The following is a 120,602-nucleotide window of genomic DNA, read 5'->3' as shown; positions in this document are numbered from 1 at the left end:
GAGCTGCTTCAGCACTGCTTCAGAGAGCTGAAGGCTGAGCTTTTGGAACCGTTTAAGGCCTCGCTGGATAAGCTCATGGCGACTCAGACGGCTCAGGGTGCAGAGATCTGAGAGCTACGGCAAAAGGCCCCGGAGAGCGAGGACAAACTCCTAGGCCTGGCAGTGAAGGTGGAGTCGCACGAGGCGCTCCACAAGAAATGGCTAGCGAGGATGGAGGAGATGGAGAACTGCTCCCGCCGGAAGAACCTGGGCCTCCCGGAGGGGCTGGAAGGTTCGGACTTGGGGGCCTATGTGGCCGTGATGTTGAACTCATTAATGGGCGAGGGGCCGTTCCAGGGGCCCTTGGAGCTGGAGGGTGCGCATCGAGTGCTTTTGAGGAAGCCCAAGCCGAACGAGCCGCCTAGGGCGGTGCTGGTCCGTTTTCACCGCTTCGTTGACCGTGAGTGTGTGCTGAGATGGGCGAAGAAGGAGAGGAGCAGCAAGTGGGAGAATGCAGAGATCCGGATTTATCAGGATTGGAGCACGGAGGTGGCGAAGAGAAGGGCTGGTTTTAATCGGACGAAGGCAGTCCTTCACAAGAAGGGGGTGAAGTTTGGCCTGTTACAGCCGGCTCGCTTCTGGGTCACTTATAAAGATCGCCAGCTTTACTTCGACTCCCCGGAGGATGCCTGGGCCTTCGTCCAGGCAGAGAAGTTGGACTCGAACTGAGGACTGGGGGGCTGGGGACTGATGTACTTAGTCCGGAGGCCTTGTCCTCCTGGGTATCCTTTCGTTTTTCTGGTTGTGTTTGTTGATGCCTTTATGCTTTTTCGCTTTTTGCGGCTGTTATTTATTTATTCTGGTGCTTTCTTGTTTTTCACTGGTGGAGGGCTGGGGAGCTGTTGGCGGGCCCGCTGGGTCACGCGCCCTTCTTTTTCCCGCGTGTTGGGTCGGGGGGGCGGGGTTTGAGATGGAAGTGCGGGCTTTTTTCCCGCGCTGGAGGCACAGTGGGCGGGACCGGCACTGGGTGGGGGGAGTCGTGGTTGTGTTACACCAGAGGGGGTCATTGGGGGGGTGGGAGCAGCCGGGGTCAGCAGTAGTCGGCTGACTTACGGAAGTACGATGGAAGGGATTACGCAGCTAGCTTCGGGGGGGGGAGGCTTTAGGGGGGGAATGGGCGGGTACCGGGTTGCTGCTGGAGGGGCCGAAGGGGAACTGCTGGTGATGGGGAGGGTTGGGGAGGGTCTGCCACCGTGTGGAACGGGCCTGGGGGGTTCTGCGGGCACATGGTGAGCCGAGGGAGAGCTATGGCTGACCGGCGCAGAGAGAGGGGAAGACCCCCCAGATTCGGCTGGTCACATGGAACGTGAGGGGGCTGAATGGACCGGTGAAGCGGTCCTGGGTCTTGCCGCATTTGCAGGGGCTGGGAGCGGAAGTGGCTATGCTCCAGGAGATGCACCCTAAGGTGGCGGATCAGTAGAGGCTGAGAAGAGGCTGGGTTGGACAGGTGTTTCACTCGGGGCTAGATGTGAAGAATCGAGGGGTGGCGATTTTAGTTGGCAAGAGTGTGGTGGCGGATAGCTGTGGCAGATACATAATGGTGAGTGGTAGGCTTTAAGGAGAGCGGGTGGTTTTGGTTAATGTGTACGCCCCCAACTGGGACGTTGCAGGTTTCATGCAGCGAATGTTGAGCCGGATTCCGGACCTGGAGACAGGGGGCTTGATCTTGGGAGGGGATTTTAATACTGTGTTGGACCCAGCTCTGGATCGTTCGAGGTCCAAGACGGGCAAGAGGCCGGTGGCGGCCACAGTGCTGAGGGGGTTTATGGATCAGATGGGAGGGGTAGACCCTTGGAGGTTTTTGAGGCCGGGAGGTAGGGAGTTTTCCTTTTTTCCCATGTCCACAAGGCTTATTCCCGGATTGATTTTTTTGTCCTCAGCAGGGCGCTAATCCCGAGAGTGGTGGGGGCGGAGTATTCGGCGATAGTCATATCTGACCACGCTCCGCATTTGGTGGACCTGGAGCTGGGGGATGGGAAGGATCAGCGCCCGCTGTGGAGGTTAGAGGTGGGGCTGCTGGCAGAGGAAGAAGTATGTGGGCGGGTCCGTAGGGGTATAGAGGGATATTTGGAAGCTAATGACGATGGGGAGCTGCAAGTTGGGATGGTCTGGGAAGCGCTGAAGGTGGTGGTTAGATGGGAGCTGATATCTATTCATGCGCACAGAGAAAGGGGGGAGAGGGTTGAGAGGGAGAGGTTGGTGGAAGAAATGGTAAGGGTGGATAGGAGATATGCGGATGTCCCGGAAGAGGGGCTTTTGAGGAAGCGCCGCAGTCTCCAAGTGGAGTTCGATATACTGACCACCCGGAAGGCGGAGGCGCAGTGGAGGAGGGCTCAGGGGGCGGTATATGAGAACGGGGAGAAGGCAAGTCGGATGCTGGCCCACCAGCTCCGGAAGCGGGAGGCAGCGAGAGAGATGGGGGAGTCACAGATGCAGGAGGGAACCTGGTGCAGAGTGCTAGGGACATTCATGGGGTGTTCAGGTCCTTCTACGAGGAGTTGTACCGGTCGATGCCCCCTAGGGAGGTGGGCGGGATGCACCGCTTTCTGGATAAACTGGAGTTCCCAAGAGTGGAGGTGGAGCGGGTTGAGGGGCTGGGGGCCCCAATCGAGTTGGAGGAGCTGATGGAGGCGCTGGGGAGCATGCAGACAGGGAAAGCACCGGGACCTGACGGGTTTCCGGTGGAGTTTTATAAGAAGTTCTCAGACCTGCTGGGCCCGTTGTTAGTGAGGACCCTGAATGAGGTGAGGGGGTGGGGGGGGGGGGGGGGCTTTGCTCCCGACGATGTCTAGAGCAATAATTTCACTGATTCTGAAGCGGGATAAGGACCCCCTCCAGTGTGGGTCTTACAGGCCGATCTCGCTCCTCAACGTGGACGCAAAGTTGTTGGCTAAGATACTGTCCAGGAGGGTGGAAGATGTGGTCCCGCTGGTTATCCATGAGGACCAAACGGGGTTTGTGAAGGGGTGGCAGCTGAATGTTAATGTGTGGCGGCTTCTTAATGTTATGATGATGTCGTCGGCGGATGGGGAGGCGGAAATAGTAGCATCGATGGATGCGGAGAAAGCCTTTGATAGGGTGGAGTGGAGCTACCTATGGGAGGTCTTGAGGGGATTTGGGTTTTGTGAGGGATTCATTAGCTGGGTGAGGCTGCTGTATAGTGCCCCGGTAGCGAGCGTGGTGACGAATGGGAGGAGGTCGGAGGACTTTTGGCTGTCCCGGGGGACGAGGCAGGGGTGCCCCTTGTCACCCCTGCTCTTCGCGTTAGCGATTGAACCCCTGGCCATGGCGCTGAGGGATTCGAAGAACTGGACGGGGATTGTGCGGGGGGGGAGCACCGTTGTCGCAGTACGCGTATTATTTACTGCTGTACATCGCGGATCGGCGGGGGGGATGCCAGAGGTGTTGAGGATATTTGGTGAGTTTGGGGATTTTTCGGGCTATAAGCTCAACATGGGGAAGAGTGAGTTGTTTGTGCTGCACTTGGGGGACCAGGAGAGGGAGATAGGGGAGCTCCCGTCGAAGAGGGCGGAGAGGAGCTTTAGATATCTCGGCATCCAGATAGCTAGGAGCTGGGGGCCCTACATAGGCTAAACTTTTCGAGGCTGGTGGATCAGATGGAGAAGGAGTTCAAGGAGGTGGGATACGCTGCCACTCTCCTTGGCGGGCAGGGTCCAGTCTGTGAAGATGACGGTGCTCCCGAGGTTTTTGTTTCTCTTCCAGTGTCTCCCCATCTTGATTCTGAAGGCTTTCTTTAGGAGGGTTAATAAGAGTATTCTGGAGTTCGTGTGGGCGCGGAAGACCCCGAGAGTGAGGAGGGTATTCCTGGAGCGAGGCAGGGAGGTAGGTGGTTTGGCATTGCCCAACCTGTGTGGGTACTACTGGGCTGCGAATGTGGCAATGATTCGTAGGTGGGTGATGGAGGGGGAGGGTGCCACATGGAAGAGGTTGGAGGCAGCGTCCTGTGTGGGCACGAGTTTGGAGGCACTGGTGACGGCCCCGCTCCCACTCCCCCCGGCAAGGTACTCTACGAATTCAGTAGTGGTGGCTTCCCTCAAAATTTGGGGGCAGTGGAGGCGGCATAGGGGGGAAGTGAAGGCCTCAGTTTGGACCCCGATACGGGGCAACCACCGGTTTGCACCAGGGAGAATAGATGGTGGGTTTTTGAGTTGGCATAGGGCAAGCATCAGGCGGATGGGACCCCTTTTCCTCGAGGGGAAGTTTGCGACCTTCGAGGAGTTGGAGGGAAAGTGGGGTCTCCCCCCGGGAATACTTTCAGATACATGCAGATTAGGGCGTTTGTTAAGCGGCAGGTGGCAGAGTTTCCGCTATTGCAGCAAAGGGACGTGCAGGATAGGGTGCTCTCGGGGACGTGGGTCGGTGAGGGCAGGATCTCGGCAATTTATCAGGTGATGCAGGAGGGGAGGAGGCCTCGGTGGAGGAGCTGAAAGTGAAGTGGGAGGAGGAGGTAGGGGAGGCGATTGACGAGGGGACATGGGCGGACGCCCTGGGGAGGGTGAATGTGTCCTCTTCCTGCGCACGGCTCAGCTTGATTCAGCTGAAGGTGCTGCATAGGGCGCACATGACTGGGGCCAGGATGAGCCGGTTCTTTGGGGGAGGGGGCAGATGTGGGAGGTGTTATGGAGGCCCGGCGAATCACACCCACATATTCTGGGCGTGTCCGGCTTTGGAGGGCTTTTGGAAGGGGTTGGCGGGGACCTTGTCCAAGGTGGTCAGTTCCAGGGTGGAACCGGGCTGGGGGCTCGCTATCTTTGGGGTAGCATCGGAGCCGGGAGTGCAGGAGGCGAGAGAGGCTGGTATTCTGGCCTTTGCGTCTCTAGTAGCCCGGCGTAGGATTCTTTTACAGTGGAGGGACGCGAAGCCCCCGAGCCCGGAATCCTGGATTAACGACATGGCCAGGTTCATCAAACTGGAGAGGGTCAAGTTTGCCCTGAGGGGGTCGGTGCAAGGGTTCTTCCAGCGATGGCAGCCCTTTCTCGATTTCCTGGCGGAGTGTTAGCGGGTGGTCAATCTCAGCAGCAACCCGGGGGGGGGGGGGGGGGGGGGTGGATTATGGGTCTGTTAAGGGGGTTTGTTTTTGCAACTATATGTTTGTTACTTTCTTTTTTGATATTAATTTATTGCTTTGTATTGTGGGGAGGGGCTTTTCTTTCTGTTTTTTCTATGCCTTGTTTATTTTATCGTTGGGAGAAAATTTGTTGTTGAAAAATTTGAATAAAATTTTTTTTTTTTTAAATGAGGATATTAATAACCTTCTTGCCAAATGCGAACCTTGTCAGAAGAACCAGTCCTATCAGCAGAAGGAAACACTTACGATGCATGAAATAGTCTCAACTCCATGGTCAAAGGTCAGCATTGATCTGTTTTTCTTCTAGTTAAATGAAAGCAAATTACTGTGGATGCTGGAATCTGAAACAAAAGAGAAATTGCTGGAAAATCTCAGCAGGTCTGGCAGCATCTGTAGGGAGAGAAAAAACCAAACTTTCGAGTTCGATGTCTCTTTGTCAAAGCTAACAGGCAGAGAAAGTGGGAAATATTTATACTGTGGAGTGAGAATGAAAGATGAGTCATAGCCACAGAAACCCAGGGAAACCGGGTGCTAATAGCCACAGAAACCAAGGGAAAAGAGTGTTAATGGCAGTCCCCAGAGAGGACAAAAGATGTGAAAGGTCAAACAGCAGGGAAACTAACATCAGAGGATGAACTGTAGATGTGGGGGAAGAGAATGGGGTCGCAAAGAGGAGAAAGGTGAAGGAAAGGTGGATAAGATTGGGGGGTGGGGGGGGGGAAATTAAATATGTATTAAGAAAGAAAGAAATGGTAAAATACAGTTAAAATGAAATGGGATGAAAACAAATGGGTCGAGGTAGGGTAGAGCTGATCATCTGAAGTTGTTGAATTCGATGTTCAGCCCGGAAGGCTGTCGCGTGCCGAACCGGAAGATGAGATGCTGTTCCTCCAGTTTGCGTTGAGCTTCACTGGAACATTGCAGCAGGCCAAGGACAGACATGTGGGTTTGGCAGCAGGGTCTTGTGTAAAATGGCAAACAACAGGAAGGTCAGGGTCCTGAATGCGCACAGACTGAAGATGCTCAGCAAAGCGATCACCCAGTCTGCGTTTGGTCTCTCCGATATAGAGGAAATCACATTGGGAGCAGCGAATGCAGTAGACCAAATTGGAAGAGATGCAAGTGAAACGCTGCTTAACCTGGAATGAGTATTTTGGGCCTGGGATGTTAGCATGGTAGAGGTAAAGGGGCAGGTGTTACACCTTCTGCGATTGCATGGGAAGGTGCCATGGGTGATGGGAGAGGTAGTGGGTATGGGGAAGGAGTGGACTAGATTATCCTGAAGGGAACGGTCTCTGCAGAATGCTGACAGAGGGAGTGAAGGGAAGATGTGTTTGATGGTGGCATCACGCTGGAGTTGGCGAAAATGGCGGAGGATAATGCTTTGCATACGGAGGCTGCTGGGATGAAATGTGAGAACGAGGGGGACTCTATCCTTGTTCTGGGAGCAAGAGGAAGTGGCAAGGGTAATGGCACGGGAGATGGACCGCACACTGTTGAGGACCCTGTCCACAACTGTAGGTGGGAAATCACGGTTGAGGAAGAAGCCTCTGGGATTGTATTGCAGGGCACCACCAGAGCAGTCCAGGAATTGGAGCTGCATTTTCAACAGCCTGATGCACCTCTCAATGCCAGCATGGATGGCAACATGGGCTTCATTATTACAGATCTCCGCATTGATCTGAGGCCTCCACACTGCTGCCATCAGCCATGACCTCAGCACGTACCCCTTTTCCCCCATGATGTGACCATCAATTCACACGACACGTGGTTGGAAGTGAACAGTGGTTTTAATAGTCTTACAACAGAGCCTGCCTGCGACGAGATGAACTGGCAGGTAGGCTCACGACTGCCAAGCTTTATACTTCTGGTTAGTGGGAGGAGCCATGGGCGGAGCCAAGGGTGGAGCCCAGTACAAACTCCTCATCTCCCCCTATGGGCAGAGCCGTGCAACTGCTCGTATACCGAGCTTACATAGACACAGTACATCATATATAATAACAGTGTGAATTTCATGGACTGTGATTCACCACATTCACCCCCTGTAAAAAAATTGAGTCCAGCGGGGGTGATGTGTCTACAAAATCCAAATTACGAGTTACAAGTTACAATTTACAGGTTATAAATCACAAATTAAGTCGATCCAGCGGCCGAGTCGTCCTCTGGGATCGACGAAGCACCGGGGTTGCAGCCTCTTCTGGTGGCTGGGCGGTGGCGGTCGGCGAGGGAACCATGGCAGACTCCGGGGGTGATTCGGTCAGAGCTTCGTATCCGACTGGTTCGACTGGTGATGGGGAGCGCCGGAAACCCGGGGGCACGGAGCACGGGCAGCGAAACTGCAGGCGGTGCGCCGGGCGCGGGGGTTTGGGAGGGGCATAGTGCGAAGGGTATCTCAGCGGAGGTAGTGTCGGAGTTGGATCCTGCAGGCGCCAGGTCCCGGAGGGAAACAGTGTCCTGACGGCCGTACTCTATAAATGCGTAGTGTGGGTTCGAGTGGAGTAGGAGCACTCTACGAGTGGGTCAGTTTTGTGAGTCCAGACGTGCTTCCGGAGGAGAACCGGGCCCGGTGTCTTCAACCATGCTGGGAGCGAAACCCCCGTGGTAGTGCCCCTGGAAAAAACAAATAGCCGCTCGTGAGGGGTCTGGTTGGTGGCCGTACATAGGAGGGACCTAATAGCATGGAGCGCGTCGGGGAGGACTTCCTGCCAATGGGAGGTCGGGAGCTTCCTGGACCGGAGGGTCAGTAGGACGGTCTTCTAGACCGTCGTGTTCTCCCTCTCCACCTGCCCATTGCCCCTGGGGTTGTAACTGGTAGTCCTGCTCAAGGCAATGCCCTTTCCAAGCAGGTACTGACGCAGCTCGTCGCTCATAAAGGACGAACCCCTGTCGCTATGTACATAGCTGGAGAAACTAAACAGGGTGAAGATGCTATGCAGGGCCCTAATGACTGTGTGGGAGGTCATATCGGGGCACGGGATAGCAAAGGGAAAGCGAGATAACTCGTTGGTGACGTTCAGGAAGTACACATTCCTATTGGTCGAGGGAAGTGGCCCTTTGAAATCGATGCTCAGGCGTTCAAAGGGCCGGGAGGCCTTAACCAGGTGGGCCTTGTCTGGTCTATAGAAGTGTGGTTTGCACTCCGCACAGATCAGGCAGTCCCTGGTGATGATTTTTACCTCCTCGGTGGAGAAAGGCAGATTTCGGGCTTTGACGTAGTGGGCGAGCCGGTTGACCCCCGGGTGGCAGAGGCCATTGTGGATAGCTTTCAGGCGGTTGTCTTGCACGCTGGTGCACGTGCCGCAGGACAGGGCATCTGGGGGCTCGTTGAGCTTCCCCGGTCGGTACATAATGTTGTACTTGTAGGTGGAGAGTTCGATCCTCTACCGTAGGATCTTATCATTTTTGATTTTGCCCTTTTGAGAGTTGTCGATGAGGGTGAACCTCCTACCTGCGAGGTAGTGCCTCCAGTGACGTATAGCTTCCACGATGGCTTGTGCTTCCTTTTCGACCGAGGAGTGTCGAAGTTCCGAAGCAGAGAGGGTTCGGGAGAAGAGGGCGACTGGTCCCCCTGCCTGATTTAGTGTGGCTGCAAGAGCTACCTCTGAGGCATCACTCTCAACCTGAAAAGGGACGGATTCATCCACCGCCCACATCGCCGCTTTGGCGATGTCCTCCTTGATACGAGTGAAGGCCTGAAGAGCCTCATCCGATAGAGGGAAGAGTGTGGCCTTAAATAGTGGGCGGGCTTTGTCTGCATACTGAGGGACCCACTGGGCATAATAAGAGAAAAATCCCAGGCACCTTTTGAGGGCCCTGGGACAATGAGGGAGAGGGAGTTCTAACAGTCTGGGTCAGGGCCCAGGACTCCGTTCTCCACGACATAGCCGAGGATGGCTAGCCTGGTCGTGCGGAAAACGCATTTCTCCGTGTTATACGTGAGGTTGAGTTTCTGGGCCGTCTGGAGAAATCGATCGAGGTTAGCGTCGTGGTCCTGCTGGTCGTGGCCGCAGATGGTGACGTTATCCTGGTACGGAAACGTGGCCCGCAGCCCATACTGGTCCACCGTTCGGTTCATTGCTCGTTGGAACACCGAGACCCCATTAGTGACACCAAAGGGGACCCGGAGGAAATGGAAGAGGCGGCCATCTGCCTCGAACGCCGTGTAGTGGCGGTCCTCCGGGCGGATTGGGAGCTGGTGGTATGCAAGCTTCAGATCCACCGTGGAGAAGACTTTATAATGGGTGATCTTATTCACCATGTCTGCAATTCTTGGGAGGGGATACGCATCAAGGAGCGTGCACTGATTAATGGTTTGGCTATAGTCCACTACCATTCATAATTTTTCCCCGGTCTTGACGACCACCACCTGGGCTCTCCAGGGACTGTTACTGGCCTCTATGATCCCCTCACGTAGGAGCCTATGGACCTCAGTTCTGATAAACACCCTCTCCTGCAGGCTGTATCGCCTGCTGCGAGTGGCTACGGGTTTGCAGTCCGGTGTGAGATTGGCTAAGAGTGGAGTGGGGTCGATTTTTAGTGTGGTGAGGCTGCAAACAGTGAGTGGGGGCAAGGGCCCGCCGAAGCTGAGTGTGAGGCTTTTGAGGTTGCACTGGAAATCGAGTCCCAGTAGGAGTGGGGCGCAGAGTTCAGGGAGCACGTAAGCTGGAAGTTTGAGTAGCTGGTGCCCTGGATCGTTAGGGTCGCGACGGTGCGCCCTTGGAGGTGAACAGAGTGGGAGCCTGAAGCGAGGGAGATAGTTTGCCGTGCAGGGAAAATAGGGAGCGAACAGCGTCTTACCAGTTCTGGATGTACGAAGCTCTCAGTGCTCCCGGAGTCGAAGAGGCACAGTGTCCTGTATCCGTTGATTTGAACGGTCATCATTGAATTTCGGAGGTGTTTTGGACGCGATTGGTTGCGGGTTGTCGTCGGCTCGATCAGCTGTGCTGGAGTGGCCCCGTGATGACTGCCCTCGGAATTCATATTCTTCTAGACGAATTTCTGAGTTGGAAGAAGTTGGCCGCCCCCGTGGATCGCACGTGGCGGGCGGCGAGGAAGATGGCACCCAAGATGGCGGCCCCCATGAGTCGCACGTGGCCGGCCGCGTGGAGGGGGGTTGCCAAGATGACAGCCCCTATGAGTCGCACGTGTTGTTTGGGGGCGGAGTTGGAGTACAGGCCGCAGCATTTCGGGGCCTGCGGGCCTGTGGATTCTGGAAACGAGTGCTCAGGGCTGCGGGGGAGTTAAGAGAGGAGGCCTGCTTTGCCAGGCAGACCCAGGCATAGTGTCCTTTGCGACCGCAGCTGCTGCAGGTCGCGTTACGGGCCGGGCAGTGCTGCCGTGGGTGCTGGGTCTGTCCGCAAAAATGGCACACTGGGGCTGCGTGATGGCTGGGTGGCCGCGCGGCGCAGGCCTGGGGCAGTCGCTGGTCGGGGGCCCAGGATGGGTCGCTTGGTCCGCGGGGAACGAGGTGAGGCTGCGGAATGAGACCTCCATAGTGGTAGCTAGTTCAACTGTGTCCTCTAAGTTCTGGGCCACTTTTTCTAGCAACCGCTGGCGCACAAAATTCGATCTGAGGCCTGCCACGTACACATCTCTAACGGCAAGTTCCATGTGCTGTTCGGCTGATACAGCCTGGTAATTACAGTCCCGAGCTAAAATCTTTAACTCCCGCAGGAATTCTTCCAACGACTCCATGGGGCGCTGGCGGCGGGTCGTAAAAATATGGCGCGCGTAGACCTCGTTGATGGGCCTCGCGTACATTCGATTTAGCATGGCTAAGGCCCCCGTATACGAGTTGGTACTATTGAGTTGAGAAGATATACGGTAGCTCACCCTTGCGTGCAGTAGACTGAGTTTCTGCTCCTCTGTAGTTTCAGCAGTGCTTGATTCAGCCAGGTAGGCCTTGAAACATCTGAGCCAGTGCTGAAAGATTTCTCTTGCCTCTGCAGCCTGCGGGTCGAGTTCTAGTCGGTCAGGTTTGAGGGCTGATTCCATAGTTGTTTCTTCGATTTCTTCTTGTTTCCTAAGACTATTAAATTGATGTGACCATCAATTCACACGACACGTGGTTGGAAGTGAACAGTGGTTTTAATAGTCTTACAACAGAGCCTGCCTGCGACGAGATGAACTAGCAGGCAGGCTCACGACGGCCAAGCTTTATACTTCCGGTTAGTGGGAGGAGCCATGGGCGGAGACATGGGCGGAGCTAAGGGTGGAGCCCAGTACAAACTCCTCATCTCTCCATATGGGCAGAGCCGCGCAACTGCTCGTATACCGAGCTTACATAGACACAGTACATCATATATAATAACAGTGTGAATTACACGGACTGTGATTCACCACACCCCAAGAGTCAACCTGTCATCCTGGTGTGGTCCTCAAAGGGACCGGGGAACTCTGAACGCCCAGGATGTAGCTGTCATGCATGCTCCCTGGGTAGTGGGCACACACATGCATGATACGGAGGTGGTGGTCGCGTACGATCTGAATATTCAGGGAGTGCAACCCCTTCCTGTTAATAAAGGGCACTCCCTGATGCACAGGACGACATGCGTGCCATCGATTGTGCCCTGGACCTGGGGCATCCCTGCAATGGCAGAGAATCCTGCAACCCAGGCACCTTGGTGGGCCTGATCCAGGTTGAAGGTGATATAGTTGGATGCCTGGGCATACAGAGCCTCCACCACTTCCTGGATGCACCTGTGGGCTGTAGATTATGAAATACCGGACAGGTCCCCGCTCGTGTCCTGGAATAAACCGGTGGCATAAAAGTTGAGGTCTTCGATGACCTTCATGGCCACTGAGAGCAGGTATCCACCTCCTCCACGGGATGCCACATCCTCGAGGACCTGGCACAGCTGCCGCACTATCTTTCTGCTGAGGCCAAGCCCAACTCCCCTGAGGGGGCCGCTCCTCCAAGGTGCTGGGGCAGCAGCTGCATACCGGAAAATGGAAACAGCTACTCACCACCTCGCTTCCCTCAGAAGCCATTGCGCCAACTTAATGTTCATAAAAAGGAATGCTAAACAACACCCATATGATTTCTCGCTGGGGAGCCAGGTAATTCCCGGGAAGCCGCTGCATTCAAATTCAATCTTGTTAATGAAATTGTAAATTAATACAATGAGGGTTAATGATGTTCTCACCATCTTTGAGCGAGATCCGGAACTTGACTTTGGGAGAGGGCCGGGTGAATTGCAAGTGGTTCACGCCCAACACAAATCTCGATTTGGCCATTTCTGCTATTTATTACGGCGCGCCCAGATCCGTAACATGGTGGTTAAATCATGCCCATGGTCTGACCAGGACACTATACAATTTGATCGTGACTTCTTTTGACTTGTATTCTACTATTTGAGTAATATAGTTAACATTCTATTGGCTTTGTTGATAGCTGATGTGAACATATTGAACACTGAGTCTACTCAGCCTCTTTCAGATTCATCCTTAGCTATCTGACACCATTGTACAAGTACCACTGTGGTTTATATTGTTTCCCTATGTGCAATACTTTACAATTTCATCTGCAATTGCTTTCATATTTTATCCAACGCATTCTGCAATTTTGGAGCTATCGCCTTTGAATCTCATATTCTTGTCACCACTAAGACTGCCTATTTCCAACTCCGTCCAACTTTCCCCCTGTCTGAGTTCATCTGCTGCTCTTTCATGGCTTTGTTACCTCTAGACCTGAGTATTCCATTGCACCCTTACCTGTTCTCCCACATTCAACGCTGTTGAGGTCATCCCAAATCTGCTGCTCCTATCTTACCTCACAGTAAATTCCCATTTCCATATCACCCATATGCTCATTGACCTACATTGTCTCCTGGTCAAGCAGTGTCTTAAATTCAAAATTAGCAACTTTGCTTTCCAATCCTCCGTGGCCTCACACCTCCCTATCTTGTAATCTCCTCCAGCCACACAAATCTCGGAGATATCTGTGCTCATCTAATTCTGGTCTCTTGAATGTCCCCGGTTTTAGTTGCTCCACGTTGTCCTCAGTTGCTTTGGTCCCAACCTCTGGAATCACCTCCCTACACCACTAAGCCTCCCTATCTTGTTTTCATCCTTTAAGAATCTCTTTAAAATCTATGGGCACAATTCAGCGATCCCGTTGCAGAGCAGGGCGCAATGGATGAATCACACGAGAGCCCAAATCGGGCTCTGCACCAGGCCGAAATCAAACCACCCGACTCGATTCGCATGCGCGCTCTGGATCTTGCCCAGTAGAGCGGGATCCAGAACTACATATTTAGATAATCCTAATGATTCATTTGTATACCTAGGTGCTGTATTCACCCATCGCCCGGGACTCAATGGTCACGCCTGGGAGACCTCGCCCGGGAGCTGTTTAGTACTGGTCCACACAAATGTGAATCAGCCATAGCATTACCTGGGAGACCTCTGGCAGGCCATTGAGACCCCTGGGTGGTCAGGGACAAGGCACTCCCCCTGGTAACCTGGCACCTTGGCAATACCACCCTAGCACCTCGGCAGTGTCACACTAGCACTGCCAGGGTGACTGGGGTCCAGGTTGGCACTGCCAGTGGTCAGGCCCGGGAGGGGCCTTGCCAATTGGAGGGAGGGGTGAGGGAAGTTACCAAGGCCCCTGCCAAGGTTGTGAAGTGGGGGTCGCTTAACCAGAGGGTCCTGAAAGGGTGGGGGAGGGATGTAGATCGGTGCTGCTGATCAGAATGGCACCTGACCTGTGAACAGTCATTCCTGCTGGCGAGTGGAAATCACTCGAAGTGCGGCCTCAGCGGAGAGAAACTCCAAAGGCAAAAAAACAGCATAGTGCCATTGAACAACAAGGTGTTTATCAGCACTGCAGCCACTGAGAAACACCTCACTAAATGTGCCCAATAGTGGACTTAGTTTTAAGTGCACTAAATAGCGCCCTTCGTATTTCACCAAACCTTTGGCTATGGGCCTAATATCTCCCAACATGGCTCGGTGTCATCATTTTATTATATCTATTGTACTTCTGTGAAAAGCGTTAATTTATTTTGTTACATTAAAAGTGCTGTTTGAGTTGCTGATGGGTGGCACAGTGGCGCCGTGGTTAGCACTGCTGCCTCACGGTGCTGAGGTCCCAGGTTTGATCCCCGTTCCGGGTCACTGTCTGTGTGCAGTTTGCACATTCTCCCCATGTCTACGAGGGCCTCTCCCCCACAACCCAAAGATGTGCAGAGTAGGTGGACTGGCCACACTAAATTGCCCCATAATTGGAAAAAATATAATTGGGTACTTTACATTTTTTTTAAAGGTATAAGTTGCTGAATCCATTGCTTCTCCTCTTTTGGTATAATCTGCAAATTAGGTCTTTGAGTTTCTGGATTCAAATTATTTATGTGAACTGGAAGTGGTAGTGACCCCAACACTGAACCTTGGATACACCTGATCAATACCTTCCTCCAGTCCTGACATTACTTCTGTACTGCACACTTGATGTTCTCGACCATTCAGTTCCCTATCCCAGTCTCAGGGATTACCTGGAGTCCCTACAGTTTTGAGTCTAAATAATAGCCTTTTGTATGGTGCCTTTTATAAGATGATATATACCATGTCGTAGGGCTGACCACAATCTACTTGGATTGTCAGTTCCACAAAGAAGCCAAGGAGATTGATCAAGAAAAATCTTTGCCTCTGGATCGGCATTTTCTGCAGTTTACGTAGTTATTATTGTACAGGTAATCACATTTCGCCTGATAGATTCCACTATTTTACATGTATTGGAAATCAGATTAAAGAGTCTGTGCCCATTGGCATCATATTATCCTATTTACAGTCTAGGAATATCTCCATATGACTCCCTCATAATAGGAGTCAATATTGTAAGTTTTAAGTTCACAATACCGAACTAGCAACCCAGAGGCTATCACTGTTAGGTTACCTTACACATTGGCAGATATATTTGGACTAGAAAAATTACAAATTTTGTTTTCCTTATTCTCAGGGACGTTCATATCACTAACAAGTGACATACTTCAATAATTGCTTAAATCTGACCTGAATTCTGAAATTTCTTCACAATTCTCTATGCTTTTCTGAACTGGAACTTCTCTTTCCCTGAAACATTCTGTTTGTCTAAAAGTATCTGAACAAGTCTCTTTGACCTTCCTATTTGTTAGTGTGGTGAATCACAGTGGCGTAATTCACACTGTATTACACATGTTGTACTATGTCTCTGTAAGCTCGGCACACGAGCAGTTGCGCTGCTCTGCCACTAGGGGGAGATGCACTGGGAAAGTACGGGAGTTCGTACTGGGCTCCACCCTTGGCTCCACCCATGGCTCCTCCCCCTAACTGGAAGTATAAAGGTTGATGCTGAGAGCCTGCCTGCCAGTTCATCTGAAGTTCATCTTGTCACAGACAGGCTCTGTTGTAAGACGATTAAAACCACTGTTCACTTCTAACCATGTGTCGCGTGAACTGATGGTCTCATCAATTAGTTATTGCAAATACCCTGGGGTGAATTTTAATGTGCATGCTGTACCTGCTTGCTAGCTTTTTGTGCTCCTTGTGCAAGTATACCCCAGTCTCTTTGAACATCAATATTTTCAAGTTATGCATCTTTTAAAAATATTCTGTTTTTCTATTCTTATGAGCAATATGAATACACTTTTCCACAGTATACCCCATCTGCCACCATGTTATCCACTCATTGAATCTGTTCAACATCTCTTTGCAGCCTGTTTGTATTCTCCTCACAGCGAGCATTCCCATCTACCTTTGTATTGTCAGCAAACTCACATACACTATTGTCTGCCTCTTCATTGAAGGTCCCAGCACTGATCCCTGTGGTATAACTTGCCAACTTGAAAATGCCCTAATTATCCTTATCCATATAGGTTTCCGTCCACTAACTAATCCTCTAACAACACAATTATATCAACCATGCACCCTTATCTTGTGTACAGTATTAAGTTTTGTGTGGGACCTTATTGAGTGCCTTTTGGAAATCCAAGTATACTACCTCAACTGGTTCCCCTTTATCCAGCCTACTAGTTACATCCTCAAAAAACTCCAATAAATTTGTCAATTGGGATTTCCCTTTTGTAAGTACATGAGGATATTCTTTAGTTGAGGAAGGAATGCTAATCAGGAATCCCTTATTTTTTCAAGTAATGCTATTGGATCTTCAACATTTATATTTGATATATATAACTATATATATAACCATCTAAGGAACAACACCTCAGATGATCCCATACTCCATCAATACTACACTGGAATGACAGCCTAGATTCAAACTCTAGCGTGAGGCTTACCCCATAACGTATATCACACACAGCTGCAAATGTTTCACCTGAACCAAGCTGGCAATGTATGGCCAGGGTTGCTGTCACTGAGTTGTATAGATGGTGTGAGATGATCTGCAGCTGAGGTGAACAAGAACAGCACTGTTCTGAAATTCCATGCCAACACCATCTTCTGACATTCAGCCAAAAGTTTACTAGAACAATTTCCATGTAGTCAATAGCCTTGTTTTTATTTTTTAAAAACTTGCATTTCTATAACACCTTTCACACCTTCAGGGCATGCAAAAGTGCTTTGCAGCCAATGATGTACTTTTGAACTGTAGTCACTGAATTGCCCGAAATGTGACACGAGAGTAGGAATTTAATGGAAAACAAAACTGACTTATACAATTCAGCAAAGACCAACACCAGTAGCAGCAACTGCAGATTGGCCTTTCTCAAAGTGTAATGAATCATGAATGACATGTATAATACCATGCACCTACTTATAAATCAGGACCAAAAATGAACAGGAAGGTTGCCGCTCCTTCAAACAATAGCACCATGTGTGCTGGCAATAGGCCTTCTCTCCAGGTACTTTAAAATAGACTTCTTATCGAAGAAGGAAAGCATAGATTAGTACTTTCACTGCAAGGTTCTTCATCCCATGTATAGTGTGTATGTAACTTTTAAAAATGAAGAATATTTCCTCTGCATTATGGCAGATAACTTTAACCTCATAAGTTATTATTTTCCCTTTATGCAGCTCACCTTATTTCAGTCTCAATTCACATTGGAGGTTCTACGATGAATCATATAGCCCCTGTCCACTTGCTGTTTCAGAACATGGTGGAGCTTGTGTCGTGAGCTGGAGCAGCTGGACTCTGCTGAATACTCAGCCAGCACTAACATATCCTTACTTGATTAACTCTTGATTGACATCCACACTAGTCTCAAATGGCAACTTCTGCATAAGTGAGTTGAGCCAAGCTTAGATGCCATCAGAATAAGCATAGGTGCATTTGGAAATGCAATAAGGCTCTCTCCATGGGACGGGGAAATAACTCACTAAGTTCAAGTACGAGTTTACAGTTCTGCTGAAAAAATATATTAATAGATTGCCTCAGGACAAAGCAATAATGCAGAGGGGGCTCCTGCCAGGCATTATTGGGGCAGGGACAGACTTCAGGATTGTAACCACCCCATGTTTCCTGCCCAAAGTGAAGGCTTACACCCAAGAAGCTATCCATGGTGCCATCAAAGTTGTGTGGCAAATTCTCCATTCCTCCCATACACCATTCCAGCTAGACGAACCAAATGACCTGTGGAAAATACATAGTTATTTTCATTAAATGTTTCTTAAATATAATGATGCAGTTTGAATCAGGCATTTTGTCCATACACATGGACTAGCAGGATAGCAGGAGTATCTAGTTTTACCTTGATCTGTGCATGTGAGCCAAAAATAAGAGAGACTGAATGGTTACAGCCACTTAGTTACAGAGCACTTGATCAGAATACCAATAAGTCCACAGAGCACTGTTCATTTTTAAAGCACGGTGCACCATGAAAAAAAATTGTTAATAATTAACAGCCTATCTATTAAATTGCTTAAATCGAAGCAAATGTACAATAAAATGAAGCATCCAGCTGGCAACTGTTATGGGTCAGACGAGTCTTATGTACAGTAAATGGGTTTGTTTTGTAATAGTGCTTTTGTTCCCAAATGATAATTGAGTTATTATAGAATGAACAACTGAAACCAAACCACAGACGGTGTAAGGCCGACAGTTGCATTTTTTTTCCTGAACTTGCATTTATATTAGATTTTGATTGAAGCCTGTTTCATTGCACTACAAGGAGTCGCATCCAGAAAAGAATACATAATTCAATAGGAATTCAACAAAGAACACCCACAGCCATTATAACCAACATACTGACAAAACCAAATGTTAAGGGAACAATATGAAGTTCACTGATGACGTGCTGTGTTTCAACAAGAACTTATTTTTGCACCAGTTGAGAGGCTGATGATCTAAGTAGAATTCTCCGCTGCCGGGTGGTATGAACGCAATCAACAATCAGCAACAATCCTGCATTCTCTAAACAAGGCATGAAAAGCAATATCAAGGCTCTGAGACGCAAATAGCTAAAGAAAATAATGAAGATATGTCACTGCAATTACCGCAAGTTGAGTTTATTAGAGGTGGCCCAGTATATTAAGGTCTTTAAAGCGCTGCACAGTTACTGGTATTAGCATGTGGTATTGTGGTGCGATCTTGAGCAGAGACCACAAATTTCTCTTCACGAAGAGAAGGGAAAGTGAAATTGCCTGACCCACACCTTTACTGGGAATCAGATTCCACGAGATGCTCTTGAGGTTGCGACAGCAGTCTCCACTCTTTCCTTCTCAACAAGGCAATGGTATGTGGTTTAGGAAGGTTAAAGGGAGAAAGTAACTTCACACAGGCATGACTGCACCCTTGACAAAAACAAAAGTGAAGAGAGTTTTCACAAGTGGACGACAACACAGAGAAAGAGTAAAATGGAATATGGATGGCTCACCACCACCTTCCCAAGGGAAATTAGGGATTTAGCAGGGATACAATGGAATACTGGGCCCATAGAAAACACAGAAAGGACTTTTGTTGTGAGGCTTATTGCTTAACTAATAACATCATTATTTATGTTTGTGAAATAATAGTGGCACAAAAGTTTCCTATTTGAACCAACTTAGTTGTGCAAGAATTGTGATGCTGGAAACCCAGCCCAAGAATCATCAATTATGAAATATTTAGAGCTGTAATTTGATTGGTTAGGATCAAACTGCATTTTTTTCCACTGCAGCAATACAGCAGGATCTTGCGGAGGATCAGACGGGCTTTGTCAAGGGCAGGCAACTAACAGCAAACATCAGGTGCCTGCTGAAAGTGATCATGACCCACCTGGGGAGGAGACACCAGAAGTGACCATCTCTCTAGACACAGAGAAGGCCACTATTCAACCTGGCAATTGAGCCACTGGCTATCACTCTCAGATCAGTGAAGGGGTAGAGAGGCTTCCAGAGGGGAGGCGGATCTAAATAGCCCACGTATGGACAAGGACCACAAATGGAACCTATTGAGTCTGGTGGAGGAAATAAAGAGGGACCTGCGGAGGTGGGACTTGCTTCCACTCTCCCTGGTGGGGAGAGTGCAGGATCAAGATGAATGTGCTGCCCAGGCTCCTATTCCTGTACAGATTCCTCCCAATCCTCATCTCCTTCTTCACCAAAATAGACAAATTAATCATGCTGTTTGTGTGGAGCCCAAGGATCTGCAAAATCATACAACAGAGAAGGAGGAATATGGGGAGCCTGGCCTTTCCAAACCTCCTATTCTACCACTGGGTAGCTACCGCAGAAAGAGTACGGGGATGGATCACAGACGGGGGCGGAATGAGTAAGAGTGGAGGAGACCTCCTGTGCAGGGACATCCCTCTGAGTACTGGCCATGGCTCCACTCCCATATCCCCAGCTAAGTGCCCAAGAAGCTCAGTGGTAGTTGCCATGCTGAGGACATGGAATCAACTCAGGCACCACTTCAGTCTGGTTGCAATGTACACAATGGCCCTCTTCTGCTAAAACCATAAATTCACGGTAGGGGACCTATATGTGGACGGCAGAGTAGTGACCCTGGGGGAACTCACAGAAAAGTTCCATGTCCTGAAAGTGAATGAGCTCTGCTAAATGCAAATAAGGAATTTTCTCCACAAGGAGACAGCAATGTTTCGCCAGCTAGCAGGACACTCCCTACTTCTAACCTTGGGCAAACTAGGGGATGGGACCTGTGCTGACGTGTACAGACGACTACTAGAGGAGGGATGGTCACTACTGTACAAGATACAGGAGAAGTGGGAGGAAGAGCTAAATAGAGAGATAGGGGGAGGACTCTGCAACTACTGTACTCATATTCAGGATTGAGCCTAATACAGCTAAAGATGAAATGAAATGAAAATGAAATGAAATGAAAATCGCTTATTGTCACGAGTAGGCTTCAATGAAGTTACTGTGAAAAGCCCCTAGTCGCCACATTCCGGCGCCTGTCCGGAGGCTGTTACGGGAATCGAACCGTGCTGCTGGCCTGCTTGGTCTGCTTTAAAAGCCAGCGATTTGGCCTGGTGCGTACAAGGCGCACTTGACCAGAACACGCATGAGCGGGTTCTTTCTGGAGATGGAGGACAAATGTGAATGGTGCCACGGAGCTACACCCGCATGTTCTGGTCCTGTCCCAGACTTGTTGGGTACTGGACTGCCTTTTTCAAGGCCATTTCCAAGGTTGTGGGGGTGAGGGTGGAGCCATGCCAGCTAGTGGCGGTCTTCGGGGTATCAGAACAGCCAGAACTTTTGTTGGGGAGAGGGGCAGGTGCCCTAGCCTTTGTCTCCCTGTTTGCCGTCTCGGCTAGAAAACAGCAGTGCCACCCAAGGCCACAGACTGGCTGTCCAACCTGGCAGAATTCCTTAAATTAGGAAACAAAATACACCATTCAAGGATGGGGAAGGCTTACACTACACATGGAAGCTATTCACCAGCCTGTTCCAAGACTTGTTTGTGACCAGCAGTCAATAGGGGAAAACAAATTATGGAAGGAGAAAAGAAAGCGGGCGAGAAGGGGGGAGGATAGGGGGAAGATAGGAGGACACCAATCAGAACACAGGGTAAGCAGGGCAGAGGAGCCAAAGCGGACAGGGGGCAAGGAAATGCAGGGGTACAACTGCAATGACAAGGCATGCCCAGTTGGCACCACACGCACCCATGGTATGTTTTAATACCAGGAGGCAACATGTATATAATTAATAATTTGGTTGTGGCAACTGACCACCGGGAGGGCCAACATTAGGGGCCCCATATCCTTATATATGTTACAGTTCTATACATTCCTGTGTATTTTTTCTTTTATATACCCATTTTGTAGATTTCCCTCTGTTGTTGTGTGATATCCCTTGCAATGTTGATATAAATAAATTTGAAACCAATAAATATAGATTTTTTAAAAAATACAGCAGGACCTATTTCATGGCTTTAATTTATTTTGTGGCATAGTATTGGCTATTATTAGACTCAATTACAGGTGTAACAAAGGGTGGGATGGTGACGCAGTGGTTCACACTACTGCCTCATGGCGCGGAGGACTCAGGTTCGATCCCAGCCCCGAGTCACTGTCCGTGTGGAGTTTGCACATTCTCCCCGTGTCTGTGTGGGTCTCACCCCCACAACCCAAAAAGGTAGTTGCAGGGTAGATGGATTGGTCACTCTGAATTGCCCCTTAATTGGAAAATAAAAGAATTGGGCACTTTAAATTTTTTTAAATTATAGGTGTAACAGAAAGGCAGTATTTCATGCAGTAAAACAACTCCTCTCTGTGTAGAATGTGCGCCAAATGACTCTGAAAATAAGCACAAGGCCACTCCATACTTTGCCTGCAATTACTTGGGATAAACATAAGCAAACTGTTGGGTAGGGGGAAATCGGGCCTTTTCAGTCAGTGAAGTGAAAGAAGAGAGACTGAGACTGAGAGAAACACAAAGAAACAGCCAAAAATCCAAACTCCAAAGCTGAGAGAGAAAGACCCGTACAAGGTACAAGTGGGAATCATGGAATTCCTATCACGCAGAAAGAGGCCATTTGGTCCATCATGTCTGTACTGACCCTTCGAAAGACCACCCTACCTATGCCCTATCCTCTGTCCTGTAATCCCACCCTAAGGGGCAGTTTTAGCATAGCCAATCCACCTAACCTGCACATCTTTGGACTGTGGGAGGAAACCAGAGCACCCAGAGGAAACCCACACATACACGGGAAGAAAGTATAAACCCCACACAGACAGTCACCCAAGGCCGGAATTGAACCCGGAGCCCTGGTGCTGTGAGGCAGCAGTGATAACCATGTGCCACTGTGTCAAGAGACATACAGCCAAAAGAAAGAACATAAGAATTGGAACTGAGCGAAGGACTTCAATCAATCACATAAAACGTTCTTCCAAATCAAACTGACTGATTAATCACCTCCTGCTAATCTTACTTTGCTCCTTCGGAATCTAAAATTGCATCTGTTGAGATCAGTATTCACAGTGCAAGTTGGCAGTTTAGTGAAATTAGGGTGAAGTTATTTACCTAGGTATACTTGCTCTGAGTGACTCGCTGCCAAACATGCCAACTGATCTGCCAGGAGAGTGCGCCAGATAGCTGTTGAATCTTACAGCTGTGGGCACGTTCCATTTTGAAGGTGGAACCTAATTAGTTTTGCAGCTGCAGACAGAAAAGGAACTCCCGAGGACAGCCCACCAGCTCTGGGCCACCGTAATATCGGACAGTCCTATTGGCCTTGAGCAACAAGAAGATAATTCAATGTGTCGTTTTTACTCATTCATGGCATGTGGGATGTCACTGACTGGGCCAGCAGTTGTTGCCTATTCCTTGTTGCCCTTGAACTGAATGGTTTGCTTGGCCAAAGGGAATTTATGAATTAACCACACTGTTGTTGTCCTGGAGTCACATGTACCAGATAAGGACCAGATAAGGACAGCAGATTTCCTTAGTGAACCTGATGGATTTGCAACAACTGACAATGGACATCACGGAACATTTAATTCCAGATTTTTAAATGAATTCAAAGTTCACCATCTGCCATGGTGGAATTTGAAATAGGATCCCCAGAGAATTATCCTGAGTCTCCGGATTACTAGTCCAGCCTCCCAACTAGAAAGGAACTAGGTCTGATCTCTGGTTTGGGAGCTCGTTCTGTTGAGTACAGGGAAACCTCCCTGCTCCTCCTAACCCCAGAAGACTAAACTCAAGCTTCTCTTTCAACATTTCCTCAGCTGGACAATAGATGTTGGGTACAGCATTCGCAGAGCACAATCTGCCAAGCTTAGAAATAATGGGAACAAGATTAGGTCATCTAACCCCTCGAACATGTTTGACCATTCAATTAGATCATGGCTGATCTGTGCTTTAACTCCATCTACCTGACTTGGTTCTGTAATTCTTAATATCCTTGCCAGCAAAAGTCTCAGTTTCAAATGGAACAACAATTTATACTGCATGAGAAGAGCTCCAATGACTAGCAGATCATATCAAATAACTCAAGTCTTTGGCTGTTTCAACAGGCAAAGTACTGACTGTACTCAACCGGGCCATGCTTGCAAAACTCAAAACATAGTGTCCAACATTAGATGTGATTCCACGATTGGACTTGCTAAACAATCCTGATTGTGCTAAAAATTATACTGAAAACCAATTTAAGATTATCAGCTCGCAGTGTGACTGAATGACACATCCTAGAGGCTGCATATATTCACACATGGCCTTTCCTTTGCAGGTAGAAGGAACATGTCCACACATTGCTCCTTTTTCAACTAAACAAAGGCTTGGGGGCAGCCATTCACTGGTTCATTCCCCATAGCAATGCCTTGACCAATCAGAGTCAACCTGCTTGGTTAGAATTTAAACTGCACATGCAAAATTTGAATTTATTAGTTTGGATGTATCTTAGTGTGCCAATTAGGACCAGCAGCTGGGGTGCTGATACACACAGACTATCACAGCCTTACATGAGAGGAGTTGCAATTAAGAAATGGGAGACACACAAACAATGTACAGGATAACCTAATTAAGAAATGGGGAAGGCAGGGCAGCATGGTGGCACAGTGGTTAGCATTGCTGCCTAACGGCACCGAGGACCCAGGCTCGAATACGGCTCTAGGTCACTGCCCAAGTGGTGTTTGCACATTCTCCACGTGTTTGCGTGGGTTTCACTCCCACAACCAAAAAAATGTGCATGGTAGGTGAATTTGCCACACTAAATTGCCCCTTAATTGGAAAAACAAATTGAGTACTCTTAAAAAAAAAATGTTAATGGGGAAGGCCATTGTCACATTATCTGATGGTCCCAAAGCTCGTCAATTAACCCCCATAAACCTTTCATGCAGAATACGCACATTCTTTACTGTCTCCAGAAGGCCAATACCAAGTCGCTGCATTGCAACTTCTGTACAGGAACACAATTATCAACCCACCAGAGTCCATTGTGCAGTGGCCTTATTCTGCTTCATACCATTAAGCTATAACTGATAATGAAAACTTATATAAACTGTGCTCATTTGAACCTCAGTGGAGAAGTGCCTAAATGTCTAGCACTTGTTCACCGCATGCGTAATAAAACCACTTGAACATTGCATCTGGACTCCAAGTGTTAAAATCTTATGATTTCTCAGACTTTTCAACCTAAAGGCTTGCTCTGGTGCTTCCTCCGCAGTAATGCCTCTACCAATCAGAGTCCATTTGCCAACCAATCCGCACTCTCTTCTCATGCAGCATAAATTGTTGTTCCTTTTGAGATTTGGTATTCTGTTCTGATGAGTACAAAATGAAAAGCTTTGACAGCATGTCTCTTTTTCAGCAATACTCAAATTCTGTCAGTTTTGCAATTTTCAATTGGCTGAGTCAAAACAACTTCTCAGAGGAAAGAGTTCCAGATTTCCCCTATGTTTTCTTGGAGAAGTGCTTCCTGACATCAACATTGAACAGCCTGCTTCTGATTTTAAGGTAATGCCCCATGTTCTGAACACCCCACCAAAGAAAACTGCATTTCTCCTTTAATCATCTTAAACATTTTAATTATCCCTAAGCCTCTCTACTCAAGTGAACACAAACCTAATCTATGCAAACTGTCATCGGAATTTAACCCTTTTGGCCCTGGCATCATGCAACATTATCCTCAGATTGCAAATGGGGAGCTATGTGTGTCACGCAATCCCAATTTTCATGTTAAAAGGATCCATTGCCTGGTGCAGGGGCGGCTCGGGTTACCCAGTGATAGGACCCGGTGTCATTTGTAGCCGATACAGTGCCAACTGGAAAAGGGGCAGTAAAAGGGAGGCGGTGATGTGGTGGTAATGTAACGGGACTAATAATTCAGAGATCCAGGGTAATGCTCTGGGGTCCTAAGTTCAAATCCCACCACGGCAGATGATGAAATTTTCATTCAATAAAAATAATCTGGAATTAAAAGTCGAATGATGACCATGAAAACCATTGCCGATTGTCGCAGAAAAACCATCTTGTTCACTGATGTCCGTCAGGGAAGGAAATCGGCTGTCCTCACACGGTCTGGCCTACATGTGACTCTTAACAGCCTCCTCACTAACAATGGTCTAGTTCAAGGGCAATTAGGGATGAGCAACAAAGGTTGGCCAGTGATGCTTGCATCCGAGTAATTTAAAAAAATAAACAATTTCTCCGATTCAGCCAGCTGAGAAATCTCAGAATCTACCCCAAATTGGAAAAGAGTTATTCCTGAAGGCTTTTGTTCCCTTTTGATTTCCTTTGAGGATCAGCAAATTCTTTTTGTCACTAGATTGGCAGAGAATACTCTTTTGATCACCAGTTATTTTGCCCCTCCAAGAACAATACATGACTGCTGGTGGAGAGGGAACACTTAAGGTCATGTGCTTATCCACAGAATAGCTAAATGGAACAGCTGAGATTTCTTTGTCCCTTTTTAATGTTCATTTATCAATTTTAATGAGAGGTGCGATGTGATACATTTTGAGAGGAACAACAAGGATTGGAGTACAAACTCGGGAATGATGGTGAAACTGAATAAAGGAGAAACAGGACCTACATTTGTGGAAAGTGTGAAGTGAAGGTAGATAAAGACAATGTGGCAAAAGGTGCATAGGGGACAAGAAAGAAGAAATAATGATACATTTGTATGATCCAATGAATATTCCATAGACAATAGACCACAATTTGCATTTATATTGCAGCTTCTACTTAATAAAGTGCTTCACAGAAACCTGATTTTAAAAATTAATATATACCTAGGTACCGAGACAGCTGACCAAACAATTGGTCAATGAGGTTGATTTGAAAGAATGCACCGAAGAGTTGGAATTACAGGTGCGGAGAGATTTTAGTGGATTGTGGGGCTGGAGAAGGTTACAGAGAAAGGAAGATGCAAGGTGATGAGGGGGCTTAAAAACAAGGATGCAAATTTTAAAATCAAGGCGTTGAAAGACTAGGAGACACTGGAGGTAAGAAGCAGAGGGAGGGATGGACGGAACTTGGTGTGAGGTAGGATAACAACAGCAGATTTTTGGCTGAGTTCACGTTCATGGGGAATACAAACTGAGAAGCCAGCCAGGAGAACATCGGCATTGCCAAGTCTAGAGATAACATAGGCATGGATGAGAGCTTCAACAGCAGGTCAAATGAGGCAGGGGCAGAGTTGAGCAAAGTTACGGAAGTGAAAGTGGTGGTCTCAGTGATCAAGAGAATGTGGGGTGTAATGGAGATGGCTGGAACCTCAACTACTAAATTAATATGCAACCTCCTTTATTAACTCATAGTTAGTGAGGAAGAATGAAATAATCAATTTGTGAAATGTAAAGTTCGCTTTATTCTTGACATTTCAACTGACCTGCTCGACTCTTATGACATGGAGATAAATTACTAAAAAGATAAAAGCCTTTTACAACAAAGGGGATAATATTTTCTCAGGTTTTATTTATAATATATGTATCATATGTAAAAATTCAGATATTTAAAATTAATAGTAAATGAAATTGTGATCAGGAATTACTATTTCAGAGGCATGAGCATAGAGATGTACAATCCCTAACATAGAACATAGAACAGTACAGCACAGAACAGGCCCTTCGGCCCTCGTTGTTGTGCCAAGCAATGATCACCCTACTCAAACCCACGTATCCACCCTATACCCGTAACCCAACAACCCCCCCCCCCAACCTTACTTTTAGGACACTACGGGCAATTTAGCATGGCCAATCCACCTAACCCGCACATCTTTGGACTGTGGGAGGAAACCGGAGCACCCGGAGGAAACCCACGCACACACGGGGAGGACGTGCAGACTCTGCACAGACAGTGACCCAACCGGGAACTGAACCTGGGACCCTGGAGCTGTGAAGCATTTATGCTAACCACCATGCTACCGTGCGGCCCCACTTTCATTTTCCAATTTTTCTGAATCTTTCCCCTCTGCGCAATTAAATACTGTGTTCCACATTATTTTATTTTGGAAAGATAGTGTCTTTTTAAAAGTATTATATCATAGCAAAACATTTGTAGAGTAACTAAAACAATCAACTGTTATTCTATTTCAAACTTTGCTAAATCTACAGATGCCAGAACAATATGTGCAGAGTTTCTTATTCTTGGGCAGTCCCTCAGGGTCGAGGTGGACCGCTTCCACTCTGGGGAGGTGGGTGCTGCGGTGGCAGGAGTGCTTGATAAGGTGGGTGGGGCGATCTGGAATCTGCACTCTCCTTCCTCTGTTTACACTGTGCCTCCATGTGCTCCACCCTACGACACTTGAGGTGATTGGAGCCTTTGCGAATGCCTTTTCTCCAGTTGGCTTTCTACGGCAATCATTTCCATGTGTTGGTGAGGATGTTGTATTTATTTAGGGAGACTTTATCGCTTCCTCTGCCTTCCTAGTGATTGCTTGCCATTGTGGAGCTCGGAAAAAAGCACTTGCTTTGGGAGTCTTGTGTCGAGCATGCGAGCAATGTGGGTCGCCCACTGCAGCGTTGAGCGTGACCAGTGCCTCGATACTGAGGATATTGGCATGGGAGAAGATGCCCACATTGGTACGCCTATCCTGCCAGTGGATTTGTAGTACATTATCCATGGGCAGAATTCTCCGATCCCCCCCCCCCCCCCGGGCTGGGAATCGCGCCACGCCCCCCCGACGCCGGGACGCAATTCTCAATAGTCACCATCGGCACCGGCGTGGTCGGCGCGGTGCCGGTCGGGATATGCACCAACTCTCCGGCCGGGGCTGGATAGGCCGACCAACGGCGCCATTCCAACATCCTCTGAGCCAACGGGACCTCGGTGTTGAAGGGTCCGGCTGCGGCCTGTGGGGAGGGAGGCGAGGTCCGACCCTGGGGGGGGGCTCTGTAGTGTCCTGGCCTGCGATCGGGGCCCACTGATCGGCGGGCCAGCCTCTCTGCCCCCCGGCCTCCTTTCCTCCGCGCTGGCTCCCGTAGCCCTGCGCCATTTGGCGTCATGGCCGCTGCGGGGAAGATGGTCACTGCGCATGGCTATTTGGCGCCGGCTCAACTGTGCATGCGCGGACCCCACGGCGCCGGGTTCAGGCCGGGATCGGCAGCTGGGGCAGCGGAGGCCACTCCAGTGCCGTGCTACCCCACTGTGGGCTACAGAATGGGGTCTGGAATGAGAGCCAACGCCGGAGTAAAACACTCCCGTTTTTACTCCGGCGTCGGCAGTTAGCCACCTGTTGGGAGAATCCCACCCCATGTTTCTGATGCATACAGGAAGGTGGGGACCAAAGCTGCTCTGTAGACCATGTGTTTGGTGCTGGGTTTGACGTCTCAGTCTTCGAATACTCTGCGCCTCAGGCATCCGAAGAACTGCACTGGCGCATTGGAGTTGATGTTGGATTTTGTCATCAATGTCCGCTCGCGCCGAGAAGAGGCTCCCGCGGTGTGGGAAATGATCCACATTGTCCAAGGGGTTACCGTGGATCTTGATGGCTGGGAGGCAGTTGCGTGTGGCAGGAGCGGGCTGGTAGAGGACCTTTGTTTTCTGGATGTTTAGTCTGAGGCCCAGCCTCTCGTATACCTCGGTGAATGGGTCAGTGATGGTTTGTAGCTCTGCCTCTGAATGTGCGCACACACAGGCGCAGTCAGCGTACTGCAGCTCAATGACAGAGGTGGTCTTGGTCTGGCCTGGAGGCGTTGGAGTTTGGATAGTTTCCTGCTTGTAGGTTAATTCCACTCCAGCAGGGAGCTTCAGGGTGATGGGTTGGAGTGTTGCTGCTGAACTGTAACTTCAGGGTCAACTAATTTTCACTGATTTTTACAATGTGGAGATTCACTGATCATTACTAATAGTACCAAAGTTAAAGGAACGCATTATTACAGCACCCCTTAAAGGGCTGATTTGTCGGCCCTCCTCTCATTCACATACTAAATCATACCTGCACAGATACACCTGCACAAATATATAGTTTAGCAGAATATTTACAAATTGAACTGCTTCCCTTAAATTTAACATCGCGAGCAAAAGAATGAAAAGAGAAAAATTTCCGAAAGTTTTCAGTGAATTGTAGAGCATGAAACAATAAGCTTACAATATGTTTCATACTCTATGGGTATATGGTACAGTAGTTAGCGCTGCTACCTCACAGCGCCAGGGACCTGGGTTCAATTCTGGCCTTGGGTCACTGTCTGTGTGGAGTTTGTACGTACTCCCCATGTCTGCGTGGGTTTCCTCCCACAATCCAAAGATGTGTCGGTTAGGTGGATTGGCCACGCTAAATTGCTCCTTAGTGTTTTAAAATAAATTTAGAATACCCAATTGTTTTTTTTCCAATTAAGGGGCAATTTCAGGTTGGGTTATGGGGATAGAGGGGGGCGGACATGGGTAGTGTACTCATTTGAAGGGTCGGTGCAGACTCGATGGGCCGAATGGCAACCTTCTGCACATCTTTTTGGGTGTGGGGGGTGAGACCCACGCAGACACAGGGAAAATGTGCAAACTCGACACGGATAGTGACCTGGGGCCAGGATCGATCCTGGGACCTTGGCGCCGTGAGGCAGCAGTGCTAACCACTGCACCACCATGCCACCCTTGCCCCTTAGTGTTATGTACATGTTGGGTTATGGAGATAGAGGGGGGGGACATGGGTAGAGTACTCATTTGAAGGGTCGGTGCAGACTCGATGGGCCGAATGGCCACCTTCTGCACTGTAGGAATTCTACGAAATTAGAAGCATTGGTGAAAGAAGCAACCATTATAACTTTTTAAAAAGAAAATGGATAACTATTTTATAAAGAAAGAGTTAAATGGTTTTGGGGAAGGAGCACTACATTGGAACTGAGGGGGTAACTGTTTCAGAGAGCCGACAAAGGTGCAGTGGACCAAATAATTTCCCTCTGTGCTATAACATTGCACAAGCTGAATTTTCAGGGCACTGTGGAAATGGATTGACAATGCCATGAAAACCCTGAGGAAAGACTCTATGCGTTTTCCCACTGTGGGTATAGAAATCGTCCCCCTGACCTACCACTGTATGATGTACGCAACTGCTATTTTAGAAGAGTAGTGGGTGGAGCACTTCTGGTACCTTGTCCAGTATTAGCGGAGGGTTCCAAATGTAAGACTGTGTCTATTTCTGTGGGGTCAAATGGAGCAGGGCTGTTTCACTGATGGTCTGCCTTGGCTTCATCCCACTCCTTCGCCCTTGATGCACTCAAAACTAATAATAGATAAAGTGCCACTAAATGGCAATTCAATTTTGGCAGAAGCTTTTGTTACACAAACTCACATTACAACATTTTGATCAGTTTTACTCTCTCTTGCTGTAATTAAAAACTGATTTGGAGACCGCACAATTTGGGAATAGCAGTGTTTGATGATGGATATTGATACCTCGCGATCTTGACACACAGTGACATCTATTTCAGATTTGAATATTATAATTGACCCAGTGTAAAATATTCCAGCACAACCAAGTATTACTTATTTAAGTGCCACCATCATCCTTCGCATTCAAAGTGCTTGAAACAGTTACACATCACAAGAAACTTTGGTCATACTCAAAAGGACAACTTGATCCAAGCTCCGAGCTCCTTTACTCCTAACTGCTTTACTCCGAGCTCCACAATGGCAAGCACTCACTAGGAAGGCAGAGGAAGCTTTATAGTCTCCCTAAATAAATACAACATCCTCACCAACACATGGAAACGATTGCCTTAGAAAGCCAACTGGAGAACAGGCATCCGCAAAGGCTCCAATCACCTCAAGTGTCGTAGGGTGGAGCACATGGAGGCACAGTGTAAACAGAGGAAGGAGAGTGCAGATTCCAGATCGCCCCACCCACCTTATCAAGCACCCCTGCCAAACCTGTGGAAGAATCTGCGGATCCAGGATCGGACTATTCAGCCACCGCAGCACCCACCTCCCCAGAGTGGAAGCGGTCCACCTCGACCCTGAGAACCTGCCCAAGAATAAGAAAGTCTGCACATATTGTTCTGGCATCTGTAGATTTAGTAAAGTTTGAAAAAGAAGAACAGTTGATTGTTTTATTTACTCTACAAATCTTTTGCTATGATATAATACTTTTAAAAATACACCGGGAAAAATCGGGAGGGCCGTCGTGAACTCGGCTGAGTTTCACGACGGCCTCGGATGCCGCTCCTCGCCCCCTATTCTCCCCTCCCGGCAGGGCTAGGAGCGGCGCTCCTTAACTCTCGGCTGCGGGGGCGTCCCGCCAAGAATAACGCGGCCGGCGTGCCTAATGACGTCAGCCGCACATGCGCAGGTTGGCCGGCTCCAACCCGCACATGCGCGGCTGACGTCATGACGCTGATGGCACGAACCCGCGCATGCGCGGTGGCCATCTTTCCCCTCAGCCGCCACGCAAGACGTAGCGGCTTGATCTTGCAGGGTCGATTGGACACCGGCCCGACGATCGGTGGGCACCGATCGCGGGCCTGTCCCCTCCCGAGCACAGTCGTGGTGCTCTTGCCCCAAATGGCCCCCTAGAAGCCCCAAACGGATCTGGCGCCCATTTCACGACGGCAGCGACCAGGTGTGTTTGCCGCCGTCGTGAAACGATTGTGACGGCCGGCCACTCGGCCCATCGGGGTCGGAGAATCACCGTTCGCCATGAAAAACGGCGAGCGCCGATTCTTCCGGGGGGGGGGGGAGAATCGCGGGGGGCGCCAGGGGGGGCATGAAAAATGTCGGGGGGCCCTCCTGCGATTCTCCCACGCCGCATGGGGAGCGGAGAATTCCACCCATCTTTCACCTGAGGAAGGAGCAGTGCTCCGAAAGCTAGTGTTTGAAACAAACATGTTGGACTTTAACCTGGTGTTGTAAGACTTCTTACTGATCCAAGTAAGATGAGGAACTGCCGAAACCAAGAGGAAGTATTAGCTTTCTGTGACCAGCAGGAGTCGCCTTTGTTTTATACTTAAGGATGGGGACATGCCCAATGAGACATAGATGGTTGCATATATACTGGTACACATATATAAGGCTCATAACAGCAACACACAAGTTTTATTTATAAATGTTTTTATTGGGTTTTTGAACAAAGTATATTTACTGTTATGTACACCGATTAAGAAATATATATATATATATATACATATATAGAAGAGAAGGGCACACACAAACATACCAAAAAGATGTAATAATAAGAAAGAAAATAAAAAATAAAATAGAATACTGGTAGGGTATTGTGCACCAGCTAACAGCAGCAACTCTGTACAACTGGCAAAATTATTTACAACACATAAGTAGGCGACTGTTTGTGGGAGGGGGAGGGAGGGGGGAGTGAAGGCTGTGGAGGTAAATATACTTTTGGGAGCCGGAGAAACAATTACAGTGGGCAATACTCGAATGGGTTTGGTGTTGGTGTTGTCGCTTGCTTCTCCCGGACGGATCTCGCTGCCATTGTCGTCTCACGTTCACCTCCGCTGCAGCCATTCCTCCCGTCTTTCGCCTGTATTCTCCTTGTTCGCTGTTCCTGGAGATGCCAAGTCTGTTATCGTATCCCGTGCCCTCCTTCCGGTTGTCATTTCCCTGCCTTCACCCCACCTCCCTGGTTCTCCTTGCTTGTTCCCTGTCCCTTCCCTCTCCCCCTCACTCAACCCCCCCTCCTGTGGTTCACCTTTCTTTCCTCTTAGGTTTAACTGTTCCCGTTCCCCCCCCCCCCCCCCCCCCACCCCCTTCCCGGTCTATCGCTCCCTCTCATGCTTTGGCTACTTTCCCCTGGTTCTTGGCTACCTGGCTGTTCTTCTGCTTGTTCGTTGGCCACAAACAGGTCCCGGAACAATCGGGTGAATGGCTCCCACGTTCTGTGGAAGCCGTCGTCTGACCCTCAGATGGCGATTTTGATTTTCTCCATTTGGAGAGATTCCGAGAGGTCGGACAGCCAGTCTGCGGCTTTGGGTGGTGCTGCTGACCGCCAGCCGAACAGGAATCTACGGCGGACGATCAGGGAGACAAAGGCAAGGGTGTCCGCCCTCCTCCCCAGGAATAGATCTGGCTGGTCTGAAACCCCAAAGACCGCCACTTTCGGGCATGGCTCCACCTTCATTCCCACCACTTTGGACATAGCCTCGAAGAAGGCTGTCCAGTACTCCACAAGCCTGGGGCAAGACCAGAACATGTGGGCGTGGTTGACCGGGCCTCCTTGGCACCGTTCACATCTATCCTCCACCTCCGGGAAGAACCTACTCATATGGATCCTTGTTAAGTGGCCTCTATGTACCACTTTTAGCTGCATCAGGTGGAGCATTGCGCACGTGGAGGTGGTGTTGACCCTGTGCAGTGCTTCGCTCCAGAGTCCCCATCCTATTTCAATCCCCAGATCCTCCTCCAATGTCGTTCTTGTTGCGTCCAGTACGGTGTCAGCCCTCTCTACCAATCGGTCATACATGTCGCTACAGTTTCCTTTATCTAGTATGCTTGCATCCAGTAACTCTTCCAGTAATGTCTGTCGTGGCGGTTGTGGGTACGTCCTTGCCTCCTTTCGTAGAAATTTTTTGAGTTGTAGATAACTTAGCTCGTTCCCCCTGGCGAGCTGGAATTTCTCTGTCAGTTCGTCCAGTGTTGCGATCCTGCTGTCCGTGTGTAGGTCCCTGACTGTCAGTGTCCCTCCATCCTGCTCCCACCTTTTGAAGGTAGCGCCAGTCAGTGCTGGTGTGAACCTATGGTTGTTGCAGATGGGAGCTTTGTCTGACATTTTGGTCAGGCCAAATTGCTGCCGTAGTTGGTTCCAGGGTTGGAGGGTGGCTATCACCACCGGGTTGCTGGAGTGTTTTTTGGGTGAGGATGGGAGTGCTGCCGTAGCAACACACAAGTTTACATGCGCATATACATATGCAATGTACATACATAAGACAGAGTAGCGCATAATACTGACATATGCATAATATAGACAATGTTGACACACACAAACAACCGTACACACTGCGGTTCAAGTAGGCAGCTGACCACCATCTTCTCTTTTTAATTTCTTTCCAATTAAGGGGCGATTTAGCGTGGCCAATCCATCAACCCTGCACACCTGTGGGTTGTGGGGTGAGACCCATACAGACAATGTGTAAACTCCACATGGACAGTGGCCCGGGGCCGGGATTGAACCCGGGTCCTCGGTGCCATGAGGCAGCAGTGCTAACCACTATGTCCTCTACAGCCATCTTCTGAAGGGCAACTAGGGATGGGCAATGAAAACCAGAGACGCACACACCCTTAAATGAATTTTTAAAAAACATTTAAGACACATATAAAAACGCACAGAGACAATTAACTTAAGTTGATCATATTGATAGAGAACAGTTTTGCGAAGTTGGAATAATATTGTATCAATCATCCATATCCAAAAGCACAGATCAGGAAAAAAAGGAGGGCATAGGTGAAAGGATAAACAATTACAGAGGAAATAAGTGACTGCTTCTTAAATCAACATGTAAGCAAAGTGTCGGGATGGATGCTACAGATTTATTATTGAGCAATCTATCAGAATCAATCAGCAATCTGGAGCAAATGTAATAATTTCATTTTATAATTAAAGTTACAATTTATGTGAAAGAATGTAGAAGAGAATACTTTGGAGTTTTGGGAAGAGGTTAAATCTCTCATTAAGAGCATTAAGTGGAATAGATCATAGATCATAGAATTTACAGTGCAGAAGGAGGCCATTCGGCCCATCGATGCTGCACCGGCTCCTGGAAAGAGCACCCTACCCAAGGTTAACACCTCCACCCTATCCCCATAACCCAGTAACCCCACCCAACACTAAGGGACACTAAGGGTAATTTATCGTGGCCAATCCACCTAACCTGCACATCTTTGGACTGTGGGAGGAAACTGGAGCACCCGGAGGAAACCCACGCACACACGGGGAGGATGTGCAGACTCCGCACAGACAGTGACCCAAGCCGGAATCGAACCTGGGACCCTGGAGCTGTGAAGCGATTGTGCTATCCACAATGCTACCGTGCTGCCCTAATGTTACTTTAGAGAAAATAGCACAGCCAGTTCAAGGAACATAGAAAGTAATGTGTATCAAAGAAAGACAGGTAAGCAACAATTATATTACCAGGGAAATTAAAACAAAGTGCCATATGTTGGTCATAGAACACACTAAAGAATTTATATTTTAAACCATCCAGATAAGATGTGGCACCAAGCAAGTCTAATCCCTCTCGGATGCATTCAAATTTCAATCCTTAAAGAGGTGACAACACTAAATGGAAATTGAGTCATTCAAATTGGACCGTTAAACAAAATTAATAGGGACAAAACTAAATCAATTCATTCAAATCAAGGCTGGTCTTGGCGGGGGGGGGGGGGGGGGGGGGGGGGGGGGGGGGGGGGTCAAAAAATCCATGAAGTGCCTACTTGTTCTGAGAAAACGATCACTTGGTCTTAATTTGTGCTAGGTCTCTTTAAACACTAGACCAGGCGAGCCTGGCTCCACAGGGACAAAACTAACTGTTTGCCCATGAAGGACATGCACCACTAAAGTTTTGAGGGCCGCCTAAACTGATTTTTGAAGCCAAGCGAACTGAAATAACAAAATGAATCACCGTATTAGGTCTGACAAATCTTCACTGTGCCTGGTGAATAGTGAATCGGATCAATGGCTTCCATCATGAAGTAGGCAGTGGGAACTGTGGGATCAGGGCACTGTGCAAAGCTATGGGAATCCATCTAACGTCTTACCTTAAGGGAGAAACACTTCTGGAATTTCAGGGAATGTTGAGTCACCCTCACTTATTTTGAACAGATCAAGCCAAACAAGCAAACACATTTAAAACAATTACATTAAATGATAATGGCATAATCAGGGAATAAACATAAAGGTACCAAACAATGCCCACTGATCACAGAAGTGATATATGGGTGTCCATTAGAACTGATGGAAAATTGGTGCAGTGGTTAGCACTGCTGCCTCACAGCACTGAGGTCCCAGGTTCGATTCCGGCCTGGGTCATGTTCATGTGGAGTTTGCAAATTCTTCCCGGGTCTGCATCGATTTCACCCCCACAACCCAAAGATGTAGGTCGATTGGCCACGCTAAATTTCCTCTTAATTGGAAAAAATAATTGGGCACTCTAATCTTACTTAAAAATAAAGAACTAATGGAAAGGTAAATGGTTGTTCACTGCAAGGGTTCAATTTGAGCCAGTATTAATGAATCTAATCACACACTAGGTTGCATGTCAAAGAGATTTGACACTGTCAAAATGAATTATACTAACCTTGTGTAATTATTGGTGAGGTCACATGGAATAATGTACACACTTTCTGGTACCTGATTTTCAAAAGTGACACTTATATTGGGGAGGAATCAGAAAGGGCAAAAATGGGAATCTAGACTTTATTCCTAGGTTAGGAGAGAAGAGAAGTTTGAGAAGGAAGATCGCTCAAGTTTCCAAGTACTTAAAAAAGGGGAAAGGAAAGAGTTGCATTTGGCACTTTCCACATCATAGCACATCTCAAGTGCTGTACAGCCAATGCAGTACATTTGGCAGTGCAGTCACTGTTGTAATGTAGGAAACACCACAGCCAATATGCACACAGCAAACTCTCACAAACAACAATGTGATAATGACCAGATAATCTACTTTGAAAGGAATGGATTGTATGGATGCAAATTTAGCTTGGACTATTGGACTATGAACACAGGACAAATGAGCATGAATAGCAAATTAACAAACCTCAAGCAAGAGTTAAGTTTAGATTATTTTTGACCACAGTGGGTGTGTTGAATTAACTCTGAATAAAGATGATGAGTGTTAAAAAGATTATTATTTTCAAAGTATGATTCTAAATGCCGATAAAGATAACAGTGATAGAGTTCTTTGTGAAATACAAATAAAGAAAAGACCTTGCATTTATTATGGCACCTTTCACGGTCCCAAGACGTCCCAAATGCTTCGCAACCAATGATGTGCTTTTGAACTGAAATCACAATCAATGTAGAGGCTGGTTTAGCTCACAAGGCTAAATCGCTGGCTTTTAAAGCAGACCAAGCAGCACGGTTTGATTCCCGTACCAGCCTCCCCGGACAGGTGCCGGAATGTGGCGACTAGGGGCTTTTCACAGTAACTTCATTGAAGCCTACTCGTGACAATAAGCGATTTTCATTTCATGTAGGAAAAGCAGCAATCAGTTTTTGCACAGCGAAATTCCATAAAGACAAATGGGAGAATTGCCATTTTTAAAAAAGTTTTCAATTGAAGGATAAATATTGATCAGGGTATCGGATAGAATTCTTCTGCTCCTTATCACGGCAGCACAGTGGTTAGCGCAGTTGCTTCACAGCACCAGGGTCCCAGATTCAATTCCCGACTTGGGTCACTGCGGAGTCTCCACGTTTTCCCCGTGTCTGCGTGGGTTTCCTCCGAGTGTTCCGGTTTCCTCCCACAAGTCCTGAAACGCGTACTTGTTAGGTGAATTGGACATTCTGAATTCTGCCTCAGTGTACCCGAACAGGCACCGGAATGTGGCGACTGGGGGATTTTCACAGTAACTTCATTGAAGTGTTAATGTAAGTCGACGTGACAATAATAAAGAGTATTATTATCAAAATAGTGTGGGATATTTGACATTCACCCAAGCGGGTAGACAGCACCTCAGTATAACAGCCTGTTCAAAAATCAGCATTTCCAGTAGTGCAACACTGGAGTGTGAGCCTAGATTTTGACCTCTACATTGGGTTCGCATCTACAACCTTCTGACTCATGGACCTACTACTGAGTCAAGGTCCTGTCCTGCAATGTTATGCTAAGGAAAATAGCCAGTGTATGCAAGATGTAAGATTAAACAGACCATCTGCTATGTTTTAATTTACACATGAACCCAATTATGAAAGGAAATGCTTTGGATATATTTGCACAGGGGTTTGGGACAAGAATGAATTTATAGATAGTGATAGTAACATTTTATTGATAACATTGCCTAATTTTGACTTAATAGAGAGCAAACAACAAACTTAATAAGCACCCAGATCAGGTAAGAGGCATTAAACAAAAAAAAATAGTGGACGAACAAGAGATGCTTGTGTGCCTTTATTTTGCTATTGTTGGTAACATGTCTTGAAAACATTTGATGGAACAAGAGGGCCAGGCGCTGGAACAAAACAAAACTGCAATCTCATTATCAGTTCAGGCGGTATTCTCAGTCCTACTTCAATCTGTCAATAACGCAGGGTTGTGAAAACGACTTGAATCTTACATCCACGCACTGTTAACATGTTGTGCATCCAGTTACTTAGATTAACTTTTAGGGCGGCTTTTTTCGGGGTCAAAGCAACAGCTCTGCGTGCCACGGGGCAGCATCATTGCTGATTACTTTTGAAAGAAACTACAGACGAAATGCAAAGTTAAAAAGAAAAAAAAGCAGGAGTTCCGGAAATCTGAAACGAAGTAATGCAAGTATCAGTAACACAGCATTTGAGACCAGCCAATATTCTCGAGTTTCCGGCTTGGGGTCATCCCGAGGTCGTGCAGGCTGCGATAGAAATGCAAGTTCTTACGTTTTGTTTTCTTGCTTCCCGTTCCCTTTTCACCTTGGGGGTGGGGAATGCAGTGGATACGTCTCGTTGGGAGATTAAATGTTTTTTTTAAATGTTCTGACGAAGTGGCCCATTCCCATATATTAGTGATGTGCTAAGTCTTACTGACGTTTTAATCGTGGCTGTAGGAGATGGGTGTCCATTCCCTACCTGGCTTAAAACCTGAACTCTGTTTCTCTCTCCACAGATGCTGTCTGACCTACTGAGTCCTCGCCCTCCCACCCAGCATTTTCTGTTTAGACTTCGGATTTGCAGCATCGGAAGCACTTTGGCCGTTGTATCAGAATGTAATTCGCTGTCATTTCTTTTTTCAGGAATGCCCACCTTGAAGAAATGCTGGTTTTCCCTTCGGCAGCATCTCCATCCGCCTCTCCTTTACATTGTTATATCCGCCACATTTTCCGATTCTGGTGAAAGGTTCATTCTGCCAGACCTGTTCAATGCTTCCATCAATGTCTGACTCCACATACATGGCCTGCAGACGGAATAGCACTCGCCAAGTTAATGTTACTAGGTGAGCTGAGCCCTGTCTTTCTTAGTTAATCAGTTAAAGTCGGTGTACTCTCCCGCCGCACTGAACCCAATTACTGAAGCCCTTTCAACCTCCAGCGACCTGATTGCATTTCCAGAGATAAAGATAAAAGAACCTTAAAATGATTTTTAAAAAACGTTATTTTAAAAACTTGATTTACTAAACACTATGTTATCCTCGAAGCAAAGATAGACTATTTACACAGACAACCCGCAATCCAATTGACACAAATTGAACTCCAAAGACAAGAAGACTTGGATCCTCCCCTATTAATCCGTTATTAGTTAACGCGCGATTTAATACGTTAAATTACAAGAGGACTGATACACCATGATCTGTCTGCAGTGATTCAACATATTCCCAACAAACATGAGAGTGATCTAACTTCAAGCAACTTATTTTATTCTTTCTAAATGACTAATTTCTCTTCTCGAAAGATACAGTGCTGGGGTGAGGGTGGGGGCAACTGTCTCAAGGCATACTTAAAATTTAGACGATTGGGTGTCTCCGTGAGATCATCCCCCTCAATCTCCCACCGCAGATAGCTACATATGGCTTCACTGGGCGACCACAGAGTGTTCACGAATGGACACTGCACACACGGGCAGCACCTGAGGAGAGATGAAGTTTAAGGCAACACACACCTCTTTCGAGCGCACTACCAGATTGAAAACCTCGGCTTTCTTGCAATTCAACCACACAAATGAAAGCATGTCTTTATAATCGTTCGTACATTAATAATATAATAGGATCCTGCTCCAACAGAGGAATGGCCAGTAAAGTGCCAACCCAGCTTAAACGTCCCTTTTATTCTGTCTGTAATGTAACAAGCTCCAGTTGTACATTTGCCACACCCGCCGGCACACACACAAAAAAGATGCTGCCTATTCGGTTACTCTTGACTTTGGAGGACAGAACCCTTACTCTACTTGAGATTTCCTGTTTTGCTTCGTGTGTGATGGCAGCACCGAGAGAAGGGATCATCTGATGCCAGTCAGGGGGAATAGTTCCCGCCGCCAAGGACATATGCAATTTCTTCAAATTAAAAAACAAAATCAGAGTGCGATATTGATTTTTAAAAAGGCATTTGAATTTCTAGGGTTTAAAAAAAACTTCTGTGAAGGTTCAGCGACAGTCGGAAGATGGAATAAAGGGTTCTGTCTATGATCTTTCTGAACGCCAATATCAATTTTTTTGTGTATTGATTAAAGTAATCAGGACATCTTTTTGTAATAAAAAAGGGGAAACGGAGATAACAGGATTTCAGCATATCATTAAGTATAACATGCAGTTAATTTTGCATGAATGTAATCGTGCCTGCAATGAAGTGTTAATTTGCATGAGATACCGGGCCCAGTATAAGAGGACAAAAATCACTAATTAGGATTGCAGAGTGTCTTGTAAGCTTCAAGCACTGTTTCAAGTGCTTGGGTGATGCAGAAACGCTTTTATGCAAATCTGTGGCAGGACATTACAATTTGAAGTTTTATAAAATAAAGGATTAATATATATATATATTATATAGAAAGATGATCATTCAGGCGTTTAATTAAAATAGGGAAGCATACCAAATTCAAATCGATCTCTCGTTTAAATTCAAACGTTGACAAGAGAAATATAAGACTGAAGAGCGTTTGGGATGAAAGGGTCTTTCAATGATAAGGCTAAATACTCTGCTAAAATCGCTCTCTTCTATTAAGATGAGCCCCGTTCTGGAGGTGCGTATTAGCGTATAATGCGATACAGAGTCCAAATGGGCTTTAGTTACTTATGTGCACTTGAACATGCCCTTGTAAAGCGAAGCCCGCCAAAAGACACCGGTTATGTGTAAAATATAGATGAATGTATTGTAAAAATGGAGGTGAGGGGTTACAAAAGAAACTTGCTGATAGTTGCGAGATTTTAACCAACAGTCTTGAATATTTTAGACGTGGATAAAACCCACTCGCCTATCCCAAATGCTGCTGTGCCCAATGAATGTTCACATCTGTTGTGACCACCGCAGTAGGCGGTTAGCTGGCCGTGCCGGGGCAAGGGAGAGATTATTCCAGATACCATTCCTGTAGACACAAAATGGGGTTCAAAAATCACCAATCAATGTGAGGACCCGGGTTTTCTTTTTTAAAGCAGACAATTCTATAACTGTAGTTATTCAGTGTGTGCGCCAGCGAGCTGGGTAGAGTTTGGAATTGCTGGCTGAATGATAGGGTAAAAGGCTGTGTGACTATTTATAATCCTCCAGATTTAGCTCTCTATTATGTACAAAGGCTCGGTATCCCATGTTAATATAACATAAAAAAAACACTCTATATGTCAGGGGGGGGGGGGGGGGGGGGGCTTGTGCCAAATGTGAGATCTTTCGGCTAAAATATTACTCTATACGTCGTGTGAGTCTCCCAACCCACCAACGACCTCATATTCTTCTCTAGGTGTCTGACTCGAATGACAAAATAGCTTATTTTTCACGACATAGCTGGGAAATGTAGTGGCTGATAATAGAGATTTCTCTTTCATTTTTTACGCTTGACTTAGTTATTGTTGCTTTTCTTTTCCCGTGATTCCTTCAGAGGATTAGCCCTGACTTCACCATCATTCGCGGTCAAAGTGCCCCAACTCTATATGACAATTGACGTGGATCAAGGGATTGCTAAGAACTGATTTGTGCCAGCCAACTCATCAAGTAGACTGTTCGAGGCGCATAATAAAGGCGGGTTTTTTTTTCTCTCTCTCGCTGAAACGTATTCAGTGGGAAAAAAAAAAGGAATCCGCGCAAATTGCCTTTAACGTTTTAAAAAGTTTTATCAATGGCTTTTTTTTTGTGACGGATTACAATTGCTGGGAGTTGGGAACGGGACCAAAAGTAGCAGTGTTTTCAGTACACAAGAGACGACAGTCATATGTTTAATCTGCTTAGAATTCAGATAGATCATTGATAGGTGAAATATGATATTTAGCGATGGAAACTGACACAGATATTGCTAAACAAAGTGAAAGTAGGTAATGGGGTATAACGGAAATCGACAATGGTGCGGTGACTTTCACAGTTTGAAGAGTGTTAATTGTGCTAAATACGCCGAGAGCGCCTTTTACAAAGAACCTCCCACAAACAAAAATAAAAGAATCCCCAATCAATTTTATTGCCCAAGTTATTTGTGGACACACCGTAAGGGGCCTCGAGGGAAAGGTTGTTGAGGGATGAAAGTTTTTTTTTATTACCTAATCTAAGTTAATCTTCCCTAAGTGCGTGCTGTCTGCCGGCTCAGTAAACTGGGTGGTTCTTTGGGGGTTCAGACAGGGCGATAATTAACCAACACGCAGCCCGGAGGAGCGCACAAAGGCCGCTTTGACTTCGTCGCTGCTGGTCGCCTGAAAGATGGGAGCACATCTCCAGCTCGCTGAGCTTTGTGTGGGTCCACCACCACCCACCCCTACCAGCCCCCCCCCCCCCCCTCCCCCTCAACAAAAAGGAGGCGGTGGGAGACGTCTTGTTTCGAAACAAGACACCACCAAGCTAACTTATTTCAACTCTGCTAGACTTAAGAATCATGCTAAACTTTTGCTGAGAAACTCCTGCTAGTCGGTGGCGTGAGGAGGTGGGGGTGGGGGGGGGGGGGGGGGGGACCTTTGGAAAAGTGTAGCACGCCACACTCTGGCCCAAAGCAACACAGGCTTTCTAGCAGCTTGCGGATCAAACTAATCGAAGTTGTCAGCACAGCGCTGAACGTTATTACTGCAGTCCAACCCCCACTCTCTAACCACCCCTTACACACACACACACATAGACAAGTCATTGGCGGCTAGTCTGCAGACTCCTGGAGGTAGCCCTTGCCAATTTTAAGTACTCGCCCAAGCAGCCAGCCCCGGCTTGCGAGAGAGCACCTCCGAGGTGGCGGTGCGGTTTTGCACTTTCGAGAAATTGCTCTTTAAATAACTGTTTACCTCCTTGTCCGTAGCCAAGTCTCAACCTTTGAAGAACAACGGGCTGGCATTTTTTTTTCTGCGTCAGGGCTCATTCACCCGGGTTCTTTGGTGGGACTTTCTTCTTTTCAATTCTCAGTGTGTTACACCAATTAAAGGACGACGTGCTGGAAATGTAATGGGCTGAGGGGTGATTGTTTTTGACAAGCAACAAAACACATAGATCCACCCATCAGATTAGGCGATTCAAGGGAGGTTCATGCTGGTCAATTGCTTGAATGGTTCATGAACTGTAATTCTGGGACTCGTGTGAAAAGGTCTCTTTGAAAAGGGAACGCGCAGCATCTGCGGGGAATGAGTCTAGCAATGGTCCTGGCCTGTCAGCAGGAAAATAGATACCATCCACCTCATTTCATGATACTAAAACACACAACTGCTAGAGATGGCTATCTGCAGAATATAAAATGTACCTGGGGTTTAGTCTCTGCATAGCCATTGTTGATGTTTCACCTTCCGATAATAATCGTGGAGTCAGCTATCAACAGTTTTCTCAAAAGACTGCAAAAATGTCTTTTAAATGTCTTAAAGTTGCAATGATCTGACTTTTCCCTGAAAGACCACGGCCGAGATTTGGGTCCTTCAACAAAAGACCGGGATTTAATATCTGTTCATTCCTTCCCCTATCTTTCCAATTGTTTCAAATCATTCTTATTTGTGTTTAGGTTTGTGTCTCGGGCTGGGGTGGACGATATGGCGACTAGACGTTTGGGACGGCCCGTGTATGGCGTTGGCACCCGAGTGTAAGATGCCCGAGAGAGAGAGGAGCTGACTGACGTTTCAAAGTGGGTCCAATGCCCTCATGCCCCCCTTACCCTTCATCACATTACAGCATATTGGAATTTGCTAAATAATGTCACAATGGGCGAGGCCAAAACATACCTGAGTCACATTAGAACCAAAATCACGATAATCCTATCCCTTTGCTTTAGTGTAACTATTCCAGGGGGTCAGAAACAGAGTCAAACATGAGAAAACATTAACGCTCTAAAACAGGTCGCTAAGCCAGCCAATCATGTAGGCAGTCAGTCATTTGTCTACAACTGGGATCTAATTTTAATCTGAGTGTGATCATACTTGTAATAGGGTCCATATCTGTTTTCCATATCTTTTAAAAGCAAATGTTCACCATGATTTAGAAATTGAAAGCTGAATTCACTCAGTATTTGCTTCCATGTGCTTCCGTTGGTGGATGTCTAAGGCGCACGTAGGAGTAACATGTGTCTTTCGTTTTAAATGTAATTTATACCAATGAAGTTGATCTCGTTTGATACCTGGTGTTGGAATTCTTGTCTGTAAACTTCGTATTCTGTCAGCAGGCTATTCCTTTAGGAATATAGGAAATAGGAGTAGGCCAGGAATTGTCTGCACCATTTGTGACTCCTCAGATACTGAAATAGTTATTGTCCAAATGCAGCAAGGCTTGGACAATATTGAGGCTTTGGCTGATAAGTGGCGAGTAACATTTGCACCATATAAGTGCCAGGCAATGACCTCCCACAAGAGAGAATCTAACCATCGCCCCTTGACATTCATTACCATTGCTGAATCCCCAACAATCAACATCCTGGGGGTTACCATTGACTAGAAACTGAACTGAGCAGCCATATAAATACTGTGGCTACAAGAGCAGGTCAGAGGCTTTGCATCCTGCAGTGAGTAACTCACCTCCTGACTCCCCAAAGCCTGCCCACCATCTACAAGTCACAAGTTTACACATTCTCCCCGTGTCTGTGTGGGTTTCCTCCGGGTGCTCCAGTTTCCTTACACAGTCCAAAGATGTGCAGTTTAGGTGGATTGGCCATGGTAAATTGCCCTTAGTGTCCAAAGGTTGGGTTATGGGATGATAGGGATAGGGCAGTGGAGTGGGCCTGGGTAGTGTGCCCTTTCAGAGGGTTAGTGTAGACTTGATGAGTCGCATGGTCTCCTTCTGCACTATAGGGATTCTATGAAGTCAGGAGTGTGATGGAATACTCCCCACTTACCTTGTTGAGTGCAGAACCATCAACTAAAGACGTTGGGTACCTTCCAGGCCAAAACAGCCCATCCAATTGGGCACCCCATCTATCGACCTGCATAATTCACTTCCTCCACCACTAGTATAAAGTGGCAGCAGTGTGCACCGTGTACACGCTGTACTGCAGGAACTTACCAATACTTCTTTGACAACACCTTCCAATCTCGCAACCTTGCCCAGCTCAAAGAACAATGCAGCAGATGCATGGGAACAAGTTCCCTTCCAAATCACACAGCATCCTTATTTGGAAGTACATTGCTGTCCCTTCCTCACAGCACTGGTGGGGGTAGCTGCACCTCAAGGACTGTAATTGTTTAGGAAGGCAGCTCATCACCACATTTCTCAAGGACAATTGGGATTGGGCAATAAATTCTTGTCTCGCAAGCGAAACCCACATCCTGTGAAAGAATAAATATATATATTTTAATCAACACCTCCAATCTGTCCCGCCGTTCAACGAGATCATGGCGGACCTTCTAACTCATTTCCTGAAATATCCCCAAGTGAAAAATGAAATGAAAATCGCTTTATTGTCACGAGTAGGCTTCAATGAAGTTACTGTGAAAAGCCCCTAGTCACCACATTCCGGCGCCTGTCCGGGGAGGCTGGTACGGGAATCGAACCGTGCTGCTGGCCTGCTTGGTCTGCTTTAAAAGCCAGTGGTTTAGCTCACTGAGCTAAATCAGCCCCTGGTGTATCCCTTGATAGCTTTAATAACTCGAAACCTATTCATCTCTGTCTTGAATATACTCAATTACTGAGCCTCTGGGATAGAGAATTCCAAAGACTACCCTTTTTGTGAAGGTATGTCTTTCTGTGCAACCTGAATACTTCCCCCCCCCCCTAAAACAGACAGCACACACCCCTCCCCAGCACCTCCAAATCGCCCGTCGCCTCCAATCTTCCCCTTCTGACATGTAGCCTGTACTCGGTGTTGCTTTCCCTCACCTTGTCACCATAGGTAGCCCCGTGAACCAATCTGTTTCAACTCTGCTTCGCAACGTAAACACATGACTATGGATTGATCTAAAGTGAGGTGAACTAAATCTTGTGTGACAGAAATGCCCTCCTGATTGCATTTCACTTGTTTAAGATGCAGAATATTTATTCAGGAAGGCTATAAATGAAGGATTCTGATGTTTTATACGCGAGGCACACAGCTAACACTGGTGCACAAAGCCGAGTGTTTACTAATCCATGTCCATTGTTGCATTTGGAGGTAGTTTCGATGCAATAATAACACTTTCCAATGTTTTTAATTGAGTGTAGGCAGAGACTAATGAGAATTCAACAGACGCAGCATAGGTTTGGGGTGATTGCTGAATGCGTCCTATCAAGGGAAGAGGAGGGGAAGTGGACAGAAGACAGTTCACAATGTGCAGAGCATTGGCTCAAAATAAATAAATAGCTAGGAGAGTATGCGCGTGTCAACAATGCGCCGAGGGAGGCAACCCTCCGCTTGGAGCAATTAAAAATCAGTCCTTGCAACTTCCAACCTGAAGCAAGCCTCTGAGAAATGATTCATGCTTTTCGTTCCTATGATTCAATAGTTGTTGCCAGTATACAAGCGGAAACCGCAGGTGTGGGGGCGCGGGACATCAAAACGGTGTGGAACCCAGACGCTGCCTTACTGATCAATACTTCATGTTATCAAGTTAATATGTGGAGTGTATGGAATGTATATGTATCAGATGACTATGCATATATAGTACATATACATATAAAATCTGTATTACAGCAATCTATGGGGCTGTTGTCTCTGAATGTTTCTCCTGTCACAATACCAGATGCAATGGCCATAACATAAATGTTGGTATTTGTCATTCTGCCATGGGGGTTCTTTTACAAATTGACAGAGTGACACAAAACGACGAATTGATTTAATTATAAAATGTAGCACCGCCGTTAGTGGATTACACTGCAGCAGAAAATAATCGGCGAGTTAATTAAACGCAAGCAATTAAACTATATCTAGTCTCTTCGGTTTTAAGCACTGGAAGAATGTTTTGGTGTTGTGTCCACTCCCCCCCCCCCCCCCCCCCCCCCTCTTACATTTGATAAACAGCCCGAGCTCTGGTGAGAAGGAAAGAGTCAAAAGCAGGAGCTGTGTCTGAGAACCGAAATGTGAACTTTCAATGAATGGTCTGCCAGTTTACCGGCTTGCCTCTGTCCCCACAGGTTCAGCCCATTACATCATGGTCAAAGTATGTTTAGATGCCCTGAGAGTCAAAGCAGTGACAATTGTCAGCTATTTAATTTCTTATTCCTTATTATTCCTTCAAACCCATACTGGCCGATTTGGAACGGGGGTTAAGGGTGTGTGTGTGTGGGGGGGGGGGGGGTGTTGGGGTGTGTGTGTGGGGGGGAGGTGGTGTTGGGGTGTTGGGGTGTGGGGGGGGGGGGGGGCTCCCGGCCCTCACTTTCACTGAACCACATTGTTATTGAGGCGGCCTGATCAAACCGCTGACCGCCAGCCGCAGGTTTTATACCCTACAATAAAGCCACCTTAACGATTTTCCTAATTAATAGATAACATCTCCCCACTAGATGAGAGCTGATGTATTCGGCTTCAGCTTATTCTTTGTTAACCTCCTAATTAACTTTCGCAGGTCACTCGGGTCTCCCCCAACCTAAAAGTGAAGAGAGGCTTTGTGCTGCCAGTTGTAAACTTACTTTTTTGGCCCGAACGAGAGATTAGGCACAGAAAAAAAAAGGAGAGAGACTCAATTTAGGGCCGATTGTGGCTGAGCACAGCATATACATTTCTGGCAGAATGAGAAACCCGGTTTTGTCTTCACTCTTTTCCGTGGGTAATTGCGGTTTTCGAGGGGGGGGGGGGGGGGGGGGGACTGCTTCGCTGCTCTGAATTCTGAAGGAGCCACAAACCCATGTCTCATTTTAAATGTGAACGGTTAATTGACAGTGATGAAGTAGGCGAGCAATGTTACAAATCGTCGTATTTATTTAACGAAGATTCCTGACATTGTTCTGCGGGTAACCCTAACATTAAGCTAAGATTAACATTAAAGTAACCTAGCATAAGTAACCGCCTGGTTTGAGGTTTGTATCTAAATAGAAAGGTATCAGATCCAGGTTTAAACTGGGATACAGTCAGTGGAATACACACTGCTGCTTAGGAATGTTCCCCCCCCCCCCCCCTCCAGTGATGAATGGAATCTAGTATTTGGCTGTACAGTACGCGGCTTTTCCATGTAATTCTCTGCATTGAGGCAAATCAGCATTTGCAGCAAATCCTTTGCACTTTTCGTGTGCCAGGACATTCCTGCACTTGCGTCTGTAAGAAAATGCGATTTTCTCACACTCATTAGAGACGTACCTAGACGCAAGGGAGAGTCAAGCCCCTGGCCTGTCCGCCACTCCGGCAAGTCACCCTCACAGAGCAAAAACACGGGGATGATTTTGAAAAGAAATTGACTTTTGTTTCGAGTTTGTGAAAACTCGGAATCAGGCCGGGGACAATGGGACTCCCCGCCGGGCTGAATGACTGGAGCCATCTCGAATCAGTCAGCCAAGGCACCAATTAATCCGCTCTTTGTGAGCTCCTAGCCAGATCGGCCACAGCCACCACACTGCATTGGGCCATTGTTCAGACCTTCATGTGGCGGGATTTATCCATTTCAACAGGAAAGTTTTGTCTAAAATAGTTCGAGCGGAAGTTTCTCACTGACAATTTGCCCCAAATAGATAGATTTGCCGCGGCCCGACCTGCAAAGCAGGTTCGGCAGCACTGCCTGTGCGACCTGCCAGCAATAACCCTGAGTTTTCGTTTTTAGTCTTGAATGTACTCCGCCGGGTGGGTACCTTTAAGGTGCCAGGGGTGGGTGAAATGTGTTATTAATGGGGAGTGGCCCTTGTGACTGATTTAGCAATCTGACCCCCCCACACACACACACATACACACACCCGGACTGTCACCTGTAACCCTTTGTGCAATCTCGCATTTACTTGTTAAACACTAAAAGGTTTCCGAAAACCAGTCCAGGCTCCAGACTTTTCATATCAATGCGATCGTATTTTGTAGCATTTATATTCTTAGCGCAAAACACAAGTTAGGAAAACTCCTAAAGATAGACTGGGATGTTTTCCCGGGAGTCTGGCTGGTACCAGTGGGAGAATTTCACCTGGCAGGGATTTGAGGAGTCCAGCCCACTCCGGGAGTCTCTCCCTCGATTATCGATCAGCCCGGGGCCATGCTATGGAGTGGACCTGCCCCTCGTGGCTGCGATTATTCGCTCTTCGTTCCTGCCTTAACCCTCAGATCAATGCTCTAACGCGTCCGGTGATCCAGGCGCGAAACATGTGTGTCCCTAAACTGCATGCCGGCAGCTTGTTAAACTCCAGCGATGTCATGCTGCTGCTGCTGTAGTCCCGAAGGCTTCCATTTGTTCATACATTCAATTTGTTCATACATTCTTCAGCCTTAATACCGCAGGGAGAAAAAGTCCATTTTATACTGAGTGAACAGGGAATCCTCCAGTAGTTTCGTTTGGATACTTTTAGGCATCCACATTGATGTTTCACAAGCTTAAATCTAGACTTTGTTTTCTGTACCGTAATAAGACCTGCTTTCCTCACTCTACCACGTGCACCATAGTTGAGATGTCTATCTGCCCAAAACGTCTCTTTGGTAAGTTAGACGTCTCCCTTCACTCTGCAATTAGATTTGTGCCACTGAACTGTGCCCCTGGATTAACTGGCCCTCATTGTCCACAAAGTCCCAATTCCACTCCACGAGCGCCTGTTAATTTATCGGACCTTTCTCGGGAAAACACCTGTCCACCTCAAAGGTTTGTGATATTTTGCTGTCTCTTCTTATAATCTGAGGTCATGTGACTTGATCAGATTGGTCATTCCAGGAGTGAACACAATCTTTGGTAATAATTCACTTCGGGATGCAGATGCCAATGACTGGAATGAGGTACAAGCAAAGGTGAAGCTAATTCGTTTCATTACCATGGGTGCCTTTCACCAAAGGGCTAAGGCTCTGTTGACTGACACTTGTACTTGCTAGACTGTCAATTCTCTTTCACAGCTAATTTGTATTTTATTGGGTCATGGGACGTGGCTGGCTGGGCCAACATTTACTGCCCATCCCGAATTGCCCTTGAAGGGGGGGGGGGGGGGGGCAGTTCAAAGTCAACCCCATTGCTGTGGGTCTGGAATCACAAGTGGGATTTCAGGTAGGTCCTTACCAGACCTGGTAAGGACGGCAGATTTCCTTCTCTAAAGGATATTAGTGAACCAGATGGGTGTCTACAACAATAGACAATGGTTTCATGGTCATCATTTTCTTGAATTCAAATTTTACCATCTGCCATGTTGGAACCCATTTGAACCCATGAACAGCATTAATCTGGGTCTCTGGATTGCTAGTCCAGTGCCGATACCACTACACCACTGCCCCCAATGTACTGTGAAATGTCTGTTGTGGTGCCTCTTGGCCGGGTAGCTATTGTATATGTCGATTGGTTGTCAACTGACTCTGCTGGCTAAACGAAGGTTAAATTAAATGTTAATAAAGAATCATAGTTACAGCGCCATTCAGCCCGTCCTGTCCGTGCTAGCTCGCTGCAAGAACACCTCACCTTGCCCCACGCCCCCTTCCCTTTCCCCTGCATCCATTTTAAATCTTCCGAGAATGATTCAATTCCCTTTAGAGAGCCGCCGGTGAAGTTGCCTCGGCTACAGCCTCCCTCTGGGCAGGAGCCGCCCAGCAGCTGCACAAGAACACTTCCCCTCCTGCCCTTGTTGCATCTTTTGCCAAATCACCTTCAACCCTCCGGTTGTGTGGTTTCGGACATTTCGCCTGTGGGAGCAGTTTCTATCTAATGACTTTGCCCAGACACTCCATGCTTTTGAAGAACTCCATCGACTATCCTTCCCACCTTGCCTTCTTCAAGGGGAACACCCTCCAACGTGCCCAATCTATCCACGTACTTGAAATTCCTCATTCTTGGAACCATTCCCATCAATCTTTATCGCGCCCTGTCTATTCCCTTCACATCCTTCCTAAAATGTGGTGCCCACAGGTGGGCACGGTGCACCGCTTGAGGCGGAGGTTGTGTCCTCTAGAGTTTTAGCGTGACCTCCATCTCTGTGTCTGCACCCTGTGGCCTGCTTTATAAAGGCGTGGATCCTGTATGTTTGATCAGTCATGCTCTCAAACTGCCCTGCTAGCTTCAATGATCTGCATGAAGACATCCCTCTGCCCCCTCGCCCTCCCCCCCCCCCCCCCCCAACTTGCTCTTGCACCCCATTTAGAATTGTTCTCTTTAAGTTAGATTTTCTCGCATCGGTTTGTCTTACCATGTTATTTTCTGTGGTTATCACATTCCTTGTATCCGACACAGGGCAAGAGCAGAAAGATGCCGGCTGACCAGCCGGTGTAGTACTGAAGGAGTGCTGCCCTGTTGGCGGTCCTGTCCATTGTGGTGCCAACCTAGTTCCATCTGCCCGCTCGGGCGTGTTGTAAAAGATCCCATGGCTCTGTTTCTAAGAAAAACTGAGTTATTGTTTGGCAGTATCAATGATGGTGGTGTTGAGGTAATACTACTGGGCTGGTACCCCAGAGGCCCAGGCTAATGCTCTGTGGACACGGGTTCTAATTCATGGGATTTAAATACAATGAACAAATCTGGAATTGAAAGGTGGCGCTAACGACGAGCAGGGAGCTATCAATTGTCGTAAATCAGGGGATCAGGGGTTATGGGGAGAAGGCAGGAGAATGGGGATGAGAAAATATCAGCCACGATTGAATGGCGGAGCAGACTCCATGGGCCAAGTGGCCTAATTCGGCTCCTATGTCTTATGGTAAAGGCCCAGCGAATGTCATTGAGGGAAGGAAATCTGCTACCTGGTCTGGCCTACATGTAACTCCCGACCAATGTGGGTGACCCTTCACTGCCCTCCGCACTGGGCAATAAATGCTGGATTTCCAGCCTTGCCCACAGGTCATAAAATATATTTTTTTACTTCTCACATTGCTGTGTGCCAATTGGCTGCTGTCTTTACAGCATTACAACAGTGGGCACGATCCGAAAATACTCCATCGGTGCTTTGAGACAGGAGCTGTGAAATAAAAGCCATATAAATGCACGTCTTTCTTTTCGTCTGCTTTACACACATGGTGTAAATGGCCCAGGTTAAGTCACGTGATATACATTGAAGGTAAATAAATGTTGGTATTCATTAAGTGTAAACATTAAATGCCACTGTCATTTAAAAAAAAACATCGTGTTTGTATCCATGGACAAGAGTTTAATTTGTTATTTATGGTCAAATCAATCAATCACTTAATACAACCCGGAGCAAAAGACCCGAGTTGACTGTCACTGAACGATATTACAACAAGAGAAGGATCTATTAGAATTGATATAGCTCAGTGTATTTCAGAACTTCCCAAAGCCATTTACACTTTTCAAGCGCATGTACTATTGCAATGTGAGAAAGGCAGCGGAGGTCCCACCACAGAGTAATGTGGTCATGGTCAGTTAGCCTGTCTGTGCTGTTAGTTGAGCGACAGATATTGCCCAGGGCACTGGGAAGAATTCCTATACTCTTCTTCCAAATGGTATTGTGGGATCTTTGACATGTACCTGTTGAGGGTAGGTGGGTTCCCGGTTCAAGGGGTCTCGATAGCACCTCAGGCAGTGTAGCTCTCTCAATATTGCGCTGCAGCCTGGAGTTTGTGTCGGGAAGATGCTGGCACAGTGATGAGTGGGAAGGTGCTTGTGGGTGCATGTTGCAACAATCCACAGTATGTAAAGCGGTTACAACGTAAAAATGCACTTTTCTTCCAGACAGGCGAAGTTTAAAAAAACTATTTGTAAATTAGACTGAAATCCCAGTTCAAGCGTGCGAGATTGGGTTTGGAGTAAGATAAAGGTTTGTCACCAGCACCGTACATTGCAAACATGTGGTCTTTTTAAGGTACCATATATTCTCATTTACAGTCATTCTCCAAGACAAGTCTTGCATTCGGCTATTTTCCCGATGTAGATTATATTGTGCCTTCGACGGGTTTTTATTTACCTGGAAGGGGAGAAGGCATATTGCGGTATCTTGGTGCCCAGGTCAAGGGGCTAAGGGTATAGCTGGAAATGCAATAGCTGGAAATGAATACACATGTGTAGAGCACACTTTACACCAAATTCTTATAATTAGCTTACAGGTAGACCTGTTCTTTTTTTGTATCAATGAGAGACGATCAACTCTGTTAGATTTGGTCAATATGGGCAGTCGCCCAGTTAAGCACATACAGATGCTCTGCAATAGGGTATAAAGTAGGTTATAGTGTAACATTCCAGCTCTTTCTGAAGTTCTGATTTGACATTCTGCTTTAGCAATGAAATCAACCAAGAGAGTTGCATTGATTACTTTCTGAAGTGTTTGATTTGCATTTATTGATTTTCAGTGGGTTCTCTAGGAGGTCTTATGCTTAACCCGAGATTAAATAACGTATGGTGCTGGAAGACTTTCAGTCACTGTCACGGATTGGTTCCAAGAATTTCCAAATATTTGATAGATGTCGCCCCTTAAATAAGCTTTTATTTTGTTTACCAAGGGATTGAAGCCACCGTTTCAACATTTGTATATATCTATATATACATACAAAGTGCGCCCACTTTAAATGCCTTATCGTTCAATAAAACAAGACTTTCTGATTGCTTCAGTCAATCAGGTCAATAGTTTAAGGAAGTTGGAAAGTTTTGAAGTCCTCCCCAATTGCCAAAGTTTGAGAAGTTAGCCCGGTGAAGACTCTTATTCCCCTTGTGGGCACCAAGTGTCCTTACTAAGTGAGCATACAACGTTGTATATTCTGAACACCAAGGGGACATTGAAAGTCCCGAATAAATGATGTAGTGATAATGAAAAATCCCCAGAATTATTTCAGGAGCCCCGCTTTAAGAAGGTTTCAGATGTTGCCAAAATTAAACACACTGCACTTGTCACATTTTATATATACATACAGTTTCGTGTGTGTCCTGTTTAATCCAGTCCAATTTGTTGCTACTTTCAAGCGCAATGAACAATTGGATTGATAGCATCATTTGATGCCCTGGATTACAGATGAATGTAATGATACCTTAACTTCACTGATCTACTCAAGTTTCCAAAATGGCATTAAACTATCTTTATAATGTGAGTTTTCACAGGTCATGTGACCGGTGATGGTCGCTGGGGGCGGATGGGTGGAACTGGCTCCATAACTCGGAGGAGATTTCTGCTCGACACAGAACATGCTAGGTATCCGAGATGACCTAGAGTGAATCACAGTCAAACCCCACCATAGATATGGACAAGAGGATTTGCAGCAAAGTCAAACCCCATCAGTCCACCGTGACCGGTAGTCCCAGCTCCAGCCACTTCGCCAGAACCGCGGCTCGTTATGTCCTTAGTAACGAGGCAGATTAGAAGCGCTGAAACTTTAGGAAGATTTGCTGCGCCCTAGGCCAAAGCATTCCCGAGAGCGAACAACAACAATACGCCGAGCATTTAATCACAGGCAGCAGGTCGAGTGATAGCTCAGAGAGTGAGAGAAAGTATCGAACCTCACAACCCTATCACAGGGATTAGTCACCTCTTGCTTCGCGGGTTACTACCGCTCAGAGGCTTGCCGAGCTCAATAAACTCTAGCTGGGGGGGTGGTCTTACCTCGACACAGATCCTGAAGTCGGCGGTAGATAAGTTAGAGAGGGATTGACGACCTTTTCAGGTTGCATTGAATCAATGAACAGTTTCTAATAACCATACATTGTTGTCACACTGCATAAAGGAGGACTGTTTTCGATATTAGTAGCGCGTCAACATCGTCATTGCACTTGGCTGCGGCCATCCAAGGTTTGACTTGCTGCATTTAAACAGCGCCGGGCAAAACATTCAGAAGTTTATGCATCTATTTCCTTAATGTAGGCGATATCAGCCCCTGGCAGGCGGAACCTCTACAATCAACCGGAATACTTTGTACCCAGGTTACCCAGAGCTAGCAGGCATATAAACCAGTTTACACGTGAATATCCATTTCTACTCACCGGGTGGTGTGCTCTATAGCCAAGAGCTGTAGCTTTAAACTACACTTTATTGAAACGGAATAACTGCCAGGTTTATTGCTGGAGAGCCGTGTGGGAAGCAGTTTACATGAAATCTGCTCCTGTCCAAGCTCCAGTTTGAGAACATGATTTAAAGTAAAACATTTTACTGCGGAGATTTTCTCTCTCTCTTTCTCTCTCTCTATTTGGATCAAATGACAAAGTAACCAGCTCCCTCCTCCCACTCCATTCCCCCACCCCCTCCACCTCTCCGTGGAGAAAAAAAAATCTCATTGTAACTTTAAAAGCTGGATGGAGCGCGCTCAGAAATGCAATTGGCATCTTAAAAAGCTGAAGGGGACTGACGTAATAGTCCAATGGGGGTGATAGGAGAGGCAGTGAGATGCACCCTAGAGACTGGGCAAGGAAGTTTTACCCGGGCTCTGGGGGAAAGGATTGCTTTCCTCAGCCAGCTCCAGGAAGACACAGCCTTCACCCGAATGCTTAGAAGCAAAACGCATTAATTTGGTTCACGTTTACCGGAAGCTGCTGTTTGCAACTTCTTCTACTCTGTCCGGTCAAATTGAAAGTCAGGACTCTTGTTTCTCTCTCGCTCTGAAACCGCTGACAGCTCCTATCGGGACTCCCAGAGGCTCGATGCATGACGGATGGACTGGGTGAATTCACCCACCAAACAAACCCTACCCCCGCCTCACAGGGCAGAGACAGCGAGAGCTGCCCAAACTCATGGACGCCGCCAGCTTGAAGACTGAGTGGCGGGAGGATCGGCTGATTTCCTGAGAAGTGACCCTTCGGCTTGCGGTGGAGGAGCAGAGAGCCGCGGAGGAGGAGGAGGAAGAGTGGGGTGGGGGGAGGCAGGTCAGCGCAGAAGGACAGTTACCGGATTCACTGTGTGTTGGGCCGCCCTATGCTCCAGGATAAACCGCAAGAATGAGCAAGGCCGCCGGATCAACAAGTGGGTGATGTGTCTTAGAAATATCAATTTGTTTTGGTGATTTCAACCTCGAGCGGGAGAAGCATCTCAACTCTGTATGTTAAAATTGCTGGCACTGGGATAGGTGTGTGTTTGTGTTAGATTTACTGATACTTTCAGCTCAGTCTGTCCTCCAGTTAAGAAGCGAACCTTGCCATGTTGGTCATTGTTGGATTTTGCCATCAAAGTTCAGATGTTGAGTCCTGCTGGGCCTGCAAACTAAAATCATTGACATCTCCGCACTTCCACACAATTGCGACCGACAGGGCAGAGTTTTAGTGAGTTAAAAAGCGATGGGGGTGGGGGAGAGAGGTCTTTTCCAAGTTCGCCGGTCCCAGTTTTTGATGGCAAACATTTTTTTTTTAATTTGCAGCTAGCTCCTGGCCACACGCCGATCTGATCTGTACACGAGCTCCAGGACCAGGAGATAAAAGTTAGCGAGGCCCAAGATCCGGGGAGTGTCCAGAAGAGTTTGTCTCCCTCTAAACTCTCAGTGCACTTTTTTCTTTAAAGAGCGTGGATGTGTCCAAGGCCTGATGGATACCTTCAAAAGCAACAAAATTCATGCTTAAACCCCTGATCTGAAGCTTTGCCCAGCAATGGGTTTATTGTCTCCTGTTACATGTCAAACACATGGGATCGATGTTTACCTTTCGAGTCCTACCTAGTGTGTTTTCACCATTTCAAATAAATCAGCAGTCTCACATCTTGATGGCCATCTATAATTCCAGAGTTCCCATATATTGTATCCAGAATTACCAATACGCGGACTCCATGACTTAACTTTAAAGATACAGATTATATGGAGGATTATTATTGAAACCACCCATATTGTAATTCGGATAATCCATATGCGCTACTACAAACCGCTTCCCGTGGCAATGAAGCATTATTTAGTGGTAACTAATTTCTTAAACTAGAATGCAGTAACTTGATTAGGAGATTCTACATTGTACAATACTGACTCCCTTTAACGCGTTCTCTGCCCCCCCCCCCCCCCCCCCCCAACCCCCCTCCTCAAACCCAGGCTTTTCAGGCCATAGCTGCTTGTTGAAGGGGGTGAAAAACAATTTCATATTTTCCTTTATCCCAAATAGGCTGTTAATGCCTATTTGAAGTGGGGGTAATATACAGTCCACAAATCTTCGGCCCCAAACAAATCGCAGGCAAATGGCCCATGTAAGCAAATCGTCAGAAAGCTTAGCCCCATTTGGATGAGATCGATCAAAATGCAACATAAACTCACTCGAGGCGTTGCTGAGGAGTTTGTAATGAAGCCCCATCGAGTATCCTATCGAATAAAGTATTTCGTCCTCTGCAAAGGCTCCACCACACAAGCTCAAAAAATAGGCAAAGCACCAGAGAGCTGAGCGGTTACTGATAGTGGAAAATGCACTATTGCCACCCAGATTATAGAAGGCACATTCATAAATCAACAACCGAGGGGAGGCTCAGGTGGAAGCGAGCGCTTTGGCAAAAGTCAACGGTGAATTAAAAAATGCTTCTCCTCGGACCTCGGCATAGCTAGGTTCAATGGCTTTGAAAACCGAGTTAGAGTTCAGTTCTGCGCCAGAAATAATGGAGATTAAATACCCCCCGTGTGGAAATAAAGAACAAAATATGGATATTCCTGATTAGAAGAGGGACAGGTTTCGATTAATAAATCCTCCACTAGAAGCTAATAGAAAATTATCAGCTAATGAAACTACATTGTGGTCTCTAATTCCCCAAGTTGTGTGTAAAATGCCACTATTGGGGCTATATGATCCTTCAGACACAGCGACCGATGTTCAGCATCATAAACGTCCGGAAAAAAGGCGAAGCCGTATTGATTTTAGTTCAGCAAACGTGAGTTCGCCTTAAGAAATGACTCCTTTGAGATGTTAACTTTAGAACTTTATCTGTCCCTTGCCAGACTGGGAAAAGTCACTGCTCCAGTTCAATCCAGACTTCTCTTGTGTAATTTGTGACTTGTTTAGGCGCAGGGCTTTTCACTTGCAACTTTTTGCCAATGAAAATAATTATTTCCAGTGGGTATTTTTTTGTTAAATTCCTGAGCTATGGTTTGCTAAGTGCTCTGATGCAGAATAGCCGAGTTGGCTTTGTTTTTATTGATGGGCTGTGGAGAGACGGCGAGTTTATTTTGTTATTAACTCTGCCTGCTAGTTTATGTGGAGCACAACAACAAGGGCGCTGTATGGGTGGCAATATAAACCGGCTCGTCCCCCCAACAATCACTTTGCTCAAATCAAAGATAACTTCTTTCAGCGGCTTTCCCGTTGAGGGTAATTACAGTAATAGAATATGCCATATACTTTTAAGTAATAATTACGCACAATAAGTGTCAAATGACCCCCTACTGACAGAAGTTAAAGGCATGTTTCCTAGTGAATAAAACCGCGTTTCTTTTTTACATTTTACACATGTCAAGACTAAAGCAGTCGATCGCCCGATTAGACACTTTGCTGCTGTGTTGATAAATGGATACTGGGTGAAAATTCCTCTTCACTTTCAAACTCGCTCTATTTGGCCCCAGTTGGTTCAGGCTGTATCACTAACGCGTGTGCATGTGATATTATAACGGAGGAGTCTAGAAACAAAAAAGGTTGTTCTGCAGGGAATCGTGTGTTTTGGTTTGGAATGAAACTGAAAAGCGCCTGACGCGGTTGTATTAAACAGCATTGGAAAGAAGGATATTCAGTTGTAAATCATCAAGCGAGCTTTGCTGGAATGAGAACCCTTAAGACGACTTAATAGTTCAGTTTATAGATAGACGGTTTCTTAAACGTGTCTTCCTGTACAAAAGAGAGGTGAAGCGTTGAGGAATCACTTAAAATACTTGGATTTGTTGATTTTTCCAACACTATAATCAATTTCTAACTGATCTTCATAGCATTAATGTTCGCAAGGAACCGCGGGGTTCCAGAGAGTTTTCATCATTAGAACACCCGAGATCTTTTTTATTCCCCCCCTCCCAGAATCTATTTGCACCTCACCAAACGTGAGCTGATATGTTTAACTTGGCGAAGTTACCAACAACACCCACAAAGAGATCCATCTGGTGTCAGTGTGTTTGATTTTTCCAACGTTGGAAAGTTAACTTGTGGGCAGGACCCTTCCAAGGCCAGCTGAAATTGACGCCAAGACGATTGGACCTGCTCCCTATTATATCGATTGATTTTCCCTGGATGCATTCTGGCGTTTCCGAATTCCCATGCTACTGTTTTTGACGGGTCACTGGTAAATCAATGGGCAGGTGGGAACATGTTCACATAATTACACATCGACCAAATTATTTCACTTCCACTAGACGCTGACGTTTATCCAGATATCCGACAGAATAACTGTTTAAGTCAGATTTGACGCTCTATACTTTTCCTGTCCTGGGTCATTGTGCTACTTTTGAATTCCCATCTTTGGAGAAGGTTTTAATCCCCCCCCTCCCCCCTCCCTCCCTCTCTCTCCCTCACTATAGTCCCTTTTTTCCCCTCTTCTTCATCTCTTGTTTAGCAGCTGTCGGGGCTCATTTAAAAAAAGTCATGACAGCTTGTCTTCATTGGGAGCAGTCAGGGAGTTCAATGGGAAATCATTAACTCAACACGTTCTCCCCAATGTCTCCGTCTCGCAGTTTGGCCATCCCAGACATTGTTGTAGCTCCCGCTGTCTGTGCAAATCCAAGTTCCCAAGGTCCCCGCCTTTTTTACATTCCCATGGTCCTGCCAACGCAACCTTGCGCCAGAAAGATTCACACAGACGCATCGTGCTGAGCAACCGCCCCTCAAGGTGCGGCAAGAGCCCCGGGACAATGCTGCGCATTGCAGTGCTGTGGACATCTCGACTAATGAGGCCTTGCCGGCATCACAGAGGATGGACCTAATCGTTTTAAAGATGAACTGGCTAATCAGATAAAGGACCAAGTTATTGCAAACTATGAGTGCAAACTTAAACTTGCAATTTGCCAGCCCCAAGAATTAAAAATTGCCCCCGTGGTTTTTCTCTCGTCTTTTATGCCATTTATTTTCCGGACAGTCAACATTTGTTCTGTGGAGTTTGAGATGTGGAGTAGGATTTATGGCCCGTCCCTATTTTTCCTGAGCAGTTGTTGGCACGTCTTCTCCCTGAGGTTCATGGTGCCAATGAGGCACCCGGCCATGTCAGACCCTTCACCCGCAACCTCACCTTTACTTTCTCTACATTTCCCAATCAATGAAGGATTGCCCCGAAGGGACAGGTTGACACATTGAAGGGACATGGCTGGCGAATTATGTTCAGCGGGTCCAATGAAAACACGCGCGAATGTGTTAAACAAAACCTTCTAAAATAAGCCAACGCTCCCTATACTTTCCCCAAGCCACCGGCCATTCAAAACGTGTTTTATATATTTTTTTGAAATATTTCCATCCTCCCCCCCCCCCCCCCCCAACCTAAGAAACTAAAAAAGAGAGTCGTTTCTGGCCGTTTAAATGTGACATAAGATCACAATGTTAAGGGGCAATCTTGTTCTTTAACATCACAAGCTGATTGAACGAACACAAGGAACTGCTGTCCAACTCAATAGGGGCACGCAGCCACAGAATGGCTGTTGTTTTTTGGTGAGAAAGTAGGTCGATTCCTTAAAACCCATTTCATTTTTCCAAAAGATCTCGGTCTTCCTCAGATGTATACATCTACACTGTTCGCTGCAAATTGCGTTCAGTTAATGCTGCTTTAAGCCTCTTGTTTATACAATCACTTTCTAGTACAATGAAGGAATCTCATTGCTGCAAATCTCCCGGTTTGATACTAATTAATCCTGATTGATTACTAATGTTACATGCAATGTGGCTGAAAGTACCTCTTTGTTGTTAGGAGTTCGAACCTGTCGCATATAAAATGATTTCGTTAGAATCAAAATGATAGGATGTCAGAAATCAGTGTTTTAGCCTCTGGTGTAATTTATTTCGTCTCAGTCTGGGACACTTGAATTAAACTTGAAAGGACAAACCTGTGGCTAAATGAATTCGAATATTATACCTCTGTTTTATTACCAAGGCATCAGGGAAGGCCCCAATACTTCATCGAGAGGGCAATCGCCTCATGATTTGTTTAAGACGAAAAAACTTTATTTCAAGATTGTTGCTAGTGCTTTCTCCCAGGGACCCAGCACCACTTTAGATTGTGATTCTGCTTTGAGATGACCTGTGAGCCTGGTCGACGGGAGCTTTATGTTCAAACTTAAACAGACCAATTTGGCTTTTTTTAAAGGTCGAATTTTGGACATTCCGTGCAAGGTGTGCGGGGACCGCAGTTCGGGTAAACATTATGGAGTTTATGCTTGTGACGGATGCTCGGGGTTTTTCAAGCGCAGTATTCGCCGGAACAGAACTTACGTCTGCAAATCAGGCAACCAGGTACAGACCAACACTGAGAGCCACAGCTTTGCTTTGCACACCGTGTGCTTGGGGTGGAGTAAAATAACCAGGCGCCCCTTTTTTTAAAAAATGCAACTAAAGTACTTTATTTTTTTTCAAAACACACGCGATGCCCCAGAGAGTGGCTTTCCAAATGTCACTTCAAAATACAAAAGGGGCACAGTAGTTAGATTTTCTATATTTTCATATCGCACCCTTTAGATAATGTTCTGTGCCCAAGATACACCTCGTTCGGGTATTATTGGGTATCCATAAAGTCGGATTTGGAGTGATAGCGGCTCTGGGTTCTGGCATTGAACAATGCACCAGATTATTTCCATTCCTTAAAACAAATGAGTTCATCTTCTTGTTCAAAGAAGACAGGACTGACCCCCCCCCCCCCTCCTTTATTGGTTACAAATTGGGGTGGTGGCCGCAAAATATTTCTTGGCCTCTTGCCTGCCCTTTCTGTAAGTTTGATCGAGTTTGTTGGGGCTCCTTTGACTAGTGTAGCTCCTAACTCTGGTCAGTCCACAGGGTTCATAGTGTGCACCTACATTTAACATAAGTCTCTGACATATGTAACTTAACGTTTCAAGGGAGTTTGCTACTGAATCGCCCGCCTATCCTAATAATAATAATAATCGTTATTAGCGTCACAAGTAGGCTTACATTAACACTGCAATGAAGTTACTGTGAAAAAATCCCCTAGTTGCCACATTCCGACACCTGTTCAGGTACACAGAGGGAGAATTCCGAATGTCCAGTTCACCTAGCAGCACATATTTCGGGACTTGTGGGAGGAAACCGAGCCCCCGGAGGAAACCCACACAGACACGGGGAGAAAGTGCAGACTAACGATCACATTTACACGTTCACCTGCCTTCGAGCATTTGAAGTTGCAAAGCAAGTTTGCAACTCGCCCAAACCTCGCGTCTAAATGACGAGTGCGATTTAAAATGAAATATGTTTGACCCCGGTGAGGTATTTCGTGGTTCTTTATTTTGTTGTTGTTATTATCTTTTGAAGGGGGGTTGTCCTGTAGACAAGACTCACAGGAACCAGTGCAGAGCCTGCCGGCTCAAAAAGTGTCTTGAAGTGAACATGAACAAGGACGGTAAGACTTTGGATGTCAGATTCCAGGGCCCGCACCTGCCTGACTGTTTGGTGTTTTTTTCTGTGCAAAGTGAAACAGGGATTAACAGTGTTCCTTTTTAATGCTGTACACCTCGCCCACATATCTCACTCTAAAAAGTGCATTGTATTTTTTAAAAATCTTGTCCTAGATCGAAATGACACCCATTGGAATCTTATTAAGAACAACACCAAAAAAAAGGAATTCCCGAGAGCATCATGTGGATGTCATAAAACCCGCCAGGGCATCGAATTTACTTGATCCCCTTACTAAACCTGCGATCGTTAACTTATTCCTGCTTCGTTTTCTTCCTTCCTTATCGCTGTTCAATCTCTTTTCCTTAATAACTGAAATGTCCAACTTTCAGCTGACAACTATCACTTCATAAAAGCTGGGGGCAAAATCCTGGAACTCCTTCCCTAACAGCACAGTGGGTGTACCTACACCGCAAGGACTGCAGCGGTGCAAGAAGGCAACTCACCACCACCTTCTGAAGGGCAATTAGGGATGGGCAATAAATGCTGGCCTAACCAGCGACACCTAAATGAATTTTTAAAAAATAAAATTCCTCACAAGTCGCCCCAATTGTTGGGGGGGGGGGCTTTTGTTCCAATGCTATTGGTGGACTTGGCTCTGTGAAAATTCGCTTCCCGAAGTTACAATAACGATTACACCTGATAGGCATTGCACTGCTTGTGCTTTGGAACGATGGGAATGCATGCCATTTGGTCCATACAGGCACGAGCAACGCAATCTCTGCTTTCCGTTCCCAGCCCCACACCATCCAGTTCTTGTCACATTACGACACGTGACACAACAAACTATCAAACCGAATGTACTTGCGGTGAATTGCGTGTTGATTTCAATGGATTTCCTTCACCGGGAGTTAATGTCGCTGCTCTTCAGGTTGAAATGTCTTTTTTGTGAGCTTCAATCCGTCCCTTCAGTTGGACAAGGCAATGGATACATTTCTGTGCACATGTCTTTTAGAGTGGGTAATAATGAAAGCATTATTTCTGCTGAAGCTGGTTTTGAGCAGAAAACGGGGCATGCTGTTATACTATATATATTACATATATATATATAGTTTTGGACTAGATAGCAAATATATAAGAATCTGTAACATTTCTGTCCTCACCACCCTCCCGAACATTTTAAATTAGGCAGGGAAAGATTCATCAACACAATGGAAAGTAAGCGGCCACATTTCGCTTGGGATCAGCCCGGAGTTATATTACTTTCCTTGTCAAGCCCTGGCATTTTCTGCTATCTTATATATGTCTACTATCTTTATGGCTCAGTGTGTGTGTATCTCCCCCTCCCCCCCCCCCCCCCCAAAGTCCCTCCCTCTCAGTGCCCTCTGTCACACCCTGGTCCCCTAATGCTCCAGTTCTCTGGTTGCTGTTCTTCTGAAACTGGACATCAAGTGTGCCCGGGCAAGTGTATGACACATGAACATGAACATGTTTAAATCGCATTTCCATCCACCACTCATTCCTTTGGCCGAAGGTCGGCCTCATCCCGACTCCTGCTGATTGCTTGGAGATTTCCCGCCCAGCTGACAAGTCCACGATTCCACCTCCCCACAACGTGGATTGAAATTGACAAATTGTTTCTATTCCATTAATCGGCATCATTAAAGCAGCTCGACAAGGTGTGATTGGGAAAGTACATCCCAGGTTAAATTACTCATGGGTGTCTTTCAATTGGTCTGTTATGTTTTATGGTGAAGATATTTGGGTCTGACGTTTGTTATCCGCAGCGGTCGAGTTGTTAACATTTACTGCACAGCAGTGTGGGACATGCGGCGATTTCCGCATTGCAGATGTTTAGAAATGTTTCACCTGCTCCTTGTATCCACGGAGTGTCCATTCAGTTAGATATTGGAAATGATCTGAGCTTTCATGATACTTGGTTTAACTTAAATCTGACTGTCATCACACCAGGAAGTCCTGGAATGGTTTATTAGACAGTTATTTTCAGAGTTTGTAATTATAGTTTGCTTTCTCAATATATTCTACACGGCAGAGGGAAACTCAGGTGCTGAGATAATTCTTGGGCCTAAATCTAAACTGACGGAACTGTGCAATGGGCAGCTGAATGTTTAAACAGAGGCCAGGCCGTCCCTTTAACCACAAATCGCTCAAAAATGATTGGACGCCACATCTCATTCTCAACGTGTCTGGCTTTAATGTTGCGAAACTTATATTTCTGATTGTAGCACAGTTTATTTTTGTTACTCGGTTCTGTTTGCTCACGGCGGCGGCGTGATCCCTCAGATAGTCACATAGAATTAGGAAGTCAGCAGAAAGCACACCGCCCGAACGGTCTCCTCGGTGCTGCCAAATATACGGTTTTATGGTGAATTGCCATTTTGTAATATCAGCCAATTGTAATACCGGTAACCTTCAAGACGGAAAATCACCTCCCAACTATATTCACCTTTTTTTAAAAAAAAAAAGCACATCAGAGTCGATTATTTTGTGTATCATAGAATTTACAGCGCAGAAGGAGGCCATTCAGCCCATCGAATATGCACCGACCCTCTGAAGGAGCACCCCACCCAATTGCCCTATTCCCGCAAGCCCACTTAACCTTTTTTTGCGGGGTACTAAGGGGCAATTTAGCATGGCCAATTCACCTAACCTGCACATCTTTGGACTGTGGGAGGAAACCGGAGCACCCGGAGGAACCCCGCGCAGACACAGGGAGAACGTGCAGACTCCGCACAGACAGTGACCCAGCGGGGAATCGAACCTGGGACCCTGGAGCTGTGAGGGCACAGTGTGTTAGAAGCTATGGGCCCGGCTTACACTCATTAACCAGGAATACGTCCTTGTCAGCTGAGTGATTTGCCCTGATGATAATGGTGTATAAACACTCAACCATGTTCAAATTTGGAATAGAGGGGCTGGTTTAGCTCACTGAGCTAAATTGCTGGCTTTTAAAGCAGACCAGCAGCACGGTTCGATTCCTGTACCAGCCTCCCCAGACAGGCGCCGGAATGTGGCGACTAGGGGCTTTCACAGTAACTTCGTTGAAGCCTACTCGTGACAATAAGCAATTTTCATTTCATTTCAATTTTGGTTTGCTCCCATTTAGTTGTGCTGAGATCCACCAGAATTAGAGTCAGACTAAAGATTGTAAGCTCCAGTCAGCTTTCCCCATAACTCATTTCCTTTACAGTTGGGATCAATCTTTGTATCCTTGCAGAGCCTGTATCCTTTCCAAAGCATGTATGTCCATTTTGAAGTGTGTTGGAGAAAACAGTGCACAGAATTCCAATAGTACTCCGGGTGCATTATAACCTTCTATCCAATTAGTTCTACTCTTCAGACCCTGGATGCTAACGTTCTACATGCTTAATGACATTGGCTCAAGGTTGAAAGTGGCCACTTTATTGTTACTCCCAGGTTCATTTAAGGTATTGCTGTAATAATTCTACGTTCATATGTACTTATATTCCCCATGTTTCATCCAATAAGCATATTTTAAACCATTCTCCATTTTGCTTCTCATAAGCAACTGATTTAAGTATTCTTTTCTGTAAATCACCAGCTGGATACTATATTTTTACAGCTTTCACTACTTTATTGTAACTTTCCAATTTAACAAATTCACAATTCTCTTCTACATCTAGAATATTTATGCAGATAAGAAGCATCAAGGGCCAAAGAACTGACCCAATTGACATTCCAACCCATCACCTCTGCCCCACCTGAGACAACAATCACACGGGGTCCCTACTTATGATCCAATAATTAATCAAATCAGTTTCTCTTCCTTAGAATTCTTCTTTTTGGTTTTAATATAAGTTTTTCAGGTGAAACCTTGTTGAAGGCCTTCTGGAAATCCAGGTGAACATAAGAATGCAAACAGGAGCAGTAGAAGGCACTAGGATCCCCTGCTCTACATTCAATAAGATCTTGACTGTCTCACTAGATCAACTGCACAATCCCTCCTCACTCCCACATCCCTTGATTCCCTTAGTGCCATCTCTATCTTAAATAAATGATCGACTAAGCAGCAACAGCTATCTGGAGAAGGGAATTATAGAGATTTAGAACTGAGTGAAGAATTCCTCATCTCAGTCCTAAACTCGTTACCAAGCGTGACTCTTTACCCACGGGAAGCAGGAAGCATCCTCTCAGCATTACCTTCTCAAGAATTTTATGTTTAGATCACCTCTTATGCTTCTAGGCTCTGGAGTCCAGAGAATAATAGGTCAACCCAGTCAATCTCTTTGTCCCTTCGTAGTACCAGAACTTGAATATTGCAGAGAAACAGACATGCTGTCGAAGTTTTACGTCTTGCACTCCTCTGGACAGATGCAGGAATGCCAAATTTCAGAGCAAACAACAATTTGTTCTGTATGAGTAAAATGACGCGGATTGGTTGGCAGGTTAGCTCTGATTGGTTAAGACATTGTCATGGAGACTGCACCAGGGAGCTATTGTCAGACATGCTAAGAATTACACTGCAATCAATTGGAGATTATCAGTCAAGCTCGCACTTACCTTGCTTGAGCTTCACATATTCATCTACAGTGGCCTGTTCTTTGTAGGCAAAATTAATAAATCCAGGCAGCGTATCTTTTTGAAAAAAAAAGCATGGGGGAAGTAATCCACTGGTGCATTTGCGATGGCAATGTCTCAAGCCATCGGTGGCGACTTGCCAACCAATCAGCATCTACTTTCTCATAAATTGTTGATCCCTTTGAAATTTGGCATTCTTGCCTCTGTCATGCTGAGTATAAGACCAACAACGTTTGACAGCATGTCTTTTTTCAGCAATGCTCAATCTCTATAGCTTCTATAGCTCTTGGGGCTAAAGGGATCAAGGGTTATATGGCGGGGGAGATGGAATCAGGGTATTGAACCTGATGATCAGCCAGGATCATAATGAATGGCAGAGCAGGCTTGAAGGGTCGAATGGTCTCCTCCTGCTTCTATTTTCTATGTATGTTTCTCTGCAGAGGAAGGTAAACGGCATTTTAAACCTTATTGCAAGGAGAAGTTGCAATTTAATTTATAGAAATAGGTTTCATTTATTTGGCACCTTTCAGATCTTCAGTCACCCTTTTAAAAAAGAAAGCCAATTAAGTACTTTAGCAAAGGAAAAACAGCAGCACATATGTGCACAACAAGCTTCTGAAAGCAGCAATGTGGTTTCAGAAACCTGTTCTAGGTTTTGGTGATAGAATGGGATGTATTGGCCAGAACACAGAGGAACCCCTGTTACATTCACGCCACACAAGTGCCAGGCAATGACCATCTCCTACAAGAGAGAATCTGACCATCGCCCCTTGACATTCAATGGCATTACCATCACTGAATCCCCCATAATCAACATCCTGGGGGTTACCATTGATCAGAAACTGAACGGGACTAGCCACATTATTAGTGTGGCTACCAGGGCAGTTCAAAGCTAGGAATCATACAGCAAGTAACTCACCTCCTGACTCCCCAAAGCCTGTCCACCATCTACAAGGCACAAATCAGGAGTGTAATGGAATACTCTCCACTTGCCTGGATGTGTGCAGTTCCAACAACACTCAAGGAGCTCCACACCATCCAGGACAAAGCATCACACTTGATTGCTCCCCCTCCCACAAACATTCAAACCCTCCACCACCGACAAAGAGTGGCAGCCCTGTGTACCATCTACAAGATGCACTGCTGTAACTCACCAAGGTTCCTTAGACAGCACCTTCCAATCCCGCCATCACTACCAGAAGGACAAGAGCAGTGGATACCTGGGAATCCCACCACCTGGAGGTTCCCCTCCAAGTCACTCACCCCCCTGACTTGGAAATATATCTCCGTTCCTTCACTGTGTCTGGATAAAATCTTCGAAATCTCACTTCAAGGACTGCAATAGTTGCTAGTAGGCAGCTCACCACTACCTTCTGAAGGGCAGCGAGGGTTGGGCAATAAATGCTGGCCTAACCAGCGACGCCCAAATCCCGTAAACGAATAAAAGAAAAACTTGCTGAGTGTGGAAGTTCACTGTGGGCAAATTGACTGGCTGGTTTCCTGCATTACAGCAGGGACCAATCTTCAAAAAAAGCACTTCATTGGCTGGGAAGCATTTTCAGATGGTCTGAAAGTTACGAGCCGCACTATAAAAATGCAAGTGATTTCCCGGATTCAATACCCTTTTCAATGGCGCCAAGAGTTATTTTGTTTCTAGTGGACGGGGGGGACGGGGGACGGGGGACGGGGGGGGGGGGGACTGGAGGCCGGGCTTCTGTTTAATATTTCATTCAAAAAGCAGTTCCTTGGATTGTCCACTAGTCCCTCAGTACTGCATCATCCATAGGATTAAATTAAATTGTTCTAATTTAGAGGTAAGAATGGTACCTTTGAATCAAAGGCTAACAGCTATTTGTAATACCCTCGAAGCAATGGGGGAAATTGACTTGTAGCTTGTAAAACACTTAGAGAGAGGAAAAAGTCACCATCTGTTTATGTTTTGCTATTCTGGCACAGGTAAAATGTGCTTCTCAATCTATAATTACATACCCTTCTGGACTAATCCTTTGTAGAATTGTTATTATTCCACCCGTTGCCGATGTTAGGCTAACAGAACTGTAATTGCCAGCATGATACATGTCCCTATTGTATTGCACAATTTTCCCCAGCCCTGTATAAATTCTTCTGCCCCCAATGATCCATTCATGAAGATAGCGAGTGCCCTCTAGATTTCGGCCCTATTTTCGAACTACGCTAAACTCTCCGGCCAAAGGGATTTATTAGTCCGACATTCCCTTCATCTTTAAATTATAAGAATTTCGAAAAGGAATGAACGGGTTGAAGTACACCTGATTCACGTCGCTCTGCCTCCTCCAATGATCTGTTCTTGTGTTTTCCATTATAGCTGTGCAACACGAAAGAGGACCGAGGACATCGACCATAAGGAAGCAGGTAGCCCTGTATTTCCGGGGGCACAAGGAGGTCAATGGAGGAGTCACCCCATATCCAGCCACCGCTTTACCCGGGCCAGCTTTCTTCACCGCCGTCACCCAGTTAGAAACCCACAACATCGATCTCACTACCGGGTCTGATCGCCAGGCGCTGGTGGGTTTACCACAGCCAACTCCCAAGGTAATTGACCTTCAAACACCAGCTGCTTTTACATAGCAACAGAGTCAATGAAGCAGCCAGGAAATTGATGCAAGTTCAGTCATTGCTACAACCGTAACTCAGTGTGGCCAGGTTGTGTAGGGGGAAGTGTTGGTATTCAGCCAAATATTGGACCAATCAGACAGGGAAGCCAATTGTACCTTAAACATCAATGGTTGCAGAAACTAATTAGTCATTCTACCTCCTCATAACTAAAACCTGTGGCTTGCTCCGATTTTCTTTGTGGTGAGCAGTGACACTACTGCACAGACGTGCAGGTTAGGTGGATTGGCCGTGCTAAATTGTCCCTTCCGCCCATATTGCCCTTTACCGTCCAAAAAGGTAAGGTAGGGTGATGGGGATAGGGCGTTGGTCGGGTGCTCTTTCAGAGGGCTGGTGCAGACACGATGGGCCAAGTGGCCTCCGTCTGCACTGTAGGGATTCGATGACATCCGGATGTAATTAGCAAATACCCCCTAGAGCACCCTACCTAAACCCACTCTCCCGCCGCAACCCCGCAATGATCATGGCCAATCCACCTAACCTGCACATCTTTGGACTGTGGGAGGAAACTGGAGCACCCGGAGGAAACCCACACCCACACGGGGAGAACGTGCAGACCCCGCACAGATATATGCACATTGACACACAACTCTCTCTCTCTCACACAATCCCCACACCCATGTCAACATGTCTCCCGAATTAAAAGTCCCACTCCAGACGACTTCACCTCCAGTGCGGCATTGAGCGAATGCTGCACTGTTGGAGGAGCTGTTGTTCCCATGCGCCGTCAAACGGAGGCTCGATTTGCCCTTCCGGGTGGATGTGAGAGGTCCCAAGGTACTATAGTGAGAGTATGGGAGTCAATGCCACTCTCCTGGCCAAGACCAGCCCCTCCTTCATGATCACCTTGCTGTGCACACACTGGCTACCGCGTTTCGCACAGGACCAGGGTGACCACACTTTAAAAAAAACACACCACTGACTGTAAAGGGGTTTATGAGGTGCCGAGGTCAGGAAAGGTCCGGTATAAATGCAAGCCTTTTCTTTTTCCACATACATACGCGGAGAGGCTATTTGACAGAATGATATTTGTTTGTAGACATTTGGTGTAATATAAGGACGATGGCAATAGTTTATAGCAGCAAATGTCTATTGTTGTTTGCTATAGCTGAAGGCTGAACCCACGCTAACCCCATGTGAAAAGATTATCAGTTGACTAATCCGTCATCGGAATATGGAAGCGCGGCAGTTCACTTTTCCCTTTGTGGTGCTGTGCTGCAAACCAGCTCCCATTGATTGCAGCACAATATATCTGACTACAGTAAAATGCTGATTGACTCCAGTGCAAGACGATCCCAGAACTGAAAACGATCCCAGTTAGCGGGGCCAGGAACTATCCGGCAGCCTGAGCTCCAACATATCCCGGTGGCCAAATGAGATCAGAACTCGGTTCTCAGGCTCAAGCCTCGTTAGGACAGTTTTTTTTGGCAAAGAAGACTTTTGTGCAAATACATAACTGTTATTGTTTAATATCAGCTCGGGTTTTACAATCGCAGAGCATATTGTTTGCTTTGCAAAGTGTATCAATTTACTCCAAGTAGTCGGTGCAGACGTTGTATTCCGGTAAACTCCAATTTCTGTCGTTGGTTGTTGTCAATGTGGTGGTGCGGGGGGGGGGGGGGGGGGAAGCACATTGCTCTGGAGCTCTGTGAGGGGTTGATGCTGTTTCAGTTCGGACTTTACAGCCCCCACCTCAGCACACTATCACCAACTCCACATACTCCAGGACACTGCTGTCGCTGCTCCCAGGGTCCTGCACCCACAGGTGGGTGGCTCACTGCAGTTTCAGGAAAGCGGACCCATTGCCAAGTAAATCCAGCAGGGTTCATTTCGAATTTGAATATAGATGGGTTTGCACAGTGTGCTGCAGACCGGCGGGGTTTGGACAGGGCTGGATGAATGCTATGTTTCACATTATTATTTGCTTCAAGCATTTAAGATATTGATGTGAACCTGTGGTGTCTGGCGGTACCGGCCCTGAGTTCCTTTTGATTGAAGTTGGTGGGCTGCCCACTTCTAGCCTCCTGTTTCACCCTCCACATTGGTATCAAGTTGCCCTCTTGGCAATCCACGCTACAACTACCTGCATTTGAGGCTTACGCCAAATGCATGGCTCATAATACAGCAAAGAACAAAACTGAACACAGGACCAACACAGGAAATCTAAAAAGGACAATAAGAGTGACAAAGTGTGAGAGTAGCAGCTAACGTAAAAGAGAACTCGAGAGTTTGTTTTTTAAATCATACAAGTAATACAATAGCCCAAAATATGTGCAGGTTAGGTGGATTGGCCGTGCTAAATTGCCACTTCGTGGCCAAAGATGTGTAGGTTAAGTTAAGGGGTTATTGGGGCAGGGCGGCGGTGTGGGCTTGGGTGAAGTGCTCTTTCAGAGGGTCGGTGCAGGCTCGATGGGCCGAGTGGACTACTTCTGCACTATAGGAATTCTATGATTCTATAAATAGTCGTCAGAGAAAGGGCGAAATCAAACAGGAAACAAGCATGAGATTTTCTTGTAGAGGCAGAGGGAATGGCTGAGGTACCGGAGAACCATAGAATTTACAATGCAGAAGGAGGCCATTTGGCTCATCGAGTCTGCACCAGCCCTTGGAAAGAGCACCCTACCCAAGCCCACGCCTGCATCCAATCCCCATAACCCAGTAACCCGATCTAACTTTTGGACACTAATAGCCAATCCACCTAATGTGTACATCTTTGGACTCTGTACCAGATAAGTAAATAGCATCTTTGTGCCACAGAATGATATAGTTCTGAAAAAGGTGATTCATCCATCATGATTGTCCCAGCTTTTTGGGAGAGTTATTGGGTTAGCTACACTCCCCTATGGTTTGCCATCGCCCTGTAAAGCCATATATTGTTCAGAAGTTATCCAATTCCCTTCTGAAAGTTACTTCTCAATCTACAACCACCTGTCAAGCAGTGCTGTCCACATCACAACTCACCCTATAAACATGGTTCCCTTCATGTTGCCTCTGCCTCTTCCCTCCCCTCCAATGCTGTACATCTGTGACTGGACATCACCACTTCAGCTATTAAAAACAGATTAGCAAGGAAAAGCTATCAATATTCGTCATGATATTGAGTACCACATTAAACCTCCACTTCACCTTCTCTGTCCTCAGGAGGACACACTCAGCTTCTCCAGTGTCTCAACTTAAATGAAACCCTTATCCTCCAGTTCTTTGGTGAATTGGAAGATTGTGACTAGAGCTTTTTCAATTTCTACCTTTACTTCCCACAGTAAGATCGGATGCAACCCCTTTGGAATATGTAATGTTTCAACTTTGAGGACTGCCATTTTTTAAAGCTTCTCCTCTGGTCAAAATCCCTGTAAAGACCAATAACCTTTGAAAAGAGATGTATTACCCAAACAATCAACAGAAATGTCATGTTTTTAAGATTTTTACTGTAACAAACAAACTTAAACCAATCCATATCAAACATTATTTAACAGGCTACAAATATATCGAACTAAAGGAAATACTTTGGCATTGATTAATTAATGCCGTTGAGATATGTCTTACAATTCATTTTGCTGTGCACCACACTTCTAGCAGATATCTAGAATTACAAGATCAAGCCTCAAGTTACCAAGTGATCCACCATGGTGACACAGTACTGCTGCCTCACAGAGCCAGGCACCTGGGTTTGATTCTGGCCTTGGGTGACTGTCCATGTGGAGTTTGCACGTTCTCCCTGTATCTGCACGGGTTGCCTCTGGATGCTCCAGTTTCCTCCCACAGTCCAAATATGTGCAGGTTAGCTGGATTGGCCATACTATATTACCCCTTAGTGTCCAAAAGATGTGCAGGTTAGGTGGGATTACGGGGTTGCAGCGGAGTGGGTCTGGGTGGGGTGCTCTTTCGAAGGTTCATGCAGACTCGATGAGCCCAGTAGCCTCCTTCTTCATTGCATGGATTCTGTGAGAAGTATTTAAATAGAGCGTGTCACACCAGGTCAAATCTTCCAAATTACTTTGAAAATGGTCCAATTCAGTCTGAGTATTCCAGAAGCAACTTCCACCAGCAAGGCCCCTCTTAGTGACTTCTTGTTCCTTAAATCTGCAGACATTCCATCTACTCTGTTTTCTTTTAGTCAGAGAATCAGCTCTCACCAGCATCCTGCTTGGTTGCTAACACAAAGGCTGTATTTTCCTGTTCTTCACAACAGTAGCTGTATTATTTTTCCCTCTTTATGTCTGTCTCCAAAAAACAGCTGTCCATTTTCTGTGCCAGGTGGAAAAACTGCCACTTTTGAGACAGTTGATGGAAGGCGGAGACTTTTTAAACATAGCCACTTTCCATTCGTAACCATTTATTTTTTTATCCTATCTAATATTGCTACCACCTCCCTGTTTTTACTGTGAATTTACCCCCTCCTTTCATCAAGATCTTGATCAGTGCATTTCCAGATGAACAAGGCAGGAAGCAGGGCTGAGTCTAGTTTGGGGAATGAAGTAGGACATGTAGGAGTAGCTTTCAGTAGGAGTGCATTCTGAGATCAGTCATCACAATTTCATCAGACTTAGAATAGATATGGAAAGGGACAAAGTATAATAAGCTTTAAAAATAGTTAAATGGAGGGGGGGAGGGGCTTCAAAGTCAGTAAATTGAAATGCGATCAGGCCCAGGTGGCTGGAAATAAACACTTAGGAGCCTAATCAGCAACTAAACATAATCTTCAAAGAAAGAATATTTTGTGTACAGAACTGACATATTCCCATGAGGGGTCAGGAAAAGGCACTCAAAGCTAAACTTCCCACTTTGTTTAAAGATACAGAGATTAAAATGAGATAGAATTCCTACCGTACAGAATGAGGCCATTCAGCCCACTGAGTTTTCTCTGACCCGATGAAAGGGCACTCCACCCAAGCTCCACTTCCCCACCCTATTCGTATAGCCCCTTAACCTAATTGACAGCCCTGGACACAAAGGGGCAAATTTAGCATGGCCAATCCACCTAACCTGCACATCTTTGGTCTGTGGGAGGAAACTGGAGCTCCCAGAGGAAACCCACGCTGACACGGGGAGAATGTGCAAATTCCACACAAGCAGTCACCCGAGGCTGGAATTGAACCCCGGTCCCTGGCGTTGTGAGTAAACAATGCTAGCCACTGTGCCATCATTCCACCCCAGTTGCAAGGACAATTATATTTAAAATATAATAAAGAAGCAAGATGAACATAAAAGTATGGAGGAGAGTTAAAAGAGGGCAAAGACAAAAGCAAGGGAATAGATTAGCTGCTAATAAAAGCAGGAGGCCAAAATTCCTTTGTAAATACATGAATATTAACGGATAGGGAAAATTTGACTCTAATTAGGGACTAAAATGGAAATAGCCATTCTAAACGCATGGCTGAGATACTCAGAGCGTACTTTGCATCCAGCTTCACTAAAGAAGGCAATGCTGCCAAAGTAATAGTAAATGAAGAGGCAGCAGCGATATTCGAAATAACAAAGAGAATGCACAAACAAGTTAGGAATGCTCCCTAGATCACTGAGGGAAGCAACAGTGGAAATTGTGCAGTCTCTAGCCACAATCTTCCAATCCTCCTGAAATATGGATATTAGGTGGTGTCTGAAGACTGAGGATGGCATCGTAAAGGATAATGAGAATAATAGGAACGTAGGAACGTAGGCCATTCATCCCCTCGAGCCTGCCCCATCATTGAATGAGAGCATGGCTGATACATGACCTAGATCCATATACCCATCTTTGGCCCATCTCCCTTAATATCTTTGTTTAACAAAAATCTATCCAGCTCAGATTTAAAAGTAACAACTGATTTAGTTTCAACTGCAGTTTGTGTGAGAGGGTTCCAAATTTCTGTACCATTTCAGTGAATAGGTGCTTCCTAACGTCTCTCCTGAATGATCGAGCCCTCATTTTTAGAATGTGGTTGATATTGTGTATTTGGACATGAAAATCGCTTTATTATTATTATTGTCGCAAGTAGGCTTCAAATGAAGTTACTGTGAAAAGCCCCTAGTTGCCACATTCCGGCGCCTGTTCGGGGAGGCTGGTACGGAAATTGAACTCGCGCTGCTGGCCTGCTTTAAAAGCCAGCTATTTAACCCTGTACTAAACCAACCCATCATGGAAAAGGCATTTGATAAAATAGCATATAATAGACTTACTAGCAAAATTAAAGATCCTGAGGTTAAATGCATTGTGCAATATGAGTGCATGGGTAATACTAAAGGATCGAAAGCAAGCAGTATTAGGGTGCACTGGGTAGCGTCCCTGACTCTGAACCGGAAACTCCTGGTTCACACCTCAATCCAGGGCTTTATGGCCAAGTAAGGTGCATTATAACGTGGACAAACCAGTTAAGTGTCGTCATGCAAATCCCTCCAACGTATGCCAATAGCAGCTGGTAAGAGCAGGAAAGATTCCTAGTCAACCGTGTGATGGGTAATAAGTTGGCGTCTCTACCGTCATTATTCATAGCCCAGGATGGAAAAGTTGCCACAGCAACTCGGATTCCTTGGGGGGCCTGTTGGCTGGACAGCTGATGTGAACTGCATAGGGTTTGATCCAGCTGGGAAGAATGTGGGACCTTCCTCCTTGCTCTACCTGTGATAGAGGTTTCAGTGCTGAGGGTAGGATCTGCCTTCGGACAGAGGGTGGTACGATAGCACGGTGGTTAGCACTGTTGCTTCAAAGCACCACGGTCGCAGGTTCGATTCTGGCTTGGGTCACTGTCTGTGCGGAGTCTGCATGTTCTCCCCGTGTCTGCGTGGGTTTCCTCCACGTGCTCCAGTTTTCTCCCTCAAGTTCCTCCCCCATCTGAAAGACGTCCTGTTATATGAATTGGACATTCTGAATTCTCCCTCAGTATACCCAAACAGGCGCCGGAATGTGGCAACTAGGGGCTTTTTACAGTAACTTCATTGCAGCATTAATGTAAGCCTACTTATGAAAATAATAAAGATTATTATTATAAGAAGTTAGAAAGCAGCAAAAAGTGGCGAACTTGTTGCTTTTCAGACTGGGTAGTAACACCCTATGGTGTTACGAAGGGTTGGTATTATGGCCATTTCTCTTTTTAATATTTATTAATGAACTGAAATTGACTATACAGGGTATATTTCAAAATTTGCAGGTCATATGAAATTGAGAAATATAGTAAACAGTAAGACCAAGGGCAATAGAACATAGATTGGTAAAATGGGCAGACGCATGGTGGATGGCATTTATGCAGGGACGAGTGAAGTGATGCATTTTAGTATCACTTAGTATCACTAAGAAGAGAGGCAATATGAATTAAATGGTACAATTTTACAAAGGATATAAGAACCGATAGGCCTGGCATGTAAGCATGCAAACCTTTGAAAGTGGTAAGGCAAGTTGAGAAGGCTCTTAAAAAGGGATATTGGATCTTTGGCTACATCAATAGAGACGTATCCATTGGAAAGCTACCAGACACCAGAGATGATGGACATGGTCATCTTCACCTCGAAAGACCAAAAAGCAGAATAAAGATATACAGTACAAACGAAGGAGCTTTCATGCTGAACTTTTCTAAAGCACTGATTGGCCTCAGCTCATGTATTGTGTTCGATTACAGACTCCATGCTTTAGGTTCGCCTTGGAAATGGCGCTTGAGATATTTATTAGAATTGTACCAGGGAGAAGTGTGGAGAGAATGGAGAAACTGGGGTTCTTCTCTCAAGGGCAGAAAAGAGGAGATATGGTAGAAGCATTTAAAATTAGGAATGGTTACGATTGAGTATTGAAGGAGAAAGTTACAAGTGGTAGAAGAGTCAGTAAACAGAGGGCACAGATTTAAGATAATTAATAGAAGAGCCAGAGGTGGCGCAAGAGAACCTTTTCCACAGTGAGTTCTTGCGAACTGGAGTGTCACAGAAACATAGAAAATAGGAACCGGAGTAGGTCATTCAGCCCTTCGAACCTGCTCCGCCATTCATGGCTGATCATCCAACTCAGTTACCTGTTCCCACCTTCCCCCCATATCCTTTGATCCCCTTCATCCCAAGTGCTACATCTAATTGTTTCTTGAAAACACACAATGGTTTGGCCTAACAAATTCTCTGGGTGAAAAGATATCTCCTAACCTCTCACCTACCCAGTATCCTCAGACTGTGACCACTGATTCTGGACACACCCACCATCGGCAACATCCTTCCTGCACCTATCCTGTCCAGTCCTGTTAGAATTTTATAGGTTTCTATGAGATCCCCCCCTCAGTCTTCTGAACTCCAGCAAATACAATACTAACTGACTCAATATCTCCTCGTACGTCAATCCTGCCAGCCCAGTAAGCAGTCTGGTAAACCTGCCATGTGTGAGAGGGCGATGAAAGCAAATAGTAACACTTAAAAATAAATGGTTAAAGAATTGAAGGAGAGACATTCCCAGGGTTGTGGAGAAGAAGCCGGAGAATTGAACTAATGGATTTCTCAACCAAAAACCTGGCACAGACAAAATGGACCAAATAGCCTTCTTCAGTGATGTTAGGATTTAGAGGGAAATGTCCTCAGAAATCACCACTGAGGTAAAGTGGAAGACATTATCACAGTGACCAAAGGATTGGACAGAGGGAAAGAGAGAGGTGGAATGTCTTAGGGAAAGTATTCCAGTGTTTGGGACTGAGGCATCTTTAGCGGCCAATGATGGGCTGAAGTCGGTGGGAACAGAGAGCCTAGAATCTAGAGGAGGAGCCTAGAGGAGAAACAAAGAGGGTTGTTGGTTGGAGAGGGTAAAAATCTGAAAACTCGAAGTGCTCCAAACAAGGGCCCCACGTAGACGGTCGAGCATGGAGATGATGGGTGAACAAAACTCCTACTCTGAGTTGGAATACTGGCAGCTTTAGTATAAAATTAAATAATAAATAGAAAAACGAACTTCAGTCAGCAAATGGACAACAAAGACACATCAACTCATATTGGTGCAATCCTTTCAATGAGTGCCTTGCATGACAAATATGCTGCACCGCTCTCCCATCTGAACATGACACTGTGATCTTTTTCCGTAGTACCCCCACGAGGTCAATGGGGCACCTATGTACCTGTACGAAGTGGCGACTGAGTCAGTATGTGAATCTGCCGCGAGACTGCTCTTCATGAGTATCAAATGGGCCAAGAGTGTGCCCGCGTTTTCCACACTTCCGTTCCAGGATCAGGTCAGTGGAGTCAATTATAACCATCGTCTCCCCCTCCCCCCTCCACACACACACACACTAACTTGCTCTCCCGCACACCGACTCCAGCTTTCAAAGGTCATGAGCGATTCAAACGTTAACTACCCCAGGTGAGGATAGAAACATGGAGGTCTGGCAATGAAAAGTGGAGGGAGGCTGAGCAAGTTAACATTCAAGTCGGGGCAGCAGGGTAGCGCAGTAGGTTAGCACTGCTGCCTCGTGGCGCAGAGGTCCCAGGTTCAATCCCGGCTCTGGGTCACTGTCCGTGTGGAGTTTGCACATTCTCCCCATGTTTGTGTGGGTTTCGCCCCCACAACCTAAAGATGTGCAGGGTAGGTGGATTGGCCCTTAATTGGAAAAATTGAATTGGATACTCTAAATTTATTTTTAAAAAACATTCAAGTCAAGATATCTGACTGAAGATGTTTTTGTGAGATCATTAAATGTGTTACTTTTACGGGGCAGGTCATCTGTGTCGTCTAGTCAGTAAATATACAGCTGAGAGGAAGCAGTTTAGGAGCCAGAGTACAGGGCAATAATGAGAAGGAATCATAACGTTTGGTGCTAGAAGCTCAATGAACCATTCCATGGAGTTAAGAGAATGGCAAAAATGATTAGTTCAAAGAAAAGGATTAATATTTTAATTTGAAAATGAAAATGAAAATCACTTATTGTCACGAGTAGGCTTCAATGAAGCTACTGTGAAAAGCCCCTAGTCGCCACATTCCGGCGCCTGTCCAGGGAGGCTGGTACGGAAATCAAACCGTGCTGCTGGCCTGCCTTGGTCTGCTTTAAAAGCCAGCGATTTAGCTCAGTGAGTTAAACCAGCATTTTCCACATTTTTGCTGGGATAGTATATTCCCAAGTGGGGGGAATTCTCTCCGAAATTGCCGCAGGATTGTATATCAGTTGTGTCTGAGACCTGTGGATTTTATTTTGTGATGAAGAGCACAACTGCCTCCGATTTTACCTACACTGCCTCCCGAAGCATCCAGTGCTCCCTCAATAGCAGAGTGGTTGGAGTCGCTGAACATCACTGCTCAGTCGTCATATACTGGCGCTTCGATACTTCGCCACACTCACTGTGAAATACCCATGAGGAAATAGAAAGAGCGGGAATTGGGGAAGGTAAGCAGAGGAGACAGTGGGGGACACGATTGAGATGTATAAAATTATGAGGGGTTATGATAGAGTAGACAGGAAGAAACGTTTCTCCTTGGTGGAGGAATCAATGACCAGGGGGAATAGATTTAAGGCAAGGGGCAGGACGTTTAGAGAGGGTGTGAGGAAAATCCTTTTCATCCAGAGAGTGGTGGGAGTCTGGAGCTCACCACCTGAAAGCGTGGCGGAAGTAGAGATCCTCATAACATTGTTTTTTATAATTTAGAGTACCCAATTTTTTTTTTCCAATTAAAGCGCAATTTAGCATGGCCAATCTACCTATCCTGCACATCTTTTTTTTTGTGTTGTGGGAGTGAGACCTACACAGACATGGGGAGAATGTGCAAACTCTACACGCACAGTGACCCAGGGCTAGGATTGAACACGGATCTTCAGTGCCGTGAGGCAGCAGTGCTAACCGCGTGCCACCATGCCACCCTGATCCTTATAACATTTAAGAAGCATTTAGAACTAAAGAGAAAATGCTGGAAAATCTCAGCAGGTCTGGCAGCACCTGTAGGGAGAAAAAAGAGCTAATATTTTGGGTCCAGATGACCCTTTGTCAAAGCTGGACATCGGGGCAAAGCTTTGACAAAGGGTCATCTGGACTCGAAACGCTCGCTCTTTTCTCTCCCTACAGATGCTGCCAGACCTGCTGAGATTTTCCAGCATTTTCTCTTTGGTTTGAGATTCCAGCATCCGCAGTAATTTGCTTTTATTAAGAAGTATTTAGATATGCACTTGCGATGGCAAGGCATACAAGCCTATGGGCAAATGCTGGAATATAGGATTAGATTAGTTAGGTGCTTGTTTTCCAAGTCTTCCAACAACCTTTCTGCAATGAATTCCAACACCCTAACTTCCACCTAACCTGATTCTAGGCGAGTGGATTTTAAGATATTCATGATTTGCCACCAGATTGTTCTACTTCTGTATTTAGGATCAAGGTTGTATGTACCATGGTTAGCACTCTTGCTTCACAGTGCCAGGGTCCCAGGTTCAATTCCCGGCTTGGGCCATTGTCTGTGCAGAGTTCTCCCCGTGTCTGCTTGGGTTTTCTCCTGGTGCTCCGGTTTCCTCCACAAGCCCTGAAAGACGTGCTTGTTAGGCGAATTGGACATCCTGAATTCTCCCTCTGTGTACCCAAACAGGAGCCGGAATGTGACGACTGGGGGATTTTCACAGTAACTTCATTGCAGTGTTAATGTGAGCCTACTTGTGACAATAAAGATTATTATTATTATAAATGATTTAGTCATATCAAAAAGAGATTAGGGGAAAGTTCCAATTCACGGGTTGGGAGTTGAGCACTAGTGGTGAATTGGCCAAGTTTAGCAAAGAGGTCAGAGCGGATCGGATTTGTACCCAGTAAGAGTATGTGCAAAGATGGGAAATTAGGGAAAGACAGAAAAATCACCAAATCTGAGGAGACCAAACAACTGGGATATTCCAATGGACAATTAGAAGAAAAAGGTTCACCAAACAAGGACACAAGAGATTTGGGTGGGGGTGGGGGGGAGTGGGGATAATAATTTATATAAACATAGGGCTGACTTTCGCGAAAATTGTTTAAAATCACATTCGAATTTTCTCGTGTAAAAAAAAACACTATTCTAACAAGCAACAAAATGAAATGTGGAATTACGGGAAATAATCCAGATGTTTCTGATGTTCCTGTCTCACTCTAGCTAATTCTTTTGGAAGATGCCTGGAGGGAACTTTTTGTTTTGGGTATAGCCCAATGGGCCATTCCAATCGATTCTAGTACTCTACTGGCTGTATCTGGTGAGTTGCAACATTTTTATAAAAGCAAATGTTAAGATTAAAATCTGGAACTCCTGTCGTTCTGTTAAATGGCACTTAAATTGCTGAAATTGTCCATTGTGCCAATACATTAGTTTCAAACTTATTTAAAATTCTACAAGTTAAAAGGAGAGATGGGGCATATGGAAGGAATGTTCCATTACATGTTAGACATTCCGTGTTAGTTTCTGTAGACATTGCAGGAAAAGGGACATTTCTTGCCTGCGCATTAATCCTAGTTTTAAAACTGGTAGATTTAAATCACTCTTCATTCCAGCATTAGAAACACATCATTGCTCACGTATATTGGCAGCTGTTATAGAAACATAGAAAATAGGAGCAGGAGGAGGCCATTTATTATGATCACAGCTGTTCATCCAACTCAATAGCCTGTTTCCGCCTTCCACCCATAGCCTTCACGTCTAGTGCTATATCTAACTGCTTCTTGAAAACATATGGGGTGCAATTTAATGGATGTGGTGTGGATCCGTGAGAGCCGGTTAGATTGCAGGAGATGCCGAAATCGGGATCCGTGCCAGGCGATGATCAGTTTCCAATCTAACCGGCCCGCTCCCTTGGCAGAATCTGGATCCTGCCTAGATGAGTCGCAAAGCTAATTGTGGTCAATTAGGAGCAATCTCTATCTTATTAGCGAGATGGAAACCCGATCTAACTGTGTCCTGTGATTGAACTGCTCCCCAGTGAGAGGTCATGCAGGCAGTGATTAGCACTGGTCCACACAATAACACAAATGTGTGGCGCCTGGGTGGTGGGGGGTCCCAGGCCATTAGAGAACCTTGTTGAGTGGTCAGGGTGACACCTTGGCAACCTGCAACTGCCAAGGTGCCAGGGTGGCATTGCCAGGCTGGCGATGGGCACTGCAAGGTTTCCAGAGTGACAGTGCCATGGTGACCAGGTGGCATTGCCAAGGGCCAGAGGGGGGCCATGCTCATAAAAGGAGGGATGAGGTGGGTATGATGAGTGGGGGGGGGGGGGGGTGAAGGGTGGGTATAAAGGGGCCTCTGGAAGGTTGGGGTGTGAAGGGTGGGGGTCCTGAATGGGGCACCCAAAAGTGGGCACAGGAAGGCCTAAAAAGGGGGCCCCTCAGCGACCCCTTGGTGGGATGTCCTCATGTGGGGGATGTGGGGTAATGCCCAAGTTTATAGGGGGTGACATTGTCCATGGGTGCGGGATGTGGGAGACCGTCAAGCTCAGGATTTCAAAATGGTGGCCCGATCTCTGAGGAGCCGGCCTGACCAGCGGGTTAAGCTTTCCAGTGATGAAAATCATTCTAAGTGTGGGTTAGCCAGAGAGAAACTCCCCAGGGCCCACAAAATTGGCTCAGTGTGATTAGATAGCGGTGGGGAACCTGTCAACAGCCGGGGAGAGACTCATGGCAAAACCCGTCTGAAATGAAACTTCAAAATGTTTCCATTAGATCGCACCTGTCTTGGTCTCAACTGCTTTGTGTGGCAGTGAATTCCACAGGCTCACCACTCTGGGTGAAGAAATTTCTCCCAATCTATGTCCTAAATTGTCTACCTCACACTCTTGGGGGCTGATTTAGCTCATTTGGCTAGTCAGCTGGTTTGTGATGCACAGCAAGCCCAGCAGCGCAGATTCAAGTCCTGCACTGGCCGAGGTTATTCATTAGGCCCCTCACCTGAGGTGTGGTGATCCTCAGGTTAAATCACCACCAGTCAGGGCAGCACGATGGTTAGCACAGCTGCCGCATGGTGCCGATGACCCGGGTTCGATCCTGGTCCTGGGTCACTGTCCGTGTGGAGTTTGCAAAATCTCCCCGTGTTTGTGAGTCTCACCCCCACAACCCAAAGATGTGCAGGTTAGGTGGATTGCGCATGTTAAGTTGCCCCTTAATTGGAAAAAAGAATTGGGCACTTTATTTGTTTTTTAAATCACCACCAGTCAGCTCTCCCTCTCAAAGGGGTAAGCAGCCTATGGTCATCTGGGACTATCTTCAGACTGTGACCCCCTGGTTCTGGACACCCCCACCATCGGGAACATTCTTCTTGCATTTATCCTGCCTAGTCCTGCTAGAATTTTATAGATTTCTATGAGATTCCCCTTCTGGTCTCTGCCCCTTTTGGTTCAAAATGGTGTGAAGATACACCTGCCTGATTCCTGGCTAACCCTGTTTCATCCAGTTAATTCCACTTGTAGAAACGTCAGAGTTGTACAGAGTGCTGAGTGAATGGCTGCTTTGATACCTTACCACAGTTACCATGGGAACACCAGGAGCCACTCGGCCAGTGTCAGCTTTCTGTTAACCCATGTGAGATTATCCTGATCTCAGTCAGCCAGCGAGGGCGATCCCCGGCTGCAAACACGGCCAAAGTTCTTCTCCAGAGGAAATCTCCATTTCCAACGCCCACTCAACACAAACACACCCGTGACAGTCAGTGCTCCACAGGCACTAAGTTCACTGAAGAAGAGTCATTCTCGACTTGCTGCTCAAAATGCAAGGTATTGACAAGCTGGGATGATGCAGATGGATGAAGTAGTTTTGGAGGTGTTTTGATTTGCTAACACCGCCCTGCGGTTTGTGTTCATTCTGGGGGAACCTGTGCAGAGGAACCAGCTGCTGAGCTGCTTTCATTGGGACTAGTAAATATTTAGATTGAGTGACTCGCTGTGTCTCTCCCTCCCTCTCTCTCTCTCTCCCCAGGGATGAACAGTGACAACACAGACTCCCAGAAGCTGAACAAGATAATTGCGGAAATCCATGCCCTGCAGGAGGTGGTCGCGCGATTCCGGCAGCTCCGTGTGGACGCCACTGAATTCGCCTGTTTGAAATGCATCGTGACTTTTAAAGCCGGTCAGTCTGTCATCCTGTGTAACCTCCCAGACAGACATTGCCGCTCATATGTTAACCTTGATGGTGAATTGTCATTTAAAAAATATATATAAATTTTAGAGTACCCAATTATTTTTGTCCCCCGGATTAAGGGGCAATTTAGCATGGTCAATCCACCCACCCTGCAAATATTTGGGTTGTGGGGGTGAGACCCACGCAGACACGGGGAGAATGTGCAAACTCCACATGGACAGTGACCCGGGGCCGGGATTGAACCTGGGACCTCAGCGCCATAGGCAGCAATACCAGGGCCGGCCCAAGGTACCGGCAACTCGGGCAGTCGCCCGGGGCGCCATGTGTTAGGGGGCGCCAGAGACTCGTCCCGCGCATGCGCAGTTGGGCCGGTGCCAACCAGCGCATGCGCGGTGGCCGCCCTCCCCAGGGCGGCCCCCCTCCGCCCCCCCTCCTCCGTCTGCCCCCTCCTCCGGCTCCGGCCCCCCCCCTCCGGTCCGCCCCTCTGTCCACCCCCCGCCTCGGCCCCGCCCCGCACCCCCGCCCCGGCCCCGCCCCCCCACCTCGGCCTCGCCTCCCCGCCCCGGCCCCTCCGCCCCCCCCTCCGTCCCCCCCCTCCGTCCGCCCCCCCCCTCCAGCTCCACCCCCCTCCCCCCCTCCCCCCCTCCGGCTCCGGCCCCCCCCTCCGGCCGCCCCCCCCGCCCCGGCCCCGCCCCACCCCCCCCCCGCATCCCCGCTGCCCTGGCCCCTGCCCCCCGTCTCAGCCCCGCCTCCCCGCCCCGGCCCCCTCTGCCTCGGCCCCGCCCTGGCCCCCCCGCCTCAGCCCCACCCCCCCCCCGCCTCGCCCCCGCCTCGCCCCCGCCGCCTCGGCCCCGTCCCCCCACCTCGGCCCCACCCCCTGCCCGCCTCGGCCCCGCCCCCCCCTGCCTCGGCCCCGCCCCCCCGCCTCGGCCCCGGCCCCCGAAGGACGCTGAAGTTCAGCTTGCCCGGGGCGCCAGCAACCCTAGGGCCGGCGCTGAGCAATACTAACCCCTGTGCCACCGTGCTGCCCTGTGAATTGTCATTTTTAACACCACGGACAACATTTATAGGAATGCTCCAAGTGTGTGGGATCCTTGAGCCAGGAACAGTAATTTTGGGATGTTTTAGAATGGGAGGAAATCCATGACACTGGGACTGGCTTTGGGAGTTGAGGTTGTAATATGATTAACTTGTGGCCAGTAAGGGAGCCGATGGACATGTTTTGGGGTCTTTGACTCGGGGACTGGTTTGGAGATTGGGGCACCTGTGGTTTTATTTCAGAAGGGGATTGGAATCTTTTGAGTTTTGAGGTTGGAATCTCGGACACAGGAATGGCTGTGGAATATGGAGATAATTTTTTTAAAAGACACTCCCCTGATCGTCCCATCAGTGAAAGTGTGGCTGCTCATACTGATCCCAGAATGCTTGAAGTCAAGCCACAGTTCTCAGGAAATGCTGCTGGACCCCAGTACTTCGGTTATGGACCGCAAATGGGTTATGGGGGCTGTTAGCTTCACTTTGCAAAAATAAACCTTCTTTTCTTCCAGAACAAAACACACTCCAACTGAAAAAAAAACAGATCAGAAAAAGGGTCCAAAGATGTGCAGGTTCATAGAATCCCTACAGTGCAGAAGGAGGCCATTCGGCCCATTGAGTCTGCACCAACCCTCTGAAAGAGCACCTCACCTAGGCCCACTCCCCTGCCCCCGATCCATATAATCCCTTAAAGTAACCTACACATCTTTGGACACGAAAGCTAATTTAGCATGGCCAATCCACCTAATCTGTACATCTTTGGAGTCTGAGAGGAATCCGGAGCATCCAGAGGAAACCCATGGGGAGAATGTGCAAACTCCACACAGTCACTCGAAGCTGGAATCGAACCCGGGTCCCTGATGCTGTGAGGCAGCAGTGCTAACCACTGTGCTGACATATTGGCCATTCTAAATACCCCCTAGTGTCCAAAGATGTGTAGGTTAGGTGCGGTTATCAGGATAGGGCAGGGGAGTTTTTCCAGGTAGGGTATACATTCAGAGGGCTGATGCAAATGTGACGGGCCGAATGGTCTCCTTCTGCACTGTAGGAACTCTATGGATTCTCTGGGCGAGATGCACATATTTGAACTTTGGCACATAAAGTCTTGGCGCACATTGAACACATTGAAAACACAATGACCTGTATCTTCCAATAGTAACAAGTTTGCGGTCTCCATTTCGATTGGTGCAGGTAAACGGCACCTCTGACTTAGGTGAAGTCAGTTTTTGGAAGCCACTGATGCAGAACAAAGAACAAAGAAAAGTACAGCACAGAAACAGGCCCTTCGGCCCTCCAAGCCTGTGCCGACCATGCTGCCCGTCTAAACTAAAATCTTCTACACTTCCTGGGTCCGTATCACTCTATTCCCATCCTATTCATGTATTTGTCAAGATGCCCCTTAAATGTCACTATCGTCCCTGCTTCCACCACCTCCTCCAGCAGTGAGTTCCAGGCACCCACTACCCTCTGTGTAAAAAACTTGCCTCATACATCTCCTCTAAACCTTGCCCCTCGCACCTTAAACCTATGCCCCCTAGTAACTGACCCCTCTACCCTGGGTAAAAGCCTCTGACTATCCACTCTGTCTATGCCCCTCATAATTTTGTAGACCTCTATCAGGTCACCCCTCAACCTACGTTGTTCCAGTGAGAACAAACCGAGTTTATTCAACCGCTCCTCATAGCTAATGTCCTCCATACCAGGCAACATCCTGGTAAATCTCTTCTGAAGAGCCTCTCTAAACCCTCCACATCCTTCTGGTAGTGTGGCGACCAGAATTGAACACTACACTCCAAGTGTGGCCTAACTAAGGTTCTAAACAGCTGCAATATGACTTGCTAATTCTTACACTCAATGCCCCAGCCAATGAAGGCAAGCATGCCGTATGCCTTCTTGACTACCTTCTCCAGTGATCTGTGGACCTGCACACCTAGATCTCTCTGACTTTCAATACTCTTGAAGGTTCTACCATTCACTGTATATTCCCTACCTGCATTAGACCTTCCAAAATGCATTCCCTCACATTTGTCCGGATTAAACTCCATCTGCCAACTCTCCACCCAAGTCTTCAAACGATCTAAATCCTGCTGTATCCTCTGACAGTCCTCATCGCTATCCGCAATTCCACCAACCTTTGTGTCGTCTGCAAAACTTTCTAATCAGACCAGTTACATTTTCCTCCAAATCATTTATATATACTACGAACAGCAAAGGTCCCAGCACTGATCGCTGCAGAAAATCACTAGTCACAGCCCTTCAATTAGAAAAGCACCCTTCCATTGCTGCTCACTGCCTTCTATGACCTAGCCAGTTCTGCATCCATCTTGCCAGCTCACCTCTGATCCCGTGTGACTTCGCCTTCTGTACCAGTCTGCCGTAAGGGACCTCGTCAAAGGCCTGACTGAAGTCCATATAGACAACATCCACTGCCCTACCTGCATCAATCATCTTTGTGACCGCTTCGATAAACTCAATCAAGTTAGTGAGATACGACCGCCCCTTCACAAAAGCATGCTGCCTCCCGCTAATAACGTCCATTTGCTTCCAAATGAGGGTAGATCCTGTCTCAAAGAATTCTCTCCAGTAATTTCCCTACCACTGACGTAAGGCTCACCGGCCTGTAGTTCCCTGGATTATCCTTGCTATCCTTCTCAAACAAAGGAACAACAATGGCTATTCTCCAGTCCTCCGGGGCATCACCTGAAGACAGCCAGGATCCAAAGATTTCTGTCAAGGCCTCAGCAATTTCCTCTCTAGCCTCCTTCAGTATTCTGGAGTAGATGCCATCAGGCCCTGGGGACTTATATATCTTAATATTTTTCAAGACGTCCAACACCTCGTCTTTTTGGATCTCAATGTGACCCAGGCTATCTACACACCCTTCTCCAGACTCAACATCCACCAATTCCTTCTCTTTGGTGAATACTGATGCAAAGTATTCATTTAGTACCTCGCCCATTTCCTCTGGCTCCACACACAGATTCCCTTGCCTATCCTTCAGTGGGCCAACCCTTTCCCTGGCTACCCTCTTGCTTTTTTTTTGTATAAATTTAGAGTACCCAATTCATTTTCCAATTAAGGGGCAATTTAGCTTGGCCAATCCACCTAACCTGCACATCTTTTGGGTTGTGGGGGCGAAACCCATGCAGACACGGGGAGAATGTGCAAACTCCACACGGACAGTGACCCAGAGATGGGATCGAACCTGGGCGCCGTGAAGCAGCAGGGCTAACCCACTGCGCCACTGTGCTTCCCCCCTCTTGCTTTTTATGTACGTGTAGAAAGCCTTGGGATTTTCCTTAACCCTATTTGCCAATGACTTTTCGTGACCTCTTCTAGCCCTCCTGACTCCTTGCTTAAGTTCCTTCCTACTTTCCTTGTATTCCATACAGGCTTCATCTGTTCCCAGCTTTCTAGCCCTGACAATTGCCTCCTTTTTCTTTTTGATGAAGTCTACAATATCTCTCGTTATCCAAGGTTCCTGAAATTTGCCGTATTTATCCTTCCGCACAGGAACATGCCAGTCCTGAATTCCTTTCAACTGACATTTGAAAGCCTCCCACATGTCAGATGTTGATTTACCTTCAAACATCCACCCCCAATCTAGGTTCTTCAGTTCCTGCCTAATATTGTTATAATTAGCCTTCCCCCAATTTAGCACATTCATAGAACATAGAACATAGAACAGTACAGCACAGAACAGGCCCTTCGGCCCTCAATGTTGTGCCGAGCCATGACCACCCTACTCAAACCCACGTATCCAACCTTTACCCGTAACCCAACACCCCTCCTTAACCTTACTTTTGTTTAGGACACTACGGGCAATTTAGCATGGCCAATCCACCTAACCCGCACATCTTTGGACTGTGGGAGGAAACCGGAGCACCCGGAGGAAACCCACGCACACACGGGGAGGACGTGCAGACTCCGCACAGACAGTGACCCAGCCGGGAATCGAACCTGGGACCCTGGAGCTGTGAAGCATTTATGCTAACCACCATGCTACCGTGCTACGGTAGCATGGTGGTTAGCATAAATTCACCCTAGGACCACTCTTATCCTTGTCTAGCAGCGCTTTAAAACTGACTGATTTATGGTCACTGCTCCCGAAATGCTCCCCTCCTGAAACTTCTACCACCTGGCCGGATTCATTCCCCAATACCAGGTCCAGTCCAGCCCCATCCCTAGTTGGACTATCTACATATTGTTTTAAGAAGTCCTCCTGGATGCTCCTTACAAACTCTGCCCCGTCTAAGCCCCTAGCACTAAGTGAGTCCCAGTCAATATTGGGGAAATTGAAGTCTCCCATCACAACAATCGAGTTGTTTTTACTTGTTTCCAAAATCTCTCTACCTATCTGCTCCTCTATCTCCCGCTGGCTGTTGGGAGGCCTGTAGTAAATCCCCAACATTGTGACTGCACCCTTCTTATTCCTGATCTCTACCCATATAGCCTCGCTTCCCTCTGAGGTGTCCTCCCGTAGTACAGCTGTGATATTCTCCTTAACGAGTAGCTCAGCTCCTCCACCCCTTTTACATATCCCTCTATCCTGTCTGAAACATCTAAATCCTGGAACATTTAGCTGCCAATCCTGTCCTTCCCTCAACCAGGTCTCTGTAATGGCAACAACATCATAGTTCCAAGTACTAATCCAAGCTCTAAATTCATCTGCCTTACCTGTTATACTTCTTGCATTAAAATATATGCACTGCAGGCCACCAGACCCGCTGTTTTCAGCAACATCTCCCTGTCTGCTCTTCCTCAGAGCCATACTGGCCCTATTCCCTAGTTCTCCCTCAATGCTTTCACCTTCTGACCTATTGATCCGGTACCCACCCCCCTGCCATACTAGTTTAAACCCTCCCATGTGACACTAGCAAACCTCACGGCCAGGATATTCATGCCTCTCCAGTTTAGATGCAACCCGTCCTTATACAGGTCACACCTGCCCCGGAAGAGCTCCCAGTGGTCCAGATAACGAAAACCCTCCCTCCTACACCAGCTGCTTAGCCACGTGTTTAGCTGCTCTATCTTCCTATTTCTAGCCTCACTGGCACTTGACACAGGAAGTAATCCCGAGATTACAAGACTTGAGGTTCTGTCTTTTAACTTTCTGCCTAGCTCCCTGAACTGCTGCTGCTGGACCTTATGCCCCTTCCTTCCTATGTCGTTAGTACCAATATGTGCAACAGTAAAACACTCGCTCACTGCTAAAGAATAAAACATGCTAGAAGTGCACAGGAAACAGTCTGCATATATATTGCTTATTTTCAAAAGGCCTATTAATAGAACACTAATTCGAAATAATTTAAGTTAAAGTTCCCAATTCTATTTTTCCCAATTAAGGGGCAATTTAGTGTGGCCAATCCACCTACCCTGCACACCTTTGGGTTGTGGGGGTGAGACCCACACAGACATGGGGAGAATGTGCAAACACTTGATCGAGCAGTTATTATTAATATCTTAGGTGACAATGCTATTGAGACTTACAGCTATTTGTTTCTCGTTAGTTAGTCATTCAAAGCGGATATCTTCTGCAGATAGTTCTACAATAACTCACTCTGACAGAAGGTCTGTTTTTCTCTTTTGTTCTTAGTTCCAACTCAGAGTGGCTCAGAGCTGAGAAATTTCCGCAATTCTTCAGCAATAGCAGCACTGCAGGATGAAGCTCAGCTCACTCTCAACAGCTACATCCACACCAGGTAAAGGAGCATGGCCCCTCGCACGGTTAGGCACACCAGAGAGAAAATGTATAATGCTTCGGTGGTGGGATGGGTGCAATGTGCTCGTAAACAGCTTGTTTCACTACAGATGATGGTCAGAATTGCTGATCCTCAGGAGCAATTATATCATAAAATACTCGTTCTGTGACAAAATGTGTATGTTTTACACTGTGCTGAAGAACAGTCCATCCTTTCCTCTGCTATCAATACCTATATTCAATGCTCATTTCTGATGGGACCTTTCCTCTTAAAGGGCTTTCTATAAAGAACCACAAAGTGCATAGATCTTAAAGTGCAATAAAGGATAACATTCCATTTGCTTTCTTAATCACTTGCTGCACCTGCGTACTAACGTTTCCCAAATCCTGTACCTCAGAATTCTGCGATCTCTTTTTCCATTTAATAATATGCAGCTTTTCTATTCTTCTTGCCCAAGTTGACAAATTATACTCCCATCTGCTAAATTTCAGCCCTCTCACTTTACCGTCAGCCTATTGTGTCTGCACTGGCCATGAAGTGTCTGAAATGTTTTAGTCCAGGCAATATCCTGGTGAATCTCCTCTACACCCTGTTCAGTGCAATCATATGCTTTCTATAGTGTGGAGACCAGAACGGCGCACACTATTCTAGCTGTGGCCTCACAAGCATTTTATGCAGCTCCATCGTAACTCCCTGCTCTTATAGTCCATGCCTCGGCTAATAAAGGCAAGTATCCAAAATAGCTTCTTAACCACCTTATCTGCCTGTCCTGCTGCCTTCAGGGGATTTTGGACATGCTCCTCAAGGTTGCTCTGGTCCTCTGTACATTCGAGTGTCCGACTGTTCATTGTATATTCCCTTGCCATGTTAGTCAGCCCAAAATACATCACCTCATACTTTTCAGGTTAAATTATGTTTGCCACTGTTCTGCCCATCTGACCGTCCTGTCGATATCATCCTGTAATCTCAGGCTTTCCTCCCAGCTGTTTACCACACCCACAACTTTTGTGTCATCTGCAAACTACCGATCATATCCCTCACAGTCACTTCTACATCAATAATGTACACTACAAACAGCAAGGGACCCAGCACCAACCCTGTGGGACACCACTGGACACAGGCTTCCAGTCACAAAAACAACCTTCGACCATTACTCTCTGCCTCCTGCCAATCAGCCAATATTGGATCCAATTTGCCCAATTGCCCTGGATCCCCTGGGCTCCTACCTTCTTCATCAGTCTCCCATGTGGGACTCTGTCAAAAGTCTTACTGAAGTCCATGTAGACTACATCAACTGCACCTACCTCATCCATACACCTAATCACCTCCTTGTAAAATTCATTTGAATTTGTCAGAACGATCTCCCCCTCACAAAGCCGACTATTCTTGATTAATCCTTGCCTCTCCAAGTGGAGACAGATTTTGTCCCTCAGAATCTTGCCAACAATTTACCTACTACTGATGTTAGACTCACCGGCCTGTAATTATCTGGTTTTCCCCTCCTTCCCTTCTTGAAAACAATACCACATTAGCTATCCTCCAGTCCTCTGGCACCGCTCCTGTGGCCAGAAGGGATTTGAAAATTAGTGTCAGAGCCCCTGCAATCTCCTCTCTTGCCTCACACAGCAATCTAGCATACGTCTCACCTGGGTCTGGGGATTTTAATCCCACTAAAACCATTGGCATCTCCTCCCTCTCAATGCTAATCTGTTCAATTATATCACAGTCCTCCTCCCTGCCTTCTATAACTAGATAGTGAACATAGATGTAAAATATTTATTTAATACTTCACCTACGTCTTTCAGTTCCACAAACAGGTCCCGAATAAGACCTACTCTTTCCCTGGTTAGCCTCTTTCCCTTCATACACTTATTGGGAGTCTCCTTTATTTTGTCCACCAGTGTTTTTTCAAGCCCCCTCTTCGCTTTCTTTTTGAAGTAACCCCCTGCACTTTCTATAAACCTCTAATGCATTCACTGTTTCCAGCCCTCTGAAATGCCATAAGCCTCCCTCTTTTTCCTGATTCAATCCTGTCTATGTTCCTTCCAACGCTTCTTACATCCTCTTTCCTATCTATCCTTGTGTCATCAGCAAATTTTGTAACCATATACATGAGGGCAGCACGGTAGCACAGTGGCTAGCACTGTTGCTTCACAGCGCCAGGGTTCCAGGTGCGATTCCTGGCTTGGGTCACTGTCTGTGCGGACTCTGCACATCCTCCCTGTGTCTGCGTGGGTTTCCTCCGGGCGCGCTCTGGTTTCCTCCCACGAGTCCCGAAAGACGTGCAATTAGGTGAATTGGACATTCTGAACTCTCCCTCTGTGTACCCGAACAGGCGCCAGAATTTGGCGACTTGGAGCTTTTCACAGTAACTTCATTGCAATGTTAATGTAATCCTACTTAATAATAATAATAATCGCTTATTGTCACAAATAGGTTTCAATAAAGTTATTGTGAAAAGCCCCTAGTCGCCACATTTCGGCGCCTGTTCGGGGAGGCCAGTATGGGAATTGAACCCATGCTGCTGGCCTCATTCTGTGTTACAAGCCCACTGTGCTAAACTAGCCCCTAATGTGACAATAAAGATTATTGATCTCTTTGCCCAAGTCATTGATATAAATTATAAATAGTTTGAGGCCCCCAGCACTGATACTGGTGGAATTCCATTCGTCACATCTTGCCAACCCAGAAAAGACCCATTTACCTCTACTTTCTGTTTCCTGTTAGCTAACCAGTCCTATGTCCATGCTAATGTGTCACTCCCTGCACCATGAGCTTTTGTTTTGTTGCATAACCTTTGATGTGGCACCTTATCAAATGCCTTCTGGAAATTTACAGCACATCCAGAGGTTCCCCTTTATCCGCATTGCTTGTTATGTCCTCAAGGAACTCCAATAAATTAATGAAGTCTGATTTCCCTTTCATAAATTCATGTTGACTGTTTGAGTGCATTGAGATTTTTTAACTTCTCCACCATCACACCCTTATTAATCGATACCAGCAATTTCCCTTTGGCAGATGTTAAGCTAACTGACCTGTAGTTTCTTGGCTTCTCCTTACCTTCCTGGATTGCAGAGTCAGAATTCACTATTTTCCAATATAATGGGAGCTTTCCAGAACCTAGGAAATTTTGGAAAATTAAAACCAATGCAGCTACTATCACAACAGCCGTGTCTTTTAAGACCGTAAGATGAAGTGGGCTTCTCAGCTTTTAGCTCAAATAACTTTCTCAGCAGCGCTCCCTGGCCATGAACAACTTTTTTGCGCCAAGGGGCACTTTTCCATTTACTCCAAGAGGCCGATGAACAAACTTTGGAAAAGTTTGGCACAACATAATACATGATTTTCATAAAAAAGTTGAGGCATGAAGAAAGGAAACAACTTGCAGAGCAGAAAGCAATGTCAAAGTAATAAACCGATTTTTAAAAAAAGAATAATTATGAAAGATGGCCATTAGAATATGAGAATGTGTTTTCCATTCAGTCCCAGTCTTAGGGAGCTCATTTGTTCACTTACTCGCTGATGCACCATCCATTGGACACGAGGCGAAGATGCGATCCAAACAAAAGGCTTTAATACACAAGATGTGTGCCCGGCAGCAGACATACAGAAGAATGGCCGACTGCCGGGGAACACGGGTTCTTATATCCCGCCCTGTAGGAGGAGCTACCTACCTCTCAGCCAATTGGCTGAGAGGCACATGACTTACCTGGGCCAATGGGCAGTGAGTCCTCTGCACCAATGGCAGCTCACCTCTGAAGGTACCCTAATACCCCTAGTCATACTACCACATTCACCCCTTGTTGAAAAGGAAGCCGGGGGGGGGGTGTGTCCCGTGCGTACGTGAGACTGGTAGTATGACTAGAGATGTTTACGCCATACCGTTGCATCGTTGGCTGCCCACTGACCCGTAACTACTATTCAAGAGGAGAACAGAACAAGAACTATGTACAGTGTGCAATAATCGGGGGGGGGGGGGGGGGGGGGGGGGGGGGGGGAATGGGTGAACAGGTAAAGAACAAAAAAATCACAAGAGCCCATCCGCAGCCAGAAGTCCACCCGTAGGTCACATCAGTTCAATCAGTCGAGTGGGCGCCCCCGATGTCCTGCTTGACCTGCGTAGTGGTGCCGGTGACGTCGGAGCGGTGGTCGTCCGTGACTCCGGGAGCGATGATCTTGTTTCTGTGTCCGTACCCCTAGTTGGAGCTAGCAGGGGCCAGGCCGGGGGAGGGGGTCCCTGTCCGCTGAGCTGTGGGTGCGTTGTTGCTGGGGGCAGTGGGTGCCCGGGGGGGGGGGGGGTGTGGCCGAGATCCGGCGGGTGCCAGGTCCCGGAGGGAGACCGTATCCTGTCGGCCGTCGGGATACTCCACGTACGCGTACTGCGGGTTCACGTGGAGTAGCTGGACTCTTTCGACCAACGGGTCCGACTTGTGTATCCGCACTTGTTTCCGGAGCAGAATGGGCCCGGGGGTAGCCAGCCAGGTCGGGAGCGGTGTCCCTGAGGAAGACTTCCTGGGAAAAAACAAGAAGACGTTCGTGGGGCATTTGGTTAGTGGCGGTACAGAGAAGTGACCGGATGGACTGGAGGGTGTCTGGGAGGTCCTCTTGCCAGTGGGAGACTGGGAGATTTCTGGACCGTAGGGCCAGCAGGACGGTCTTCCAGACCGTACCGTTCTCCCTCTCGACCTGCCCGTTACCCTGGAGGTTGTAACTGGTCGTCCTGCTGGAGCCGATGCCCCTACTGAGGAGGAATTGACGCAGCTCATCCCTCATAAAGGAGGACCCCCGATCGCTATGAATGTATGCGGGGTAACCGAACAGGTTATGGTATGCAGAGCTTTGATGATGGTAGTTGTGGTCATGTCGGGGCAGGGGATGGTGAACCGGAAGCGGGAGTACTCGTCAATCACGTTGAGGAAGTACGTGTTGCGGTTGTTGGAGGGTACGGGACCCTTGAAGTTCATGCTGAGACGTTCAAAGGGGTGGGAAGCATTTATTAGGTGCGCTCGTTCAGGGCGGTAGAAGTGCGGCTTGCACTCCGCGCAGATGTGGCAGTCCCTAGTTACAGTCCTGACCTCCTCAATGGAGTAGGGCAGGTTGCGGGTCTTTATGAAATGGAAAAAGCGGGTGACCCCCGGGTGGCAGAGGTCCCCGTGGAGGGTTCGGAGTCGGTCCACTTGTGTGTTGGCACAGGTGCCACGGGACAGGGCATCGGGAGGCTCATTTAGCTTCCCAGGACGATACAAGATGTCGTAGTTAGATAGAGAAATACAGCACAGAACAGGCCCTTCGGCCCACGATGTTGTGCCGCACTTTTGTCCTAGGTTAATCATAGAATTTTGGACACTAAGGGCAATTTATCATGGCCAATCCACCCAACCTGCACATCTTTGGACTGTGGGAGGAAACAGGAGTACCCGGAGGAAACCCACGCACACACGGGGAGGATGTGCAGACTCCACACAGACAGTGACCCAAGTCGAAATCGAACTTGGGACCCTGGAGCTGTGAAGCAATTGTGCTCTCCACAATGCTACCGTGCTGCCCTTAAGAAGAAGTTAATCTACACTCCATTATTCTACCCTAATCCATGTACCTATCCAATAGCCGCTTGAAGGTCCCTAACGTTTCCGACTCAACTACTTCCACAGGCAGTGCATTCCATGCCCCCACTACTCTCTGGGTAAAGAACCTACCTCTGACATCCCCTCTATATCTTCCACCATTTATCTTAAATTTATGTCCCCTTGTAATGGTGTGTTCCACCCAGGGAAAAAGTCTCTGACTGTCTACTCTATCTATTCCCCTAATCATCTTATAAACCTCTAACAAGTCGCCCCTCATCCTTCTCCGTTCTAATGAGAAAAGGCCTAGCACCCTCAACCTTTCCTCGTATGACCTACTCTCCATTCCAGGCAACATCCTGGTAAATCTCCTTTGCACCTTTTCCAGTTGTATGTGGACAACTCAATCCTCCACTGCAAGATTTTATCGTTCTTTATCTTCCCCTCTGTGCATTATTGAACATGAAAGCTACTGACCGTTGGTCTGTGAGGAGGGTAAACCTCCTGCCGGCCAGATAGTGCCTCCAATGTCGCACAGCTTCAACTATGGCCTGTGCTTCCTTCTCGACCGAGGAATGTCGGATTTCGGAAGCGTGGAGGGTCCAGAAGAAGAAGGCCACTGGTCTGCCCGCTTGGTTGAGGGTGGCCGCCAAGGCAACATCAGAAGCGTCGCTCTCGACCTGAAAGGGGAGGGACTCGTCGATAGCGCACATCGTGGCCTTTGCAATGACTGCTTTGATGCGGCTAAAGGCCTGGCGGGCCTCCATCGACAGGGGGAACGTAGTGGACTGGATGAGTGGACGGGCTTTGTCTGCGTAATTGGGGACCCATTGTGCGTAATATGAAAAGAAGACCAAACAGCGCTTGAGGACTTTGGGGGAGGGGGCGCATGCGTTCGGGGTCGGGGCCTATCACTCCGTTACGCACTACGAAGCCGAGGATGGCTAGACGGTCGGTGCTAAACACAAACTTATCCTTATTGTAGGCCAGGTTAAGGAGTTTTACGGTACGGACGAATTTGTGGAGGTTGGCGTCGTGGTCCTGCTGGTCGTGGCCACAGATGGTGACATTGCCAAGATACGGGAAGGTTAACCGTAAACCGTGTCGGTCGACCATTCGGTCCATCTCCCTTTGGAAGACCGAGACGCCATTCGTGACACCGAAAGGAGCCTTTAAAAAGTGGTAGAGGCGCCCATCCGCTTCGAACACAGTGTAATTTCGGTCACTCATGCAGATGGGGAACTGGTGATAGGCGGACTTAAGGTCTACCGTGGAAAAAACCTTGTACTGCGCGATCCTGTTAACCAGGTCGGAGATACGGGGGAGAGGGTACGCGTCCAGCTGCGTAAATCGGTTGATGGTCTGACTGTAGTCAATGACCATCCGATTTTTCTCCCCGGTCTTAATCACCAGCACCTGTGCTCGCCAGGGGCTGTTGCTAACCTCGATAACCCCCTCCTTCAGAAGCCTTTGGACTTTGGACCTGATGAAGGTCCGGTCCTGGGCACTGTACCGTCTGCTCCTGGTGGCGACGGGTTTGCAATCCGGGGTGAGGTTTGCAAACAAGGATGGGGGATCGACCTTGAGGGTCGCGAGGCTGCAGACAGTAAGGGGGGGGGGGGGGGGGGGGGCATAGGGCCACCGAATTTGAAAGTTTAGCTCCGGAGGTTGCACTGGAAATCTAACCCCAGGAGTGCTGCCGCGCAGAGGTGGGGAAGGATGAAGAGCTTATCATTTTTAAACGCCCTCGCCTGGACCGTGAGGTCCGCTATGCAGCACCCTGTGATCTGGACCGAGTGCGAACCGGAGGCCAGAGCGATTCTTTGTTTAACCGGATGAACGGGAAGTGCGCAGCGTTTTACCGTAGCGGGGTGGACAAAACTTTCCGTGCTCCCGGAGTCCAACAGGCAGCTCGTCTCGTGACCGTTGAGGAAAGCGTGCGGGGCCGTGACAGATCCAACGTTACTGAGGCAAGTCGTGGCAGGAACTCCGAGTCTTCATCCGGCAGCGAGTGGTCACTTGCGGGGTCCTCGGTGCCGATCCAAGATGGCGGCGCCCGTTGGCCGCACATGGTGGGGGGTGAACAGAATGGCGGCACCCTGGGATCGCACGAGGAGTCGGGGGCCCAAAATGACGGCGCCCGGGGATCACACGTGGCGTCGGGGACCCAAAATGGCGGCACCGTGGCGGTGTGGGGTGGGGGCAGCGAGGTCCGCGGGCTGCGTGGGGCGCATGAGGAGCACGGGGGGGACCTGCGGTCGCTGCTTGGGACTGCAGCGACCGCCTTGGACTGGCAAACAGTCGCGTAATGGCCCTTTTTGCCGCAGCCTTTACAGGTTGCGGCGCGGGCCGGGCAGCGCTGGCGGGGGTGCTTGGCCTGGCCGCAAAAGTAGCAGCGGGGCCCCGTGGGCTTATCGGGGCGCAGGCCTGGGGTGGGTCAGAGTCTGCGGAGGTGAGGGGGTCGCGTTCCATGCTGCCCAGGGGACGCCGCGCGGTCGGGAGCAAACGCGGGGGCGTTGCGGTTAGCGATATCGAGAGAGGAGGCGAGGGCCCGTGCCTCAGCCAGGCTTAAAGTTTCTTCTCCAAGAGTTTCTGGCGGATCTGGGAAGATTGAATACCCGCCACGAAAGCGTCTCGAATTAAAGGTTCGGTGTGCTCGGCCGCAGAAACTTGTGGGCAGGCGCAGTTCCTCCCCAGAACAAGGAGGGTCAGGTAGAATTCATCTAAGGACTCACCAGGGAATTGCTGTCTCGTGGCCAGCAAGTGCCGTGCATAGACCTGGTTCACCGGCCGGCTGAAATGTCCTTTTAGTAAGTCCATAGCTGTGTCATAGTCTGTCGTGTCCTCTATGAGCGTGTACACGGCGGTGCCCACGCACGAGTGGAGGATATTAAGTTTTTGTTCCCTTGACGGGCGGTTTACGGCTGTGCTTAAATAACTGTTAAAACATGTCAGCCAGTGTTTTAATGCAGCTGTTGCATTTGTTGCGTGCGGGCTGAGTTGAAGGCTCTCCGGCTTGATACGAAGCTCCATCTTTTTTAAACTTGTGTATTAAATTGATGCACCATCAATTAGACACGAGGCGAAGATGCGATCCAAACGATAGGCTTTAATGCACAAGATGTGTGCCCGGCAGCAGATGTACAGAAGAATGGCCGCCTGCCGGGGAACACGGGTTCTTATATCCCGCCCTGTCGGCGGAGCTACCTACCTCTCAACCAATCGGCTGAGAGGCACATGACTTACCTGGGCCAATGGGCAGCGAGTTTTCTGCATCAATGGCAGCTCACCTCTGAAGGTACCGTAATACCCCTAGTCATACTACCACACCCACAACCACGGTGTGAGTAGAAATATGTGTTGTGTGGGGGTGAGGGTGAGTGAGAACCCTGAAAGTGCGAGTGAACCAGACACACACACGCTTTCTCAAACACTCACGCTCACACACTCTCTCTCACTACTACTCTCTCCCTCACTCCCCCACACACACACTCTCTCTAACACCCACACAAGGCTCTCTCTCACTCCCCCACACACAGTCCCTCTCCCTCACTCCCCCACACACAGTCCCTCTCCCTCACTCCCCCCCACACACACTCCCTTTCTCTCACTCCTCCACACACAGTCCCTCTCCCTCACTCCCCCACACACAGTCCCTCTCCCTCACTCCCCCACGCACAGTCCCTCTCCCTCACTCCCCCACACACAGTCCCTCTCCCTCACTCCCTCACGCACAGTCCCTCTCCCTCACTCCCCCACACACAGTCCCTCTCCCTCACTCCCTCACGCACAGTCCCTCTCCCTCACTCCCACACAGTCCCTCTCCCTCACTCCCCCACACACAGTCCCTCTCCCTCACTCCCCCACACACAGTCATTCTCCCTCACTCCCCCACACACAGTCCCTCTCCCTCACTCCCCCACACACAGTCCCTCTCCCTCACTCCCCCACACACAGTCCCTCTCCCTCACTCCCCCACACACAGTCCCTCTCCCTCACTCCCCCACGCACAGTCCCTCTCCCTCACTCCCCCACGCACAGTCCCTCTCTCTCACTCCCCCACACACAGTCCCTCTCCCTCACTCCCCCACACACAATCCCTCTCCCACACTCCCACACACACACACACTCCCTTTCTCTCACTCACCCACACACAGTCCCTCTCCCTCACTCCCCCACACACAGTCCCTCTCCCTCACTCCCACACACACACTCACTCCCCCACACTCTCTCTCTCACTCCCACACACACGCCCTCACTGCCACAGACTCACTCTCTCCCTCACTCCCACACACACACAGTCCCTCTCCCTCACTCCCCACGCACAGTCCCTCTCCCTCACTCCCACATACACACACTCCCTTTCTCTCACTCCCCCACACACAGTCCCTCTCCCTCACCCCCCCACACACAGTCCCTCTCCCTCACTCCCCCACACACAGTCCCTCTCCCTCACTCCCACACACAGTCCCTCTCCCTCACTCCCCCACACACAGTCCCTCTCCCTCACTCCCCCACACACAGTCCCTCTCCCTCACTCCCCCACGCACAGTCCCTCTCTCTCACTCCCCCACACACAGTCCCTCTCCCTCACTCCCCCACACACAATCCCTCTCCCTCACTCCCCACACACACACACTCCCTTTCTCTCACTCACCCACACACAGTCCCTCTCCCTCACTCCCCCACACACAGTCCCTCTCCCTCACTCCCACACACACACTCACTCCCCCCACACTCTCTCTCTCACTCCCACACACACGCCCTCACTGCCACAGACTCACTCTCTCCCTCACTCCCACACACACACAGTCCCTCTCCCTCACTCCCCCACGCACAGTCCCTCTCCCTCACTCCCACATACACACACTCCCTTTCTCTCACTCCCCCACACACAGTCCCTCTCCCTCACCCCCCCACACACAGTCCCTCTCCCTCACTCCCCCACACACAGTCCCTCTCCCTCACTCCCACACACAGTCCCTCTCCCTCACTCCCCCACACACAGTCCCTCTCCCTCACTCCCCCACACACAGTCCCTCTCCCTCACTCCCCCACGCACAGTCCCTCTCTCTCACTCCCCCACACACAGTCCCTCTCCCTCACTCCCCCACACACAGTCCCTCTCCCTCACTCCCCCACACACAGTCCCTCTCCCTCACTCCCCCACACACAGTCCCTCTCCCTCGCTCCCCCACGCACAGTCCCTCTCTCTCACTCCCCCACACACAGTCCCTCTCCCTCACTCCCACATACACACACTCCCTTTCTCTCACTCCCCCCACACACAGTCCCTCTCTCTCACTCCCCCACACACAGTCCCTCTCCCTCACTCCCCCACACACAGTCCCTCTCCCTCACTCCCACACACAGTCCCTCTCCCTCACTCCCCCACACACAGTCCCTCTCCCTCACTCCCCCACACACAGTCCCTCTCCCTCACTCCCCCACACACAGTCCCTCTCCCTCACTCCCCCACACACAGTCCCTCTCCCTCACTCCCCCACACACAGTCCCTCTCTCTCACTCCCCACACACAGTCCCTCTCCCTCACTCCCCCACACACAGTCCCTCTCTCTCACTCCCCCACACACACTCACTCCCCCCACACTCTCTCTCTCACTCCCACACACACACAGTCCCTCTCCCTCACTCCCACACACACACTCACTCCCCCCCACACTCTCTCTCTCACTCCCACACACACACGCCCTCACTGCCACAGACTCACTCTCTCCCTCACTCCCACACACACACTCCCTTTCTCTCACTCACCCACCCACAGTCCCTCTCCCTCACTCCCCACACACACTCACTCCCCCCACACTCTCTCTCTCACTCCCACACACACACAGTCCCTCTCCCTCACTCCCACACACACACTCACTCCCCCCACACTCTCTCTCTCACTCCCACACACACACGCCCTCACTGCCACAGACTCACTCTCTCCCTCACTCCCACACACACGCCCTCACTGCCACACACAGTCCCTCTCCCTCACTCCCCCACACACAGTCCCTCTCCCTCACTCCCCCACACACAGTCCCTCTCCCTCACCCCCCCACACACAGTCCCTCTCCCTCACTCCCCCACACACAGTCCCTCTCCCTCACCCCCCCACACACAGTCCCTCTCCCTCACTCCCACACACACACTCACTCCCCCCACACTCTCTCTCACTCCCACACACATGCCCTCACTGCCACAGACTCACTCTCTCCCTCACTCCCACACACACACAGTCCCTCTCCCTCACTCCCCCACACACAGTCCGTCTCCCTCACTCCCCCACACACAGTCCCTCTCCCTCACTCCCACACACAGTCCCTCTCCCTCACTCCCCCACACACAGTCCCTCTCCCTCACTCCCCCACGCACAGTCCCTCTCCCTCACTCCCCCACGCACAGTCCCTCTCCCTCACTCCCCCACGCACAGTCCCTCTCTCTCACTCCCCCACACACAGTCCCTCTCCCTCACGCACAGTCCCTCTCCCTCACTCCCCCACACACAGTCCCTCTCCCTCACTCCCCCACGCACAGTCCCTCTCCCTCACTCCCCCCACGCACAGTCCCTCTCTCTCACTCCCCCACACACAGTCCCTCTCCCTCACGCACAGTCCCTCTCCCTCACTCCCCCACACACAGTCCCTCTCCCTCACTCCCCCACACACACTCACTCCCCCCACACTCTCTCCCTCACTCCCACACACACGCCCTCACTGCCACAAAACTCTCTACCTTACTCCCACACTTACGGCGCTGGGTAACAGCCCGCCTGGTTATATTCCCTGCGCTGACGGCAACTGCCATTGCCTCCTCGGCGGCATTGGCTGCCCTGTGGCTGACCCTCCGACCCCCTCAGGGGAACAGGGTATGCCGCCTGGGCTCCACCATATCCACCAGTTGGGCCAGGTCAGTATCACCAAAATGTGGGGCTGGTCCGCGCGGTGGCATGCCTGTGTGCTATCTGGGGTTTACTCTGCGGGATCAGTTTAAGAGCTGCTCCCCCTCGTTAGCGGGGTGGTGCCGAGCGCAGTACAGGCGAATGAGCTGGCGGGACAGTCATTTCTGGCCTGAAGCCCACGGGGCATCATTCAGTGCTTTAATTAACGTTAGATACCGGAGACGACCTCACTGTGTCAGCGACGGGGAAACACGGATGTTCCCATTCGCTACCACACTTAGAAACATTTCCGTTAGGGTTAGCCCACTCTCTCACACGCACATACACACTTTCATTCACAAATACACAAACTCTGACACACACTCTCTTTCTCTCTCACACACTCTCACACACACACACACACACTCTCTCACATACACACACCCATGGTGTCATGGACAGTTTGGTCATCCACCCTGCAGCCACCACTTTCTTCCATACAGGGTGCAAGAACCTCAAACATGTTGAATAATTGCAAAGGCTGACAGTCCTCCTTTTCCACATTCCTGTCACTGACCAATGACAAAACCGGAAGACTCTGTCCTGAGGGGTGTGACATTCCTCCTCGTACAAAGTGTCCAGGTAACTTTACCCCTCCCCGATGCACTGCACCGTGTGCAGCTCTATCTCCAGCTCAATTACTCTGAGCCGAAGCATCTCAAGTCACAGACACTGACTGCAGGCTGCTTGCTTTGGTCCTCCCAAATTCTACAGGCGCAACACATCACCGGCCTTGCCATTATTATTATTATGTGTTAATTTAGGTGTAACTAATTTGTAATTAATGAACATTGCAACTCCCAATAACTTTATTACTGCTAGTAAACATAACTACAGTTAATAAACCTTACAATTAAAAAATAAACGACAGGGGTTTGAAGATAGGTAGCATGGTGGTTAGCATAAATGCTTCACAGCTCCAGGGTCCCAGGTTCGATTCCCGGCTTGGGTCACTGTCTGTGCGGAGTCTGCACGTCCTCCCCGTGTGCGCGTGGGTTTCCTCCGGGTGCTCCTGTTTCCTCCCACAGTCCAAAGATGTGCAGGTTAGGTGGATTGGCCATGCTAAATTGCCCGTAGTGTCCTAAAAAGTAGGGGGGGGGGGGGGGGATGTTGGGTTACGGGTATAGGGTGGATACGTGGGTTTGAGTAGGGTGATCATTGCTCGGCGCAACATCGAGGGCCGAAGGACCTGTTCTGTGCTGCACTGTTCTATGTTCTATAAGCAAGCAAAGTGATCACCAACCAATCACATTTGTTTTCCTATGGTGCCGCATTTTGATTTAAACATGATTATTGTGTCCAATTCTGGAGCTAACACTTGAAACGGGTGACAATTGTTTTCAGAGGGCGCAGAGATTAAACAGAATGGTACCAGCGATGAGGACAATAAGTTATGTGGAGAGTTTAGAGAAACTGGATTGTTGTGCTTGGGGCAGAGAAGGATAAGGGGAGGATTAAAAGGGTGTTCAAAATGATTAGGGGCTTTAATAGAGTAGATAGGGGGAAATGTTTTCCACTTTCAGGAGAATCAGCAACTAGCGGACACTGTTTTGCTTTCCAATAAAGGGGGAATTTAGCGCGGCCAATCCACCTATCCTGCACATCTTTTGGGATGTGTGGGGTAAGACCCAGGCAGACATGGGGAGAATATGCAAAGTCCACACAGTCAGTGACCCGGGGCCGGGATCAAACCTGGGTCCTCAGCGCCGTGAGGCAGCAGTGCTAACCACTGCGTCAACGTGTCACCCTACTTACAATTAAATTTAGCGAGTTGTTATGCTTTAGAATGCATTCAATGAGTGGCGGAAACAGATTCACGAAGAACTTTCACAAGGGAAGCTGGTAAATACTACAACAATAACAATGGTTTGCATTTATCTAGCTCCTTCAACATAGTAAAACATCCCAAGGTGTTTCTCAGGAGCATTATCAAATAATATTTAACACTGGGCCATATACCAAAGAAATGTGCTTTACTCTTACTAGCCCTCTGAAATGGTCGAGCAAGATACTCAGTTATATCAAACTGCTACAGGAACGAGCACAGGGGATGTACCTACACTAGAAGGGCTGTAGTGGTTCAAGAAGGTGGCTCATCATTGCCTTTTTCTTCACTCGTTCATGGGATGTCAGCATCGCTGGCTAGGCCAGCATTTATTGCCCATCCCTAATTGTCCTTGGTTCCTGGTGAGGTGCCTTTCGAACCCCTGAAGAACATGTGTTGTAGGAACATCTACCTTGCTGATAGGGAGGGTGTTCCAGTGAGGAAGGTAGTGGAGGAAGTGAGTGTTTAAGATGGTGGACCATCTACTGATAACCACACATGAGGATGATGTGTGGTTTGGAGGGGAACTTGGAGGTGGTGGTAATCCTAGGCATCTGCTTCTCCTTTTCTTCTATATGTAGTTAGCATGCTTGAAAGGTGTTGTCGAAGGAGCCTTGGTGAGTTCCTGCAGTGCATCTTGTAAATGGTACACACTGCTGCCACTGTGCATAGATGGTGGAGGAAGTGAGTGTTTAAGATGGTGGATGGGGTGCCAATCAAGTGGGCTGCTTTGTCCTGGATGGTGTTGAGTTTTGTTGGAGCTGCACTCATCCAGGCAAATGGAGAGTATTTCTTTACATTCCTGACTGTGCCTTGTAGATGGTGCACAGGCTTTGGGGAGTCAGGAGGTGAGTTCATCACAGCAGAATTCCTAACCTGCGACCTGCTCTTATAGCCACAGTATTTATATGGTTAGTCCAGTTCAGTTGTTGGTTAATGGTAGCCTCCAGGATGTTGGTAATGGGAGGCCCAGTGAGAGCAATGCCTTTGAATATCATGGGGAGATGCGTGGATTCTCTCTTGTTGGAGCTGGTCATTGCCTGGAACCTACCACTAACTCTCACGCCCCAAGAACATTTTTTTAAAAAGCCAGATGACTTTAAAAATACTACAAGGGAGTAAAGGGGGGCACGTCTACTGGATAGTTTTTTAGTCGATTCTGATCGGATATGTAGAGCTGACTTGGAAAGCTGGAGGATGGGAGATTTTCAAAACTTTGGGTCTTCTACTTGACTATTTCCTGCCTCCAAGTGATCTTGCCGGAGGCTATATCGGCCTCAACTACCTTCCCAGCAACACAGGTACATAATTAACAGCAAATACACACCACTGTTTGGGCAGTTTGGTGATGCTGCTGAGATCCCACTCGATGGTTACCTTTTTTTAAAAAAAAAATTCCGGGATGTGGACGTTGCTGGTTAGGCCAGCATTTATTACCCACCCCGAGCTGCCCTTCAGAAGGTGGTGGTGAGTTGCCTTCTTGAACTGCTGCAGTCCCTGAAGTGTAGGTACACCCACAGTGCTGTTAGGGAGGGAGTTCCAGGATTTTTTTTTTTAGAAAATATTTTATTGAGGCTTTTATAATCTTAACATAGTTCCAGGATTTTGACCCAGCGACAGTGAAGGAGCGGCCAATACATTTCCAAGTCAGGGTCATGAGTGACTTGGAGGGGAGCCTCGTGGTGGTGAGGTTCCAGGTATCTGCTGCTCTTGCCCTTCCAGATGTCAGTGGTCGCTGTGGCTGAAGTCTGACTGGTGCCAGGAAGTATTCAGCAAGGCCTTGTCCAATTCTCTGTGCACCTGCAACCCCCCCTCCTCATCTCTCCCAACGGGATACTGAATCTTCAAGCCCTCTGTGGAGGGGATGGCTGCCCCCTGCTCCCAACAGTGATGGCCTGGGAGATGTGGCCACAGAATATTAAGCCTTTTTCTGAAATCTTCAGAATGCACCTTTATCTTGAGACACTCCCACAGTCTGACTGTTCTCCTCAGAATCCTGCCAGATCACTGTCACATGAGAGTTTCCAAACTTCACTCCCAAAAAAATAAGCTTTAAAATCTTTGTTCGCAATAATGCTTCCCATCAGCAGTTTGCATTCTGAAATCCAGTCCAGGTTTTACAAATGACTCTTTTAAACAAAGCTTCAACTCTACTTTTAACAGTGAATCCTGTCCAGGAAATCCTAACCCATTTAGGATTTATTTGTCTTAACTGCTTTTACACAAACTCTTGAGATCCAACCACCGATTTCCATAGTTATTTCAACTCACATTCCACAGGCTGTAGTAAAAGCTCGCAAACCTGAAATTCACGTCAAATATCTTTCTGGCACCTCAGCCTTCTTCTCAGCTCTCTCACTGTCTCACAGTCTCTATGGAACAGTGCTCTGTTCTTGCATCTTTAACCTCAGAGCACTTGGAAACTTCTCTTCGTTCCTCTAGTATCCTTAGCTAGCTGCTCTTCAGAACTCTGCACTTGCTTTCTTAACTCTTACTTCAAGTATAGCTTTTCTTCTAGCAAAGCTGAGAGATGTTCCCTCTCTAGCTTTCCAAACCAACTGCTTCTAGTAGAGCTATGAGAGCTGCCTTTTCTCTCACTACCTATCTTTAATGCAATCAAATTAGTGAACTAAAACTTAAAAGCTTCTCAAACTTACAAGGCCCCACTTGTCAAGGGCCCTTCATGCCGTGGTTCTCTCTAAGCGCAATAGAAAGACAATTGGAACTTAACCAACTCACACACATACAAAAACCTCTGTCCAGCATTAATCTAACTATACCTTCCAGGCACATACACATTAAATTAAACACACTTAAAACTATACCTTATTTCCAATGTTTACCAATGCAAATGAAATACCTTAAAACTACCTTTGTTTTGCTAACACTCACTCATGTATCAACAGGTAAGTCTCCACACTCAAAGAACTAACTTAAACTCAGCTTTCTTCTGTTTTGTTTCATTCTATGATTCCTTATGATCCTATATAAAGTGATGTTTATGGACTGTGACTTGGAAACTTTCATCACTACCATTTAAATGTCCAAGATAGATGCTATCTCATATACATCTCTTATAGCTTAGTTTTTCAAGTCTCATCTCATAATTAACGGGCGGTATTCTCCCCCCCGCCCTCACCGCCGGGTGGGAGAATCGCCGGGGCAGCGCGCGAATCACGCCACGCCGCCCCGATCCCCGCACGCGATTCTCCCACCCGCCCCAAAACCAGCGCCGCCCGAATCGAGCTGGGCTGTTCGGAGAATCGCCGCAAACGGTGAGCGGCGATTTTCTGGCCTGGATGGGCCAAGCGGCCGCTCCGACATGACAGGGTCCCGCTGGCGTCATCCACCCCTGGTCGCTGCAGACGGGAACTCTGCGGGAACGCTCGGGGGGGCGGCCTGTGGGGAGGGGGAGGGGGAGCTCCTTCACCGGGGGGGCCTCCGAAGGGGTCTGGCCCGCGATCGATGTCCACCGATTGGCGGGCCGGCCTCTCCTTCCACCCCCCCCCCCAACCGGGCCTACATTCCTCCGCGGCCGGCCCCTGAACACCCACGCCATATTGCGTTGGGGCTGGTGCGCATAAGAAGTTCCCCGTGCGTGCGCAGGGTGACGCGGCCCAACTGCTCATGCGCAGGATTGAGCTGCCCCAACTGCGCATGCGCGGGTTGCTGCGGCGCCCATTTGGTGCTGGGTAAGGACGCTGGAGTGGCGTGAACCGCTCCAGCGCCGTGCTGGCCACCACAGGTCGTGCCCGGGCCCTGTTCACGCCGACGTGAAACGCGACAGCGTTCTCCACGGCGCGGGCACTTGGCCCACGGAGCGGTGAATCACCCCCAACATGTTTCACTTCTGATACAGTTTGTGAACCTCAACCTATTAATGACATTGGCATGCTTACTCAAAACTGGAAAATATATTGAGCTTAATCAATGATTCCTCTTTGTCATTGCTCTCATTGTTCGCATTTATACAAGCCATAAACTTTTTCAAAGCTTTACTACCTACCATTTTTAGGTATCGGACTCTTAAGTCTCACCAGTCCTCTGATTTTACAGTTTACCATTTATGCACCATTGACTGCATTTACTTTATCAATACATTTTGATTTTCTCAAAGGATTCTTCAATTTGTCTATAAGACCTTAGGCCATAAGGTATGAAAACAGAATTAGGACATGCGGCCCATCGGGTCTGCTCCACCATTCAATCATGGCTGATATGTTTCTCATCTCCATTCTCCTGCCTTCTTCCCGTATCCCTTGATCCTCTTATCAATCAAGAACCCATCTATCCCTGTCTAAAAGACACTCAGTGACTTGGCCTCCACAGCCTTCTGCGGCAATGAGTTCCACAGGTTCATCTCTGGCTGAAGAAATTCCTCCTCATCTCAGTTTTAAAGGATCGTCCCTTCAGTCTGAGGCTGTACCCTCAGGTTCTAGTTTCTCCTGCTAGTGGAAACATCTTCACGTCCACTCGATCTAGGCCTCTCAGTATTCTGTAAGTTTCAATTAGATCCCGCTTCATCCTTCTGAACTCCATTGAGTACAGACCCAGAGTCCTCAACCACTCCTCTTATGACAAGCCCTTCATTCATAGAATCCCTACAGTGCAGAAGAAGGCCTTTCAGCCCATCGAGTCTACACCAACACTCTGAAAGAGCACCCCCCTGCCCACCCTTTTCCCCCTAACTCCATAACCCTACCTAACCTTTTTCTGTGGACACTAAAGGACAATGTAGAATGGCCAATTTGCCTAACCTGCACATTTTCGGACTGTGGGAGGAAACCGGAGCACCCAGAGGAAACCCACGCAGACACGGGGAGAATGTGCAGACTCTGCATAGATGGTAACCTAAGCCGGGAATTGAACCTGGGATCCTGGAGCTGTGAACAGATGTGCTAACCAATGTGCTACCATGCTGCCCTGGACCTGCATGTTAACCTTAAGAGAATCCTAAACTAGGACTCCAAGTCCCTTTCATATTTCAGATCCGAATCAGATCCCCATTAGGAAAATAGTCTATGACTCTATTCTTACTACCAAAGTGCATAACCTCACACTTTTCCATATTGTATTCCATCTGCCACTTCATTGCCCAGTCTCCCATCCTATCCAAGTCCTTCTGCAGCCCTCTGCTTCGTCAATACTTCCTGTCCCTCTGCATATCTTTGTATCATCTGCAAACCTAGCAACAGTGCCTTCAGTATCTTCTTCCTGATCTTTAACGTGCATCGTGAATAGTGGTGGTCCCAACATCGACCCCTGTGGAATACCACTAGTCACTGGCTGCCATCCTGAAAAGGACTCCTTTATTATTCCCACTCTTTGCTCTCTACCAGTCAGCCGATGCTCTATCCATGCCAGTACCTTGCCCCTAACACCATGGACTCTTATCTTATTTAGCAACCTCCTGTAAGGCACCTTGTCAAAGGCCTTATGGAAATCTAAGCAGATCACGTCCATTGGCTCTCCTTTGTCTAACTCCCTCGTTACGTCCTCAAAGAGCTCTAACAAATTTGGGGCGGCAAGGTGGAGCAGTGGTTAGCATTGACGCCTCATAGCGCTGAGGACCCCGATTCAATCCCAGTCCAGGGTCACTGTCCGGGTGGAGTTTGCACATTCTCCCTGTATCTGCGTGGGTCTCACCCCCACAATCCAAAAGGTGTGCAGGGTAAGTGGGTTGGCCACGCTAAATTGCCCCTTAATTGGAAAAAAATTAATTGTGTACTTTAAATTTATTTTAAAAAAGAATTCTAACGGATTTGTCAGACCTGACCTCCCCTTAATGATGCTGTGCTGACTCAGTCCTATTTTATCATGCACTTCCAAGCACTCTGCAGTGTCATCCTTAATAATGGACTCTAATATCTTCCCAATGACCAAAGTCAAACTAACCGGAATAATTTCCCGTCTTCTCCCTCCCTCCCTTCTTAAACAGCAGTGTTACATTAGCCACTTCCTAGTCCTCTGGGACCCTCCCTGCCTCCAGTGATTCCTGAAAGATCATCACCAATGCCTCCACAATCTCCTCTGCTATCTCCTTCAGAATCCTGGTGTGTAGTCCGTTCCAGGTGATTTATCCACCTTCAGACCTTTCAGTTTCCCCAGAACCTTCTCCTTAATGAAGGCCACTACACTCACCTCTGCCCCTGACTCTTTTGAAGTTCTGGCATCCCACTGGTGTCCTCTACTGTGAAGACTGATTCAAAGTACCTATTCAGTTCCTCTGCCATTTCTTTGTTCCCCATAACTACTTCTCCAGCCTCATTTTCCAGTGGTCCAATGTCTATTCTTGCCTCTTTCTTACCTTTTATATCTCAAAAAAAACTCTTGCAATCTTCTTTTATATTACTAGCTCGCTTACACTCATATTTCATCTTCTCTCCCCTTTTTGTTTTTTTAGTTGTCCTCTGCTTGCTATTAAAGTCTTCCCAGTCCTCTTGCTTCCCACTAATCCTCGCCACATTGTATGCTTTGTCTTTTGTTTTTATGCTGTCCCTGACTTCCCTCGTCAGCCATGGATGCCGCGACCTTCCCTTCGCATGTTTCCTCCTCTTTGGGATTAATTTCTGTTGTGCCTCCCGAATAACCCCCAAAACCCTTGCCTTTGCTGTTCCACTGTCTTCCCTGCTAGGCTCCCCTTCCAATCAACTCTGGCCAGCTCCTCCCTCATGTCTTTGTAGTTACCTTTACTCATTTGTAATAGTGTTACATCTGATTGCAGCTTCTCCCTCTCAAGCTGAAGGGTGGATTCTATCGTATTGTGGTCACTGCCCCCTAAGTTCCCTAATCACGTCTGCCTCATTACACATCACCAAACCCAGAATTGCCTGTTCCCTAGAGGGCTCTACCACACAGGTTGCTTCAAAAAGCCATCCAGTAGACATTTTACAAATTCCTTTTCTTGCCATCCTGTACCGACCTGATTTTCCCAGTCCATTTGCATATTGAAGTACGCCATGGTTATTATAATATCGCTTTTTTATCTCTTTTTTATCTCCTGATTTATTTTCTGCCCCACATTCTGACTACTGCTAGGGGGCCTATACATAACTCCCATCAGGGTCTTTTTTCCTTTGCAATTCCTCAACTCTACCCACACAGATTCTAAGTCCTCTGATCCTATATTACTTTATGCTATTGATTTAATTCAATTTCTTATTAACAATGCAACCCGCCCCCTCTGCCCATCCTTTCAATTGGATACATATCCTAGGATATTTAGATCCCAGCCCTGATCTCCTTGGAGCCACGTATCTGTACATCGTACCCGCTAATTTCAGTGTGCACGACAAGCTAATTTATCTTGTTTTGTATACTGCATACAACACTCTCAGTCCTACGTTGACCGCCACCCTTCTCATAGTTTTCTACTGTACCTGAAGTCAGATTCCTCCTGCTTTTTATACTCTCTGTTCTAGTCCATGTTCTCAAAACGTTAACTAATAATAATATTTATTAGTGTCACAAGTAGGATTACATTAACACTGCAATGAAGATACTGTGAAAATTCCCTTGTTGCCACATTCCGGCGCCTGTTCAGGTACACAGAGGGAGCATTCAGAATATCCAATTCACCTAACAAGCACGACTTTGGGAACTAGTTGAAAGCCTTCATCATTAACCTGCACTCCTATCTTCTCTTTAACTTTGAACTTCTAATTTTCAAGACAGCTGAACCCTCCCCCCCACACTATTTAGTTTAAAGCCCTATCTACAGCCTCAGTTATGCGATTCACCAGGACTCTGGTCTCAGCATGATTCAGGTGAAGACAGTCCCATTCGAACAGCTCCCTCCTTCCCCAGTACTGGTGCCAATGTCCGATGAATTTGAACCCATTTCTCCCACACCAAACTTTGAGCCATGCGTTTACCTCTTTAATCTTGTTGACCCTGTGCCAATTATCTTGTGGCTCAGGTAGTAATGTGGAGATTATTACCTCTTTGGTTCTGCTTTTTACTTTAGCCCCGAGCTGCTCATATTTACGGGATAGGATGGAAGTAGGGTGCTCTTTCCAATGGCTGGTGCAGACTCAATGGGCCTAATGGCCTCCTTCTGAACTGTAAATTCTATGATTCCTTCAGCAGAAACTCCTTGTTCTACCTATGTCATTGGTGCATGCATGGATCACGACAGCTGGATCTTTACCCTCCCAGCCAGGCATGACTTGCCTCTTAAATCTCCATGAGAATTTTCACACTTATGGCTTTCTGTAAGAGTATTAATGTTATGATATTTTACAGCTTCCAGCGATTAACCATTATTTGGACAGCAACTTAATGGGCTGGATTGTCCGGCCCCCAGCCACGTGTCCCTACTCCCGCTGCTTGTCAATGGGATTTCCCATTAAACCCGCCACACGCTGGCGGGATAAGAGAATCGCAACGTCTCCTCTATTCCCATTTACATCTTCCCCAGACCAATTCTTTGGTTTTTTTTTACTTGCTGCAGCCAGGATTCTCCGTTGCGAGTCGCCCCACTGCCAGCGAAAACGGAGAATTTGGCACTCAGCCAAATCTCCCATTTATTACAGTGGGACCGGAAAATCCCACTGTCACGAATGGACGGAGAATCCCGCCCATTTAGTGTCTTTCTCCAAAAACCCATTTTAAACTCTTTTTAAAAAATACATTTATAGAGTACCCAATTATTTTCTTCCAATGAAGGGACAATTTAGCGTGGCCAATCCACCTACTCTGCACATCTTTGGGTTGTGGGGGTGAAACCCACGCAGATACGGGGAGAATGTGACCCGACGCCGGGATCAAACCAGGTCCTCAGCGCCGTGAGGCAGCAGTGCCAACCACTGCGCCACTGTGCCGTCCAATCAGTTTTAATCTCTCCTGTCTTCCATATTATCATCGCCCTTCCCTGTTGTTCCATCAAACCTGCCCTTTTCCTTAACTCACCATTTACTTCAAACTTGCTGCACACCTACTTTTTTTCAGTCCCAAACTGCAGGAAAGAAATGGCCCAAAAATATTAAAGGGAACATTAATCCCAACTCTTTACCTTCACCATGGAGTAAATGGTTGGACTATTTCACGGATCCCCTACTCTCGTTATTTTAAAAAATCTCTTTACTAAGCTCCGTAACAATGAGCAGACAGTGAGTTAAAGTTAAGGGGGCAGGCAGGAATGTGGAGTTAAATCCATAATTAGATCAGTCATGGGTGGCACAGTGGTTAGCACTGCTGCCTCACAGTGCCAGGGTTCAATTCTGACATTGGCTGACTGTGCGGAGTCTGCATTTTCTCCCCGTGTCTGCGTGGGTTTCCTCCGGGTGCTCCAGTTTCCTCCCACAGTCCAAAGATGTGCGGGTTAGGTGGATTGGCCATTCTAAATTGCCCCACAATGTTCAGGGATGTGCAGGTTGGGTAATGGGGATAGGGCAGGGTGGATAGGGGTGTGGACAAGGGTAAGGGGCTCTTTTGGAGGGTCGGTGCAGACTCGATGGGCCAAATGGCCTCCTCAGGCGCCTATTTCTTATGTGTTTATTGCACAGGTTGGCTTCTTCCAACCATCGCTGGCAAAGCACCTTGAGCTGGTCCCGATTCTGGTGAGCCGGGACGAGGTTTGCCATGTCCAGGTGGGGTTATTATGGGCACAAACCTGTGTCTTATCATTCAGTGAACAGGGTCAGGTCAGGTCACCAAGCCTCCGCCATCCTGGCCCACTGTCAGTCCCCTGATACGATCAGTGTGATAGTGCTACCTACAACCTTCAACCTGGACAGGATCCTTCCTGACCACAATACTAACATGGTCTCTCTTCCCTCTTTTCCAGGTACCCAGCACAGCCCTGCCGATTCGGCAAGCTATTGTTGCTCCTGCCCGCTTTACGCTCGGTGAACCCCTCCACTATTGAAGAGGTGTTCTTCAAGAAAACCATTGGAAACGTCCCCATCACAAGACTGTTGTCAGATATGTACAAATCCAGCGATATTTAACTCCCCGGACTTTCCACGCAGATAACCAATTTTACTGGTACCATAAGTGAAACCTTCTTACGCTTGTGCATTGTACTTGAGCTGGACTAACAGCAATTCGTGGCTATTACTGTCAACCACAACAAACAAAAGTTTCATAAAAACCGACGTAAGGTATGGGTGGGTGGGGTGGGAGGGGGGTGTTAATATGGGTGCAGCACTCTACTCGTACCTGAGAATTACCTGTCGTTTTATAATGATTTCTGTTTGAGGTTCACCCTGATCAGTGAGTTCAGTCCTCGAATGATTCCTTTCCTTTTGTTTTAAGCGCATTGGGGGAGTGAGGGGTGGGTGTTAAAATGGGTGTCGGTCCCTCGGGTGATGGGTACCCCGTTTCGGTTCTGATCATGAAATGAAAATCGCTTATTGTCACAAGTAGGCTTCAAATGAAGTTACTGCGAAAAGCCCCTAGTCGCCACATTCCGGCGCCTGTCCGGGGAGGCTGGTACGGGAACATCAGGCTACCTCTGGCCTGGGTGCTGCCAATATGGACAAACTCCACACATGTGGAAGGCGGCGCGTTTCCAATGCAGGGCTCGGCCAAATCACAAGGTGCCCCTCAAACAAAAAACATCAAACCTGCCCCAGCTCCACCACGCTGAGCTCCAGGTCGAAAGAAAGTAACTGCTTTGTCAAAACAAGATGAAAGGTCCCCTGCGTGGTTGTATGGTAGTGGCAGTCCCAAGTATAATTATTCTTACAGTTCATCAGTAGATCATTTTAATTTCTACTCCTTCCCCCGTCCCCACCCCCATTGTTTTAACACCTCAAAGATGCTTTACAGAAATGGGTGTATGCTCACGCCGTGTGAATTAGACAAACCAAATGCGAGGTGTTGAAGGATCCAGCCAGCCAGTTGCTATTCAGTGGCTTTCGTGCTAAAACCAAAGGTGAGGGAGGAGTCTCGGTCGCTGCAGCCAGATCCTGAACACCTCCTGGAGGTCCATTTCAGCAGCTCACAGACAACTTGGAAGACTTTTGCTCCGGGCGAGAGACCCCTTGGAGAAGGTTCGGCGAATCACAGACTGGTTTAGAAGTGCCTTTCTTTGTTTCCTTGAGGTATTTTGGCTAAACTACCAGAAATAGTTTGAACTCGGTAGGGAAGGAGATCCCACTTTTAGCGAGCGACAGCGAGGCAGGCGCCGGCTCATTGGGAAAGTTTCATCTCACCTTTCAAGGAGGAGTACCCGGATAAATAACTTTGCAAAATAGCACTGAGGAAATCAGCACTTGGGACATTTTTTTTTCCTGAACAGAACAGTCGTTCTGCTATATAAAGATCAAATGTAACTGAGTTGTTAAAGCCGGGTTTCTTGTAATTCATTTGGAATAGAGTTTAATTATACAATTAAATATCAATGTTAAGAAGTCGTAACGGATGTTCTGTTAAATTACTGAAAATACCAATACCTGGGAGTCAGAAGACTGCTTTCTCCTTCACTTCACTTCTCAGTTGTTATATCTTTTAAAATGTTTAATGCCTTTTTCTCCCTCTGAGTTCCGGTTTAACGAAACAGTTAGGCATGAGCCTTAAAAATAATAATAGTCTTTATCAGTGTTACAAGTAAGCTTACATTTACACTGCTATGATGTTATTCCCCAAGTCGCCACACTCCGGCGCCTGTTCGGTGACACAGAGGCAGAATTCAGAGTGTCCAATTTACCTAACAAGCACGTCTTTCTGGATTTGTGGGAGGAAAGCCAGCCAGACACGGGGGGAACTTGCAGAGATCACAGAGACATCGGCCCAAGCCGGGAATCAAACCCGGGTCACTGGCACTGTGAAGTAACAGTGCTAACCAGTGTCCGGCTATGCACAGCAACGAAACCTGCACACACAGAGCATGTACCCACTGCCCACATGATGTGATTACATGGGTCCTGGTCTCTTACACCGCGACATATTCGGCACAGACGTATTCAGCACCATAAGAACACATTTGGGTTAAATATTGGCATGGATGGTTAACAGACAGGAGGTAGTAGGGTGCCAAGGCGGCACAGTGGTTAGCACTGCTGCCTCATGGCACTGAGGACCCGGGTTCAATCCCGGCCCTGGGTCACTGTCGGTATGGAGTTTTCACATTCTTCCCGTGTCTGCGTGCGTTTCGCCCCCATAACACAAAGACGTGCAGGGTAGGTGGATTGGCCACGCTAAATTGCCCCTTAACTGGAAAAAGATAATTGGTTACTCTAAACAAAAAACTGACAGGAGGCAGAGAGCGGTGATAACTCATCATGGGGCATTTTCAGGTTGTCAGGCTGTGACTAGTGCTGCAAGCATCAGTTGGAGCCTCAGCTAGTTCCAATTTATATTAATTTTAAAATATATATTTTTATTCAGGACATTTTCATTTTATATACAAAACACAACTTTTCCATCCAACATTATATGATTCTAATTATAAGCACCCCATCCATCATAACACCCCACATGTCCTATTTTATAACAATAAAAAAAAAACAGCCCCCCCCCCCCCCCCCCCCCCCCACCACCCGCTGATGCTTATCAACTCTTAAAAAAGGAGTCCCACCTCGAGTGGATCCCCTCCTCCAGACTCCTGATGGGAAACTTTATCTTCTCCAAATGTAAAAGTTCCGACAGGTCACTCACCCACCCCAGTGCCCTTGGTGGCTCTGGAGCCCGCCACCCTAACAAAATCCTTCTCCGGGCTTTCAAGGTGGCAAAGGTGAACACGTCAGTCTCTTTCCCGTCCTGCAGGATCCCCTGATACCCCAAATATCGGCACCCACAGGCTCGGGGTCAGCTTCATCCCGACAATCTCTGGCATTGCCCACGAAAAGGACTCCCAAAATCCCACCAATTTTGGACAGGACCAGAACATGTGTGAGTGGTCTGCCAGCCCCCTTAAACACCCACTCACATCTGTCCTCCACCTCTGGAAAGAAACATTCATGCGTGTCTGTCATATGTGCTTTGTGCACCACTTTAAATCGAATTAAACTCAATCTCACACATGAAGAGGTCGAGTTTATCCTACACAAGGCCTCACTCCAAATCCCCCCCCCCCCCGAAATGCACCACCCACAACCTCCTCCCACTTCCTCTTTATCTCCTCCATCGAGGCCCTCTCCCTCCCCATTAACTGCCCAGAAATATTGGAGATCCTGCCCTCCCCTATCCTCCGACACTATCTTTTCTAGCAATGAAGGGGGCGGTAACCACAAAAACATGGCCAGCTCCTTCCTCACACAATTTTTATTAGGTAACGAGACAAAGAGACAGAGAGCAATGTGCTGATGATACAGAACTATGTGGGAATGCAATTTGTGAGGAGGAGGTGAAAAAGGCTGCATAGAAATATAAACAGGTTAAGTGAGTGGCAACAACGTGTTAGATGAGGTACAACATGGGGGGTTTATAGTTCTTCACTTTGGTTTTGAAGAATAGAAAAACAGAATATATTTAAAAGGTAAAAAATTTGTAAATGTTGATCATATTGAATGGTGAAGCAGGCTGGATGGGGGTATGGTTTACTCTTGCTCCAATTGTTTCTGTTCTTATGTTGGAGTATATAGTAGTTATAAGTACACGTGTTATACTACAGTGTTCCAAATATATAGTTTAACTGAGGCTTTACATAAATTGAACATGATTTATTTGTGTTTCAATCAAATGACACTCAAAATGAATCCCAGAGCCTGCTTTGTTTTTTCTGAATGACCTTCGTGGTTACTTTGAGAGATTTTCCGATGTGTCCCCAGATCCCTCTGCCCCTTATTTTCCAAGAAGGTGGCCTCTTTATTCTTCCGACCAAAATTTACCAACTCATTTAATCTAGTTTGGCATTTATTTGCCAATCACATGTCCATTCTAAAAATTTATCATTGTCTTCCTGTGTTTTACCAGAGTCCCTCTGTACTAACTGCAACCCCCGAAGTTGATCCTTATCACGTATCACCTTCCAACCTTGAATTCCAACTCACTGTTTTCCGTTTTACATAGAAATTACATAGAATTTACAGTGCAGAAGGAGGCCATTCGGCCCATCGAGTCTGCACCGGCTCCCGGAAAGAGCACCCTACCCAAGGTCAACACCTCCACCCTATCCCCATAACCCAGCAAGTCTACCCAACACCAAGGGCAATTTTGGACACTAAGGGGAATTTATCATGGCCAATCCACCTAACCTGCACATCTTTGGACTGTGGGAGGAAACCGGAGCACCCAGAGGAAACCCACGCACACACGGGGAGGATGTGCAGACTCTGCACAGACAGTGACCCAAGCCGGAATCGAACCTGGGA

At 47.5% G+C, this 120,602-nt stretch overlaps 1 protein-coding gene across 1 annotated transcript; it reads left to right on the top strand.

Annotated features, from left to right (window-relative positions):
* The first annotated feature begins 55,885 nt into the window (after nt 1-55,885).
* nr2e1 (nuclear receptor subfamily 2, group E, member 1) lies at nt 55,886-117,708 on the top strand. The gene is made up of 9 exons (XM_038799218.1): nt 55,886-56,548; nt 61,811-61,956; nt 62,986-63,073; nt 69,971-70,197; nt 79,296-79,442; nt 82,310-82,406; nt 85,111-85,260; nt 91,904-92,009; nt 116,132-117,708. Exons 1-9 carry the CDS (start codon nt 56,524-56,526, stop codon nt 116,292-116,294), a joined length of 1,149 nt encoding a protein of 382 aa, XP_038655146.1. The 5' UTR covers nt 55,886-56,523; the 3' UTR covers nt 116,295-117,708.
* Nucleotides 117,709-120,602: the final 2,894 nt, after the last annotated feature.

The sequence above is a fragment of the Scyliorhinus canicula genome, chromosome 6 (genome assembly GCF_902713615.1).
Source record: "Scyliorhinus canicula chromosome 6, sScyCan1.1, whole genome shotgun sequence".
NCBI lineage: Eukaryota > Metazoa > Chordata > Chondrichthyes > Carcharhiniformes > Scyliorhinidae > Scyliorhinus > Scyliorhinus canicula.
This window is presented reverse-complemented; position numbering and strand designations above follow the sequence as displayed.

What these genes read in the sequence shown, in the direction of transcription:
- nr2e1 (XM_038799218.1), top strand. Translation starts at nt 56,524, where the DNA reads ATGAGCAAGGCCGCCGGATCAACAA. An exon ending in AGTGAACATGAACAAGGACG is followed by an intron (nt 63,074 to 69,970) that starts GTAAGACTTTGG and finishes TTTCCATTATAG; the next exon opens with CTGTGCAACACGAAAGAGGA. An exon ending in AACAGCTACATCCACACCAG is followed by an intron (nt 92,010 to 116,131) that starts GTAAAGGAGCAT and finishes CCTCTTTTCCAG; the next exon opens with GTACCCAGCACAGCCCTGCC.